The sequence below is a fragment of the Rhyacophila brunnea genome, unplaced genomic scaffold (genome assembly GCF_057557595.1).
Source record: "Rhyacophila brunnea isolate RB1 unplaced genomic scaffold, BYU_Rbru_1.0 scaffold_17, whole genome shotgun sequence".
NCBI classification, from domain to species: Eukaryota; Metazoa; Arthropoda; class Insecta; order Trichoptera; family Rhyacophilidae; genus Rhyacophila; species Rhyacophila brunnea.
The window spans coordinates 32,540,772-32,684,950 of NW_028232827.1; the positions used below are offsets into that span (position 1 = coordinate 32,540,772).

General features: G+C 30.9%; 2 protein-coding genes across 8 annotated transcripts; one reads left to right on the forward strand and one right to left on the reverse strand.

Annotated features, from left to right (window-relative positions):
• Positions 1–9,077: 9,077 nt before the first annotated feature.
• LOC147073965 (neo-calmodulin-like) lies at positions 9,078–115,387 on the reverse strand. 4 transcript variants are annotated; one of them, XM_085944807.1, is made up of 8 exons: positions 115,152–115,387; positions 93,346–93,387; positions 49,244–49,513; positions 14,481–14,514; positions 13,396–13,497; positions 12,212–12,347; positions 10,369–10,517; positions 9,078–10,097 (listed from the first exon to the last, which is right to left on the reverse strand). In XM_085944807.1, exons 1-8 carry the CDS (start codon positions 115,239–115,241, stop codon positions 10,066–10,068), a joined length of 855 nt encoding a protein of 284 aa, XP_085800933.1. In that variant the 5' UTR covers positions 115,242–115,387; the 3' UTR covers positions 9,078–10,065. The 4 variants fall into 4 exon arrangements, with proteins under 4 accessions (XP_085800933.1, XP_085800934.1, XP_085800935.1 ...); XM_085944808.1 differs by lacking the exon at positions 93,346–93,387; XM_085944809.1 differs by lacking the exons at positions 49,244–49,513; positions 93,346–93,387; positions 115,152–115,387 and adding exons at positions 24,539–24,748; positions 25,562–26,120.
• On the forward strand, positions 30,542–89,859 carry LOC147073966 (troponin C-like). 4 transcript variants are annotated; one of them, XM_085944811.1, is made up of 7 exons: positions 72,387–72,496; positions 73,136–73,186; positions 83,681–83,711; positions 84,042–84,185; positions 86,569–86,685; positions 87,149–87,280; positions 89,763–89,859. In XM_085944811.1, the coding sequence occupies exons 1-7, from the start codon at positions 72,494–72,496 to the stop codon at positions 89,789–89,791; spliced, it is 507 nt and encodes a 168-aa protein (XP_085800937.1). In that variant the 5' UTR covers positions 72,387–72,493; the 3' UTR covers positions 89,792–89,859. The 4 variants fall into 4 exon arrangements, with proteins under 4 accessions (XP_085800939.1, XP_085800938.1, XP_085800937.1 ...); XM_085944814.1 differs by lacking the exon at positions 73,136–73,186 and adding an exon at positions 74,678–74,747 and having other exon boundaries at positions 72,450–72,496; XM_085944813.1 differs by lacking the exons at positions 72,387–72,496; positions 73,136–73,186 and adding an exon at positions 30,542–30,698.
• Positions 115,388–144,179: the final 28,792 nt, after the last annotated feature.

Below are 144,179 nucleotides of genomic sequence, written 5' to 3' on the forward strand. Positions count from 1 at the left end.
ATTGTTTTAGACATCTTCTTTATTTAAAAATCTTCAAATTACGTAAAGTGATAGATGCGTCCAATACGAAGTGTCAAAAATGTAATGAATAATTTGGGGCGTTCCTTATTTGAAACCGGAAGTTCGATTAGCTGTACTGGAGGGGATTGTAGTTCACAGATTTGCCACGTAGCCAAGATGAAGTTGCCGGACAATAGTATAATATATATTTTTTTTAAATATTCATTATACATTATATTATTACATATCATTAGTTGCCATCTATGAATGTAAAATGATAATTTGCATGAGTAGCTACCAAAATAGTGTAGGTAGGTATTATAATAATTATATTAAAATAATATAAATATTATAAAAAAATATTACTACAAAAAAGTTGTCCATAATTAGATAGATATAGGTATAAAACATTGTATTTTAATGGATACTATCAATATGATAACGCTACAATTTGAACAATACTTTAAAATATTAAACCACAGATGTCATTCACTCGTTATATGTGAAGATTGTGTAAACCAGTAACGTTTGATTTTTTCACTGCGCTCTGAGAGATTTGTAAATAAAAATCGTACATTGTCCACCTTTAGTTTGGGCAAACCCGTTATAAAATTTCATTAGCTGAGAATCATTCCATACTAATAAGTCGATTCACTTAACTCATTCGCTGCTGACTAGATAATGATTTTTTAATTACCACCTTTAAAATGCGCGTTAATTACATCGATCGGCCGCCTGGTCATTATCATTTGGCACGAGGTGCGTCTTCAGCGTCCAAAGTATTAATACAATAATTAATACGCCAATGATAATAATATAAAGAATGGCTCCGAATGCTTTACGAACTATCATAAAATGTGTATGCATCAAATCTATGTAAATGTAGTTAAATGTCTGTTTTATACGGTAAATCAGTGGTCTAATTAAACCTTTGGATTAGCTGGGAAACCAATAATATTATATCTAACATTAATTTATTAAGGTTAGACGGAAAGAAAATCACAAATGGAGTTAATGATTTGTAAGCTATTAGATTGCATACTTACAAAAAAAATAATAAAAATCAATAAATACTGACTTCAGAAAGAAAACATTGAAATTCAAAAGAAATATCGTTATCACAAACATTTGACAAAGAATATGTTATATTAAACATATTTTATTCTTTCTTTCCAAATAATATTATAAAAATACAATGCCAAAGGGTAGGTAACATAATAAAACAAAATTTTACAGCAATGATATTTTTATTTCACAACTTTTTTTAATAATACAATCATAAATAATCATCTGGTAATTTGTTTAATTTATATTATATTTCCATACATCGACGGCTATTCCAATACGCAATATATAACATTTATGGTAAACTTAAATTTCTTACAAAATAAAGCTGTAAAAATACATCAGTGGCAACGAGTACAGTTTTTATATTAATTTGATGTCATTACAATTTTATATAATATATTATATAAATGTTTCTTTAAATTTAATAGTGTCTGTCATATGCGTAACAGTAACTCTGTATAATAATCTACTTCAGTAGGTCTATTCTTAACGGTTATGACTTTAGCACGTTTCCATTATAATCATTGTTCCAAATTAACACGGAAGGTTTAAACTAAACTGTTATTGGCTGCAATCTCTAATTCGTAATATGGCATAAATTTAGGACGGTAGATATTTCGGTCAAATTCGGATATGTTCGTTTTGCCGAACCAAAGCGGATAAGACCGAACACAAGCGGATAAAGCTGAATCATTGCCAATGAGCCGAACACAAGAATTTTCGTATTGACACGTCAGACATATCAACATAATCTCCAATTTTATTAGTCATGTCATTGTGATTGCAGCAAAACAGTCGGTCTTACATCTCAATTCTCAATATCGTCGTTGAAACTAGAAAATTTTGTAACTTCAAAAAGAGACAAAAAACATCATGGTTTTGTATACCTACTTACAAATATATGGTTTTGTAGTTAAATCATCCATGATTTAACAATTTACATTTTTTTGGAATTACATCATTTGCAAGACGGGTAGATATTTATTAACAACGGCCACTAGATGGCATTCAAAGTCAATTTTCGATTAAAACGGAGTTACACATTTTTCTAGTTTCATCGACGATATGTAAAATTGCCCTACTCTGTCTTGTTCTCAAAGTTAGCATGGTCAAGAGGGACTGTTAAAAGATATCACCTTTTGACAGTTCAGACGGCTAATTTTTTTACATAATTAACTGCCAGAATACGTAATGTGATAAATGTGTGAATTAGCTCTTTTTTGATGTCAAGTGATATGTTAGAATAGGCCAGCTGAAATATTAAAATAAAATCGAAGGAATTCAAGTTTGCATAAATGTAAAATATTACGCATTTAATAAAAGGGTAGATATTTTAATATCCATGTTATTTTGACATCAAAATGTAAATGCGCTTTATCTATAACAATAATATTGTAATTTTGTATTCAACAAACTATAACATTTTATTAATAATATGTATTATTATTATGGAACGAAATCTATAATATTTAATTTATTTATGATTAGGTATATATTATTTTAGTATAAGTATTTACTATTTTCTGACTAAAAGTGTACAATATTGTAGTATATATATATATGTGTTGTGACAATATAATATTATACTTGCGCAATAGATAAAAATACATCATCTTATAATAATATTATGATGTAATAAGATTATTGTGAACTGCCATAATAATAAAAACAATCAACTAAAAGATTTTGGTGAGCTTTTAAAAATCATTTGAGATAAAATAAAATGGCGATAAAATGATTGATTGTCATAATTTATAATGTACTATTATTTATAATATAATAAATTTTTAAATTTCATGAAAGCTCATATTATTACATGAAATAATGTTGATATTTTGAAGTACACATTATAAAGTAAGCATGAGTATTTAATATGAAGTAAATAAATATAATATTATACAATTTCTTCATGGAATTTGTTATATTTTTTTTTATGAATAATATATATTTTTAAATTCCATGAAGAAATTAAATATAATATAATACAATTTCTTCATGGAATTTGTTAAATTTTTTCAGATGTATTTTTGCAATGATGCTATTAATAATTATGTAATATTGCTATATTATATTACATTATATGGTTAATACACAACATTGATAATATTGTACACTTTCAGTCACATATATCTGTGTGCATAATATTATATTTTAATATGAGGAAGTTTTCAGTTTTATTTCACCGATATAATAATATAAAAAATCTAATACCATTCAAATATTATTACAATGACATCTGTGCTTGAAATTAGAAAATAAGTCTAAAATCACTACCTTTCAGAAGATTTAGAAATAGATCGATTTTTGGACAACTTTGTTACTTTCTATAATATTATTACTGTATGATGGGTATTGTTAACTAATTCAGCTGTATTAATTCGACTCACATCTTTTATAATAGTAACTAGGTAGGTATACATTATGGTTAATTTGGCATATTATTATTCAACTCACTTTTTATTTTTTAGACTTATTTCCTTTTCATACACAGATATATTATAATTATTATAGTGGAGCAACTGAACCTTGAAATTGCGCAGATTGCGATTTTTCCACTGCGCATGAATTACATAGGGTAAATTTAATTATTGTTTCAGTTATTATACCCCGTTTACACGTACATGGATTTACTGTAGACAGTAAGAAAATGTATGGGTAAACATGTATTATCCTGCAGTTCTCAAGATTGCATGCATGAATCAAACAAGTTTGGAAACTTCTGAATTTTCATGTGACAGTAAGATTTTTACGATCTGCGCCTGCGCAGAAGAACGATAATGGGAAACCTGCCAGCAAAGGGCAGGTTGACCGATTTTCACTAGCTGTCAAATAGTACGAAATAGTAACATAAAATCACAACATCGTGTCTCGCTCACTCTTAAAGAATGAATTAGAGAGACAGTCAGCACATTTACGTGTAATCAGTTATTGTCATGATAGTTTAAAATAATAAGCACTATTGCCGCCACTAAATCCATGCACGTGTATAGGTGCTATTATATTCGACAGCTCTTACATGAAGCCTATTATGTCGTTTTCTCTCGCTCAGCGTTGCTCTAACTATGTCATATTTTCTGTCAAACTAACAAACTTCATACTTATGTGGAATGTTCACATAAATAGTGACAAAATTTTAAATTTTGGGTAGGTAGGTACCTATATTTTTTGTGGTTTTTTAATGATATAATTATTATATTAATTTTTTCGTATAAATGTAATATATATTTTCTTATATTATTATACTGGTGATAAATAAAACTGTTCTTTTTTAGTGAGTATCATGAATTTTATACATTCCAACTCAATCCGTAAAGGCTAAATTACGAAACATTAAGCGTCTTAGTTACGTCATCCGAACAATGTGCTACCGATTAACCATTCAGTTGATGTTCCACACCCTGTATAGCTAAATGAACACATAATTAAATTTTATGTAGCCAATATGATTATTTAACACATCGAAATCTATATATATATTTATTTTTTTATTCTATGTTTTCTATTTCTATCATATTTATTAGAAATATTAAATGGACACTCAAAAGTTATGACATTTTTTTTATTATTATACCTTCGTTAATTACTATTGTAAATAATAAATCTGTCATATCAAAAAACAGTAGATCGGTTCAAAATATGTAATTGAAACGTAGGTATAACTACAACCTTTAACCAATTTAAGGAGTTGAATCAGGATAGTATCTATCAATATTTCTTTGTTTCGACTTACATTACCTCCCTTTTTCTTAGCCTCATAGAAATTGTCAATATATGAGAGTGTTCAATGCATTGAAGTCAACCAAGCTTTTTAAAAAAGATCTTCGCCCATGTGAATTAAAATATTATTATAGTATGATTCGTCAACTATAATTAGAATCGCATGGATGGCATGTTTAGACTCAACAATAAATTAATATTTGCGGTCACTAGCAATTACAATGTGGTCGTATATTATTACTTCCATTTATAATAACAATTAAAATACTTGAACCCATTTTCTTGTATTTGTTTCTGTTTTTTAGATATAGTAATTTTATTATATTTTACTGCGATATTGGCGAAATTAGTCACTCGTTTCTGTAAATAAATGCTTTGATTTACAAATTATGAATGTACTTGATTTTTTTATGTTTATATTCAAATACTTAGGCTAAATAAAATAGTCATAACTTTCAAGATCCTTCCAATTTCTGACACCAAACAATGAGTGTCTTATCATTCTCAAATGAATAATTTAAAATGGAACTAGGATAATATAATAAAGGTTGGAAAGAAGATTTTTGGAAAATTTTAAAAAGAAGTGATAAATTCAAAAATTTCAATCATGAAAGCTTCCACACGTAGATAAATGCATTTATATATATATAGTGTCAACCTATCACAAAATAATAACATAAAAAAATAAGAACAAAATTATATTGAATACAGTTAAAATTTTGTTTTTTTCTTTTTCATTTTGGAATATTTAAATAAGCTCATTGATTTTGTGTTAAATATAGTCCAAAAACATATTATATACAATTTTATTGTTTCAACTAGGCCTTCAATAATATCAATATAATTAATTGAATTTTTAAACTATTACACCAACACTGACATTATGGAAAATAATGTTGTACCTACGACATTAATAATTTCCAATAATAGTTTGAATGCTACTGCCATCTATATATTAAAGATTAAACTTAATAGCTTTATTAAAAATCCAATAGGTTGCCATTGAAAAATATCAGAAACTGATACACAATGATAACAATGTAAATGGAAAAGATTGCATTTTTCTGATGGAGGTTTTTATAATCGGACACATTCATATCAATAATATTCAGGCTCATGAAATAATATAGTACCTATAGTGATAGTGAGTATTTACACCATGTAAGAATATTATAATATTATATGTATTGAGAAATAATGAACCTGATTGTTTCGTGGATTTTACAAATATTTATAATAATAATAATATAAGATTAGCTTTTAAAAAATATCTTGTAAGAATAATCTAAAAATAATTACACATTAGCATATTCAAACAGTAGTTCCTAAGGTTATAATATTATTTTTACATATACATTTAATATCAATATTATCCATATTTTATTAAATATTTCTTTTTAAAACAACCTTTCAGATCACACTGAAAAACCGTGTTGTGGTGTATAATAAGACGAAACATTGTTCTGTTTAATGCACCGAGCCAACGTTAGCCAAAACACTTTTAGGTTAGTAAGTTAAGGAGGTTGGTGAAAAGTATTTATTTAAATATAGTTGTCTCAAACAAATCAATGATTTAAAAATTTAAATCATTCCACATGACATCTGTGAGAGAAAAAATAAAGATAAAAACAAACAACAATGAAACATCAGTATTACTACTAACAATCACTGACAACATTTAATTTAAATGAAGGAATTAATTTGAAAACGTATATGTGTATGATAATTATAAATTCTAATGTTCTTCAATCTAAATACAATGATTTTTCATACATGTCGTTGTGTTTTAATAACACAACAAATTTTTGTGCTAGCAACACTTTATCGAATCGTAATCAGGTGCATGTCCATATAAGTGACAAGAGTGTACAAAGAATAAAATAAATTGATGTATCGATTTAGTGTGATTTTGACATTTTTTAAATTATTTTATTATTCCTATTCTATGCTTCATGATATTACTATGGCAGTATCTGACAGGCCGCAGATTTTTAATGACACATGTTGAATGTAGAGTAAAGTTCTTACTGAAATCGCTGTAATATCGATAATTTGTCATGTTACATTTCATAATTATTCAAACAGATGTCATTGTGTGTTTAATTTTTTAGTATATGCAAATCAATCTCCAGTGGCTATTAATTTGAGTTTAAAGTCGGACGAGATAACTCTAACTCGCTCATTCATCAAAAATAACACTAAAGCCGCGTTGACACGATCCAAGTACACTTGGACCGAGTGCCATTCAAGCGCACTCGTATGAGACATCTTCATACTAATTATTCCTATCCAAGCTATCTTCGATGAGTAGGATGCGGTTCGAGTAGCTTGGATAGGAATAATTAGTATGAAGCACTTAGATGGCACTCGGTCCAAGTGTACTTGGACCGTGTCAACGTGCTTAAACTGTGCCTCATAGAGAGAGAAAACTCAATGAAAGCATAGAACCGGTTAAAAAATATAAGCTTTTCGAGAAACCAAATAAAAGACTAGGTATAGGTATTTTCAAAAAAGTGTATTGAGTAATAGGTACATTATAAATGTCTCTTTTAGTTTACCGGTGAAAATATTCATATAAATGGAGGTAAATAAAACTGAGTGACAATAATAAGAATAGTAGGAATAGGTTTTTATGAATGGACAATATTATATTTTATTATATCGTGGTGGAGCATCAATACTCTGGTCTTTTTTTAATACAACCAGTCCAAAAGACAGTATAATATATGTTTTTTAAATCAGTACATACATAGTAAGTACCTACTGTGAAAACAATGGCGTAAAAATATAATTTATTGACGTATGTAAATACAATAAACATTATTATGTTTCTGGATAGTATAGTAATAATTATATTTTCATTTAAATTCGGTTAAAATGTGTAAGTGGACATAAATATCTAATAACAAATGGGGTAACGATTAATAAACTTTGATTTCAGAAATATTTTTTAGGTTTGGTATAAAAAATAATTCAATTGTAGGTATCTAACCAAAAAAATAAAAGTAATAGATCTTTCAAGATTTATAATAATAAATGTACTTTTAACTATTTTCTAAAACAGATGATCTTTTATCAAAAATATTTCATTGGTAATAAATAATATAAAATAAAATTTATTAAAGTATTAAATACACAACAAGGACAAAATTAAATGAATTTTAGGATTGAAGGTTTTAAAACCATGTTTGTTGTTGCACAAGGATTGTTATTAATTTTCATTTATAATTACAAAAAAAAAAATGTATGCAATGAGAAGGTAATAGTAATTTTTATGAGAATGCCATATATTTATGAGAATTAATATTAATTTTAAAATGTGCTAGAATTATTTGCTTGGTTCAACAATATTATTTTATATTATTATAATATGGCAATTCACATTTTTCCACAAAAGCTCAATTTTAAAACACCTATAGCTAGAAAATGTTTTCGAAATATTTTCATAATAACCATTATTTTTTAGGCCTGTTTTAAGGACTTTTTGAAAAAAGGACGAATCTGTTTTTTTCAAGTCTCATATTATTATTTCGAAGATTTTGAAACTGTATAAAAAAATCTGCATTTTTTTAAATTTGCAGTCTATCGAGGATTGTATTTTGATTCAGATATCAGATTTAAAAATTATTATAGGTGATTTCAGTGTTTTTAAATTCACAAAGTAGTCTAAGAAAGAGTCGAAAACATCCTTGACTGCGATAAATACAATAAATAATTGTAATTTACGTTGCACTCTCGATTTATTACCAGATTAATTATTCATTTAAAATAAAAATGTTAAATTATGGACTGATTTTCAAATATTTATAACATATTTCATTAAGTTTTATGATGAATGAAATTACTTTATCATAATTATTTATTTAATTAAAATTTTTATACGCACGTGAAAATTTTGTGCAAAATATTCAGTTATGGACAAGATTTAGTTCATGTTTATAACTAATAAAGTTTTCACTACTTTTTAAAACTATAAAACAATAAATTTCTATGAAGTATTAGGACATTTTAATTTTTATTAACTTTAAAATAAGTTCTTTGCGGCAATCATCTTCCTTAAAAGTATTTAGAACCTTACAATAATGCAGTCAAATTAACACGATAAAATAATGTCAATATAATTATTTTAACACACTTTAAATAATTAATATAAAAATAATTAAATCAGTTATTAATATTAAATCTAAATAATATTATATCTACGAATAATTATTAAAAGAATATTATACATATTACGTCATAAATTAAGAATATATATTTATTTAATTAAATAATATTTAATGAATGCCCTTTTAAATAAATCTAAATTTAAAAAAAATGGCCATTTAACAAGTTAATAATAATATTTTCTTTAAATAAAATAATAATAATTTACCGAAATAATATGAATGCAAAGTGTAAAAACTTATCTGGTTGATTATAGATTTTTTATTAATGTAAATCTCAATAAACGTTAATACTTTGATGGATTTAAAAATAATAATTTCTCTCGGTAATGACAATAATTTTGAGCATTTTAAATTTATTGGTTGAGCATTAGTCACTAACTTGTCAAACCAATTAATAATCGTTGATTATTTTAATATAATATACCAAAATTTAAATCTGGGATTGCTCGAAATGGATTCTGTGTTGAACAGGGACATTAGAAAGTTTCCATAAACAGACTGAAGTCCTTTGCAGAGTGAAGATGCTGCTCGCTAACGTTTGGCAACACCTTGTGATTTTTGCATCGTAGTGAGCTTAGTTCCGAATTCGGCCGGCAGACGAATTATATATTTATTTGTGATTTAAATAATAATTATATTTAATATTTACTTCTAAATTATTAATTGCAACATTGTATAATTGAATTTAATATAATTTATTGTACTATTGTTGCGAAACATAATACTAAAATTACAAAATTAATCGTAATAAAAGTAGGTACTCAAAACCAGGAATATTAACAATTTTTACACTTTACATTTTCGGTAAAAATCTATCATCACATTCAGTCGAAGATTATAATGTTATTATAGACTTGATCCAGTGTGCCGTAATTGTTCGGGCACTGGGTATGTTTTAGGTGACGGGTCGACAATACGAAATGTCGTGAAATGATCACTGATGTCGTCATTAAATTGTCACTGATGACATCTTAATAGAATGGTAGTAAAGAGCTGGTGTCAAATAATATCCAATCATGTTAAATAATTGGTTTGTAATCTCAAGTGTTGAAGTCCTCGGGATTCAGTGGCCTGCTGCTGAAGAGCACGGAGACCACGCACCGCTAGCGCACTAGTTCTTGGAGGTGAGGATTGTTACAAACTCTGGAAAAAGACGAAGAGGGAAATAAATTAAATAAGGGGTCATACTTCAGATCTATTATTTTGAGGAAAATAAGTCTTAAAAAACCTATTTCGTATCATGTACCTACCCAATATTTCGATAATACCTTTTAAAATATATACTACAAGGGACCATCACATATTATTTTTTTCTATATTATAATATTGTTATTATGATCCTGTTGGTTAAACTAAATAATAATAAAAAATACTAAATAATTTCCGAATAAATAATATTATCTATTACACTAACCATCATAGTTGACCATGCCGTCTCCGTCAAGATCGGCCTCGCGGATCATGTCGTCCACTTCTTCCTCGCTTAGTCTCTCGCCCAGGTTTGTCATCACGTGCCGTAGTTCCACTGAAGAGATCAGCCCATCGTTGTTCTTATCGAAGACCCTGGAAAGCAAACAAAAAATAATTACAAGATAAAAAGAACATTTTATATACAACGTTTTTAAATTTTCTGTTGAATCATATAAACTTGACTTGACCAGTTTAAACGATCAAAAAAATTTGTACTTGATAGAAATAATACTGAAATATCATTTTGACATGTCATATTGATTTCCATAGTAACGCACGTATATATTAATAATTTAGTTGCTAGGACCGCAGACCCCTTGCAACCAATAATGGTGTCGAAATAACTTTTCATACAAAACAGAATTAACTGAAAATGATTTCAATTCTACTTAAAGATGGCTAAAAGTATTAAAAAAATACATTAGCATCGTGTGATATATTCTAAAGGTTTAAAATGTTCAGCTAGTCGGGAAGTTAGTTTAAAATCGATTGCAAGATTTGTACCGGACAAATAAGAATACGAGCTAAGAAAAACGTTGTAATAACACATAGGTATTCAAAAAGACTTAACTAATATTGCCCATATAAAATAGGAATTGCAATATCCCATGAAAATATGAATATCGGTTTTTCGGTAGAATATTTAGTACCAGTATAAATACCGGTATTTCTTGAAAATATGCCAAAACATTTAACTATGTAAAGTACCTATACCCACCCTTATTTCTTTCTCAGTATCCTCAACTTTTCTGCACAAAATGAAATACATAGAAATCCATCTAGAAACCGAAATCGAAGCTCTTACCAAATTTTGTCTAAAGCCAAACGCGAGAACTATTAATTGGTAAAAAAAAATCTATCCAATACCAAAGTCAACGGTTTTTCCACCCAGAAGGAGTCTTTGTTATTATTTCATGTTTGTCGGGTGATTTAGTCATCTGAGGTATATTAATTTCTCTTAATACTGAAAACACTGGTATTTTCGATTTCAAAAACCGGTATGGATAGCGGAAAACCGAGTTTTCATAATACCGGTATTGCAACTCATGTAAAAAATGTGTGGCTGGATTACATTTTCTTGACTTTTATAAAATTAATTTATCAGAAGTGTGCGATTTGTGCTATTTCAATTTGCATAAACCGACGTACCAACGTACGTACCTCTTTCGTGTCTTATTTGATATTGATAAGTTTGGAGACCCCATAGCAAAATACGAGTGATAGGTACGTCTCTTAATGTTAAACTTACAGTATGGGAGTAGTGATGCAATATTTTTTACACTTAAATATACTCACACGTAGGAGCTTGTGATTTCTTAAGATTCGAAAATTATCGAAATTTCGAAAAATATTTTTTTCCAGATTCGACATTAAATGTCAGAGATAGTCAGAAAAACTAATAAATTTTATTAGCTTTTCTGACTAAGAGACTGAGAATCCTCAATCACAATCTCTATTTACACGTTGAAGTTAAAAACAATATTGCCATTTTGTTTGAGAGATCTATCATAATATTTAACTGTTTATATAAAATATAATGACCTTTTTCTGAATTACTATTAAAATATTTTATTCAGTAACTATGTAAGTATACATGCACCTAGTTTACAGGCTGTGAACCAAAAGCTGAATGTGGGTGCTACCGCCGACAACTATAACTTGATGCACGACCTTGACGCTAGTGTCATGCTGTGAGCATTGTCGATGCATTGCAAACTGTCAATAACTCTTCACACCGTTGCGCGTGATGTTATAATTGTCGGTTTCTATGAAGTTATCTGGCTTACCGAAAAGCTTCTCTGAGCTCATCTTCTCCATCGGATCCCTTCATCTTCTTTGACATCATTTGTAAGAATTCGTTGAACTCGATAGTCCCATTGCCATCTTGGTCCACTTCGTTCACCATATCGCGAAGTTCAGTCTCTGTAAGCAATCAAGTCTTATGCTAATACGGTATTATAATAAACGTCAAAATAGTTGAAGTAATGTGATATATTAGCTAAGCCACTGGGAAATGCCAATAGAAGTAGCGTATTTCAAAAAAATACTACCTTATTCTTAGGTCAATAATTATTATAAAGCAATCATTATTCGTAGGATGTTTAGCAAATTTAAATGGTCAAAAATATAACTTATAGTCAGTATCTTTAGAATTAATTATCTTCAAATGTGTTAATCGTGCCCATTTTTTGAATAATAAAATGCCTAATTCTTGTCAAATTTGGGATCACAGAGATTATAAAATATATTTTTTTATCTTAAATATGTCACTATATTATAATGTTAACATTAATTTTACTGATGTTTTTGTAAATGCGTTTAAAAATTAATAAATCTAGAAAATCTTAAGACCACTGCACATGGATGTACCGAAATATGACTATATTCTAAAACATTAGAGCGAGAGGTTTAAAAGAATACTATTTTATGTAATAAAAATACTTTATGCAGTCATCAAATGTTTAAAATAAATATAAATGATAATAAGGCTTCAAAATATATAAATAGATTATCTACAACGTTTAAGGAATATCCAGGGTTATGCTCTGAAAATACTATAAAAGCTCCATTTTGACATACGCTGAGCATGTGGGCCGTTAAGTGATATGTTAGCAAAACTGCAATTCTGCAAAATTTTAACCTAACAATAGAAAACAATATTTTAGAAAATTTCAGAGATACTTGTTTGAATGTGGTAGGTACCTATAATAAAATTTGTAAATAAAATCAATTTCAATTTCAAAGTCACTAAACTGAATAAAGAATATTTTTTATACTATTAACACAGAGTATGTTATTCAGAGTTATTCAGAGTACGGTTCAGGTAGGTACCAAAAATTCAATAGACATTAGCTAGGTACCCACCTACTGAAAATATAGACATTTAATTAAATTTGAGTAATAAGGTAACTATATGTATATCAGGTGGAGAATATAGATAAACATTATTATATGTATAGGTTGTGATTACCTGTAGGGCGCTGTCCCAAAGATCGCATGACCACCCCCAGCTCAGCCATGGTGATGGTGCCATCTTCGTCTTTGTCGAATAGCATGAAGGCTTCTTTAAATTCTGAAAGCAATCATGCGGCATCCCATTAGACGATACGATATTTGTCTGTGTCTATAAAATATTAGTATGTACATCGAATAATTATTAATTAATAATTATAAAAACGTTACATTCAAAACAGTTTTTTTCTTTCGAAAATAAGTTGTAATTTTATCTTTGTAATAAAAAAAATGGTACTGTTCGATTATACGGAATAGAGCGGAAAACACATTTTGAAAATATCCGATAAACTGGATTATTTGTTAGGTTAACCTAACCAAACCTAACCTAACCTAACCTTACCCAATCTAACCTAACCTAAACTAACCCAAACTAACAAATAATCCAGTATATCGGGTATTTTCAAAATGCGTTTTCCGCTGTATTCCGTATAACCGACGAGTACCAAAAAATATTTAATTTTTATTGGTTTTAGATACTTGGGTTTACCTATTGATTGATTAGAACATCTTTAATATTGTTTTGTTTAAATTGTTCGTAATTCCATCATTAGTACATAATCAATACATAATAATTAATACTCATCCTTAACTTTACTAATGGTTAATAAGGTAAACAGGGCATATAATCAACAAAACTCTAAATAATTATGTAGATACATTCACTGTGCTTAATAATATGACCATAGAGGTATTAAATAAAAAGAGGGGCAACGAATCGGCTTTCTCATACAACTGAATGAAGCAGGCCAACAATAGCCGACAACTTACGAGAAATAGCGACGCGATAAAAAAAAATGCAGGGCATCACGGAGGATTTACTTTGGTCATTATAACGTACCCATATAATTAATAATGTTAACGTTAATTTTGCCGCAAATTGATTACCAGCCTGCCTCACCATACTTTCATATAACCAACCGCCCCTAGAATATGACAGTTAATAAATTTATTGTCTCAATGTCTGTTTATTTCATAAAATAAAATAAATATTTTTAGATCGAGATTGTAATTAATTAAAAAAAATAATTAAATTTTATTTACCTGCAACTTGATCTTCTGTGAGCCCATACTCTGTCTGAAATGAAAGAAAAAAAAACATTATGAAAAATAGTAATATTATTAATATAACTATATAATTAACAATTATTATTTTAGACATGATGTAATTATTTAAAATTTGCTAATTGAAAATTTACATTTTACTGTGTTTTAATTAATCAATAACTGATCGTCTTGTTCTAAAGGAATTTAGAGAGTATGTAGGTATATTATACAGTCACATGTTAAAAGAGTCTAAGACGATTCGGCGCCGGGACAACTGGGCGCCACGCAATCGAATGAAATTCGAAAATAAATACACGCTCGTGAATTATAGGTACTTTCAAAATATATATCTAATATATTATATTTTATACTAAATGAGAATTTTAATATACACACGTAAATAATGATGTGCATAATTTGTTTATGTTACGAGAAGAGAGTTCTTTTACTTTACTTACATAAAGCCTCAGGCATGATAATTCTCAATCAATGTAATTTATATTGCAAACAAGCATCTTGTATTTCGGTTGTTTAAAAATAATGGTATATCTGCTATGATTTTAGTTTACGATTACGTCAGTAATTATAACATTTCCAATTGCTACATATTATTATTATTATGTTTGTTCACTATCAAAAAAAGCTATAATTATAGAAATAAAAAATATTGGTAAAGTAAATCTTTGACGATGACGTTACCAGGGTTAAGTTCGCAGCCATCGATTGAAAACGCAATAACTTCTCCATCTAGCATTGCCGATTCTTAGATTTGGCTAAAATTAATAGGCAAAATATTTAGTTGTAATTCTGCATTTCCCCCACTTCTCCGCGTACATTACTCATAGATAGAGCCTAGATACTCCGCTGTTTGATTTTTGCGATGTACACCAGGGTGTCTATGTTGTAACTTGTGACATGAAGTCACCCGACGACATGAGGTAATTGTGACGTAAGCTCAATACACGCATCGAAGCGAGCCGCCCAATGCCATGGCTCACCGTAGATATTATTATTCTGAAACACCTATTTGTGTATGGAGACAATGAATAACGCCAGTATTAGAGTAGCGTTAATTTCTCGATTGCTATTGACTCACTCCGGTAGTACGTCACAATGATGTCATATGACGTCATGTCGACCGGGCGACTTCAACTCACAAGTTACAACATAAGGCCCCAGGCCTGTACCTATATTCTATAACCATTGGTGAGATGTTCACCCACCAGTCACTGTGAATAATTGTGACACCCACAGGCGAGTGTCGAATGTAAGTGCCCGTATTATTATTATATTAAATTCAATACTTTAGATAAACGAGGTTTTTGTGTTTCATTCATAAATGATTGGTTTAAGGTAAATTTTTTTCCATCGTATTTTTAATTTAGACCAATCTACTTATTATTATTTAATAATAAACACACTACTGAAATAAATATAAGTAAAATAAAATTACACATAAATAGGCATAAATTTATATCATTAATTGGTTATTAATTAGTGATCACACGTCTACTGTGGGGTGTGAGTTTTCTAAGTAGGTATAGATCACAGTGGCGAAATGATAGGCTGTTTAAATCCGACATAAATAGTGCACACTTGACACTAAGCCTTGTCAGTCAAACGTATTTGTTTTTATTGAACTTATACTACAATGTGCAGATAGTGTTTGCTATTTTTTTAAAATTAAATTAGTACCTAGATGATAGACAAAAAATATTCGTTTATCTATAAAATATCTAAAATTATGCCATTAAACCACACATTATTTTAGATGTTTAATATATAGAAGAATGTTTTTTTATTAATTATTGTTTGGTTTGGCAGCGCTTAAGGGGGGACATGCTCGTCGAAAGGCCAAAATTGAGTTTTTATTGTATTTTCAAACCATGATCCTGGACACTCCTTAAACGTTGTAGATAACCTATTTATATAATTTTGAAGCCTTATTATCCTTTATAGTCATTTTAAACATTTGATGACTGCATAAAGTATTCTTATTGCATAACATAATATTCTTTTAAACCTCTCGATCTAATGTTTTAGAATATAGTCATATTTCAGTACATCAATGTGCAGTGGTGTTAAGATTTTTTACATTTATTAATTTTTAAACCCATTTATAAAACCATTAATATAATTTATTACGAGATAATTTTTGTAAAATATTCACGATAAAAAATTATATTGATAATCTCTGTGATCCCAAATTTGACAAGAATTAGGCATTTTATTATTCAAAAAATCGGCAAGATTAACACATTTGAAGATGATTCTAAAGATATTTATTATAAGCTATGTCTTTGACCATTCAAGTGTGATAAACATCTTATGAATAATGATTGCTTTATAATAATTATTGACCTAAGAATAAGGTAGTGTTTTTTTGAAATACGCCATTTCTTTTGGCATTCCCCAGTGGTTAAGCTACAACATACGGCCGTAGCCATAAATTGACAAACTATAATTAAAGTAGGGAGTAAAATTATGTTAACGCGCGTGTTTGAACATGTACCTAACCGATTTTTTTTTATTTTTTTTAAACGGTACATGTTCAAACACGCACGTCAATATCATTTTACTCCCTACTTCAATTACAGTTTGTCAATTTATGGCTACGGCCGTATGTTGTAGCTTAACCACTGGGGAATGACAAAAGAAATGGCGTATTTCAAAAAAACACTACCTTATTCTTAGGTCAATAATTATTATAAAGCAATCATTATTCATAAGATGTTTATTACACTTAAATGATCAAAGACATAGCTTATAAATAAGTATCTTTAGAATCATCTTCAAATGTGTTAATCTTGCTGATTTTTTATAATAATAAAATGCCTAATTCTTGTCAAATTTGGGATCACAGAGATTATCAATATATTTTTTTATCGTGAATATTTTACAAAAAATATCTCATAATAAATTATACTAATGGTTTTATAAGTGCGTTTAAAAATTAATAAATGTAAAAAATCTTAACACCACTGCACAGTTATGTACCGAAATATGACTATATTCTAAAACATTAGAGCGAGAGGTTTAAAAGAATACTATTTTATGTAACAAAAATACTTTATGCAGTCATCAAATGTTTAAAATAACTATAAAGGATAATAAGGCTTCAAAAATATATAAATAGATTATCTACAACGTTTAAGGAGTGTCCAGGATCATGGTTTGAAAATACGATAAAAACTCAATTTTGACCTACGACGAGCACGTGGGCCGTTAATGAATTTAAAAAAAAACTAACTACATAACACCACCTGTAATAATAATAATATGTATTCTTAATTCAACGAAAACAAATAAGTATAACTGAAAAAGTGTGCACAATGTTTGTCGGATCGCCCATAGCATACCTAAACTATTATGATTAGGTAAAGGCAGGGTTTAATTGAATTTTAACAACTAACCAGCATCATTTGCAAATTGTATTCTTAGTTCAATGAAAAGCAATAACTATGCCTGATAAAGTTTAGTGTGCACTATTTATGTCGAATCTTAACAGCTAGGTACCTCTAAAACTAACTCTAAAAAAATTATAACCATTGATTTTAGGAAATCGCCTCATATTTTAACGGAAAAATACTTATATATCTATATTATATTATACGTGTTATTCTTAAGTCAATTTAAAAAAGGACATAACTGCGATTCTTATAACCATGGTTATAATGTAAAACCATAATAATTAAATTCTTGATAAAAGGAAAATTTAAAGAAAAACAAACGCAGCAAGGTCATTGCGAAATACCACAAATATAAATTCCAGTCAGCCACGTAACAAGCTCAAGGGACACGTGTTAATACAAAATATTTATACTTCAGAAAAACTGGAAAATCGTAAATGAATCGCGGTTTTTACCCAATGGTTCAACCCGGATTTTATTCGATGGTGTTCAATTGTCATTATATAGAAACATCGGTGCAAATATTAAAAAAGTATCACAGGGTTTCGAGATGCTTTTTCGCATAGCAAACATTAAAAAAATAAAATAAGTTATAAACATAATGAAAGATATACATTATTATGCATCAGAATAAAAGCGAAATATTCTTTTTTAAACTTTCGTTCACTTATAAAATGTTTAAAAGTTTTTTAAACGTCATATCAAACGAAATATCAAAACGTTTGCATTGAAATATTTAAGAAATACAAGCGACAATCATATGTTTTTTTATACTTTCATTATTGTAATAATATAAGACTGTTTTAAATTTATTTAGAAATTACATCTCTGAAATATTATTAGGAATTATTGCATTATGACCCGATATTTTCTCCTTTGAAAAAGTGATAGCGTAATTGCACAGTCAAAGCACATGCGCTAAATTGGCACCATGCGATTTGGTACGTACAAACTTTTTTTCTTTGCAGTGAATTTTAAAAACATTAGTTACTAAAGAACTCTATGATTGCACTAAAAAAATAAAGCATTACAATCAATAGTTGTCTTGGCAAGAAAATTATGAAAAATGCACAGTTAATTAAATTTTTATACGCCTAAAATGATAAAAAAAATAATTCAAGTTATACACATTTATATTTTTTATAAAAATCGATGTTTTTTAAAAAGATATAAAAAAATATTAAAACAATGAATTATTCAAAAATCTAAACGGTGAAAAATTGAAAATTTAATAAACTAAATTTTAATAATAAATACAACCATAAAAATAATGTAATAAAAATTCACAAACATCTCAAATTGCAAGCTTCGTATTTTTCCGCTAGGTTCTCTGTTGGCATATATGATCCCCCTTAAATAATATATTACTATGACGAACTTTTGTATTAAAGTAACAGTGTATTTAATTAGTCAGTGTTGTTTATAAAAGTTTTACTTAATACCGTGCTTAATGAATGGGTACAAACATACATTTGTGTTTGGCTCTGTACAACTAAATTTAATAACATTTCAAAATTAGACACTTTGAACGTCTCAGTTCTTTGAAACCAGACATTATATTTCAGAGAGCGAAAGTTCGCATAACAAGGCTGGCAATTTGACAAGAATTCCCTCGACCGAAAAACCACAACCAACCAAACCGACGGAACGTGTTATTGTTTTCGTTCATACAGCTGGGGAAATATCCTCAAAGGGACCACATACACACAGTGTGCGTTTCGACTGGATGGATTCAATGTCAACAAACGAAACGTGAGTGCCAGCCCTGCTCGAATCTGACAACATAAACATAGACCCACTAAACTATCCCACCCAGCACCTCATTCAGCCTTATTCGAGCGAATCATAAGGCCCTACGTTTAGCAGCTATCCATTACTTCGCATCGCCAAGCACTCAAGTTTGCTTTGACTGAGTTTCAATTGAAATGGAAGAAAGGAGCACGGAGAACTGACAACAATAAAAAATATAGATAATAATATGATTAAAAAGTACCTAATACAAAACAAAGTTATTTCAAAACCGACAAACATTCTATGTGAAGAGATGTCCACCAGACTGGCTTTTGAGGCGACCAGGTTGGACGACCCGATAGACCCAACAGCTAGTGACGTCCCTAAGTAGACTTGTCATGAATCTCCTGTCACATTGAGTCTCAAATTGTATGCGAAATTGTTAGGTAAAATCTTAAAACAAATATTGTAGGTTAGAACATTGTCACGAAACTCACTCTCAAATAGCGGTGGTTTTTGATACGTGCAGATCTGAGGCGCTGACAAGTTTTAGGGCCCCCTATGCATTTTTTTCAACTAACAATTTGGTAGGATCTCCTTAACGAAGCGACCGCATCGCATGCTTTACGGCAGTGGTTTCCAAACTTTATGTTACTACGCCACCCTTTTAAAAAATCTAATCTTGGCGCCTCCCTCCCTTTATTTCATTAAATACATTTTTACATTAAAGCGCTTTTTTCTACTCGATATATGGATTTCATTGCATCTAATGCAGAAAATTCCGTTTAGCATAAATATGATGTTACGAATGGTAGCAGTACCTACTTGCATCGCTTTTCTTGACAAAGTATTAAGCATATTATTCTTCAGTTCGATTAAACCAAAATTGAACAAAGTTTTTTGTTTCCATATAGCCAGGAAATACATTACAAATAATTATAAAATAAAATTCTACATGTGAATTATCATCAATCACACATATTACACAATCACATCAAATTGTATCACACAGATACATATTTTATAAAATGTTAATAGTCTGGAACCGAAATAGCGCCGCAGGCGACTTGTTTTACTAATAGAACATGGTGTGTTTATCTCACTTAACTGGTCAACCCGCAAGCCTGGGGGCCTGTCAGCCCCCCTATTGTGGGGGCCATGCACAATGGTATAGATATGAGGTATAGTAAAATTAGTCTCCATATCTTCATACAGGTTTGCAAACAACCTAACTTTTATAGGAATGTTTTTTATGTAGTTTATAACTAGCTGCCGTTTTATAAACTATGCACTTGCAAACTGCAAACCTGTGGGCCCTGTGGCTACATTATTGTGTTAAACTGTTCGCACCTTCCTATGCAATAGTCCGCGCCTCCCCAGTTAAGAAATCGCTGCTTTACGGAAAACCGCAACTGATTTCAGAAATTGTAGTGATCGCAAATCTCTGAGTAGGCTAAAATCAGGATCCCAAAATTGTGGTCTTCCTTTCACTCCGTTTTTATTATGATCCACTGACCGTGAGACGCTTTATATGTCACGTGGTGTCAAAATCTGATTATATAATGCTCATAGCTTAAATAGGATAAGTAAGTAAAAGAATAACCAAAATTAAGACTACCGATATAAACACAATTAAAATTTATATTTAGGTGTACTGTAATTAAGTAAATATGATAGTAAAAACCATATTCGCTCCTAAACGGAACACACGAGCCTCATTAGATGTTTGGGGGATGAGTGTGTGGATATGAGGATTGATTATGTGAGATGTGAGATGTGAATATTACTTCACGTTTATCTTGATCGTGTAACTGTCACTCAGTATCGCCGAGCCTCGGGCTATATTATTATCTTTATTGTACCTATATAAACTGCACTTGTCAATATGAACATAAATTTCGCTATCTTCTCCTACCTACCTATCCTCCCTACCTCCTTCGCAACTACAGTCTTCATAATTCACTCCTCCATTATCAACATCAACACCAACAATATACGCACTATCATCCGAAAGATGTTATATAAACAGATTTTCTACGAGTCGAGTAGTTGTTAGCTGATTGGCCAACCCATTACTTCATAGCAAGAGATCAAACACACGTTGGAGAAACAATACGTATCTTGCTAACCACGGGATCGTACCCGTAACCTGCAGTTAGCCTATTCGACCACCTAAGTCACTGTGTGAAAATAATAAAATAACCATCAAAAAAGTATGTAGAAATGACAAAAAAGAAAAAAATGTTAAAACCATAGATATGTCTCATTATGAAACGAAATAAGGCTTTATTCTCAATTTTAATACAGAGGCTTTTAAAATAATTCACCTCTAAGATATCAAAATATGTTAAGTATGTGATTTATTCATTAAAATGTTCATTCGCATGATTACGAGATGTACTTATGGCATTAAAATGACACAAATATTTCTCATACAAAGATTATTCAGGTTTAGATTTAAAAAAAAAAATCTTTGAAGGGCACCTTTGATTGTGAAACTAAATTTTAATTTACATTTAACAAAATAATTATGAAGCGATCACTTTCAGTTTACTCTACTTCCTTGAATTTTCGAAACAGACAAGAAGAAAATAGCGTACCTAGTTCATAATATATAGAGCATCTACTTATACTACCTCTATTATCACAAAGATACTATTCCTATAATAGGGTAGACCGGGGTTAATTGGATCAGATCCTGCTTCAAGTGAAATAACTAACAAATTTGAAATGAAATTTTCTAATATTTTTTTATAGAAAGCTTTTTTATATTTACATGGTTTAATATTAAAATCAGTCAAGTATTTTTTATTGTAGAGAAAAATTAAGTATTTTATATTATAATAACATGTCGATTATCTGAAAATGTCCGATGGGTTGAGGTTATTTTGAATTATTTGGACGCTAAGTATTTAGAAATAAAATATTTATTTTTAACAATATAGAAATAACCATGTTTAAAAATATTTCTACAGTCTCTACTTAGCTTGCAACCAGTTCAAATAAAATACATAATGATTTATTGAAACTTCCGGCGAGATTTGTATATTAATAACATTAGTTTTATTAAATAATAAATGTTAATATCGCCTTTTCCACAAAATATTGGAAAATAATTATGTAAGGCGTACATAAAAACAAAAAAAAATCTAAGGTCTTGATGACGTTTAAGAATCAAAAATGGTCTTCTATATTAACGGAGTTTGAAAATATAACATTTTAGTTGTATATTGTTAAGAAATTTCGTTACAAATTAGTGATTGCATCACAGTAACCGAATTGCGGTGTTTGTGAGTTAAAGAACAATTTTGTGGAAATAGTTCTCTGATTTTTTTTTCAAATTGGTATATTTTTGGTGTATTACAAATTATAATATAAAATAAACCATTTTCATAGCAGAATAATTATATTATTTTTTTACTTTTCACCATATCTAATAATATGATCACAAGGGCCTCCACAGAGTGGAGATTTGTATTAATAGATTTTTGTTTTTGGATCTTGCTCCTTGCTACTTGCTCTATACACTGACTCCAAACACAAACTGTAACATAATGTATGTATTAATGCGATTGCCACAAAAATGATGCTTGTGCAAACATAAGTGTTCTCGATATTTCTATACGGAGTCGAGTCGTGGACCCTGAAGGCAAGAGAACGGAAGGCAATTGATGCCTTTGAAATGACGTGGTGTTGGCGCCGAATGCTTCGCATCTCTTGGACGGAGCACAAGACGAACCAGTCAATCATCCAGAGACTGAAGATAAAGGAACGGCTCTCGACGATATGTCTGAGAAAAATTCTGCAGTTTTTTGGACATACTGTCAGGCGCGGACCGAACAACCTGGAGAGACTGGTAGTTTTGGGTAGCCTCCAGGGAAGGCGAAGCAGAGGAAGCGACCAAGTGAAAGAGCTGACTGGAGGCACCATCCATTCTGCCCTGAGAGAAGCGGAAGATTGAGAAGGTCGCTCAAAGGATGGTGAAATTTAAATGTGGTCACGATCCTCAGCCATGAGTGCAAGACCAAGAAGAAGAAGAAGAGTATATATTTACCAGAACTAGGATTTAAACCTGGGACAACGACATTACAAGCCGACACCTAAGTCGCTCGGTCATTTTTAGGGCTGAATTCTATACTAAAATAATATTATAACATATAAAAAATTTTCATTTTATATATTATACGAGTACTAAGGTTAGAATTTAAGTTTTTTAACATCAGAACAAAATCTTACTTTTTTCCTAAGTAATGGTTTAATCTAATTTTGTTTCGAGAAACAATATACTATGGTCTGTTTCTTCGGTTCCACACATACCTTTTCTTCTTCTTTTTGTGTCATATTCTTTATAGGACGTCGGCGATGAGTTCAGTTATTCTATTTCTGTCAATTGGTGCTCTAAATAGCGATAAAGTATTAAGCGTCTCTGAGGATTTTGAGCCAGGGCGTTCTATCTGAGCCTCACTTACCGGAGATCTTCCCATCAAGGATGATATGGAGAACTTGATATTTATCGGAATGCCACATGGTGTGGTCAAAGTATGCAAACTAACATCTTTTTATATTTCAAAATTTTTCATTGGCCTTTTTCATCACCTAATAATGTTTAATGAATAATATTTTAGAAATTTCATATTAAATTTATCCACCATGAAGTTTAATAATTAAATAGTTTAGAATTACCGGAATAATCCCGGTTTACCCTATATATATATTATTCAACGATAATTTACTTGAGAAACTATTTGTTAATGGGCCTGACTGGAATGGTTCTAGTATTTCAATTTTGACACAAATTTGAACACTGAACCTACCACGTAATAATTTATTTCCCTAACTTTAATAACAATAATTCTTAATAATAATAAAATATTAAATAGCTGTCAAATGATTCATATTGAAAATTGATCTTACAGAGACTTGACGTATCTGAAGATCGCTGGTCATCCTGCGAAGACGTCGGTACTCTTTTCCATATTTCGCGTCCATGGCAGCCATTTTTAAATCAAAGGCTTTTAAGTCCTTTGTAATGAGCTTTAACACCACTGTTTTAATTGATTATATTCTCAGTATCATTGATTTATGTATCTAGATACCTCATGTAATTTTTATTGCACATAAATACTAATGAATCATTCATTATAATTATTTGCAAAATATAATTGAGCAATTACGTATTATAAAAAATATAGATAATTTTATACCTATTTAACTGAAATACTTCGTTTTTACAATACATATGAATTTGACTATATATAAAAAAAAATCTTGCAAGTTGATTTAAAACAAAGCAAAATATATCGTAGTTACTTTCCGTTTCGTCTATGGAATATCTAATTGAAATCAGTTGAAAATTTCACAATAAACAAAAGAAACCGGTCTTGATCCTTATTTAATTATGTGGATTAAGTGTGGTAAATATTATCTTTCCACGAAAAATTATTGACAGTTAGTCACGGATATATTTGATAATTTTATTTGCTATCAGATATCGCAAATGTATGTAGCATTCTTTGGTCTTTTTGCAATAATTGACAATCTCATATTTCAATATAATATCGGTTTAAGCTTTGATTGATACCGAACGTGACATATTGAGTGGTACCTACTTGGGCAAATTAGACTCGAGCTTAATTTGCTCAAAGCTCATCATATTTTCAGTTAAAGTAAACAAGTTATCATTAAAGTAATTCGTAAGTTTAGTATACTGAAAGAGTTATACGATAACGTTTTAGATTAAATATTTTAAATAACTCTCTATGTTTTCAATATTTAAAATTGAGCTTTGATAAAACTTGAGTTATATTAACACTAATTATTAACATATTTGAAATATCATATATTCCCGCGCAATTTTTACGGCTGAAATTCCGTCCAACAGCTGATATAAATAAACTCGCACTAAACAGATCATAAATAATTATTTTATCTTTTCACATTCACAAGCACAGTTTAACCAATAAACTCCGACATAACTAGGTTATTCCCGGTTAAATATACACGCATAAACTGCAAACTTGACCCTTAATAGAATCGATTTATCGGATTGGAGTTTTAATCTGCAGATCAGTCGGTGGCGCGGTGGGCAATTGGGTGGGCCGGGATAGGTCACCACAGATATTGGTAGTCATTTCACAAAGCAGCGTATCTTAAAAAATATATGAAGAGCAAATAAATTATGAAGAGTGTGATACGGAACGTTGGACTCGTGGGAGTAAGTCACAACATCTGTAGTTTTGAAAATATTATGACAACGTCACTGCGGGGAAGACTTCTAACTCATTTAGTGCTAACACGACTGGCGCGTTTGGAGTCGTTGGCCATTAAATGCAATTAATGTGTTATATAAATATGGTAATTAAAAGGTTAGCAGTAATTGTATTAAGAGATTATTGAACGATGACACTGACTCGTAAAACATAATTTAATAAAAATTGGATAAATGAAGCGCCTACTTTCAAAAGCCCCTAAAACGATTTAAGGTAGTTCTGATAAAAATGAGAAAAGTATTTTAGGTAGTTTTGAGAAAAACTCATATCTATTAAATCTGTGAACCTTATGTATTTATTTTTTAATTCGTCACATTTTTTAGGGGTATTTGAAAAGCACACCCAACCATTTTAGCGGGTTTTGAAATTTACCCTAATTTTTGATCATAATTACGTATTGACGGTTTTTGGCGTTTTTAAAAATTCAATTTTTGGCCATAATAAATTGCGATTTATTAAATTAAACAACAATACAATGCATTTCCACCATGAATTGATAGTTAACAAAAAATACATCATATAGGTAACAAAAATATCCATCTAAATACAATACTTATATCTAGCTCAAAAATTTTCGAAAACCGTTTTAGGGGGATTTGAAACTAGGCACTTCAAATATATTATTATATTGTTATAATGTGATTCCCATATTAAATAATAATAATTAAAATTTACTATTGTTGTGAATGTTTTGAATTTGGAATGTGTCATGTTCACTATATTATGTAAAATAAAAATGAAGTATTGAAAATGAAGCTAATGATCTCTATCACAAGTATCATAAAATTATATGTACAATTAAAAATAAAATATAATATGAAAGATTCGGAGCTTGAGCCGAATAAGCCCGAATAAATTGCCTTAGTTTAGTGCTACTGTCTACCTACCTAGCACAATTAATACGTTAAGTAACTATATAAGTTTATTAACTGTATACATTTGATTTATCTCTGCCAAAAAAATTATTTTCGCCACCAATATCTATGTGAATTTTTTTCATTGACTATAATAATTCCATGTGGATCTTGATCACCTCACAAAGAGGAAACCTAGCAGTTTTTGCTACGAGAAATTTATGTTAGCCTTTACTGCTCTAAACAGGTGAAGTCGATATTTCAACACTATTACAAAATATCTTATTAGATCGAATAAATGTAATTATGTGTAAGGAAGTCAACAACCCCAGGCCATGTCAGCAAACGCTGAAAGATTGCAGCAACGTGATACTAAGCGTGTTACCCAAATATTGTGACACACTTCAATAATAGCTTACCGCAATTTATTGTATATTCATTTTCAGAACAATTCATTTGCGAGTACTTCAATAAACAGCTAAAAACAATTGATGGAAGTACACTCTTTATCATCGCGCCTTGGACTGAACATCTTTTACCTTGTACTGTTATCTGTCGCATTTGTCATTGTACTTATTATTTATTCGGTAAATAAACTCTCGAACTCAATCCACTCAACAACCACCGGTCTTCCATTACTCTTCAGAGAACCCCAATTATTGTGCATTAAATTTGACTAACCGATTGATGCTGTGCGCCCACTAGAAATTCTGACCGTAATACCCTGCTACACCCCATACATATCCCACTATCAGGAAGTCAGGAAACAGTCGGTGTATATAGCAGGGATACAACGATCAGACGTTCTAGTGGGCGAATGCTATAACAATATAGTATACCGATGGCTTAATGTTAATATACAGTAAATGACTTTTTACAAATTGTGCAGGAAGCTAAAAAAGCTAAATATTTAATATCCCGTATCTGACTGTTAATAGTTCACATATTATGTTGTAACTACCTACATAGCATGCCAATAAACGGTACAATAAAAAGTGATAATTCAAAGCATATAACGCCTAACATAATGATATTATCCAATTTAACGTGATATATTATATATATATATATAAAGATAAACATCCAAATTTGTTATATTACTTACTGTTTTACTTTTAAATAAAAATGTGTCATTTTGAAGCTGAATTCAACACACGTCATGCAACACGCTTGACAGCTTAGAGGCAAGATACGGGCTATTACAGGTTTATTCCTGCAATGTTCAGATACGGAAAATTACTAAAATTGATGTAGATATATATTAATTTTTGTTAAAATAACTACAGATACGGGAATTTCGCAGTCGATGGGCAGTATTTTTGTTATTTTTAGTAGGTACATCAAAAAGTAATTTTCGTCATATAGGTCAGATACGGGGTATTAACATTAAACCATCGATACGCTAATCTTTATTGACTACGCCGCGAAATTAGTGGCATGTCTTTAATTAATATTAGTATTAACAACGCATGTTAGTTTTTTTTAATAATATAGCATTTTTTGATACATATTTAAAAATGGCAATGAATTATAATATTATTTGGTAATAGTATAATCAATGACTAGCATTTAATTTGAGATACGTTATTGTTTACGATAGACAACGGCTTTAATAATTATGTGTGGCGCTGTCCTCCTAACGTATATTAAAATAGACTGTCGCGTTTATTGTGGCGGAAATGTTGACTGCGTGATGATAATAAACAGCCATTTTGAATATTATAATCCTTGAAAATACATTCACAATCTTATAAATAAATTGAAGAATTGATTTGATTTGGTAAAATTCCTAGACTCCACCGACCTAACAATCTTCTTTTTGTCAATGTCCAATTTTATGTAGGTTAACGTATTTGTTCACCTTCTGTTATCAAATAGACAAACATAAAATAATAGAATGCAAGTACGGCATATCTGTAATACAGTGAGGTGAAGCCAAGTTTTTAAAATAAGAACAGATTGTTTACGACATAATATCAATCGTTCAAGGATTATTTTTCATTGCAACTTCCTCTGTTAAGTCAAACAATAATAATTTATCAGCTGTTTAAGATCAATTGAAGTCGAATAATATTTATAGTGTAGGAATAATGTACTAATTTTTAATTTACCATATTTTTTTTCAGACTTCAGCGCATCTAGTATATACACAAGCTGCTATCGGCAGTTATCATATTATATTATTATGTTTGTATTGAGGTATTATGTTACAATAACTTAACCGTCAAAACTGCTATAAAAGTTAGCACAGCCAAGAGCCATTACAACTAACTTATTGTAAAAATTATAATACCTACTTCAATACAAAAATATGAAAAACTACTCTGGATAGCCGCCGACAGCGACTGATAGCAGTCTTGTGCATAGGATAGATGCGTAGGAACAATAATTATTAACTTATTTAACATCTATATCATCATCATCAGCCGGGGTCAATCCACTGCTGGATAAAGGCCTCCCCAAGCTTTCTCCAACTCTCTCGGTCCTGTGTCGATTGCTGCCACGTATTTCCGCCGAACTTTACCAGTTCGTCAATCCAGCGGCTTTTAGGGCGACCCTGTGGCCGTTTCGTACCCCTTGGGTACCATTGGATGACGGCATTTGTCCAGCGACCGTCCTTTCGGCGAGCAATGTGCCCCGCCCATCTCCATTTCAGCTGTTTGGCAACGTCTATTACATCGCGTACTCTTGTCTGCTTCGTAACCCATTCGTTTCTCTTACGGTCCTTTCGCGTGATGCCCAACATGCACCTCCCCATGCCTCGCTGTGTGACTCTTAGCCTTTGGACATCTCTCGTGTTGAGAGTCCACGTCTCGCAGCCATACGTGAGCACGGGTAGCACACATTGGTTGAACACCTTACGCTTAAGACATAATGGAGAGCACTTCAGTCACCTGTGCTTTGCAGATGATATTGTTATACTCTCACAAGACCCGAAAGATCCCCAAGGTAGAATGCAAGAACTCGCGGATGTCAGTCAAACGGTCGGTCTAAAGATAAATGTCTCAAAGACATAAGTGATGAGGAACTGTTTTTCGGACCATGCGATTATCTGTATTTCTGGCACCCAACTCGAGCAAGTCAGCAGCTACGTCTATCTTGGACAGCAGGTGTCCGTAGACGGAAGCATGCACGATGAAATTGCTCGAAGAACAAAGCTGGGATGGAGTGCTTTCGGACGTCTGAATAATAGTTTCAAGAGTGACCTACCATTATGTCTTAACATCTATAGAAAAAGATAATAATATATAATAGAAGAAATATTTGATAATATCTACATAAAAAGCAGTTACCTTCTAGTCCTGTCACATTGTAATACATTATACACTAATTATTAGGGTAGGAGGGGACCTAGATTGAATGGAATATCGCTTGTAACGCCCCTCAAAATCTGAAAAACTATAACCCCCGATCCCCTCCGTCGAAAAATAAGTTATTTTAGTCGATTAAGAAAAAATACCATACGTGAAGCCTACAAATACAATTTAATGAGAAGGATGTTGTGATAAATATTATATAAATAAAAATATTTATAGTTCTACAGAAATAAATCGTGGCCCCCCGCCAATGAGTTTACGAAGAACTGGCTTACATTATTAATTTGTAAGTTTAATATTGTTATGTAATATGTTTAGATGATACAAAAACATATACGAATGGTTCAAATAACTAGTTATGTTGACCTACGCGCACACGATAATAATTTGTGGGTGCTGGATTGGTCGTTACGAGTGGTAGGTGAGCATACCACCAATGGTTTCATCTGCGGGGCAGGTATTTATTGATATAATCATAGTACGGAGCTTCTGGGTATAGAAAATGTACGCGAAAAAGTGCGGGGGTCCGTAGTGTATGCAACGAGGCGTGGAAAGTGGAAGGGGTGTGTAATTACTCCGTAGTGAGTCGCATTCGCCATTTAAAAATCAAAATATAATATCCGCCCCATCCAAGGTAAGAAGTCAATGATATTCTTAGTATGGACATTTTCTCGAAATGGTAAGTTCATTTTTTTATGATCAAGAAATATTTAAAAATATTCAATGTTCTTTTAGTATCTAAGTTTATGATGCGTAACATAGTATATAATTACATACCTAAGGCACCAGATTAAGCTGAGAACAACTTTCTGTGCATTACGTTTTAAAATTAGTTCAGATACCTATTAATAGATAATCAAACACATGCTCTGTTCAGATATGTTATTCGGCCTTGCCAGATAAAAGAATCTAAAATTCTAAAATGTCCCATATTATTTTTATTTGCATTCGTTGAGAGTAAAGCATTTTAAAAATAGATTTTTCAATTATTTTGTTCAGATCACTTTTGACATGTTTTCACGCTCGTTCTACTAAAATAATCCTACTAAAAAGTCATGCGCTATGGTAACGTCAGTACGATAATATTGTGTTTTAAGATATTAGCATGTGAAATGTTCCGGAGATAATAGTACTTAACAGAAAATAAAAAATATTTTTACAGAATGTACCTATACGTCAAAAAAAAATCTTTACCATCTTTGAGTGAACATATGACTGCGAACAACTATTTTCGTCGATGAATTATTAGTATCAAATCATCATCAGGTATAAAATCTTTTTGGCAATGGTTTGATTGAAATATAGTATGTGAGATTTTCTTATAAATTGCATCTTGAATTATTTTAGAAAACCCAAATAAATAAATTGAAATCAGACAAACAACATATAACTCAATGATTTAAAAACATATACGTAGGATATCATCATCATCATCAGCCGGGGTCAATCCACTGCTGGATGAAGGCCTCCCCAAGCTTTCTCCAACTCTCTCGGTCCTTTGTCATTCGCTGCCACGTATTTCCGCCGAACTTTACCAGTTCGTCAATCCAGCGGCTTTTAGGGCGACCCTGTGGCCGTTTCGTACCCCTTGGGTACCATTGGATGACGGCATTTGTCCAGCGGCCGTCCTTTCGGCGAGCAATGTGCCCCGCCCATCTCCATTTCAGCTGTTTGGCAACGTCTATTACATCGCGTACTCTTGTCTGCTTCCTAACCCATTCGTTTCTCTTGCGGTCCTTTCGCGTGATGCCCAACATGCACCTCTCCATGCCTCGCTGTGTGACTCTTAATCTTTGGACATCTCTCGTGTTAAGGGTCCACGTCTCGCAGCCATACGTGAGCACGGGTAGCACACATTGGTTGAACACCCTACGCTTAAGACATAATGGTAGGTCACTCTTGAAGATACTATTTAGACGTCCGAAAGCACTCCATCCCAGCTTTGTTCTTCGAGCAATTTCATCGTGCATGCTTCCGTCTATGGACACCTGCTGTCCGAGATAGACGTAGCTGCTGACTTGCTCGAGTTGGGTGCCAGAAATACAGATAATCGCAGGGTCCGAAAAACAGTTACTCATCACTTTTGTCTTTGAGACATTTATCTTTAGACCGACCGTTTGACTGACATCCGCGAGTTCTTGCATTCTACCTTGGAGGTCTTTCGGGTCTTGTGAGAGTATAACAATATCATCTGCAAAGCGCAGGTGACTGAGGTGCTCTCCATTAATTGGAACACCTTTTTCCTCCCAATCAAGTTTCCTAAATAAGTCCTCAAGAGTAGCGGTGAATAGTTTAGGTGAAATGGTATCACCTTGCCGGACACCTTTGTTAATGGGGAATTTACACGACCGTTTGTGGAGTTTCACGCATGCTGTGGCATCACTGTATATACTGTTCAATATGTTTATGTAGCGTCTGGAAATTCCTTGGTTGCTAAGGGCGTCTATAATTGAGAATTTTTTGATGGAATCAAACGCCTTTTCATAGTCTATAAAACCAAGATATAATGGCAGTTTGTATTCCTGGTAGCGCTCTATGATTTCCCTGACGACCTGTATATGATCCATAGTACTGTAGCCTCTTCTGAATCCGGCTTGCTCTCTTGGTTGGTTCTCGTCTAGAACTGTTTCGAGACGGTTTGAGAGTATTTTCGTGAAAACCTTATACAGAATTGGCAGTAGACTAATTGGTCGATAGTTTTTCAGATCTTCAGTGTCTCCTTTCTTATGGAGAATAATAATGGAGGCATTTTTCCATGACTCTGGGATGTTCTCTTCGTGCAGACAAGACGTGAACAGACGTGCGAGCACTTCGCTCACCGTCTTCCCGGCCCGTTTGAGAACATCGATAGTCAGCCCATCTTCTCCCGGGGCTTTCCCACTCTTCATGCACATTATAGCATATTCCACCTCTGTGGTAGTAACCTCGGGAAGAGGATCTCCATATTCTCCGTTCACCGGAAGATCTGAATTGATGTCAGTGTCATCTTTGTATAGAGCGCTGTAAAACTCTACAACAGTATCCAGTAGATGATCCCAGTTACGCACGATACTTCCATCTTGCGCTTTTAGTGTCGTGATCTGCCGTCTCCCTATTGACAGATGCTGCTTGTTCTTATGTAAGCTCCTTCCTGACGCAACAATTGATTCAACAAGGTTCATATTGAACTTACGAAGATCTTCTCGTATGTTTTTACGTAGAGTTTTGCACAGCGTGGAGTACTCGAGATCATTTTCAACTTGTTGCTCGCTTTTTGTACTCCTACGCAGCTTCATAAGATCCAACGTTTCCTTTGAAAGTTTGCTTACTCGTTCAACCACAGCAGCAACTGTCTCTTCCGAAGAATCTAGAATGATTTTTGTTATTGCCTCGGTGTTTTGTAGGGAGATGGGGTCATTTTCAGCCTGGAAAGCCGCTAACCTGTTCTCCAGCTCTTGTTGGAATTCGACTCTGCTTCTCAAGCCTCTGCGGACTCTGGGCTTCTGCATCAGTTTGGATCTCTCACGTTTGATGTTAAATCGTACTTTACACCTTACCATTCGGTGGTCGCTGCCAGTATTAAATCTGTTAATGACTGTGCAGTCCAGAAAAATATCCTTCTTGTCGGTGAGGATGTAGTCGATTTCGCTGGTTCGTTTTGCTGGGCTTCGCCATGTCCATTTTTGGGAAGGCTTCTTTTTGAAGAATGAGTTCATGATGTAGAGATTGTGGTTTTCCGCAAACTCCACTAACATGTCTCCTCGGCCATCCCTGGTGCCATGTCCGAAGTGCCCGACCGCTACATCATCCTGGTGTTGAGATCCGATTCGTGCATTAAAGTCCCCCATGATGATAGTGAAGTGACATTTCCGTTTATTTTTCAACGTACTGATTTCTTCATATACCTCCTCCACTTCTTCATCAGGTGAGTTTTGAGTGGGCGCATAAACTTGCAAAAGCAGAATCTGGTATCTTTTGCTGAGCTGAAGTGTTAAACTTGCTACTCTATCTGAGGAGAAATCAAATTCAACTATGCGATCTTTCCAGAGTCTGTGGATTAAAAATCCGACACCGCTTGTGCGTCCGGTCTTAGTCCCATTATAACAGAGTACATGTCCGCTGTGGAGATTGACGATATCGTCTCCTTGTCGTCTTACCTCGCTGAGCCCGACAACATCCCAATGGATTTTTTCGAGTTCTTCTTCGAGCTCTAGAAGTTTGGCGTTGCTGGATAATGTTCTCGCGTTATATGTGGCAATGGTCATCGGTAGGCAGCCGTTACCGTCTTTCCGGGGATTCTTAGCACCCTCTGCCTTCCCTTGCTGATTGCTGCCGTGATCAGTGTCAGGTTGGCCTCCGGAGAATAAGGGCCGAGATTTTCGTTCTTGTTCCATGGGGGTATTTGGACATAACACACCACGCTGTCCAAACGGGTTGGTGTGTGGTTTTCTGTCTGGGTTTTCCTTCCCGTAGCCAAGGGGTCTCTCGTTTTAAGGCGCCAGAGTTTCGCCTTTAACCCTTCTCTATTAGCTACAGATGAGTTATACTGTCACAAGACACACCACATCTGCATTGCCCAGGGGACGCCGCGTGGAGGCTAGAGATAGGATTTGTTGGCCATCTGTAGAGTAGCGTCTCAACACTTTATAGAAATGTACCTATTGGCATTAGTGCATTTCATTGAGGCCCTAGCCAACCATTTGCCCTGGGTAGTATAGTACTGACATAAAATTCATGTCTCACCAAAGTAGGTCTTAAATCTTGTGAATTATTCGTTGAATAAAAAAAAAAATAGTTAATTAAAAACTATTAGCAAGTTCACGTAAGTTACAACACAACAAATCTAGTTAGTAATCAAAGTAAGACCTACTTTGATTTAAAGTACAAAAGCCGATACCCAATGTAGCTCAATTTTGAAAATCGCTTCGACAGTGAAAAGGAAAAAGGGCGTAATCCACAAAAGTCAAATTTAACAGGACGCAGAAAAACGTTTTTGTTATGGTTTTCGGTCAAAGTTAAAATACAAAATAGACACTTCAAGCATGATAATTAATAGTTTGGTTCTTATAATCTTAATCTATTATTAATTATTGAGTTAATTAAAAAAAAAACTAACAAACGTAAATTTCTAAAAAATATTAGAGTACTTTTTTTGGTAAATTTACAATAATAAACTATCGTATAAAACACATTTAGGTATTTTGGTTTATTTTTCAATTTTATTTATCTGGCACGGTACTATTTTTTCAATCTTTTCATATAAAAAAGGTTCGCTATCCCTGATCTAAGACAACAATAATTATTGTCGGACGTACTGGAGTGAAAATCAACCGGTCGCTTTAAATTCTCTTTCTATTTTGTTCCTTGGAATAAAATGTTTAACCAACGTGTGCTACCCGTGTTAATGATACATTTTTTATATGAACCATTAATGTAATCAAGGTTCATTTATAGCTGTTTATTGGGTTTAACATGAATGGACGACGGAAAAGTTAATGCACAAGGAGACAGATAAGAATACGTGACAAGATAAAGGTCAATCACAAGACTGCACTAACACAGACTAGATGGATACACTGATGCGTAAATAAAAATCTGGGACCAAAATAAGCGAATGATGCGGTATGAGGAAGCCTTATTCCAATAATAAATAAACCCATTGCTAATTATGGCGATTAATATGAAAAGTATTTATTAATAAAATAGTATTCCAAAAACAGATAATACAAAAAATATCAAATTATCCATCTTAAAAATGATTGTTTGTTTGCATGTAAGAGCTGAAAAAACATCAGATTTCTGTGAACGTACTGGCCATATTAAGCCGTCGCTTTACTCTGACTTTAGTGAAATATCAACAAACAATCAAGGATTACTGTGCCAGTGAAAATAAACAAGAAAATCCTCTGCTAGCGCCACGCATTGGCAACCGGTCGAAGCCGCACGATAAAGCTGTAATCTGTTTCACCGTCCAACGAGATTTTTAATGAAGTGTTCTAAATTTGGAGTGGACGTGAATACAGAGATATACAGAATATTAAATTTCGTGTTCAATAAATCCATTGAATTATTTGAATTTTATTGTATTCGGTGATCGGATTAATAATTATCATCATTCATGTCGGAATTGATCCACTACTAATGAATGTCTCTCTTAGCTTCTTCCTCTTTTTTTATAGTATTTTAGTTATTATATAAAGCAGAAGCATGTCATTGAAATAAGATACATACTAAATTAATATTTTAAAGTAAAATAATATGTTTGATTAAGCTGTATTATATTTTTAAAGATATTAAATTTGTGTCTAGAGATTAGGGTATAAAACTGACAGAGAGTGATTAATTATTGTAAATTTTTCCATCTTTTTTTGCGTCTGCTTTTCAAGTTTTTGTATCTAATTACTTAGCTATAATTGCAGAGGTCATCTTCATTTTTTTAAACGAGCGTCTAACAGACTCAGTTTAAGAAAAAAACACAAACCTTCTTACTATGCATTAGATAAGTAATATTTTTTTTTCGACTCTAGAAAACACCTAACATTTTATATTATTTGAGAGATACAAATATCCACACTTCACGTTGATATTAGTTTAGATGGAGTGTAATGTGACTTGAGACATGTAGCAATACAATACAATTTAACTGAAAACGTATTATTTTTAAAAGTATTTCACTAAAGTAGTACTGAACCAAAATAATAATATATTTTTTAAAAATTCTGAAATTTCAATTTTTGAAATGAAATACAAATTTGTTTTTATGAAAATTGAATAGTCCAAAGTATAAAGCACTGGTTTCTGATATAATAACCTATATTTGTAAAACGACAATTGCAATAATGCAGCGAAAAATTAAAAAAAAGCACATAGATACTTTTGTATTATAATGCAAAATGCTTTCGTTCAGGTAATGTTTCGTGTCTTATTCAAAATTGTTAATGTATTTACTTATTAATAAAACAATATTGTATAATATTCATAACATGGCCAAGTAATTTTAGGGTTTAACTTATCAATATAAAATAGTCATTTATTTTATATTGATAAGTTAAATTTATATTTAATATTATAAATTTATAGAATTGTTTCATTGAGTAAATCTAAAATTGCGTTGATTTATGAAGTTTTTACAAAAATGCACCTTGGATGTTATATGACTGGCAGATAATCTCTTTAAAGATGGCCAATTTTTTTAAGATTCACTTTCATAATAAGCTCTGTCTAAGAAGAGCACCCACGGTGGCTTATTTAGTGGATCTCTAGTCTCAAAAGTCAGTCGTGGGTCGCGAATTCTATCCCACGGCAAGGCACAAAAAAATCATGTTATTTTTATATTCCTGCTTGATCTAGTGTAAGGGCCCAGTGGATTGGGTGAAACTGACTTGTTTATGTGACGAATTGCAGAATGAGGATCACATCTCTGCAAGTTTCCTTATATGTCGTATGAAACGAAAAAACTTTTCAAGTCGGTTCGACCCTCAGTTGGACCGGTCGGCCATTGCGACCATATCTATGAAGGAAAATTTCTCAGCTTTCAAAAAGTTTGTGGTATTTTTCTCATCGAGAATTGACCGTAATATATAATATCTAAATTGGAATTACGCACACTTTAGTGCACGCTAACCAAGGTCTTGGGCGTGGCCCAACGTGGCGGATGGTAAACGGGGAGGCAAATGGGTTGGGTGAATGGCTAATAACAATTCCGTGTAAAAAGTCTTATAATATTACCTCTACTCTGTAAACGTCCATATTATGTTCCGCTCAAGGACTAACATGTTTCATAATATAGGCACTTACCTTGTTTTAACTATATAGACAAAGTTTTTTCAATGTCTTTGATTTACATATTATTACATACTTATATTCAGAGGACGTATGAGTGTATTACACGGAAAATGCGTCAAAACTTTTGTGATTTTCTATGATTTTTCGTGATTCACGCAAGGACAGTTTACTGAGACCTTGATCAAAGAAAAAATCTTTGTAATAAGTGAACACTCTCAATACATAATTCGGAAACACCTCACAAACATTTTTGTTTCTAATATGACGTGTATTTAATAAATATTGTTATATTTTTAAGTCTTGTCTATTGTCCGTTGATTTAAAAAATGTTTAACTTAAAATTATTTCCAAGTGCAAGCAGGTTGAGACTAAAATTTAGAGAGATCCTGATGCTAGTTAGGAATCAAAGTAATTATCTATTATTTTTACTTTGCAATGGCAAAGAGTGACTTTTGGAATGAGGGAAATAGGTTTGATGTAGCACACGACAAAACAATTCACACTTTGTCAGTCATACCTACGTTTTGTTTTCATTGAACTTAGAATACAAGTTCCAGATGCCATAAATTAGTTTTTTTAAATTCAAATTAACTATACCTAAACCCCACAATACATAGAAAAAAGGGTTTTTTTTAATTATGAAAAAATATTTTTAATAACTTGATAATAAGTCCAAATTTGATTACAACAGTCTGTGATAATATATATATATCTAATTTACATAATCAATTCGATATATACATAATCGCTGTTCAAGAAAGTGGCATTATTTGGAGGTCAATGTATAATGAGGAGCTGTACACACTTTATAGAGGCGTGAATCTCACGTGGGATACGAAAATGCAGACACTGCGCTGAATCAGCCACTTGCATAAAATACCGGAGGATATACCAGCAAGGCGGGCTATATTCGCAAGACCTAGAAGGTCGAAGCTGAGTTGGCAGGAGTGCGCTACAAGAGATTTAAGAATGATCAGTTAAGCGACTAAATTGTGTTGGTGCTGGATCGTCAAGAATGGAGGAAGTTTTTGAAAAAGCCCAAGACGTATCGAGTGTGTTACCTAGTGCCATAAATCATGATGATGATGATATACATACCTAATCAAAACCAATTTAATTTTGGTATGATTACATTATTGAAGTTTGATTTGATATAAATAGAAAGGATTTCATGTTAAAAACCGTTTTTTTTGATACAAGAATCGATGTTTTGTAAAATTAATATATAAAACCTTAAAACTATGAATTTATCAAAAAAAAAATCCGTCAGTTATATAAACCTCAATAAACAACAATTTTATAGTAAATATTATGACCAAAAATGACCTATCTGAAATATCTTTGACTTTAAATAACGAATATTTTTCTTTTTAATGGTTTTAGATATGATGTATATAGTGATTAAAACACTTTAAAATGGAAATTATCAAAAAAAAGTCTCAAATTGCAGTATACACATTTCTCCGCTAGGTGCCTCTAGCAAGTGTTATAGGGCAATAAAAAAGATTACAGTAATAATATTAAATCTTGTCAATTGAAGAGTGACATTGCAAAACGTACCTAATCGAAAATCACACATTTCCATGTTTTGATCGAATCTGATAAAATGTATATAAAACGAATATTTTCAGAATATAATATTACTTACATCATTTTCATCCTAGAGCCGAAGTGCAAAGTTGTGAAGTGTGTACTCTACATACCATTTGAAGTATGGTTAAATGCATTTAAAAAAAGGATTCTAATGGTATGTTTTTCTAATACGTTTGTTAACCTGTGAGTCTCTATATAAAAGCATTACAAACATTATAGTATTGAAAAAGTTAAAAGTAAATTATTTCTAATCACGAAAACGTGATTATCTCAAAATCATTATTTCAGACTTAGTACATTTTGGAATGTCACTCTTCAATTATTCACTGAATAAAAAAAATGGTTTATTTTAATAATATTTATGTATTTTATACTTGCTAATGCAATACGGAAAAACACGCAAAAGGAGGTTTTGTTAGTAGTTCTCATGAAAACTTTTTGGATATGCAAAACACCGATTTGTATTCAAGTAGATACAGAACAACTTTGCTTCTGCAGGCTCTACTCTTTACCTCGATACTGTTATTTTTATATTAAATATTCATGTTTGTATGTATAATATTCTTTTCTCCGTGTTCTCATTGTAGGAATATATTACTGGTAGCTGAACCCAGGGCCGTCAAATAAAAATCGATACTTTTCTTTCGATAAGTTACCGGTTTCGATACTTGGCTCCATAGTTGAAATATTTAAATGTTAATCAACGCTAATAATGCAATCATATATTTGTAATATTTAGAACATTATTTTCAGTGCAACAGAAAGTATTTTGTAAGAATAATTTTGTGTTTGTTATACGCCAATAAATATAATAATCTACATTATATATATTATTATCCTACAACTATTTCCGATTTGGCGAGCGATCGTGTGCCTTATTTGTCATGTCTGATGTAAAAAAAACAAATTCCTTAAAACTCTTTATTCAAAAATTGAAGTGTGGAATTTGAGAAAGGTCTACCATGATTACGATGTATTTAAATTATTGTTCTATAAGTGGTTTCCGATTCGACACGCTACTTTATTTAAAAAATCACATGTTTGACACACAGGATAACAAATAATTTCCAATCTGCAATCGTCCATATTAATAGATTTTAAAATTAAAATGCATTTTCGGTAAACTATCCTTAATCAGATCGACTGATATACATACTTTATTTTATTTCATCATGTTCCTGAGAGTTTTAATGCGAATTGATTGACAAGATCGTCTAAAAAATTATACCCCTATAACCTACAAATAACTGTTTCGACAAAATTCATTTATTATTTATGTTAATTACATAATAAATTTTATATAATGATAATGCATTGGAAACTTCAAATGTTCATAATATGACAACGAATTAAACCACAAATTCATTTAATTCTGCGTTGATCAGCATTTTAGCCAAGGAATTTTAGCACTCGATAGCATCCCGTTTTAGATTCATTAAATCCCGAGAAAATTTTGTGTTTTATTGTATTGATACAAAATTAATTACGCAAATACGTTTTCAATAAATATAAAGTTTAAATTATAGATATTCAGTACTTATATTATTATGTTAATATGCCGACGAAGTTAGATTATTTTTTCCGACCATATCCGGTCCTAATAGGATCAATATGGACCTCTACAGAGTGGAGGTTTGTATTAACGCTTTCGCTGCAGAAGAGATAATGAGATTTTAATTGCCCCCTTTAAAATGCACGTTAATTACATCGATCGGCCGCCTGGTCATTACGCACCGTGTGCGTCTTCTGCGTCCAAAGTATTAACAGATTATGTTTTTGCGAGAAATGGATGTCAGCCACCTGCTCAACTTATGAAGTCCTTACTCTGACTCATACACAAATTGAAAAACAATGTGTACTTGCCAGACCCAGGATTCGAACCTGGAACCCACGACGCTATAATCGGCCGACGCTTAGGCCACGCGGCCAATCAGATTTAATATTATAGTGAAATGACAGTCTTATTTATTTTGAAATTTTATTAGTAATCTACTAAATAAACAGATCTCTTCTACCCCAAGCAAAAACCTGCCATTAATTTTATCGTTTTCGGTAATTGAGGACCTATAAATACTGTTAAAGTACATAATATATGACCTTAATTAAGCTAATAAAATATCTACCTCGTCTATTGTTGTTGATAAAACAATATTTTATTGCATTTGCCATCAAACTTTTCTCTCACAAGCAATATTTTATCACGCCAAGTAGGAGGTCGCTTTTGATAACGTGCCAAATATTTAATTTATCAGATGCCGATACAGTCATTCATAAAATAAATTGCGCTTCGGTGTTGCCATAAAATTTGATGTTTTCATAACATTTTATTTGAGCATTTTATATTATTTACGTGCAGGTAACTGCAATAAAAGCTAATCCAATGCTGTAAATACAATATAATTACAAAACGAATTACGTTATATTGAGAGTGTTAAGCTGCAGGGCGTATGACAGAGGTTTTCAAACGTTTTGGTTTCACAATACACTTTGCGTCTTAAGCCTTAAGCGCGAACCAAATTGAGGTACATGTCGCGGAGTATCACATGACGTCGCTGTAAGCTACCGGTTCGCGAAAAAGTATGTCGTTTTTCTTGGTGTTTAAAATGTTATCAGACTCATGATCCCATCCCGTAGCACATTTTGAACCTTCAAACGAACATTTTCAGTTGGCAAAATCTGCCGAAATCACCAGAACAACAATAAGGTCACCTCACGTTGAACTACACTGCACTGCATCGACACCTGCATGACTTAATGAACGTTTTTATCATCATCTACATGCCTACATTTTTCGAATAACATGTCAAAATCACGTATTTTTGTTTTTAGCTGTTGGCACTATGTATTTTCTATAAGAATGTTGTCTATTATCTATGATCTGCAGGTTGGATTCTGTTCAAAATATTATCTATAGATGTCATGACGGAAGTCATTTTAACGTACGCACACGTCGAAACTGTTAAAATGAATTGAAATTAGCATGAATCATAAATTATTAATAATTCAAATTACTAATACATTATAGTTGGTACTCTTCATCAGTGTCATTCTTCAGTGAATTTACGGAGATGGTGCTCGTTCAAAATATTCTGCAAAATGACGAAACCCTAGACTAAATTTGTCGCTGCAACGGCGTGATAGTAGGCGACATGCCCCTCAATTTAGTTCGCGCTTTAACTGCAGGGTGTTGTCTTTCAGCAACAAACTATATTATTCTTAATATCTTGTTGTGTGAATGAAATTTTATTGAAAAATCTATAGTTTTCTGCAGTGAATTAATTAATGACAAAATAGTTATAGTTTTTTACACAGGTGATCAATGATAAACATAGGTAATGTGCGCCACCCTTTACAATTTACATTTACATGTAACTTCCTAATTTTCAATTAATTAGTAGACTGATTTTCATCATCATTAGTGGTCTAATAACCCAAGACGGGAATGGGACGACTGGACTCCGGACAATTGGACGCCGCACTGTCGTAGACACGTATACAGAACGTAAAGTTTCTATTTACTACTTAACGAAAAGTTTCTATCTACTACTTAGTAGTTTTAATTCATTTTACTCTTAATATAATGTATTCTTTATTGCGGATTGAGAATTACCATGCCTAAGGCTTTATATAAAATAAAAAAACTCTTTTTTCGTTGGAACTTAAACATATGCACGATTAAATCATTATTTACGAATGCATATTTACATTCTCACCAACTATTAAATCATAATATAATCATTTAAATATAAATAATAATATAACATATATTTTTTTAAAGTACCTATAAGTACCTAACGTCTATTTATTTTCGAATTCCGTGGCGTCCAGTTGTCCGGTGTCAAATAGACCCCCCAAGACGGATCTCATTTTCCTCCAAATACTTCATCCTTCTTCCTCTATCCTGGGTCAGAGTCCTTCAGGTTGCTGCACCTATTGTTATATGTGTCGCTACATTTCAAAATCAGCCAAGTCCACCTTTATGTATTTTTTACTTTTTTGTGAATTGCTGAAGAACTACTGCTTTCTAACATTTCTGCATTATCAAAATGTGGAATTTATTAATTTTAAATATTCTATACTCGAAATAATATAAACTTTCACCCTTGTGACTGTGTATTTGAGAAAACAAATTTTTCTCTTATTCATCTATTATGGACTTGGCTGATTTTGAAATATAGCGACACATATTATCCTTATTGATACTGTCCAAATACTGTAGTTTGGGCATATCAGTCGACTTCTGATCGTCTGGTCTGGTATCCATGATACATCTCAATGTTTGGTTAGGTACTCTTTATTCTTGCTAGATAGCCTGCTCATTAGCCCTTGGTTAGCCTACAAGCGGCCAGGTCGAGCGGAGCCGAAAAATGTATGGGGACCACCATGAAAGCGCGGAGAGTGAGCGGTAGACAGTCTGGCCGCTCGTCGAATTTGCAGCGTTTCCAGCGGCTTATAAGCGGTGTGTCAAACAAAATTGACTGTTCCCCTCGCCCTTCGTTTGCCCGACTTCCAAAAACGTCTGCAATCGGTAGCGTTGGGAAGCCGCTACTATATTTAATTCGGATCACAAAACATTTTGTGTTTTACGCGCGTCTTTGTTTGCTATTCATTTTTATTTGAAGGAAAATACCTACTAAATCCATAGTATTATAAATTACACTAGCATGTACCTATACTTTAAGTTTTTTTTTTTAAATATGTACAGGTATAAATAATCTAATCCATTTAAGTTTTGTACTATGTATTCCATTTGAGTCGTTTTGTGCGACCCGGTTTTTGACTTACGGCATCTTCAGGTACTATGCACACTCACCAAAGGTAAATAAACATTATCAACAAATGCAGTTAATTATATCTAATATACTTAATAAAATTAATACGGCAAAGTAGGTAAAAAGCTTATTACCTACCTATTGAGTCAAGATTACCTACATATTGCCTGAAGATGTTGAATGCAGAGATGCAGAATTCCTCCAACTCACACGTACTTGTACATACAAAAAATAAACCACTAATATTATGTGTCATCACTGTTATCTTCAATAATAATTGGATAGGGAAATAGATATATTGTTATTTTTATTAGGTACGTTGGTAGTATTCTTTATTGTGGGGGGACCTCAACATCAGTCAGTGAATCGGCCTTTCAAGTCTCTAAGCCCGCCACTGATATAGGTAGACTGATGAAATTTATTTAAGTTAGTTTTAGATTTAAAATACACATTAACCTTGATTTGATTTATATTGAAATAATAATCGTAATATCGTTTTTTGAAATTCATATCTGGAAACTGACTAGTACAAAAAAATCTATTTATGTTATGAAGACGATTTCAAAGCATGAAAAACATAAAGTTGTTTTTTGGAAGAAGGTTGGTTGGGGACCACATGTTCGGAGCACAAAAAGAAGAAGAAACTTTAGTAAATTGGTACCAATAAGCTGCTGTTCTATAAGTTGTGTTCTATAAGATTTTCATCAATCATTACATCATCCAGGAGTTTTTGAGTTATGGCCACGGAGCACAGAATTCCCAATAAATATATTTTTTTATGTTTTTGAACTGTGATAAATATTTCTTACTTTAACACTATCAGGCTCAATCATCGTAGTGCAAGGAAAGCACAAGGTCGCGCCATTTCCCTCGCCCCATCGCCATCATCCCCGGTCCAATCGCTTTGTGTAGGTGTATTATTAATTGAATAAAACATATTTTATTGTATGTGGTGCATATTGTTTCCAATATGTATAATGAATTATTATTAAAAATACAAAGGAATGTTATAACAGTAGGTATGCACATATACTATGGTTTCATTCGTATAGTTATATCAACAAATACGGAAGAACGAAGTGCAAAAAATACGCTCGATATTCAAATAATCTTCAAATACAAGGTAACTATGGAAGTACATAAGTAGGTACGTATTTATGTTACACTTTTTCTTTCACAGTTCAAATCGTGAATGTTTGTTCTGTTCATTAAGATATCATACGTGAAAAACGAACTCCTTTCGAGATGACATAACATCCGAGAATGATTTGATAAAGACATACTATTTAATATTATTAACTGGGTAGGTACTGAAAATACGTAGTTCTAGTTTGAAGTCATTATGTATACTAACTGAAAACACGGCTGTCTCGACGTCACTTTTTCACATAGGTAGGTACATACATACATACATAATAGGAACGTCATCCAACATAAGAAAAAATATTATAACTAATGTTTGGTATCACAGACCACAACTTTCAACTTGCAAGTGTAGACAATATCAAGGTGTTAAAACTTTTTAATATTATAAAAATGCAATATATTCTTGAAAAACAACAAAATACAAAGTTATTGTGAGACATGTTTTCAAATATCGGACGAAATTGGTGGTAAATTAAAAATATATGTCGTTCGTTCGCATCTCTGAATAAATTTGACCTATTCTGAGCGAAATAAAACGAAAAATAAGTAACTGCTAATAACTTAAATGTTTATGATTGGATGCGAGCTGATAACAAGGTAAAACATTTAACAGAGCAAGGTTCCAATAAATTCGGCGAATGGCTGATAACCGTTCCTCGTAGGTAACCAAGTTTCTTTGCCAGCCGAACTATTTGGCGTATTTGGTCCGCGCACTATGTACGATATAAAAAATGTCTATAGGTATAGTAGGTACGTCCAAAATACTGTGATTTTGAATGGTCTCGGAAAAAGTTTATTTTTAAGTAAATACAAATACTTACCTACTATAATTAAGTTATTGAAGACATTATTATTATCATATTACCTCCTCCAGTGTATTTTTTTAATTATGCGGAACAAACAATAAAATATTATTATTTTTTTATATTGTTCACGACAAAATTATTGTGTTACGGATAAAATAATAATAATACAGACTAATAATAATACGCAGCACGTCAATAAATTTCTTATTTTATTGCACGGCGTCATAATATTTCTTTTCAAAACCATATGTGGTCAGTTCTATGAAACCTTTTATTATTTTATTATATTATTTAATTCTGAATAAAATAATATTTAATTAACTTATACCAGATTTCATACAATATTATAATTCACGTTTCAAAAAATGCGCTTGTGCGTTACTAAACATTTCAAAATTTTCAATTCTTATTGTTTTTTAGTAGTTCGGCATTTTTATGGTTTGGTTAATCTTATAGGTATGCTGAAAATTCACTGTTTTTGTGAAATACGGGATTTTTACATACACAATAAAAAAAATCCGGCTTCTGTGTGGGAAATTATATACTTTAACCTTATTTTGTATATCACTTTTGATCTAGTGACTGTCGGGCTATGTAAATTATTTATGTTTATTTACATCATATTTTTAATATTTAACTTTGCGTGTATAATAAAATGAACACTTTATAAAATTACACTTGTTTGCGTAGGCGTGTGTAGTCGAGATCTTTCAATATGCCGACATGATCTCAATAATTCTTCTTCTTGATCGTGCACTCATGGCTGAGGATCGTGACCAAATTTGAATTTCGTCATCCTTTGAGCGACCAAGACTTTTCATCCTTCTCGATCTTCAGCTTCTCTCAGGGCAGAATGGATGGTGCAATAATTCTTACTTGATAACAAATTCACAAATACTAAAAACGTTGTGGAACCGCCATCAAGTGCCGAGTTATGCCAAGTCTCAAATCAAGATAAATAAAAAAAAACATTATATAAACAGTTTTAAAGTTGCATATCAATTCTTTGCAAACATTTGTATAAAAACAATAATTCATAGATAATATTTTAAACAAATGTGCACTTTTTTGTATTTCGCCACGAATAGAAAACGTATGCAAACGCACAAAGAAACATGCGAGCGTGGACGTGTCTATAGATGTTGTTTCACTAAAAGTAACGCCGTGTGGTCTCGACGAATGTTGTTTTGGTTAAATCTCATACATTTGTATGATACGGGCTGCCCAGACTACATTTAATTGATAACAATGTGTGCAGGTGAATACGTGCGTAGACTTCCAAATGTTTGTAACGTGCATTTGTTAAGCGATATAAGTTTACAAACAAAGTGGATATTCTACAAAAAGATCATACAATACCTTCTGGTTATAATCCAAATAAGTCTGTTCAGGTTCTCAATTTCATTAAATATATTAAATAAATATTTATATTGAAAAGTTGAAGTGCCACTGGCTCAAGCCGCTGGTAAAAGACGCTCCTACGTTGGACAGGCAAAACATTTGGAGCGGATAATTAGTCTAGACTTCAACGCGAGTCGCATGAGCGTCTGTACGCTAACCGCAGCCTTTTAACCAAGTTTAACGAATACGGAGATAGGTACATTATTATTCTTTTTCATTTAAATTGTCTGCTAAGTGAGGGCGCCACACGCTAACATTTGACATATCACTCAATACTTTTTATACCCACTGTGATGATCTTAGTAAAGTTCTAAATTCAAACATCGGACGAATTATGATGGTATCTATAGTATGACCCCATATTATATCCTACACTGCAACTTTCTCTTGAATATATTGAGCGCACGTTGATTGGTCTGGTGAGAGTCCAACACTCCGACTCGTAGGTAGTAGGTCGTAGGGTAGTGAACGTCTTTTAGAATCAAAATGATTGTAACATGGGATACTATAATTTAGCTGATTCTATAGACGAAAGTAGCACCCGTTTGCTGTAACTACCTACATTATTTCGCTATTTTAAACAAATATGCGTAACTTTGCCTAAAAATTAAGTTCTGATATACATATACAGTAATAAATGTACACAATTTGTTAGCGCCGATGTAGAATACAAAATTCTTAAATATTGCATAATGTATAATGTCAATTAAAAAAACATCGGTGTGTGTACTTATGTACGCGCGTTATAGGTTATACTTCTTTGGCGTAACAAAACAAAAACAAAACTTTCGATAACCTAGATTCTTCGACTAGCTCTTAAGTATCTTGTTAAGGGGGAGAGGCATGCTAGCAGAGAACCTAGCGGAAAAATACGAAGCTTGGAATTTGAGATATTTTTTTGATAATTTGCAATTTCAACTGTATTAATTAATAAATAATATGTATCTGAAAACATTAAAAAGATTTTTTATTTATTTTTTAATTTAAAGATAAACTTACAATTGTAAAAAAATGTAATAAAATGTGAATTCGTTGCAGGGTCACATCTTATTGTTACATTATATTTAATGGTCATATTTATTATTAAAATTTAGTTTATTAAGTTTTCAATTTTTTGTCGTTTAGATTTTTGACTAATTCATCGTTTTAATATTTTTTATTTTTATTTTAAAAAACATCGATTTTTATAAAAATATAAATGTGTATAGCTTGAAATCCTTTTTTTTGTCCTTTAAAAATTTACCTTTAAATTAAAAAATAAATAAAAAATCTTTTTAATGTTTTCAGATACATATTTATTAAATAATACAGTTGAAATTGTAAATTATCAAAAAAATATCTCAAATTGCAAGATTTGTATTTTTCCGCTAGGTTCTCTGCTGGCTGCCTCTCCCCCTTAAATTACACACTCAATAAAAAGGGCCGCTTATTGGAGCGCCATTGGTTTATTACTTATATTACTAATTAATTATATAATAATTTCTCGTTATTTGTATTTTTAAAGTAACATCTGTCACTCTGACGTTTAATCGTTTGTTTACGTAAGGAATCGCAAATGGCCGACAACAATAAATAAACCAAACGCCCCAAAAAAATTCTAACTTCAAACAATACAAAATTTTAATCGAGAATAATAAAATTTCAGGATAAACAGAGCAGAAAAAATATAGTAATAGGAAAGTAAATAATGTGCTTACCAAATCAATAGTAACAGTCAGATCATACTGTTGATGCTTGTGTCCCTTCTTCTTCTTCCCTGCGGGCTGCTTGGCCACCGCTGCCGCTGCAGCCGCCGCAGCCGCCTTGGGAGGAGCTGTCTTCACCTGCCCCTTCTGGGCGGAGGGCTTCACCGGAGTCTTCGGGGTGCCCTTGCCAGGGGTGCCTTTCTGCGCGCCCACCGCTGTCTTTTGACCGGTGGCATTCTTCTGGTTGACGTGACCGCCTCCATCAGCTGGCTTGTTGCGGGCCTAGAATAGAAAATCAAGCAATGAAAAATCTACTTTTATATAATCCACACACATATCACCAATATAATTGATTTCTATCATGCAATGTTATAATTCTCTTGAATGTTATAAACTAAATAAGTGAGGGAATTGTACAAAAAATATACCTATGTCAAAATATAAATATATCTATATAAAATATCATAATAATAAAACATTTTTTATCTTTCTACTTTTGGTGGGATTTTCCATCTAAGGTCTATACCAAATATTTATATCGAAAGAAAGATTTTGAGAACTGGAAATTGGACTATTTGGACAGATTTTATAATTTAGATTAAATTTTGGGAATGAGAAGATTCAACGAATGGACAACGCCGTCTTAGCATCAGGATAGCTGGACGATGGGCATGTGGGTGTCGCATTGCTTAACGAAATGCACGAATAAATAATACACGTGCATTACGTCTTGAATAAGCAAGCTGATAACCAAGTCTAATAATATAACATATCTATTATATCTATAATAAAGATACTTTTATGATTATTGTAAAAAAATATGTCAATGGCGTACTTTCACATTTCAATATTGCATTGAAAATTTCAATAATATGTAGATAAATAGAACATTTTATAAAAATAATTTCAAGGAATATAATTCATCTTAGGAATAAAATTATCATAACTTTTCATACAAAGTAGCCATATGGTTGAATTATTTTATACGTCATAATAAATGGGTAATAAATATCATGAAAACTGCTCCTAATACAATAATAATAAATTTACTTGTATATCACTTATACCCTTTTAATCGACTCACCAATCAACGATTTTCGGTATAATTTACCCCTCAGTCTAAATTACATCACACCTTTATATCAATGCATCAAATTTTTGAACCCCCCCCCCATCATTCAATATTTCTAAATTTCAGTCGAAACAATTTTCTCACAGCATATAATATCATTCTCAAAAAAAATATCGACCCCTGAGCCGCCCCTAGAGAAGATGAACAGACAACGTCAAAAGGGTCGCAGAGAAACTGAGTGTGACCGATTGGAGAGAGGAGAAGAGCTCCGGATAGAGATTTTTAGAGAAGGTTGTGTAGTCGGCCATATAACCGAATGGCCTGTACTACCAGCTTATTATTTTGTTAGTTTTATTACGTCACATTTTTTAAACCCTTTGTCGCAAAAAATCATTACATTATATCAGGTCCCCTCCCCCCTACGGCGTGACGTCATATTATATTTAATTATTTGTCAAACGATTACATTCCGACTGCCTTTCTACAGGGCATGCTCACTTTTCACTCTCTTGAATCTCGTAGGTCACTTCTGCTCTTGAGACATTTTTGCCTGCTATCACAAGGGATGATTTCTAACCCCGGTATCATAAAAAAAAAAATTATATGCGTCTGTCAATTACCTACGTGGTCGCAGCCATGACCTATTTTGGGTCAGGACTGACACCATTACAGATGGGTACAAGACTAGTCAATGCGCTCCCTAAAGACATATAGGTACATTTTCAATGATGTACTGTGCATTTTGTTTTTAAAACTTTATTTTCCTGAACAAAATTGTTTATGTTTTTTTCTTCTCTCTTGTGAGGGTAATATTTGTTGTTATGTAAATATCATATTGTGAACGTCCTGAATTTTGATTTGTAATATCCAGAAAGTTTTGTTTTCTTATATAAATAAATTAACATATAGACGACGTCTTAATTATTAAAGTAAAGATGAGTGAATTCTCTTATTATTTCCATAATCTATTTAAAAAAAATATTCTTTATTTGAAAAATTCTAAAATGTTTATGCCAATTTAAAAAATATGTTTTTCAAAGAAAGTGAGAAATCGCTCTAGGCTGGGCGAGAGTACATTTGTATGACATTATCTTGTTTCTTGACAGATATGGCACGATAATAATTCCGCGATAGATTCCCACGATATCTTGAGCATTGTGTACACGCTTCGCTGTCATATTTTAGTGCCTTCTTTATCTTGGCATGAAATATGTTTTGTCAGCATTTGATGCGGTGCCAAATATACGAGGTACCTCACGGTATTACGCGGTGCCATATTAGCTTTAGCTCATCGTTACAGCTATACATGGTTGGATTTTTTAAAATGTTAAAACCTATTACAATCGTAAAAAGAATTTTTCAAAGAATTTGGACTCAAGATAGAAGGAGTATAAATTATAATACGTATTGCGTATTAGAAATTTTGAAGTCACTATTGGCATATTGATAATGAAATCATTATTTTCTTCATAATATATTAGTAGCTTAAAAAATGTCGGATCATGTTCTTGTTTGAAGTCTGCTGCTTCGTTTACTACAAATATATGCATTTTTCGGTGTTTTCCATGATTATACATCTTAAATATAATGGTAAATAACATATGTCTTGCTTTTGACTATCTACATAAAATTATCAAAGAAATTTATTTCCACATGTATTTATATTATGTAAATTTTATATTAAAGCGTTTGCTTTGATACTAAAAAATGTGAGAAGTATGACATGACAATTTATCGAATTTAATTATACTCTATCCGTTCATATGAATTTAAGTATACGAAGATTATTTTGGCAATATCTGCACATAGAATCATGTATATTTATGCAATTTATGTAATTGAGGAATTGGTGAATCTGAAATTATTGTGGAATCTCATAGTCGAAAAGTGTGTAGTTTTCTTCAACCGAACCTACAATCCAAATGTAAAATTAAGGATTTCGGAAGAAAATTATCAAAATTTTATAGATTTCCGAAAAATGGCTTTTTTTTTTGAACAGATGATATTATATTATTAAATTTATGTACCTACTGGTAGTCAGTTTAAAAAAAAACATTAGCCTAATCTCACCTAATTTCAAGATTTTTATTTCCTTATGCCTTAAACAATAGTTCATTTTTCGGGTGTTGCAGTCTACAGAATTTATAACTTCAACATGGTGTATACACACATTAATATAATAAACAATATTGGTAGATAACGAACACAGAATATTTCAATTAATCCTTCTAGTCCATATTTATAAATATTTCTCCATCTGGAAAAAAACCCTATTGTGCGATATTCACTCTCTCCGTAGTCGTTCCCCCATAGCTGAGGATTGTGACTAACTGAAATTCAGTCACCTTTTGAGCGACCAAGACTTTCCACTCTTCTCGAAAGTGTCGATACAAGTAACCTATCAGTGGGAAAGTAAGTATACCCAAACAATTTATATAACATATACTTTATTGACGTTTTTACATCTACCCAAGACGTTCCCAGATATGAACAATCTCAGACGCTTCCCGTCAATTTTTTTCACGTAATAAGCCCGAATAATGTTGGGTGCATTACGCAGTTTTAGCGCGTGTACACATGCATGGATTCACTTGCAGCAAAAGTTTGTATTTTAAACTATCGCGATAATAACTGTTTACACGTAAGAGTGTTGACTGTTTCGCCAATCTCTTTCTTCAAAAGTAAATGAGACGCGTAGTTGTCATTTTATAGTACTATTCTCGGTACTACAGAAAATCGGCTAACCTCAAAATGATTAAAGTTATTTTTTTTAGGCATGTTCAGCACTATCGTTCGATCGAAAAAATCCATACAATTCAGAAGTTTCCAAACTTTTTTGACTCATGCATGCAAGCTTGCAACTGCAGGATAATACAGCTTTACCCATACACTTTCTTGTTATGGCCGCGATAATACTTATAGAAATAGTATGTATTTTATACTATTGCGATAATAACTTTACTGTTTACACGTAAAATTGCTGACTGTCTCGCCAATCTCATTCTTCAAGAGTAAGCGAGACGCAATGTAGTCGTTTTATAGTACTATTTGACAGGTCGTGAAAGTCGGTTAACCTCAAAATGAGTCTGAGCGGTGTAGCTCGTTGTTTTACCGACTGGTTCACCACAAATCCCAACTGCCGCGTGAAAATTCAATAGCTTCCGAACTTTTTCGATTCATGCGATCAATTTTTCAAGTTGCAAATACATGTTTACAAGTGCATTTTCTTGTTATGGCCGCGATTCTACGTACTGTCATCAGTTAATTTAATCCATACATGTGTAAACGGGGTAAATATTTCATTGGACAATATTGAATGTGCATACATTATCAGATGGTAAGAAACAAGAAGAAAACTTATATAATAATAATAGGTCCGTAATAATATTATGCAAAAAACATTTATCATAATATATTTATATTGGTATTTTCTGAATCTGTGTATGGGAGACGGCGTTTGATGTCAGATGTCAAATAAAGATTCCACGTGTTTGTTGAGATAGACACGTGCGGCCGTAAAAGTGAATATACGCAAAAGAAATATTCTAGGGTGGAAAACTTGTCTGAAAGAGGTTTTTACTTGGACAGTGTGTACACAAAATACGATTGCGTAAAAATCAATCATCATTGCCAAAAACGATAGTAAAATATTGAAATATTCATAATAAAATATTAACTAGGTACCTATTCCATGATGTTATGTAAGCGCGAAAAGAAAACGGTTATATTATTGTAAACTGTATTGTAGGTTTTACATTTTACCGTGAGCTGTCGTACCGGAAAAAAGATGGCCATATAACGTTGAGATAAAAAATGACGCGTTGTTCGTGCAACACTGTAGACAGTAACGTTCCAATTTCATTAGATTCAATAGAAATATTAATTTTATATTTGATTGGTACGAACGACTTCATACTTAAGAGCACCTACTTTTATAATCATTTTGAGTTGTATATAAATATGTGCGATATGATTGTATCTATTTTTAATTTACTTACATACTTATTTTCATTTATGTATTTCCCTTGTATTCCGGTGGTTTTAATTACTATTACGTATTTTTATTTAGATACTTTTTTTATTTGATCTCAATGCTATACGGCGATTGGTTTTCGATACAACATCTCACGGTGAACTGCAATACATATAACCGCATACATATAGTTTTCCGGACACGATAAAACACAAAATACTCGAGGAACTTGAAAAAATATCACTTACAGATTCGTTCCGAAAATATGCAACAATGTGTTATTACAATATTTATTGTACTTAATAAACAATCTTTTTTCAATGAAAAATAAACACATTTTAAGAATACAGCATTGATTCGTTATTGAATATACATAATTTGGAACAACCTAATACGAGTAGCATGGACTGCACAGTGCTTAATATGCACTCATCGCATTTCGGGTAATGTGTATTGCTCTATATATACTAATTAAACAACGGGTGCAATCATACTTAAATTTCCTAATAATACCTAATACGTCGGATGTTATAACACGTCAATGGTGGCGACCATTTTGTAATTTAAAATCGAGTTAAATTAAAACTTATTTTATCAAATTATTATTGTTTTTTCAGATAATTTATTGGAGTTTTCAAAATGCTTACATAAAAGATAATAATAGTCTAAATAAATCTTTATATTAAATTCGAAATAATTATTTTAAATTTGAACAAGGTTTCTGTTGAAAATGTTGTTAATTATTTGATTTTAATTTTTGCATAATGGTAATACTGATATGTATTATATTATTAACTAATTGAAATGGTAGTAATTTAATTATTATGAATGTTTCCGAGCATACTTCATTCGAAATTCAAATACTAAAATTATTATATGACGACCGTTTGTGTGCGCAATCGACTGCATTGCCATTAATTATTTTCAATTGCACTCATTATTTTCGCTTCCCTTGTTATATTTATGTACACTACGTATATAATATACACATACAGCTTCATAGCCATGCCTTTATACATAAATCTACACCCATATTAATAATATTATAATGATAATAATATGTGATACACCTCTATAACATCTATGACTGCCGCGGTTTACATTAATTTATATTAGTTGGCAACAGATGTCGCACAATAAAGTGGAAGTCATAAAATAAATGTAAGTAACAAGTAATAACATTATTATTATGGTAACAAAGTAATAATAACTCTTGTGGATTATTAAAGTTCTAGCGACGGAATTGTCAGGCAAGCAATTAAATACAATTTACTGAAAAGTTAGGGATGAATAAAAAATATGATTTCACGTTTGAAATATATTAAGTACCAGTGGCGAAGGGTGGATATAGGCTGTTAAGATCCGCCATAAATAGTGCACATTAAACTTTGTCAGTCATTCGTCGGTATTTCTTTTCATTTAGGTAAAATAAGACCACAACTTACAAATGGTGTAGGTTAGTTTTTAAAATTCAATAAAACCCTGCGAAAACCAACCCAAATAGATAATAATAAAAAAATACTCATTTATCTAGAAAAAATCTAAAACTATCTAAATAAATCAAACATAACTTTGGATATTTTATAAAGAGAATAATAGTTTTTGTCTAGTATTAATAGATTGGTTTAGACAGAGCTTAATGATTTAAAAAAAAAACCAACAACGAAAATAAATAAGTATGACTGAAAAAGTATGCACTATTAATGTCGAATCTTAACAGCCTACCTCCACCCTTAACGACTGTTAAGTACATTATCAAACATCCCATGTTTTGTTTTGTTGTACTAAACAAATCAATGCTTGATAAACCCTGCCTAAACCAAACCATAATAGTTTAGGTATTCTATGGAGGATCTGACATACACTTGCACACTTTTTCAGTCATACTTATTAATGGTTTTCGTTGAATTAAAAATACATTTTACATAATACGGTTTAGGTTAGTTTTTTTTAATTCATTAAGCCCAGCCCAACCAAACCATAATCGATAAAAAATATTCTTATATCTATAAAACATCTAAAACGATGTATGGTTTAATGGCATAATTATAGATGTTTTATAGATAAACGAATAATTTTCGACTATTAATATGGCTTGGAGCAGATTTTATTTTAAAAAGTAACAAACACTATCTACGCATTTTAGTCTTAGTTCAATGAAAACAAGTACGTTTGACTGACAAACTTTAGTGTGCATTATTTATGTCGGATCACAGCCTGCCTCCACTCTTCGCCACTGATAGAATAGAAAATTAAATCATAAAACATTTATCAACAGTTAAACAAAACAGCCGACATAATAATATATTGTTCATTTTAGAGACAAATTACATTGACAACTAAATTTATTGTAATAATAACTCAACTAAATTGACATAATTTCTAAATTGAATAAATAATATGAATAATGAATGATCGTTCCCTATTCGCTCAGTTGGAATTGAATATTTAATACCACTAGTGAAACTAAATTCTATTTTACTTGTTTTACAATTGAATATAATAATATTGTATTTTACAATCGTGTAACCTCTTCACTCCCACGTTTTAGCAATCTACTGTAAAACAATAAATCCGTCTGCAAAAGTTGTTATTTTCTATTATTATCGGAAACTTTAAACGGGACTAGAGATTTTCTCTCTAACACTTTGAAGTAAACTGGAAAAACTTCTTGTATTTTACCACGTTTTTATTAGCTCGTATTCTTGTTTACAGTCCTGTACAGATTTTTTCTCGTTTGTCCAATATTGTTAACTAACTTCCCGAATAGCTAGACATTTGAAACTTTTAGAATATATCAGAACACGACGACAATGCATTCTTTTAATACTTTTGGCCATCTTTAAGCAGAATTGAATTCATTTTCAGTTTATTCTGTTTCGTATGTTTCGGAAAAACAACATTAAAAGTAATATTTACACTCCTATTATTGGTTGCTAAGTGGGTCCTAGCAACTAAATGATTAATATATACGTGCGTTACTATGGAAATCAATATAATATTCTATAATATTTATTCAGCATTTCTATCAAGTAAAATAAAAAGTTTTTATTAATCCATAGAATTATAAAAATTTAAAAACGTGGTATATAAAAAGTTCTTTTTATCTTGTAATTATTTCAAGTAAACTTATATACTTAACACAATAACATACATGTGGGTCTATTCTATACACAATGTGGCTATCGACGGTAGTTTATCATATTTATATATTGAGGTATTATAATTTTTACAATAAGTTAGACGTCTATTAATAATTTTAATTAATAATTATTATTTTTTAATATTGTAAACATATTATATTATTTTGCCATAGTTTGCCAATTTAAAAAAAATGATTTCTAATTTATTATTCATTGTCAATTTAAAAACATTATTATGTATTTATTCTATTTCAGTATATTTTAACTGCTCATCGTTTACCTACTAATAAAGTTAATTCAAACTATATTGTTGTTACCTACAAAGGAACATCGGATCCAGTCTGGTGTCGTTCACACAATGTTAAAGTTACTTGTATTATCATCACTATTTGTATTATCAACAGTATTTTCAACCCTTTTTAGTGGGAAACCTTAAATTTTATAACATGTCAGGAAATCCCTAACTGGATAACACATTATAACTCAGAGGAGTAAATGAATACGTGTATTAATTAAGGCGCTTAGTACCAAAATAATAAAAACTGACATTTTTGTAGAAAAATGTTCTACATATTAACGCCAATAACTTCAACTATAGTCTAAGTGCCTCAAGCAAGTCAAAAAAATACAGCGAAATAATTAAACCTGTCGACGTTGTAAGTCCGTTGGCGTGTTTTATTTATAATGGTGTAAGTAGCACTGCAGTGGTCAACGGCATTCAATATAAAATAGCTGACGATGGTGTGTTGACACTTGCGAGTTCTTAATACCTAAAATTATAGAAGCTGCCGTGATTGCTTCACACTGTAAAACTACATTTTTCAAAAGGTCTGCTTCATGAAATTTTACTGCAATGACTCGGTTTCTTGTAACTACAGGCAATACTACTTTTTGGTATTATAGAGCCTTATTTAATACACGTATTCAAATTACAAAATATACCTGTATTATATCAGTACCTAAGTAGCAATATACATAAGAAACGTGGCGCCATTAAGCAGACTGGAATTGCCGCACCTTACTATCTGAGTTAGCCTCAATCTTCTATGTTTTATTATTTTTCAAAGACTATTTTAAGCGAATACATGCAAACGAATCTTCAATATTCTGTTATACACATATTCAAACATTTGAACAATCCTAACGACAAAGCACATTGCGAGTGGCCGTGCGATGCGCTCGTGGCGTAAGAGGCGTAAAAAGAACTTGCCTTGCGCACTACATTGTTTAGTTATAGATAACTTAATTAGGTATGGTCCCAATATTTCAGCTCGATTTCATATAAATAAAAAGGATATCAAGTTATACATATTTATATTTTTTATAAAAATCGATGTTTTTTTTAAATAAATATTAAAAATATTAAAACTATGAATTAGTCAAAAATTGAAAACTTAATAATCTAAATTTTAATAATAAATAATGTAATAATAATGTAACCTATGCCACAAATATGTAACATATTCACATTTTTTTTACAATTGTAAGTTTATCTTTGACTTTAAAATAAATCATTTTAATGTTTTCAGATAGATATTTGTTAAATAATACAGTTGAAATTATTGTAAATTATCAAAAAAATATCTCAAATTGCAAGCTTCGTATTTTTCCGCTAGGTTCTTTGTTGGCATAACGATCCCCCTTAAAATAATTATTATCATTGAATCACTGCTCTAAACCATACGTGGACGTGTCTCTCTCTACCATGTACGATATATTAAAAAAAACTATGTCTGTCCATTGTTCAGAACATCTTTTTTTATTAGCGAAGTGGACCGTTCATCCGCTGTGATATCCGAGATTATTGTAGATCTTTATTATGTCAAATCGTCGAAAAAGTAAGTTAGTATGAGTAAAATATTGCTGTAGTTGTTGAATGCAGCAGTTCTGTCATCTTAACGTTTCCATGTGTGGGATTTGGTATTCCCTAATAATAAATCCTACTTAAGCAAATTTATACTTTTTTTTGTATTCACATCTACATAGACGCGTATACACTGCACCGTTTTATAATATAGATACAATTGATTTATAAAAATAACTTTCTAAATTTTTCTTGCGCGACAAATTATTATGCTATGTGGGTGTATTTTTATCGTTTCTTTATTGCAATTTAATTTGAGTTATGCTGTAATAAAAACATTAATAAGTTTCCAACAAATTCTGGGGTATAATTAAACTATCAAACCGTGCATTTTGTCACATTTGCGCATCTCCAAAAAAGTGCGATTTATTCTATAAACGAAAAGCTTTTGTGAAGAGAGCTTAAGAAAATTTGAAAATTTCGATTATATAAAGTTTTCTATTTGCTATGGTACTCCAATATGTTGGTTGAAAAATAAGTGCCACTTAAATCTGCCCCACATTACGTTGGACCGATTGGCTATTACCACTCGAATATGGGCCAATTACTATTTAGGGTTAAGAAGATTGGTATAGGATTTCTTCAAACCCAGGTTTTAGTACTAGAAGAAATAAAAATTCGAATATAACGAACTCTATTGAAAATAATAAAATTATTAACCAGGGCTTTGACGAGTATTATAACACATAATTTAGTTATATTATATAACTACGCGCTGTATGTTTGACGTGGTAAAATGCGTAGAATGATGTGCTGGATCGATGAAAATTCTATGACCTTGTGCTTATCACGATAGTATGTTTACGCAGTTAGTCTAGTAACTAGGTCATCTTCTTCTTGTGCCATCACCTATCAGAGGACGGCCGCCTTCAGAACGATCTTTCCTGTATCGTCTACTAACTTCTCGGAATAGTTCATGCCAAATACGTGAATATTTCAGTCAACGAATTATACGCATAAGGATACTATGTCAGGCGCGCACACAGAAAAATGGTATGGGGGGGGGGGGCATTTCAAAAAAAATATAAACAATTATGTATTATTGTTTTTTTAACGCGGCGAGGGAGGGTAGGGTAAACAAAACTAACAGGTGATACTGACTTCCGCCCACTACTTATAACGCACTTTTCCCGGTACATACTCCATACACAGATACTCCGCAGTTTCGGCATAGCGATGAGCACTTGGCATGTGGCTATAACTACGCGAGCTCACTAAAGGTATCTACTTATTAGTATCATTTATTAGTGACCGTTTGTGTCATCCGCGCTATATTGTCACTTAGACATGCTGCCTATATCAGAATATTAAAGCAAATATTGGATGGGTCAAATAGTTGTACTAATTCAGGCATTGCGTATGGTAGAATGCCAAGAGGAGAAGGGCCAATCCGTCTAGAAGGTTATTCGATAGCCAAATCATCCGGGTCACGATCCTCAGTCATGAGATCCTGACGAAGAAGAAATAATATTTCAAAAGAAGAGTTTGTATTCTTTTCGTTCCTCGGCGGGGGGGGGGGGGATCTGGACACTTCTACCCACTTGGCAGTTCTTCTGCTGGTGTACGAAGAGAAGTTAGATGTTAGAGAAGAAGGTTAACGTTGACAGTAAGAATTGGACGCATGATGCCAGACAATTTAGAAACCTCAAACCTCAAGTCCAGGAAGAGTTTCTTTAAGATGATAACAGAATTGGACTGTTTCAAAGACGAGATTCGTATCTCCACATGGAAAGAAAGACTCATCAATGCCTGGGGTTGGTAGAAAAACTCTCACCGGGACACGAACTGCCTATAAATGTATGACAGGCATTGAAAAGACTAAGACATATTTGAAGAAATGGGGCAACTTAACTGGCAAGAGAGTATCTAATGCCTGTGGTGAGGTGAAGGATCATCAATGAGTCATTTTGCTGGCATACCCTCGTATGAAGTGACACGATTTCGTACAATATGTTAAATAAGTAAGTAGGTAACACAAAAATGTAAAACATCAAGACAACAATGTAAATAAACGCCATCTGTTATTCGATGTTGGAAGTTTGATGAAATCATAAGTGTTCTTGTTTTGTTTGTTTTGTTAGTGTGTTCACGTTTTAACGATTTTATTTTATTGAAACTAAGATAAATACTCACCGCCAAAAATAATGAAAATGTCGTAAGTATTATACATAATATCATACAATAGCTATATAATATATATCTCTTAGATGTAAGACAAATGTATAAAATTCTCATATAAAGTTGGTCCCATTATAATTATTTTACTGTTGCCAAGGAAAACGTGTTGTATTTGTGAAAGTATTTTTTCCACAATAATTAATAATTAATCAAGTCAATCAAATAACCAGAATGTCTTCTAAAATTTTCCAATAAATCTTTTTCATAATTATGTTCTGTTTAGCATAATAACTATATTAATTCGTCTCTGTTCTGGCAGAACACACTAACTGGAGAATACTAGTTTTGAGTAATTTGACTTTGAAGTTGTTAAAATATTTGAAATGGTCTATCATGTGAGTTTATTATTTAATCGTAAAAAGGATGACTTTAAAATAAAGACTGTTTATATATTAAAAAGGTTTCCAAACGGCAAAGTTTGAAATAAGGATCATTTTGGTATAACTAACTCAAATGTCATTCTTTCGAATTAGTGTCTTCTGCCAGAACAGTGACGTTATGAAATTATGCACGTTAGATTTATTTAAAAAAAATCAATACGTGATGCGAATGATAGCAACGATATTTAATAATTGTTTTATTCATCTGTAATCGACTTCAAAATAATGTTTTTAAAAATGGAACTCTGCAGAAATCCATATAATATTAAATATGGAGGCGACTTGACTTTAAGACTAACATCTAAAAAATTGCGACTAACTTAATTATGTACTAAAAATGCTGTCAATTGGTTTTAAAAAAATTTGACAAAAATCAATTTAATTTGTTTTTACCTTTTTAGTATTACAATTTTAAGTTTAATTACCTGTTTATTATTCAATATGGAGTATAAAGTATAGTTTAGTCAGAAGGTACTTTAACCTTTTCAAAAAATATTAGTCATAAATTATGTAATAATTTGTTGGCTTACCGGTTATGATTTATAGTTTTTATTTAAGCATTTTTTATCGTTATCAACGTATAAAGAAGGATTAAAAATAAAATAAAAATGTCAAATAATGAATTTATAATAGGTATACAATAAAGGCTTCATAATTTTTCAGGATTACATAGTGTATCCATTGTTCCACAGTACCCATGTGGAAATAATATAAACACAAAACGATTATTCGTATTCCGACTAATCCTTTGTGAATATTCACCAGACCCTACGGATTAGGTACGATATTATTTTGTGACCGTGTAGTGAAAATAATATATTAAATATTTTCCAATGAGTGCTCTCTTACATAATTTTCTACAAGAAAAATGATTCTCAAAAAAATACGTACGTTGTGGCGAAGAATGTTTTTTAATGGAAGTAGGTAAGCAATGAGGATCCAAAAAATTGTATATAGGTCAGGGATGGCAAACTTATGGCACGCGTGCCACCAGTGGGACGCGAGATGATTTTTCATGGCACGCGAATGTTTCATTTCGAATAGAAAAGAAACTACTATTTTATATTATAAGTAGGTATATTTAAAAACGGTTTTTTTATAAATAAATATTCATACTTAAGTAAGTTTACTTATAATATTATATAATATTAAAAAATAATGACGACATAGCCATGCGTACTTTCTTCGGTTTTTCATATAATGTACCAATCGATGCGCAAACGGAAACGACGAAATTTATGCATAAATAATGACAAATAGTATTGTATAAAAAATTGTAGGCAAATCATTTTCAAGAATAAACAACACGTTTGATGCAAATATACGACTGCATAGGTCGGTCCTTAGGATCTGAGAATTAAAAATAAAAATATTCTATCAACAAACCTTATGAAATTAATTATCAGCAGTCATTCAAATATAATAAATAACTGCTTGTTATTTAACCTCAAACATAATCTCTAAAAATGGAAAACCGCTCACTGATGGAGAATATAATAATATGAAACAAGAGTGGTTTAAAGGTTTTCACGATCTATTTGAGTAGGCAGGTATGTAATTAATTTGAAAACAAGGAAAAAATATTCAAAAACTAAAAGATATGCCTTCGTCTAGAAATGCGGTGAAAGATAGAATATGAATAACTCAATTGTTATTTTTAAATCTTTTTAATAGAATTCTTAAAAACTAGTTTTTTAGAAAACTTAAATAAACTTTTTTGCCATAAAAAAAACTGCTTGCATGTCACAAAAATATTATTTGGGAAATTTTGGCACGCGTACGTAAAAAGGTTCGCCAACCCTGATATAGGTAATATTGGATTTCGGAAGGTTACCATTTGATATTAATAATGATAAATATGTCAACGTAGAAAAAAACCCTTACAAATAAAATATTTTTTTTTCGTGAAAATATTTAAAAATAAATATGATTTCATACTCATCATCTGGATGAAAGCCTCCTCTAGTTCCCTTTACCCTTCTATATCTACTGAGTTCGACTATCATATATCAATTTCATCTACGTAGTGACCTCTATCACGTCGCGTACTCTTGTCTGCTTCTTTATCCATTGGTTTCATTCGCGGGTTTTCCACGTATGGCCAATATGCACTTTTCCATGCCAGGTAGCGCTATTCGTAATAATTTTTTATTTTTTATTACATTAACACATTAACACACACAACACCAGATAATTACTAATTAAATATAATGTTAATTATATCTAATGGCCAACTAATGCAAACAAGCTAGTCGCGTTGTCAGCAGTAAATGAGTTAGGTTTTAATGAGTAAGAGTTCATGCTCCACACGTATACGTGATCACTGGTAGCACACATTGGTTGAACAGTTTACTAGAGGATATTGAAAAAACTTTTGAAGATACTAACCAGGCGCCAAAATGCACTCCGCGTCAATTTGGTTTGTCGGACAATTTCGTTATAATAATTTATATAGCACCGTCATTTTGGTCATGACTTTAAATTTGGTTGTTCAAGATAGACGTAGTTGTCGACTCACTCAATTTGAGTGCCATTAATAAGAATAATTTTTGGTTCAGCAAAGTAAAATAATAAATGACTTAATGGCTAAAAGAAAACTTTTTTGAAATGATTTCATTTTTAATTATTTGCTGATAAAAACATTAAAACTCTAGTGAAGTTTTGCCGATCTTTTACAATAATTATCCGGTAGATGTCAAGATATTCTATAAAAAAATATTTACGTACGGATTATTACAGCTTTTGAACGCATGCGCACATTGGTAGTAAATATACAACACAGCGCATTATATGTACAACGCGATTTTAGTCTATTCAATTCCTAAGTAATTATGGAAACAAGTATTGATCTTTAACATCCTGCCGCTCCAGTGTTTTGTCTATCAATAATCTTTGGTACCTACGTAGATATCCATTGAAATGTTAAAAATTGTACTTTAGAAAAAGTGACTCGACACTATTTTTTTATGTATCACTACTACACAACTACTGATGTAAACTAATCTAACTTTTACTGATTAATAAAGAGGCGCAAGAGTAAAATGTAAAAATTATAATTTGATCATAATTAAAAATGTCTTACATCTTTCTTATAGGTATTTATAATTTCTGAAAAAAGTATTTTAACATGTCATATATTATTATTAATATACAAACAACATTTCAAAATACTTTAAAAATTATACACATAAGAAAGACGTAAGGCATTTTTAATGACTCGCTAACATATTGCGGAAATGGATACTGCCGTTTTTGTTTCCAGAGCTCTCAATAATGTATTAATAATACGTTCGCAATGATTCATTTAAATGCACAAAATCTGTTAATGTTGGACGTAGTAAAGTTATGACAAGCACACTTTTTTCAAATTCGTAATGACCTAGATGGGTTGTAAAGAATCAAAAGTAGATCTATTTATTGTATAATAAAATTTTATCGAGGTATCAATGGATAATGTTCTTTTATCTTTTAAGTACATACCTACTCAATTATTGTAAAGATAAATTATTATACAGACTACAAATTAACCTTTACTTAATACATACCTGGGAATATAATATATCTATAATAATATATCATAAACGCAAAGAATTACTGAAAACTTACAAGACATTTTTCATAATTAGCTCCGAGCATATTGAATTATGGATAGTTCTTCTTTTGATTCTATATAATTCATATTATAAATTACTTACTATCTCGTTAAAAAAATAGTATAACGACTGCGATAATGACGAATTAATGGGTTTTCGGATCAGGCGCACATAAAAAACAAGATGTAAAAATAACAGTGGCGTCGGGAAGGGAGTCATGGTTTCTATTCTCATCTGTTTACAAGAACATCAGCTGTAATGACGTTGATTATAGTAATTATTGCCGACTGTTTATCAATCGATAATGCGTATGTCAATTGAAAAAATCGAAAAAAGAATTCGCCCCAGGGTTGTGCTTACATATTATACAAATAATAAATTTATTTTAATTAAGTATATATTCAACTATTACTGTGTTAACTTTGTCAATGTTTGGTGGAAATTCATTGAATTAATAAAAATATGAAAACACAATGTGTAGTAATAGTTCTAATTATTTTAATAAGAGTCAGTAACGGTTTCGTCCGCTTCAAAAGGATACTGTCAATTGGTAAATAATATACAATTCTACGTACATTAGATTATTATAATCTCGTGTAGGTGAGATGAGGATTATAATATTGTTTTCTGATTATTTTTTGACCAGAGATTTACTTGAAATTTTATTTAATTATTATCCAGATCTACAAAATAATTTTGCCTTATTATTTTTTTTGTTGTGTTAACTGTCAATTGAACTGTGAAAGTAACTGTCAAAGTAAAATTTATGGTGAAAAGCGTTATGTTAAATTAATATAATGATAAAGAGTACTAAATATTGTAAATGATTTTATTTATAACTTATACAATTTGTTGGCTGATAATATCTGTATTATTATAATATATTCTTTACTAGTTGACAATGTCCCTTTGCAGTGGACAAAAGCGGTCTTGATAATTATTAAAATAAGTAAAGAAGTGGAACCGGTACTGCATAATATTTTTGTGTCTTATTTTAATAATACTCGTACATTAATAACTGCTGCAATAAATCGTTTTGCTGAACTATAAAAAAACACACTGCATATTATATGTATATGGTTTCCACCAGTATGTGTCATTCTATAATATGTTTTAAAGTCGTTAAACTTTCTATTTAATATAAAAACAATCATTGTATTTAAATGTTTTTTCACGAGTATGTGTCATTTTATATATTTTTAAGTGGTGATAATATATTAAAATTTTATATAGTTTATTATAATTTTATGTTTAATGTACGAGTACCTACCTACCATTTTAGACTCACTTTACAGAGGTGTTGAATGAATAAAAAAAAATATTTTACTAATTTTAAAAAGTTTATTAAACTAGATTCTAGTTCACGCTAACTCGCGTCATTTTCACCGCAGTATATTATATACACCGCAGTGATGAAAGGAAAAGCATGTTCATGAATACTAATAATAATATAATTATATATATTATAATATATATTTTATTATTTAACCAATCTTTTCATACAGATGTGCACAGGCACTTATTCAAAATGCATATGCGTTACTTTGTCCAAAATAACAATATGTTCATCTCCTAATAAAATAATATGAAAACTGAAGATTATACAATGTATTTTACTACAGAATTTCATAATAACACTTAAATATTAACAGAGACAATAATTGTGTCTTCTAATGCAACGATTTTAATTATCAACAATGCTACTTATTATATTTTATTGCATACAGTTTAGGCTGACCCTACTGGTTTACGGGAGTTTTATTAGGTAATGAAACTGTGCAGCAGGTTTCTGTTTGAGATTTTTCCAACGAAACTGAATTGCGGCCACAAGCTCGCAACTTGCTATAATTACGGAAAAATCAACACAGATATTGGGAAATCTTTTACGTAACTGGAAAGCAATGGATGCATTACGTATGAAAAATAAATTAGTGTTCAAATTAGCTTACTCCAATAATACTTCTTGATTTGACCGGGATTGTATTGATTTGAAAATAGGTCCTGATGACCCTATTTTATGATTCACAAATAAAAGATTGATAATTTGAGCCTTACAACTCTATCTATTATATTGTATTCTTTTTAAAACCATATACCTATAACGTAGCCGAAATTTGATTAAGAGGCCATTCATAGACAAAACCGTGTACCATACTTAACTTATGACTTATGTTCATTGAAATCTATTTTCACTAAGTATGTTATAAGCATTTTATCGTATCCGTTTATACCATACACTTACAAACTTAGTAAACATATTTTTTCATAAACATAAATCATAAGTTTAGTGTGGCGCACGGTTCTAAACCGCATACGGTTTCAGTCTATGGATGGTCTCTTAAATTGAACAAGATTGTCGAAAATATTATTTTGTCTTTCACATACAATTTATTTTGAAATATGTACTTATCTAGTTTTCAATAATTACACAATAAAATGTCAAAAAGGAAGTGTGCACTTACTGATACCTTGTCATAAAGCCCATAATTTTTTCCAAATTGTTTTTGTTTATTCAATAAGTAAATCATATTTTTTATTTTATTTTGTCACGGCTTCGAAAAAATAATTATTATAAGATTAACTCTACTCCACTGAGTGACGGTACTGATATCTCTATGCCAAGAGGCCTGGTAGGTATATTATGTTAGGTGACATTTATTTTGAGAAAAATAGAATAAACGTCGACTAAAATTTTGAAAGTTAGCTGCACATCACCTATGCTATGTTAAAAATTGCGAACAATATCATATTAAAAAGGTAGGTTAAATTACGACAAAAATGGTATTAGCACGGCGGTTAGACTGATGTATTTGGCTATCCGTCGTTAGGGATTCTTCCGAATCCTTCGACCGTATTATGTTAATTGACAAGAACGACTGTAGGTATGTCAGTATTATGTAAAGTTACGTTAGCTTCAAAAATCAGGTAGCATTTTTCATAAAACTCATGACGCTTTAAAAAAAAATATTTTCAGTAAGTCGAAATCAGATGAAACACAAATTGCATAATGTTAAAAAACTGATCTCTGCATCACCTGGTGACACTCTACATGTTTAGAATATTACACATCTTGAAGCAGCACCACAGGCTAGTATCTTTGACGGACCCTCCTACCTATCGCTAAGCATACAGGCGGTGTGACGTTCTAGAGAAGCATTTTCCAAATGGTGATTGAGGTAAAATTAAGGGTATTCAGTATATTTTTAATACATCTACTTGAATTGTTATGAAGTTGTCAAGACGTATCGACACACAATAATAAAAAGATCATCGCACAACTTTTCCTGCTATTATAGGAAGTTTGTGATATGTGTTCATCTCACTTATCTGGTCAACTCGCCACGCCCCTCACCCCCCTGAACCCAAAAAAGAATTATTGACCAAAATATTCTTCTGGATAGTAACTATATTAGATTTTTATTGAACATTCGATATCTTTCCACATCGTTTCATATAATGCACATGACTTAGTCAAATTGAACTGGGGTGCAATCTTTGTGCATCATAGTGCATCATTTCAACATAGTGACTTTCCTCATAGTTAGCACATCCTCAGGGAATGTCCTGAAATATGCACAGAAAGAGAATAGAAAGAAATTCAAGTCGGTTAAAACAGCTGGTAGATCAGGGTCCAGTCAGTTGTTTAAGTCAAATTTGAATATTTGCGATGCCATAAAAGAATTAGGATCTCATTATTTTGTCTGTAAAAGTAAATTCAGTCAAACCACACTTAAACGCATACTGATTTAAGTCTCAGCCAGCTCTCAGATCTAAACTCGCATCGTCTGCCGTACAACGATAAATCAAACCTTCTAGGAACGTCAATCCGATGTTGTATATGAAGACCACGCACCTAGCGACAGTCGCACGTAATCTTTCAAAACGTATAGGTATTTGGATGCGGCGACCGGCCAGCCGGTATAGGAATGACCAATGCATATGTGTGTGTATGCGTTCTCGCGTCTTCGATTTGATGATAGCAGCACTAGATGTATTTTTCAATTTAAAAATTCGCATTCTACCAATCTGCCGAGCTCCATTTGGCAACGTGTGTTATGTGAATAACGATGACGTCACATCGACGTATTCGACGCGTTGTAGACGAGATAAGTTTTGGTGCGAGCCGGCTTAGACGACTGCTCCTGAGTGCTCGGCCGTAGTGGTTTGGCGGGCGCGGCACGGCGGCGTCTTGCGAAACTCAAACGTATAACCGTGCGTGAAATGTTCGTAGACAGTGTGTTTTTTGGGGCATAATCAATGACATTATTAATGGACGACGCACTCAATACAGTAGCTAGCAAGTAAATTCGCGCATTCGCATGTATAGGTAGACGTCACGCAATTCAATTATGCGATATCACGCATCGGGAATTTATAGCAATATAACCTTTATTGTAATGGCATTAGAGCAGTGTTTCTGATGTCAATGTTCATTTGAGCGAACCCGTTCGAACCGAACCATTCGGCAGACCCAACAAAAAGCATCAGGAATTTATAGCAATATCACCTTTATTGTAATGGCGTTAGAAGAGACTATGCCATTCGGCAGACCCGACAATAAAGTGAGTGTCATTTTATTTTCCAGATGATTCGTCCATATTAATGTCATTGGGCATAATACACACGGTTATACGTTTGAGTTTCGCAAGACGCCGCCGCGCCGCGCCCGCCAAACCACTACGGCTGAGCACTGAGACATTTCCAGTGTTAAACACCTGCAGATATCTTTAGTTATATATTTGCGACTCGCAATATGCGCGATTAAAAGCAGATGTGTGTCGCTATTTTATAAATACTTTTTTATATGGCCAACTTAGCTCATGTATTTTTTTACTAGTCTTATAACCTTGTTGATTGTTTAATAAATTTATTAACACCTATTTTCTTTGCTTTTATGTCATGTTGTTAACGCCATAACTTTGTAATTTGTCATGTCCCCTAATATAAAATATATAAATTAATATATAGCGGAGAATTTTTGTCCCAAAATTTTTGTCGCCTGTTTATTGCATTTTTGTCCGCTGACAAGTAAATTGCGGCCGCGAGCTCGCATTTTGCTATAATGGAAAAATCAAAGGGAAATCTTTTAGTTAGATGAAAAGTCACAGATACGTTGCATATGAGAAATGAATAATTATTTTACATATTTTTTAAACTATGACAGTATAGATTACTGATAATACTACTTAAATTATTGGAAGCAATCTGACCCTATTCACGTTTATTTTTAAAAATTAACTTTTATATTCATTCTTCAATATCAAAGATTCATTATCTTAAGGATAGTAATTATATTGTCATGTCCAATACTTCAGGCACTCACGCATTGCAATAAATGATATTTTTTTTGTCATCTACCTATTCTTCGTTTACCCGTTTTCTTGGATATACTACTTTTATTTTATTGTACTTACTTTAAAAATAAATTGTATTCTATTTTATATCTCAACACATTATGCAGTTAGCATTCTCACAGTTTATCATGAGATTATTATATTAAATAGATAGCCGTATAGTATTTAAATCAAAGTTATGTCTAAATAAAACATTTAGGTACAAAATACGTAATAAAAACCACCAGAATATAAGGAAAATACAATAGATAATAGGGAGGTTCGTAAATTAGAAATATAATCATATCGTATATATTTATGTAAAATTTTGAATGATTCAAAATTAGGATAACACATAGGTGTTCCTAAATATCAATTCGTACCTAACTATAAAATATAATATCTGATAATAATCACAGAATGGTCAGATAGTTGATGCCAATGAATATCAAATTATTACTTTTTATGAATCTTATAAGATTGGAATATTACTGTCTGCAATTCTCTACGAACAACGCGTGTTTTTGTTATCTCAATCCTATACGGTCATCTCTTTTTGATAAGACATCTAACGGTAAACTGTGTTATAATTATTTAGATTTGACTGTGATATTATGTTATTATAATTATTCTATTTGCTCTGTATTACTGTATTGTACCTAATGTAATGTATCATTGATTACTGCGAAAAGTTAGTAAGTTGATAATTTAGCTAATAAAAATTAACAACGGATTATGTCTGTATATAAATACTATGTATTCTGGAAAAAAATATGGTCATCCGATATAATAATAAATATATTATATAAGGTGCATATAAAGCACAAAGAAATTAGCATTTTGCCTGATTTTAGACGTTAAGTCAAACTTAAAATTGCAATTACATCACGTGATTTCGATACTTACCAACTTTTGGCATGTACAGTACATGCGAAGTTTACAAATATATAAATAAAAAGAGTAACGATATTTTATCTCGCATCGATGAAAATGAAATGGTTGCTCATTGATTATAATTAAAAACTGACATTTTGGACTGAAGGGTCGAATTTATTTGACTCTTGTCACATAGTCTACTACAAATATACATAATATGTTAAGCTTTCGCTGAAATTATTTCTTTTCATATTCGTGAATTCGTATATTTTGATAAATTCTGAATTACGAGTGAGTAGAACTGCAAAATCCTTAAAATAGTTACTCGACACTGAAACAGTGTCATAATTTTCTTCTTCTTGCGACTATGTCCGATCCTAATAAGATCATATGGGTCTCCACGAACAGATTTTGTTTTTACGAGAAATGAATGTCAGCCACTTGCTCAACCTATTAGGTCCATACTCTGACTCATACACAAACTGAAAAACAATATGTGTACTTTGCCAGAACCAGGATTTGAACCTGGGACGCACGACACTATAGGCCGACGCTTGCCGCGCGGCCATCGTGGCTTTATCCACAGTACCTAATATCTTAAAAATATTGGTGAAATTATGTAATAACCATACCGTTTTTTTTAATTAATACTTTCTTTAATCAGTTCCTCTTGTATCTCTCCACGAGCCGATATTTTGCAAAGATGTTCGACAACTGTATTGGCAATAATCATCTGCGGTCTGAACCACATTATCCTTAGGTTAAGCACTCCTCGCCTTTAGTCACTTGAAGTCTCTCGAAGGAGTCAGACTTAAGCATCTTCACGCGATTTGCAACGTCAAGCATCGCAATGGTGCGTAGTAAATGTTTAGATGTACAGTGTTAAATTTAATAACATCACAATTGTTTGTTTTGTTCGTAAAATTAACTTTTAAGTGTAATTGTTTAATATATGTGTAATAATCAAATATATTTTTTAACAGTATCTTAATATATACGTGAGGAAATATTGATTAACTACCTTCTTAAACTATTATTAGAAAATATTTACATATAAAATACTTATCTGCTTTGAAAAACACATCTATAAATAATAACATTCTAAGTGCGAATACGTTCTAATTGTTTTTCATTAGTAATTATCAATATAAACATCTGATAGATCCTTAATAGCAGGAGTTTCCAACCTGGGGTGCACAAACTCCCAGGGTGTGCGAGAAAGGTGTAAAAAATTCTTCGAAGAAAGAATCAAGTTTTCAGTATTAGATTATTTTGTGAATACTAAAAAACTGAACATTGGAATATAAATAAGAAAATTTTAATTCACAGTTGGTACCCACTTGTAAAAATTGAGTGCTCCCGACTTGGATTGTGGACTTTTTGGATGGATAAGCCGATAGCACGCAAAAAAGCTTCCGAGTTGAATTATGATCGGATTTTTTAAGCCCAAGGCTGAAAAGGATCTCGATTTTGATTGTTGTTATTTTTGTAGGGGGTGCGAGATTTGATCAAACAATTCATAGGGGGGCAAAGCACAGAAAAGGTTGGGAACCCATGCATTATAGCCTTTGCAACTAACTTCCGATTTTAACCCAATTATATAAGTAAATAAAGCTGGATTTGATAGTTACAATAACATCCAGTGAATTAACGACCACATTATGGAAATATATTTAAAATGTGGAGATAACTGACTTGTCATTAGTTTTTAATGCTTCGCCTATTTTGTATTTTTGCACCTTTTTGGTGCAACTTCAATCAAATATTTTTCATACAATATTTTTTTTTTATAAATTAATTTATTATTTTTGACAAGTATTGTTTAATTCTATCAACTGAGTAACTAGCTTTTATAATATTATTGAGCATTAAGAATGGTTTTCAAAATTTTATTTTGGTTTGTGCGTTCAACGCATGCGTTTTGTTTACGGTTTAAAACATAGTTTTCCAAACTTTTTTGGCTGACCGCTCTCTTTTCAAAATTTTCAGTGCTTCCCCCCCCTGCCGGAGTTTTCTTTTATCTGTATCTCAAAGTATATTATTTATACAGCTGCGTGTGTAATTTTTGAATTTCGAAAAGCTAGTTTCGAAATAAAACAACTGAAATTATTTAGTATAAATTAAATAACAAAGATGAAATTGCACATAAATGCAATATATTGTTCACTTTTATAAGAAACTGAATTAGTTGAAATAAAAATAATAACTAATAAAAAGAACGCGCCTAGTGTTGACCTACCAATTCATCTATATATTTATTGATAATTTTTCTCTCTACTACCTACTCGCGCAAGTTCTCATTTTGGGGAACCATGGTTTGAACGCACCCTTATATTGTATGAGGAAGTAAAATTCAGAGGTTTATTTAAATCCATTAGAATTTAAATTCAAATTCTATCAAATACCTTCGGTCGATAGTATTCATGTTTAGTTAAATGTTTATTAGCAAACACAATTGCAAACGTTCAACATACCAGCGACTTTAAAATATTTAACTGAATAGATAGAATAAATGAAATTGCTATGGTATTACTATAGCAATGCTATATTATCAAACAAATCATTTTGAAAAACGTCAGAGTATAATATATAATATATTATATATACTTATATTAGAAAAAAGCTAGAAGAAGAGGTCAAGTGACACTCGAACCTCACATATTATGTTCACTGTTCACGGCTGAGCTAGGTAGGCTGTTAACTCAGAGACTGGACCAGTCACCCGAAAAGAGAAAATATGTAATATTTGAAACTCACTTTGTCTACTTACAATTTTTCTAGCATTCTTAAATTATTATTAGTATTAAACTGTAAACGTTGATAAATCAGAAATATGGAAGTATATTGAGATAGTTCAACAACGCTATTTAAGAATATACAAAATATTACATCCGTTTTACATGGCCTCACTCAGGTAGAATATACTAACAATCGAATATACCTGGTAAGCTATAATGTTATGCTGGAGATTCTGTATATTCATTGGACATGTTCATTAAATTAGTCGAATATTTTCTTTGCTTATTCCGTTCAGCGGATTGAAATCTCGGTTAAGGTGGGTTTGGCCGGCAGCCAGCGCCGTGTTGCGGCTACGAAACGAAGCTGTGAGTTTGCAATAATATTAATATTTCGCGTTTCTGACCCACCTCGTTAGCAACATAATCGTTCAGTTTGTGATACTAACATTCCATTTAGTATGCATGTGAAGTTTGAAGTTATAGTGCGCGCCCGCCGTGGTGGTGGAATGTTTGCTTCTGAAAGTGTGGGTATGAATTTTATTCTGCTTCTGGAAGAATTACGTGCTTTTTTTCAGTGTGAGTTTAATTCTAGGCATGGTTAACTAATAAGTTGAGCGAATAGCTAACAATCAATTCATGTAATAAGAAGTATGTTAAACAACTCCGTCAGCTAAATTAAAAAATTATATAGTGATAAGCTAGGTTTTACATATTTAAGATTCATATATTATTAAACCATGGGTCACGTGCTTAAATCCCGCATTTTGGAATATATTGTGGAGTCTGCCAAAAGTTGATAAGTCTCGAAATTCTGTTATGGAGTAATTGCAATTTGAAGTTTGACATGCCTTCTAAAATTGGACTATATATCGGATGACCTTGATTTTTTTCTAATATGAATATTATTATAAACACATAATCTGTTGTTAACTCTAAATACCTATATTATCGACTTACCAACTTTTGGCAGCAACCCCACGAATATACACACTATTTATTTCAATGAGTGTTTGAATCTAGAGCATAGATCTATTAGGTTAAACGAATGCTTATCAACAATTTCTCGAAATAAATATTGCATACAAATAAACAATAGGTAAATAACTCAATTAATTGATCATTAATTCTAAATTTCAATAATAAAAACCTTGCTTGTTAATTTCTACAAAAATACTGCTCGAAAGTAAAACTAGTCGAAACCATCCAGTGGGTCTATTCTATGCTTATCGACCGCTAAAGTGATAAAGTGATAAATATTATCAAACTTAGGGTAGGTTTGTATCAAAATATTAGCACTTATTGTAACAATTACACGAAGTTGGTTTTTATTGTTGCAATAAGTGCTATATTTTAACAGCACCTATCTTGCTGCTGTTAAAATATCGCACTTATTGCAACAATAAAAACCAGCTTCGTGTAATTGTTACAATAAGTGCTAATATTTTGATACAAACCTACCCTAAGTTTGATACTATTTATCAATTTAGTGTTCGATAAGTATAGAATAGACCCACAGTGGGGTGATTCATAAAGTCAGAAAACATTCAAATTGAATGAGTAGTAAGATTATAATTACACAGTTCATCACATCACACACCCTCTCCGCGTTGATTGTGTGTTGATATTAATCATAATAATATGCAGACCAATCTTTTATAATTATTCAAACATACCGATTGAACAATATTAATTTGACACGTCATGCAAATATAATTTTGATGAAAATGTTTGCAACTTCTAAAAGTTACATAATTATGGTTTAAAGAAATGAATATTTATCTCCCATGACCTTCTTGTATACAAAATGAAATAGTACCGAACACAGGTCTATTAGATAATACAGTAATATTGTGAATTATATTCTATTGTTTTATTGTATTGTAGTATGTGACTGCTTTATGTTTTTCCATACTTGTTCTCTTTTTAAATTTTGGTCACTTCTATAAGTATACTTAAGGGGTAACCATGCCATGTGAAGGTCAAAAACCTTTGGGAGTTTAGTCTGAATATTTTGTAGACTTTCTATGAGTGATATATTATAATATGACATTTTAATGAATTGTATTTTTTATCTTATTTTAAATATGATATATTAAATTCATTAATATTATAAAAACGTCGTCATTGAAAATTAGGAATAAATAAATATTTTTCTAGATAATATTATGTCCAATGTTATAGCAAATTGTTTTTTTTCATTACCTACGTGCACTTTATCTTTAATTTTAATGATATATAACATGATGTAGGTACGTAGTTATGTAAATATATTTGGTAAATTTTACATTGGGGTTTGCAATTAATGTGCTTTATTGAGGAAGTATTTTATTTTGAATAATAAAAAGTCGGAATAATAAAAAAGTAGTCGTACCTAATACAATTTATTTTATGTTAAACTCACAAAGTGAACGATTTCGTCAGATTTTCGAATTATTAACAAGGTGTGGAATACTTTTCCTTGAATTTAGAGAGAGAGGGAGAGGGAGAGTGAAAACAAACAAATAAAATACAAATAAATACATTCAAAGCGCTGAAACATTTAATGGCGGTTAACGGTACGTTGATTTCATTCTTCGACTCAAAAGCAAAATTATTTTTATTAAAAATTTTATTCGTCTTTATAGCGTAGAGAAGGAAGAGATAAATTTAATGAACGGCTATGGCATACGTTTATTCGTGTAGGTAGACCAGTGATCCAGAGCCTTTTTATAAGTCTGCATATACACGACGGGTGGTGATGGGGTAACTCAACAACTCAGTAATATCACTTAATAATATCACTCTGTTTATTATTTTTTTACGGATACCAAGAAGCAGATTAGCTACACTTAGTTAATATAAATATATCTTTTGGCTACCGCATTTCAATGTCATTTATATAGATTGCAGTCTCAAACTCTACTTATCGGAAATCAGTACTTTGCAGTAGCCTTTGGCACCGAACATTGCCACGTGCTCATACCGCACATATAGATTGTAATGCTTAATACTCTTTACGTAAAACGGGGCAAAATAGCTACACTATAGCGTACTATGTCATGGCATATTATGTAGTCGTACAAAAAAGACATTATAACGAGATTCATAAGCAAAAACACAGCATCGATTGAAAACATACTAGTTTTTGCTTATACCATATATCAAATGATTCATCCACATTATTGAAAAATTTATTAAGAAAAGTTGAAAAAACGTTAATGTTTTATTATCTCAAAATATGACTTTGGAAAAAAGCTGCCTTTTTGCTTATGGGGGCAGTATAACTATTAGGATATTAATTTTTTCGCATACTTTATTATTAATTATTTATACAAAATGCCGCGGGTTGTGCACCACTAGTGTGGAGTGTACGTAAATAATAAGATTTAACATTCGCAAAACTCAGAAATTTTTGTGTTTTTTTTTTCGTATTATTTTAGAGAATTAAAAATTCTTGCATAATATTATGTGGAACCACGTGCACAAATTTATACATGTTAGTTCAAGGACCTAATGTTGGCCCCTTCAAAGAAATTTCGGGGTGGGAGAATAAATGGGTTAACTCAAAATGTAGTACTTTTGTAGCTGCAGAATAATAAGTGATCGAATATCTATTGTTTATAAAAATATCAAATTACTTTGCAGTAATATATTCCCAATCCATTTCCAGTAAACAGCTCAGCTAGACCAGCAAGTCTATGTCTTAGCTGTCTAGTGTATTAGCTGAATAAACATTTCTCATAGTTTTTTCTTACAACTGTAATAACAAATAATATTTCTTTTCGCTACTCAATTTAAAACGCTGATTCCATATTTAGTTTAATATGATTATGTAAAAGAATTTAATGTTAATGACCTTTTATTGTATAAATAACGAAGAACAATTTATCTCAATGTCACTCGAATCAGAGTACTTAGCTAGTAACTATCATGTATAATATACTATTGTACCGATACGCTGCTAATAAATCTCACCCTGCTACATCGTAGACTTCGTCATTATCATCATCCTCTATCTACACATCGAACACCACACTAAAGTGACCCCAACACTTTTAATGAGAGCCTTTTAAATGTTTGACATACAAAAAAAATTATAATCTATGGCTATGCTATCCAAGTATGTTTAAAAAGGTATCGACTAGATTTTAGATGCAGCCTCAGTATATTATAAAGATGAGCTTAAAAAAGATTACTTATAGACTACAACTGAAGTTAACTGCAATTCATTATGCAATATAAATCCATTTGTAGCAAGCTTATCACGACTATCAGAACGTCCGCTTTTGATATTGATGATCGCGAATTCCACTCCATAAATAATTCAAAATTCTAATACATTTTTGGTTATGTATTTATGTGTCATCGCAATAGGTTAAACGAATGAGTTGCAATGTTAATTTTATCGTAAATAATGTTTAAAAAAACCTTTTCAGGAGGACATCAAAAACTACTCAGGGTTGTAGAGCAGATAAAATAATATTTAATGCATATTTTAAAGTTGTTAATTTTATTCGTTCACATATAGATAATTAAGGCGAATGATCCATTAACCAGACGAATCGGCTAGCGGAAAATATATACGATGCTTGCAATTTAAGACAATTTACATTTTAAAGTTTTTTTTTTAATAACACTCGTATGTTTGATTAAAAAATGTCGAAGATAAACTTGGAATTTAAAATCGTTATAGTTTTTTTTGTTATTAATTCACAGTTTTAATATAATAGTTTGTATTCATTTTTAAAAGAAGCATGTTATACGCATTTCTCTTTTTTATTAAAATCGATGTTAAAGAAAAAATATATAAAAATCTAAATAGCTTATTAAATTTATCCTTTGCAGTGGGCCCATTTAACAATAAACATGCGTAAAAGCATTTTTTTATTACGCGCAGAAATTGACATTGGGCTAATGTAATTATTACTGTTAGGCATAAAGCACACCAAAGTGGCGCTCGGTGCGCTCTCTACGATGTAGGCCCCCTCCCACCCGCGCATTACCCTTCGCCTATGTAATAAGGGGCTCAAAGAGCACTAAATAATTATTATTATCAGCGTCTCTCATAACAAAGCAATAAAAATATTATTAAATTTCTCGGGGCTTGTAATTAATATTCACGATGACATCATTCTACCAGCGAAATATCGGACACGCAATAACTTAACAAAGAGTTCACTGTTATTAAATAATGCCTTCTCGCCCGTCTATCGACGACGCTTCCAGGAGCGTGATTTTGTTTGCCGTGTTCAATGATTGGACTACGTTGTATTTTCGTTAATTCGTGCCGCTGAGAAGCCACACAACGATGACTCATAGGGTGGGCTGGCACAATGTGTCGTCAAATCCAGTGTACGTTGGCGTATTTGATTACGTTGTATTTTCGATGATTCACATAGAATATGCGCGAGCGCTCCGCAAGCCCGCTTTAGTGGATTTTATGCCTTAGGGCTGCTAATAACGACTGAACGCATATTCAATTTGAAGCTTATTGCATTGTTTTCTTTCGCTTGTCGCCCCTCCGATTACGACTTGTTTCGTATGACAACTATCAAACATCCCGAAAATAATAATAAATGGTAAGTTTATAGTATGTAATATTAACTCAATATATAGTTAAATATACAACATTGTAAATTGTGTCATCTGATATCAAAAGTAGAAATATTCCATATTTATTACATGTATATAACATGGTTGAGATATATCTGGGAACAAAAAATATCTCTGTTATCTGTTTTTAATAAATGCGTAGGAAATATTATTATTACTTTCTCTCAACAAAATATATTTAAAATCAAACAAGCTTGTACGTAAATACAAATAGTGATTTTAAACAGACGTGTTTTGATACAAACTTAATATTATTTTTATTTCAATTACATAATATACAGAGTGACTGGTTCTTGCGTTTAAAAACAATAATGCAAATAGTAGAAGTCGAGGTCATTATTTTATTACAAAAAAAAATAGAAACATCATATTATCTCATTAATGGATTACAGATAATACTATTGGTTGACACTGTTGACAGTACCTACTTTTATTGGTAGAACTTAAATTAAAATTTTGATTGATATTAGTGTTTTATTATTATATTTGAATGTTTCGACATATTCAGTCAATACTTATCAAAAATACACAATAATTAACACAAACAAGAAAAAAAATACTACTTTTATAATAAATAAACACAATAAAAATCGTGAAAGTAAAAAAAATGTCCAGTCATAAATGAAAACTGCCAACAGTTTATAAGCCGATAATTTAGGTATTTAGAATTAACAACGGATTATGTGTATATTATATATTAATATGTATGCTAGAAAAAAAAAAGGTCATCCGATATATAGAACATGTATATAAATAACAAAGAAATTATCATTATGCCTGATTTTATATGGCATGTCAAACATCAACTTGCAATTACTCCATAAAATGATTCGGAGACCAACTTTTGGCAGTACGTAGTATCTCCACGTTATATATATTGCAATTTTGGTCAACCTATTTAGCAAATTATACTGCATTTTTAATGCATATACATTTTGACGTATTATAATATTCCCTACTGCATTGATAACTTAATGACTGAAGATTGTGATCACTCAAGAATTTGTACTGCAGAATTCAGGATCAGCCTTATCCACTTTTTATCCACTAGCATTGTGATGTATGCTGGATCCTCGGTTGTATGATGAATTAATTTACTTGATGACTTCTCCTCGGTTTTTGTAATCTACTTATTTTCCAGGCACATTGCGCAAATAAATTATTGTTAAAAGTGCCCAAAAAATTTAAAATGGTCAGAAATCGGAATCTAATGGATGTGGGTTTGAGTCCCGGTCTAACGGTATATTATTACCGTATTACGGGTAGCTAATATGATTCAAATATAATATTAATTGGAATTTCAAATTTGTGAGTTGAAAATTTCGAAAAAAATAGTAATCCTGAAAATAGAAATGAATATTGGTGTAATATACTTTTAAAATAACACTTATATTAATTAATTGTGACTCTTTTTGTAGAAAATAATTTTTAGTAGGTATTACTTATACTTACAAAATAAATGTATTTACATTAAAGTACCAAACAGCCCTTATTTTATGCTATGTGGCTTGCTAATCGTTAAAAAAATCACAAAGCGTGCTACACTCGTGTATAAAGCTTTTAAAATGAAATCACCGCCAGTGTTTATTTTGTTAATTATTAATGTGTAGTGTACACTGCATGAACTCATACTTGTAGAATATTTTATTTTATGCCCGAAACATGTGTTACACCCAATGTTTTCATTCCGTATGCTGTGTGGTTTTAAATGAAATTAAAAAATATATATTTTGTTGGCTTTAAACTTTCATTTAAAAATTTTAGGATTTATCATTTGGACCTTTATACTAGCGCAGTGTTTTTCAACCTTCTTACGAAGTCGGTACATTTTACCCGCTAAAAACTCCCACGCTATACCGAGCATTAATATATTATTACTTTGATAAGACCTTCCCATTAAAATAAAGTGTGATTCAGACCAAATCAATTTGACCACACACTTTGTGTAGGCCAATTAAATAACGGATGTTCACAGTCCCTAATCTAAAGAGATGACAGAAGTAATAAATAATAATATGTAGATAATGAGCTCAGTGATATATTATATTTTTTAGTATCAATGCGAAATTGTGTTATGGAATAATAAATACTATGTTTAGTAATTAATCTTTTTCATTTATCAATGTAATAATAAAGACTGCGCCAAACTATTGTATCATTATAGCTAACTTCAAACGAGCCGTGACCGGAAAATTGTACGTACGCAGTTCGCCGTATCACACTGTACAATGAAATGTTTTATCGTAAATAAATGGTCGTATATTAATACCGTCCAACTTCTTTGGTTCGTATAGTACTGAGATAAAATTCATTTTTAAATAAAACACGGTTCATGTCGGTTTGCAGAAAGCCAGCGGTATACTGGATTATTTGTTAGGTTTGGTTAGTTTTTCATTTTTTAATTCATAAATTTTGCCAGAATCGGCTATGAAAATTGAATTATTGTTTTTATTGAATCTAATAAAATTGGAGACCGTATAGTATGCGGTCATCTCTTTCCGATAGAAAGCTCATGCTGAACTATGCTACGGTGATATGTTTTACGTATAATTTACATGTAATCCAAAGGACCATCAAAACTTTTCAGTAAAAGCAGTAACAAAATGTATGTTAACAAATAAATATGTTGTGAGTCCTTTGTCCGGGACTTGATATCCAGGAGGCAAAGGCTGGACCGTCTGTCTGCCGGAGTTCCCGTGATGATTGTTGATCTCTATAATGCCGTATCATTAATAATTAATATTTTATTAAACTCCCGGTGCAAATAGTGTCAAACAGTATTTTGATATATATATGATATAGCCGCGGTAGTTGGCGTCCGGCGCTTCCTCCACCTTTGCGTTGCCATATCAATTTACAAAAATATGATAATATAGTATAATCTAACCAGTTAATTGTCATCACGTATGTACGAAGATTTGATATAATGTTAATGCTCTTTATAGGTAAATCATAAGACAATTTGGTCACAATGGTTGAAAAACATTGTACAAGTAGATACAAAAAATGCATTAAAGAGAAAGCATTATTTTTCAAAGCATAATTCACAGAAAATATATGTTATCAACACAATAGTGCATCGTTATGGCATGTGAGACGATGTACTATTGTATTTGGAAGACTAGACCAAATCAGACCACTTGAATTTTAATTAAAAGTTACGATTACTTAAAACAGATAATAAAAAAAAAAAGGATAATTGCCTTTTCAATCGCCTTTTTTCGATTTGGTCGAGTAAGTCTCTGAGAATGTTTATTTTTTGCTTGTCGTGTGTCAACGATGAGCCACGCGTAGTTGAACATGAATGTAATTTTATTTTTTTAATGTAACCAATACAATTTTTCTGAGGAAGTTGCGAGGTATTATAATACTAAACACCCTGCCCGTTCCTTATAAACTAATTATAGAACAAAATTGTATTTTTTTCTAATGCGTAGGTGAGTAGTCATGTTTAACGTCTAATGTACATTAATTCTTTATTTAAATATAAACATTGTGATCACTCAGGAACTTCCGTTTTTAACTACAATAAACACGTGCAATAAAATCTCGTTTGACGTCCCGTTATTCATTTCAAACTAATTCACAATCTTAAAAGTTATATTACTGGTTTTGTTAATTATTTATTTTCACTTCTATTCGCTAAATGATGAAGGCATTTTACAATATATGTGGCTTTATTTTAATCTCATTCATTTTTTTTTCAGGCAGCCGTAGTAGATGATGAACAATTAGCGAGTGAGTACATTAAAACTGTAATATTTATTATGTAATATATTGTAATTAGTTAGACATGTAACTATTCGGGTTTATAATCCTTGGATTTCGCATGTTTTCTTAATCCCAAAGATCTTAAATTAAAAAAAACTCCTGGTATTTATCTAGATTTTGAAGGCTCGTTGAGTTTTTCCGATGTATATCTGGTCACCACAAGCATTACATACTAATTCATAAGTGCCGCTGTAATTTAAAGGAATATTTTTTCTTGTATTTATTTGAAGTAAATGGGGTCTTTTAATTTGATTATTTTATACGTGAAAGATTATAATAATTATTGTTATTTTTTAGTGCTAAGGAGAGCTTTTACCATGTTCGATACAAGTAAACAAGGTAAAATTGAAAAAGAGAAGGTACGCGTACTTCTCAACACCATGGTGCACAGCTACGACGATAAACAGCTAGAAACATTATTGGAAGGAGAAGACAGTGACGGTATTTTTTCAAGAAGTTTTTATTACTATAAATTTAATCGATATGTTATGACAAAAAATAATGCTACCAACCGAGTGGTAACGTATCGGATTATAAAGTAGTGAGTCTCGGATTTTCTGGTAGATTCCCATGTTTTTTTCTTCAATGTATATTTAAGCCTATAGCATGCATCTAATAGTTTGAGAAAGTGGCTAACATATATTTTTCGTACAGAAAAAAAAACTGTTAGATCCATATCGGATTATAGAGTCAATTAAAAAAAATATATATAATATTATTTTTTTTATTCAACGAATAATTCACAAGATTTAAGAATGTAATATTATTTTTATTGAACATACATAAAAAAACTTCTGAGATAATAATATATAACCAATAGAAAAAACACGGCGCATTGTGCCTCGCGTGGGGGCTTTGCCCCCCTTGGCCCCTCAGATGATAGTTACTTAAACCCTGACGGCTAAAATTATTAAACATGGAACATGTTTTACTGTTTCTCTGAATGATGTTGTCCAAATTCAAAAAAAAATATTTGTCAAAATAACCGAATCCAAAGGATATAAACAATTTTACTTTTTTGAAAATTATAAAATTACAATTATAAAACTGAAGAAGTAATAATAAAAGACGAACAATACGTCGCACAGAATGTAGGCTACTGAACGTAAAATGAAAATAATCGGCGCACGTAAGTAATCGGGGCGGGGCGCGGGCTGCGCGTCTATAGTAATTTTACTTATATTTTTCGTAACGCTTCTGCGTCGGAGATCATGAGTAAATGTAAAGAGTAAATGCTCCATGTAAAAATATTTTTTCAAAAATGTACGACACCCAGCAAGATCGAATCTGCGTCTCTCGGGATTCGCGCCCACTCACATCGACCACAATGCATAGGTATCATATCTAATTGCGATAAATTATTAATGGCGCTTACAATAACTCTTTGAAGTGATTTCTAAATTGAGTTACTATTGGCAATCGGCTTATGTATTTTAAATCAAAGAAGGTATTAATTACTTTAATTAATAACCGACGTCACGGATCAAAACCAAATTTTTTGTTGTAACTTTTTTATCAGAATAAACTTTTTAAAAGAAAACTATTTAACTATAACTGCTCATTATAATTATATATATAATATATTATATTATATAAGTAGTTCATACTTGCTCTGATGATGAGATGATAATTTATGATAAATTTGTCACTGTTGTAAAAGAGATTTCAATTTGAAACTAATTAAAATTTAAATTCATGTAGTCTGTATAGCGATGCTTCGTAATTTCACATTCAATTTATGTCATATTAATAAGCTCCATCCAAATTAACTGTCGCAACAAAATGTAAAATTTATAATTAATTCAATTTTCAGTTACGATGATTTACAATATTTTGTCATGTCAAGCTGTTTTCGAAAGTGACTGACAAGTCATATTACGAGGGACATGTTAATATTGTGTAAATATTTTTTGAAAATAAGTACGTACATCGTTTCGAAAATGCTTAATTTTGAATTCTCCATTTTTGTTCAAATTCGGGATCGAACAAAATACAATTTAATCGTATATAAAAAAAGGAAAGTAGAAATAGAAAATGTTGCCGATATAAATTTAAGAGTCATATATATTATGTTTCCAATATGTGGTAATATTATTGAAATTTTTACGTATTTACGATATTTATTTTTTCATATTATTATTTTGGAACTACTGACAAATAAAAACGAAATTGATTCTGAATCTTACTTTGAAATGAAGCCTTAGTATATTTTGGAGGGAAAATAATATTTGAAATAAATTTAAGTCGGTTAAGATTTTTTAATCAAATGAATCAATTCAGTGCCATTAACAACATGAAATAATTAATCATTGATAAAAAAGTTTAGAAATATTACTTTTCATCATTCTTTCACATCAAATCTGTACCATACGACTATACAATAAAAAAAAACGATAATTTTTTGTTTTGTTTATTATCAATGCATAATCAATTCCGATGTGTCCACCATAATAACAATAATTTTAAAATGTACAAAAATATTTAAAAACGTATTATATAATGGTATATAGTTGAAAGTCTAGAATATATTAACGATTTTATTATTAATTTGTAGGATTGTTTATTAATCATTCGCCAAATAAAGTGCAGCTAGTATCCTTAGTCTAAATATAATATATTATCAACATACATTGATATAATTACCTATCTTTATAGAAACAAGAAAATGTATTTGAATTTATTCAAAATATAATCTTGTATTTGCTTAATGAAGATATTAATATTATTATTACATAGAGTACTAAGTAATTATCTGTAATTAAATTGTACCTAGGTATTTTATTTTTTAATTATTTTTTAAATAGTCTATTTTTTATTATTTAAGGTACAGGAAAGCTGGATTTTGACTCGTTCTGTAGAGTGGCCACTCATTTCTTGGATGAAGATGACGAGGCCCTTCAGAAAGAACTCAAAGCTGCTTTCAGGCTGTATGACAAAGAAGGTGAATTCGAGCTTACAAAATGTATACATACTTACTGAAAAAGCTCCGTATTTTATAATTTATTATTTTCTATTAAACGACACAAAACTTTCAAATAAATATTACAGTCAACGTAATTTATATTAACATTATCGACTGAAAGTTCATACTTCAATAAATTTGAATTTAAATTCTAACTGATTTAGTTTCGTACTGAAATAGTTTTTTTGCATTCCGAGATACTTATTTTGACATCTTTAGGCTATCGACGAAAGCCTTTATTATTATCGTCGATAAAACTGTCATCACATAAATATAAAGTAATTAAATTGCAAGTTTAAATGATTTTAAATAATACATAAATTAAATAATCTTTTTGTAACTAATATTATTATATGTAGATAGCCGAGTATTGTAATGGATTTTATCACCTTTGTTATATTGTTGTGTATAAAAACATCAATAAATATTTTTTTAATTTCAGGCAACGGTTATATTCCTACAAGCAGTTTGAAAGAGATTCTAATGGCTCTCGATGATCAGCTAACACCGGACCAGCTCAATGAAATGATTGCAGAAATTGATACCGATGACTCAGGAACAGTGGACTTTGAAGGTATCAAGTATTATTTTATGATAGTATTTCTGTTATGTGGTAAATTTTGTACCTAGAAAAAATAATATTAATTAAGTAAGTGGATTGGAATTGAAACACGAAAGATCGATTATAGCCACGGTCATTGATTTTATTTTTCTATAAGAATGGATAAACACATTTGAAATATATGTGATTATTTTATACCTATCTATAATGCCAACGTAGGTTTTGTTATTATCACCAAACTGATTGAATGTGTGACCCACTATGACTATTTAGGAGTCAATGAAAAATGGGACCAGTTTCAGAAAATAAAAAACATGAATTGAAATGATAAGATTAGAAGTGCCTTTCCTAAAATAACATGCCTCCTTAGCAATTCAAAGTTTAACCTAGATGAATGGTTTACTGTTATGTTTCCTCAAACCTTTTCTGTGATATGGAGGTATGTATGCTAAACCAGCAGATATCACGGAGAGTCGACGCTTTATGGATGTGGCTATACAGACGCATCCTCAAAACTCCTTCGACTGACCAGGTGATAATAGTTGACGTTCTCAATCTAATGGGAAAGGACCAAGAAGTTTTGCATAGTATCTAAACTAGAAAACTATAATACCATGGACACGTTATGAGAAGACATTCCTGGACTTGTTATTCAAGGAAAGATCAATGGTAAACGGACGAAGCTGCATTTTGTGGCTTAAAAAACTTTGTGATTGGTATAAGTGTAATTTCACCAAACTGTTTCTGGTAGCAGATGATAAAGTGACGATCGTCCTGATGATAACCGACCTCTGTTAGGGGATGATATGATAAGAAAGAGATTTATTTGAATCCGTGACCTTGCTTAATACGTTAATAAGAACGAGTCAATTATATAGCCAGTTTCGTATTTACACTCATCATTGCAGTATATTATATTATAATATGTAATGCAATTTAAAATAAAAAATAAATAGATTTGTCAACTCCATTTTATTGTACTAAATTATTTATACTAATGATATTTCATATAATTGGCTTTTTATATGAATCTAAATGGTTGTGATAAAAAACATGATTGAATTGCATTGATCGCATCTATAAAAATATTACAAACCTTTTTACAATCATCTCAATGTAAATTATAACTATTATTTTAAGCAATTTGTTTGATTGCTTTTTAGGTTAAAAGTTTAAATTTTATCGTAATGTCAATTTTATAGTTAATAGTTTTTCTACGAAATAATTTACTATCGTTTAAAAAATATGAGTAATATAATTTTATTATATTTGAATTTAATCAAAATATATACATCCAATATTAAATTTAGGCGGCTCTCGTGGTGCAGTGCGTAAGGCGCTTCCCTTCCACCTGAGAGTTCTGGGTTCGATTCCCGATCAGGATACAATATTTATGTGTTTATCTCTAAGCCTGGGTATTCTGTGATTGTTCAAAATTACTGACAACCACATTGTACGAAAAAGCAAGGACATACAAATCTAAAAAATATATATTAAAAATTTAGAAGCAAATGTAAATTGTACAATCGTGACAAAAAATTGCAAAAAATATTATGTAAACCACAGCGATACTATTGGGTATATTTGAAAATATGCAGTAATCCTAAATATGAAAAAAAAATAACAATTGGCTATTATTAATTGGTTAAATATAAAAATAAAAGCAACTTGCTAATTTTGTTCCAAAGTAGTGCATAGAGTGGAAGTTACTTTATTAACTTTTTCTATAATAATTGTTCCCTCTGGATATGCATTCTAGTCTAAAGTAACCAAGTGAAGTATATGCAAATTATACAATAGTTTATAAACTTTTACCGCTACAAAACAGTATGTATACAATCATTTTGTTTGAAACTCAACACGTCATGTCCACACTTACAAGCTTTGCTTGTGTTGCATTGAAATTTTGAAGTTTGGGCAGGTATTATTAATTAAACTGGCGTTTACGTGGTCAAACTATATCTGAATGGTTGAAAAAATATTCCACAATACCCCGTGTCACTATTTTAAACGAAATAGTTAAAATTTTCTCCCACATATGACCACACTTGCTTGTCTGTCAGTAAGTTTACAAATGTTTTCCATCCGCAGCGGGATACAAGAAAACACGGTCATTTATAAAATAACTGTAAAGATGCTTTTAAACTTTGTTTTTATTAAACATGTTTACAGATAGTTCGTCTGGACTCGGTTATTTACTGAACATATTGTATATTTTATTTAGTGATTCGATTTTGTTAGCTATTTCTTCTGCATCCTGGGAATAGTACGGACGGTCGTTGGACGGTGTCAACAAGGATGTTGGATCAACCAGTCAATATACCTGGATGGCACTGAAAGAGGATAAGAGATAGAACAAGTTTTTGAAGGAAGCTAGAAGACGCGTTGGTTTTTAGACATTTGATAATGATAATTATTTTTTGCATACTGGATAGTAAATTAGAGTTCTCTAATTTTTTTATTCTAAAAATGACATTTTATTTTTAAATTTCAGAATTCATGGAAATGATGACTGGAGATTGATCACCAGCGAAATAAAATATGTATTGTTATAAAATATTGATTTACGAAATATATTATTTATTATTTTATTGATTTTTTTATTTAAGTAATAATTATAAGGGACCTATACAAAAATATGAATAATATTTTTTTCTGTTAAGTTTTAGTAAATATTGAAATTTAATATATACACGCATCTAGAAAAAGTGAATATTTTTTTATAATTTTTAAATAAAAAAAAATAACTCATCGTATCTCTACCTAATTAAATATGCCATTTTTGATGCCCAATTTTTATTGAAACATCGTAATTTTATAAATTCTTTTAAAGGTGACAAAATGCACGGAACGATTCAGCTATCATCTTAATCATATTGGCCCTTGATTTGATTGGTTCATAATATACGCTTAGTTGCTAGACAGTGTGAATAATAATTATTAGTATGTAAAGCAACAAAATGAAATTTAGACAAGTTACGAGTGGTTAATTAGGGTATTAGGGTATTATTTTTGTTTTGTATTACTATTGTCTATTATATAATATATAATAAAGACAAGCAGCCTTCATTATACAAACGTCATGTTTGTGGTGTTATTTATATCAAACGCAAGACAGGACACGCTTGTGTGGCCACTCATGAAAGCTCAATGTTAATTGAAGCGATGGTCCCCAAAAAATTGGAATTGTTCCAATTCGTTCACGACTCCTCACGACTCCAGGAAACGACTCAACGAAGACTTTTCATCATCGGGCCAGACAGTAAGCATGAGGATATGCCATGCTCAATACATACGGTACCTATTATTTTTTTAAATATTAAAAATTTACTGAAAAATAAAAATATTGAAAAAACTCATAATTTTTGTTGTATTGTTTCTTTCGACTAAAACATCCTTTCACAAAATAATAAAAAAAATATTTATAATATTGTGTCTTATAGAAAAAAAAATCATTAATTATTCAAAATATAATTACACAGTTATAAACATTTTATTAAAATCACACTAGAACACAACTAAGATGATGTGAGCTATATCCTAGAAAAAAATAAATCCATGCAATGTCATAAGTAAATTTCAATTAAACATATCATAGACAATGGTAATTAATGAAAACATTAATTAATAACAATAATAATATAATGGTGATGGTACTTGTCTGGTTCATGAAACACAAAAATATGGAATATTAATTTTCTAGATATGGCTGATATCTAAAATTTTTGTGCTAAGGGCTACCAGGCAACTAGAAGTAAAGGGGCTGGTATGGGATGTGTGATTTAATATTGTTAGTCGTGATATAGGGAAATGGAAAACAACATCGATATATTTTAGTTAGAGCTTATAATATATTTTTAATTGGTAGGTACTTGATTTTAAATTATAATTGATTTAAATTTTGTACTGTTTCATGGCAATCATTTTTAGCTACCTTTGCGATATTGGAAGAATTCACTTACAATAAATATATAGGTCACAATATATAATAAATGTAGTTACATACTGCTTGTAACGGATTATTTTTTGCTTATACTGAACATTATGTAAAACCGAGCTGTGGATTAATATAGTCTGACAAATCATCATGAATAATATAGTGACGCTTGAAAACTGCTACCAAATAATCCAAATTTACTTATAAAATTACTCGTCAATTCGTGAAACTTATAGACGCAAAATTTTTTCAGCGATTCAGGCGAATTTTTGGCTTAACGGGTTTATTATTAAGCAAAATTACCACATATAGAGTAATACCAATTCAGAAGAGACCCTACAGACTCCATTACAAGTATTACAAAAATGCACCGTTTGGTGCGGTTTACACGCTGGTGGCATTATCAGATCTTATTTATTAAAAAATGGGTCCGATCGTTACCGGACTATGGTCTTTTCTTTTTTACTCTCTCTTTAATTATTTAATTCTGTAAATCTTTTATAATATAATACTCTACGACAGGCATATAATGTGGTGAGTTCCAAGTTTCTTAATTCCGGGTCTGAGAAAAACTCACCTGTTGTTTTTCAGTGTGTGTTTTGGATTCAGAGTATCGACTTGATAAGTAACTAACCTCAATTTTTCGTAAAAACAAAAATCTGGTAATACAACCTCTACTTTGTGGAGGCCCATAATGATCTTCTTAGGATCGAACACGATAAAAAAAATATGAGCAGTAACTGTATTTTGTGACTTTTGTATATTTACCATAGTTGAATTCCTTAATATCCGAGGATAAAGGTAAATTTTTGGTAAGTTGAGTTGAATACCTAATACAAAACTTAATTAGAATGTATTTTTAGTTAAAAATGAATCCACTCACGTGAGTGTAATTAAATAATTTAAATAATAAACACACTTACACATTAATTGATATAGATAATTAAATTTTCATTACTATTTTAGGTATTGAGCTTTTATTATAAAGTTTGAATCATTACAACGTTTAATTATTTTAAAAATATATGTGTATTGCCTCAAAAAACACACATATTATAAATAAATCCTAACAAAATCTTGGCCCGAGTGGAATTTGAAGAAATATCTATCACTTGATGGGTGAGTGCTTTTATTAACTAAACAACCCACTCACAAGTGACATATGTATGTATAAATTCAACGTTCAGACGAAGATTTTTTTTCTATGATGTTTGTAATAGGTATGTAAATTTATTGTATTAGTTATCTCCCTAGAATAAAAAAAAAATTATGAAGTATATATATTTGCAAGACTCAAATAAAAAATATAAACCCACCACGTTATTCGTCATTAAAATATGAATCTAAATTATTTTTAAATAAGTATAAATATTTTAATTTGTTACATACTGAAGATGTTAAAAAAGTCAAGAAATCTTAGCACAATTTTCAAGTACCTGCTAACTTTTAAGTCAATATATTTTTTTAACAATTTAATGTTATTAAAATACTAAGTCGGTAATAAATTATTTTAATAATCTATAACTACATAGTAAATAAGTATTTAATTCAAATAATTAAAAGCATTTTGGGGTTATTTAGTAAGTGTTGAGCTTAAAAATCGTATTGATTTGTTTGTTTTTATTTTTAATAAATAATGTGAATTATTATCTTATGATTATACAAATCAATCTTACTTCTACTAGATAATACCATGCATTTACATTAATATTTAATGAAAAATATTATTCTATAAATGTGATATAAATAGTATTATCATGTAATGGGCACACAAAAACCATGAATATTATTCGAAAGACTGTGTAAGAATGAACTTTAATGTCGCTAACTTTTCTAAAAAAATGATGAATGTTTTCTAAGGGATGCATGTTAGAGTCATGACATATATAAGCTACAAAATAATTCCAAAACAGACCATAAAAATACAACCACTATTGCAAAACTGTCCTTTTCAGACAATCATAATATTGATTAGCATATTTACGTATCGTGTTTTTTATGATCGGTATAGACTTCATTTTGTTGCTGATCTGCTTTAACCCATAGAGTAAACGTGCCAAAGATGGGTATAAAAATGACACGTGCAAGGTATTTGGGTAAGTGTACGGATTACCAGCCCCACGTGGCCCTCAGGCTTTACCTGGCTGACGCTCCTAAAGCTACTTGTACTCGCGCTGCGGGCCTGAAAGAGAATAACCAAACACTGATACACTGAGACACATAGTTTCGCGCTTCGCACTCGAATACCAGTCGAACAATATATAACAAGGTTTTACTATACCAAATATGACATTGATATAACCATGGAAGTAAGTTTAAAATATTTCTGAATTTAAAGAATGTTAAGTAAAAATAAGCCAAAGCAAATATTCAATAAACATTCAACATAAAAGTATTTTTTTTTGTTGATTTCGTGATAATATAGTCAGACAGCTATGCGATGTTTGAATGAAATAAAGAAAATCATTTTATAGCAATTTTCCGTAGAATCTTTACTTTAAATAACAGTCAATAATTTTCTCATGAACAATTCTGGATAATATGTAAAATATATTAAATATTAAGTACCAATATTAATTACATAATTAAATAAAAAAGAATCAGTTGGAAACACGGTTTTATTAAAATATGAGTGTATATAGTTTAGATTTCTTGATGACTAATATAGCAACCCACGATGGCCGCGCGGCTTAAGCGTCATGAGTCCTAGGTTCGAATCCTGGTTCTAGGAAGTACACATATTATTTTTAAATTTGTGTATGAGTCAGAGTATGGATCTAATAGGTTGAGCAAGTGGCTGACATCCATTTCTCGTAAAAATAAAATCTGATAATAGGAGGCCCATAATATGATCTTATTAGGATCGGACATGGTCGAAAAAAAATATATAGCGTTTAATAGAAGCAATAGGAAATTAATTATTTTTAAATTTATAGGTGTGTATGATTTACGTATTTTTACCAGAAAAACAAAACTATCGATTTTGATGTCAGTCTGGGAAACACAGTTTCACAAATCAAAATTTACTCACAAACTATTAGGTATTGTACTTAGTTTTCGTTATTGGAAATATTTATGGTTAATCTAAATAAATATATTTGTTAAGTAAAACTCAATTTTTATCGTGCATCTTAGCTTCTCGAACAGAGTACCTATAAAAAACACTAAATCCACTTAAATTGAAGTAGGTTTTGTAAGATTGCGTGAGCTGTCTGATCATATTTTATTCTTTTCGTAGAAAACTTTACTTCCGTATTTTCTGACTTTCCTACTTCCCCATTCCACGTCAATGTTTTTGTTTTGATCAATTACTCAACACAAAATAAGTTGGAAACTTCGACTGGCAGTCGCGTGTGGCGCTAGTAGCATACATACATAGACATAGAAGGCGATAGAGTATTTTGTAAGAGAAAAATACAAGTTAGCATAAAGACAGGAAACACAGATAGAGAAATAATAACAGTACATTACCTAAACATATTATTAACAGTTAAACAAAAGACATCAAAGAAAATCTTTATCTTTATCCTATAATTCTGTTTTATAACTATACAACCTATTGATTATATTGTATAAACGCTAGTGGCTAAGTGTGAAGGTATACTATTAAGATCCGACATAAATAATGCATACTCAACTTTGTCAGTCAAACGTATTTATTTTCATTGATCTAATAGGTAGGTACTACAATTTGTAGATAGTATTTGTTAGTTTTTAAAATTAAATTAAACTCTATTTAATGCATGCCATAGTAGAAAGTAATAAAAAATATTCGTTTATATATAAAATATATAAAACTATGCCATTAAACCATACATAATTTTATATATTTTAAAGATAGAAGAGTATTTTTTGCCGATTATGGATTGCTATAGGCAGTGCATAATGAATTTAATATGTATTCAACGGAAACAGATAAGTGTGCACTATTTTTGTTGTATCGCCAATAGAATAGGTACCTGAAGTATTATGGTTTGGTTTAGACAGAGTTTAATTATTGAATTTTAAAAACTAGACACCGCACCAAATTATTTCCATGAAAACAAATAAGTATGAGTGACAAAATTTTGTATGCACTATATTTATATCGAATCTTAATACCCTACCTCCACCATTTTCCACTGATAGACGCAGTATTTTATAATATTATATAGGTACCTACCGTGATATTATATCAATTATTATAAGACTGTTGCTTTTTCCCTATTTTAGTCTGTATGGATTTGGGATGACTCATAATCTATATAATACGGTATTGCGTTAATACTATTGACTGATTAATAATAATTATTAATAAAAGTGTCAATTATTTTTCATATGAATCGGTGTATAATATAGAATCAGTATGTATAATTTAATGTACCTGTGGTTGATAACATATAGCTAGAATCGATTAATTTGGAATATTGATTGGAAAATATTATTTACGAGGTCCTAACGCTAAATTTTGGTTTGAATTTTACGCGGCAAACAATTGAGCTCAGGTCGTAAACTACATTATAGTTTATATCTTTTTCGTTTATTTTATGGTTGCTAAATTAATAATTTATTATTAATAAATTGATAAAACAAAAAATCCACTGATGTAACTCAATCAATGTTGGTCTGTAATAATTATCTATTTTAAACTCTAAAGAAGACACTCCGATATATATTAATAAACAATATTTATGGTGAAATAATGTGATAAACATAAAACCATTGTTAATAGCATAATGTCTTATTAATTATTAATTTTATTATATTTAATTGAAAGTAGGTAATATTTTTTTAATAAACGTCTGATTTTTTCTGCGAGGTCGATTATCCGTATTTTTTAAACATGTCAACATAAAAATGACGACGAGTTATAATGAAGATAATATTAATTAAAAAATCATAATATTTACTTAGTTATAATTGTCAAATTCATATATAAATCAATATCTATGGTCAGCCGACCACGTAATTTTTGTATTTTTATTAAATTCTGACATCCAATTGAAATTTTACCGTGGCTTTTATATAGCGGAAGGTAATTTAAGTAGCTATATAAATTTACAGTACCTACACTTTAATAATGTGCATTGGCACATATATTTTTTTGTGAATCGCGGCAGTTCTTGTATAGTAGAGTTGAATGTGACTAGATAATGAATAAATTATAATACTATTATCAACTACTTATATTATTGCCAAATTCCAGGACGATATAAAAGAAAACAGGTATTTCATAGAATTATATCAATATACCGAGTCATTGGGATAGAAAATCGTGCTTGGTCTCCTGATAAATGAAAATAAAAGAATGAGTTTAATACTATTTTTAATATGAGTAATTTTATTTTTCTTAAAATAGTGAAAAAAAGCTTTAAATACACACATAAAAAAATAATATATATTTGGTTACTGTTTCGTAACTGTTACTACTTCAAATGAAAACAATACAATTGTTGTAGACACCTTGATCCTTAACCGGAATTTTATAAAATTGTATATTTCCAAAGTTAAATGAAATAAAAAAAAATTGTAAATGTAACTATATCATAACGAATGACGATACAGTACACCTTTAATTGAAGCTGTATGGATACTATCTGTAGTTTTATCCAACTATCTGATACATTTAAGGGTACCTAATTACAAAAGAGATAGGGTACTTTAATATATTGTAACCTTAGGCAACGCACACAATCAATAAAAAAATAGAAACATTATAAATAATGCAGAACTATTAGCTTAGCAACGAGTTCAGCGATGACGTGGTCAACAAAGTTAGCAGACTATACAAGGACTCCGTTAGGCTGATGCGGTAGCTCACAGGCAAATAATTGAGTCTAAACACTAGAATAAAGACAGGAAGACAAAACATATAGGTACTTAAACGTATGAGAAAGAGGGAAATAAGGAAAGACGTATGATAATGCGGTCAAGTGGTACTGTCACCTCGTCATAATTACTTATATATATATAGAATACCCTATATGTATATGGATCTCTAAGTAAAAGAGATATCCAGAAACTTAGAGTAGCGCAACGTAGTAAAGAGAGGTACATGTTGGGGATAACGCGAAAGGACAAAAAGCGGAATGATTGGATAAGGAAACAGACAAGAGTAAATGATGTAATAGAGTTCGCTAAAAACCGACTCATAGCTCTAAGAAAGGACAATCGCTGGACAAATCTAGTCATCCAGTGATACCCAAAGGTACAAAACGTCCGCAAGGTAGACCTAGAGGCCGCTGGATCGACGGAATGGTTAAGTTGCTGAAGTACGTAAAAACGCAACGCACAAGACGAAGAAAAGTGTAATCAGCTTGGAGAGGCCTTCATCCATATATGAATATCACGTCATAGGTACTTTTTTAAGAAAAGATTTGAAAAATATAGGTTAACATTTATTGATATATTTGATAAAATAAATTCAAGTAATATTTTTTTTTTAAATAAAAAGCTATGTAACGCTATTTGAAAATATTATTAAAGTATAGGTACGTAATAAGAATTTCAAATCATTGTTTCAATATTCTAAAGTAAATATGGCCGCTAGTGTCCTTGATGTAACAAAAGATTTACGGGAAATAAGGTTCTGCTTGTAGCATTTTTGTAAGCCTTCGATGTTTAAAAGAATGAATATGCTTTTGAAATGGAATACAAAGTGTCGTTCGAATTGCTGTCAAAAATTTCTATCTTCTCGGCCTCTTTACGGTAGCAGTGTTTTAAAATCATATTGGTGCTAGAGACTTCTATTGATTTCATGGCAAAAGTATTTTTTTTTCGGTGTCACAAAAATAATTTGATGAATTCCATCAGGCCTGGAGAGCAAAGTAACATTAAATATTATATTCATTTTTTTTAATTACTACGAAATGAGTAATTAAATTGTTAAATGTCATTAGTAAAAAGCTTGTTTGTTCTTTTCTATAATATTATTAAATTTCTAGTATTAATATAAAAGCGGTGTGGAAAGTGAAGATCTACTCAAGTTTATTCAATCATCAATTGGACTGATCAGTTATTTTGACACGGTTTCTATAAATAAAAAAATATTTAATTCTTTTGCGGTATTATACAACAAGAGAAAGGATTTTTTCTTATCTGGACATTACCAATATAATATTGTCTTTAAATCAAACTAGGAAACTTCAATAACTTAGTACAGGCCTTTCACCACTAGGGTTTGAAGAGCTCTTTTTAGGACGTTCCTAATGAAAATTTTAATAAAATTTATCTGATATAGTGTGTGAATATACTGGGTGGTCAAAGAAAGTCATATTGCATTCATAATTATCGATCAATTGAACACGCATATTTGGTTTTTTAAATAAATTAAAAAATGAGCGTACAATTTTAATATTATTGACGATTAAATGCGATCCCGCGTTTGATAAAGCCTGATATCGAGTATGAAAAATGCGAAATTGTTTGAAAGCCTCCATCGAGAGCCTTTTGATCTTAAAAGACGTTTTGTTTGAGTTCAAAATGGGCTCAGATCCGCGAGAAGAAAAACTCGATTTTGAATGAAATTTTCCACCCGACGTGAAAATAGAACATTCCAGCGTTCAACTATGAAATATGGAAAACTGAGGAAGCAAGAATATATTGAAATTAGGACGCTCCAGGCAGTAAATTTGAATTTTATTTAAGTTTTTTATGCTTTTGACAGTTCATATTTTCCATGTAACAAAAGTCGACCCGTCAAATATTATACAATCATAAATAAATATGCCATAATTGTATGGTGAAGAAAAATTGCTGTATATATATTTGTCAAAAATAACTTATATTAAAACATAATCATAATAAATATTATATTAGACGTATACCTACGTATATATTATTATATTAAAGAATCGAATTAAAGAATATTTTTAAACCTAGTTTATTATTCATTCAGTAAAAATTAATCAAAATCTTTTTTGTTTAAATATACTTACATACAATATTATCTAATAAAAAATATTTTGTTGTTTTATGTATTTTATAATTATAATATTTTATCTTAAATATTTTTAAACATTTTATAAAGAATAACATGTTATTGGAGAATAAGCGAGTAGGCTATAATTTAAATTAAATATATTAAAAAGTTCAAGTAGCTACGTTAAAACTAAAATTTTTTAATCTGTGAATCGTCGATGCGAACCCGAAGTTTGAAAAAGTGCATAATATTATGTCATGTCAATAGATTATAATAATGGCTAACAACTCTTCCTTATAAAAACTTTAAATAGTATTATAACCAAAACTCTGTAGAGACCTATGTGAATTGTTTATGATAATACAGTGAACTTAATAATCTAAACGTATGTCGATGCATTAATTTAATGTATTCCAATACTGAATATCCAACATTAGTGGGTAATATTTGCAACAATTTTTAATTGTTATCATGCTACTAATACTCGAGTCGATTTATAATTTATAAATAATTATAATGATTAATAAATATCTAAAAATATTTAAACAATTTTTCATTTAAAAATTTTATAAAAACGGAGTTTTGATTTAACACTCACTTATTATTTTTGGTTATTTTTTAATAATGCCACGTCAGTGGGTTATCGCATTAAATGGTATGCAACCAATGAGATTAATTTATCAGGTTTTCCCAAACTGAAGGCGGGTGGTTAATTTACCCACTATTTTCGTTTGTGAGCACATCTCCGTTACCGCAGCGGAAAAATCAAACATCATGGGTTTTTACCCTGAGAATAAACATAATGGGTTGAACAAGTGGCTAATATCATTTCGCGTGAAAATAAAAAAAAACTGTTAATAAAATCTCCACTCTGTGGAGGTTCATGATACTCTTAGGTTAGGGTCATAAATTTTCTCGGATATTCTTGTGAGATTATTTTAATGAGACATAGTTTTAATATATTTCCATAAAAATGAGTTTAACTTGGGGTCCTTTTCATCTATGTAAAATCGAACATGGGCGAAATTGACATTATTCAAAATAAAATTAAATAAGTTACTATATCAGTAAAATATATTAATAGTCATCTGTCGTATTCTGTCATAGGATGTTTCCAATAAATTTACAGTAGCACTTTACACCGCGCTTAATTTAAGAAGATAAAACATATCCCACCGTATCTAAAAGTCGATATTTAAAAAAAAACCTGCACATGAAAAACTACTTGAAATGACCTCCAGACGTCATTCCTTATAATAGTATCATAGATCTCATAACTACCCACATTCCACTAGATAGTATTTCTAATATAGTAAGAAAATCAAGTAGCAGGTATATATAATATATCTAGAGGTCATTAAGAGTTATCTCTATTATATTCAATTTTTCGTAGCTTTACAGTTTTCATGAGAATATTATATCGTTGCCGTTTTTAATTGAAAATAAAAAATGAAAAAAGGAGAGATGTTACTGATATAGCGCTATAAAATACAAATATATACCTACAAACATTGATTAGTGAATTGATTAATGTTTGAATATACATCATTTGAAGATCCAGAAGGAATTAAACCTGCGTCTCTCGGGGCTCGCGCCCACGCGCATTGACCAAAATGCTATAGGCATCTTATCTAATTACAACTAATGATCCTCTCTGAAGTGCTTTCTAAATTGAGTTACTATTAGCAATTGGCTTTTGTATTTTAAATCAAAGTAGGTATTAATTATCTTAATTACTAACTGACGTCACGGACTTGCCAATAACTTAATTAACCATTTTTTTTATTCAACGAATAATAGTAAAAGAATAGTTGATTAATGTTTGAGTAGGAAGTCGGGAATATATTTTATATTACACTGACAACACCATTGAGATGGCAACTTCGACAGCGTGCCTGCTCATTGAACGACGCTTTTATCAAAATAGTCAGATACAAGTAACAGATATATTTTATTGAGTTAATAAAATCCAAATTACTTGTTCAATTAAACATGACAATATGCTAATATGCTGCATTTTACCAATATATTAACACAATGCTTACGGGCCCTTTTAATTAATTTTGTAATTAACGTGTTAATTTGCATTTGAAAAGTAATTAGCAAAAACACAATTTTGTGCGGCCCGTAAGCATTGGGTTAAGCAGCAGAAAGAAACTCTTCTGGAAGTAAAATCTTCAGTCAAATACAAATAGGCGAGTTTCGAGAAAAAATATTGTTTAATATTATTATATTGATAGTTAACGAGCCTTGCAGTTTGTGTTGTGTTATTTATATTATTACATTATAAATATTGAACTATGTGTTTTTAGGTTGTCCCGCTTTTTGCTACTAAGTCCCGATTTTTTTTATTTCACATGGTAAAAATCCCGATTTTGTAAAATATTTTTTTGGCAATGCTGGCCAAGACCCAGATTATAATAATATGTGTAGTGATGACGATGAATAAATTTACTCACTTAATAAGAGTGAAGACAAAAAATATGTGAAGAGAAAACAAAGTCCAAGCTTTTAAGTTGTTAGGCGTATTTTTCCAATATTTCAAATTGATAATAGGCAATAAATAATCTATCGCACGGCTGAAAGCTCATTTTTACGTTGCCCTAAAGCTTTAAAGCAGGCGTTAACTTTGCATTATCGCAGTCCCCCTTTTTACACCTTGAATACATTTATTTATACTCTCGAAAGATACAGTATTGACAATCTCTCGCCGCTATCAATTCTTTTGTGTTATATTTTTTTTCATACACTTTACAACCTGAACTTAGCGCGGAGATAAGAATAGGCCTTGAAAGAAGTTCGCCATGGCGTGCATAAAAAAATAACCCTAAGATTTTTATCGCGGAGATTTACGCGGCGCTAAATGGTTTTCTTAACAAACGTCGGCCGGCGAGTGTTCGTGATTCTCATAATTTATGGATTTCGATAACGCCGTGTACATATAGAAAAAGTGCGTTCAGATTTGCGTAAACTACAACGGATAGAATATAGGTTTTTCAAAAGATTTGGACTATACCCAGAGAGAACCTTATAAACTTTTAGATTGTGATGGCGTATTTTGTAGGGTTTATATGAGATTCAATAATAATTCATCCTCTTCTTATTGTGCCATCCTCTAGCAAAGGTCGGCCACCATCAATACGATCTTAGATTTGTCGTTTGCTACCCGGAACAGTTCAGTAGAGCTGCATTAAGCCACGAAATGCGGCACCATCAACTGCTATGCTTACCATTGATTTTGTTCTTAAATGAATGCTGTACTTTTGTCCTCTCATAATGTAGCCGAGGTACTATAGTTTCTTGGTTTGTATACAATGCAGAACTTCTCAGTTCTTCCTTATTCGATTGAGAGCTTCAATATATTTTGTCACCCGGTCAGTGAAAGGAATTTTGAGGATGCATTTATACAGCCACATGTCGAAAGCTTCAAGTCTCTGTGACATATATTGGTTTAGCGTCGATACTTCCATGCCATAAAAAAATGAGAGAACATAACAACGTACCATATGCCGTATCAGATTGCTAAGGAAGCGTCTTGATAAAGGTACTTCTTGCGATCTCAATAATTCTTGTTTTTATTTTCTGAGACTGGTCCCATTTCTCATTGATATCCTTAGTAAAATTATTATCCTGTACGTTGATAAATTTAAAGACGGAAACTATAAACAAGAGACGTCCTATTTTGACGTTTTCTTTAATCTGCATAAGTATGACATATGTACCTAATATTTTATTATTATATTATGCTAACAATCATGATATGGAAACAAAAATCAGAAGACGAATACAGAGATATTAACCAACAACACAAACATATACCCCTCCAATCCGACATACTTTGTACCACACTCAGATCTTTATGAAGCGTACAAGGTCCTACATTTGGATGTGAAGCATCAGTATTTTTATGCTTGGAAATTTCTCAGCAACAGATACCCAAGACTGAGTTCACCATTTAATCAAAGGTGCTTTAACTGAGTTTACAGAGACGAAGAAGCAAACGGTGAGTTTACAAAAATACAAGATTCTAATTAATTAATAAATATATAATACAAGAAAAAAGCCAAAACAATAAAGACATATTATAAAACTATGTGAAGAGAACTAACAAGTGCTATTTCGGTACCAGTATACATTTAAATCAAAATTGTTATGTCAGAACATAAAAATCAAAAAATACAAAATACTGGTGAGGTTAGTCCTCTCAAATGGAACAGAATGTTCGGTCATCGGCAACAAGTCTGAAAACGATGTTCTGAATTTCTAACGAAAGATCATGAAAACGATATTGGAGCAAATAATAGAGTTGGTGTGTGGCGCGTACGTCACAACTGCGAGGAATTTGAGGAATATTTAAATATTAACTATGAGTCTCGAAATCATGTTATGGAGTAATTATAATTTAAATTTTGATATTCCTTCTAAAATCAGGCACAATGATAAATTCTCCGTACTTTATGTGCATGTTCTATTGTCGGATGACCTTGATTTTTTTTCTAGAGTACATGACGTATATATAATAATATAGACACAACATAATCCGTTGTTAACTCTAAATACCGAAATTATCGACTTAGCAACTTTTGGCAGCAACCCCATGATTTTTTAGCATTGCAATCAATATATCGTCACTGTTCTGGCAGAAGACACTAATTCGAAAAATTACATATTGAGTTAGTTATACCAAAATGTTCCTTATTTCAAACTTTACCGTCTGGAAACCTTCTTAATAAGTAAACAGTCTTTATTTTAAAGTCATCCTTTTTACGATAACTTAATAAACTCACATGACCATTTTAACAACTTCAAAGTCAAATTTAATACAATATTTATAATATTAATACTATCGACTGAAGGTACTTGATGGAATTTGAATTTAATTTCTAACGGATGTAATTTTTATACTATTCCATTTGTGTGGTTTTTTGCGACCCGGGTTTCACATTTCGGCATCTTCATACACTATGTATACTCACCAAAGGGAAAATATACACTGACAACAAATACAATAATTAAGTCTTATTTATATAACAAATTAATACAACAAACTAGGTTAAAACTTTATCACCTACCTATTAAGTCAACAATCACAATATAAGAAAAAATATATAACAAAGGATGCCAGGTCTCACCCCGAACTGTTTCGCCACAAATGATGATAATTATAAATATTATTAAATAAAAATGTTTACATAACCAGTTTTAAAAGCGTAATTACGATATAGATTATTACAATAATAAATTAACAGTAGTGGAGATGTTAATTATAATACAGACTTAAAATTATCCTGCTTTTGGATTCCCAAACATTTAATTTCTACACGTGGCCCCGGAAAAAGCGTTCCGGCATATCGCAGTGGGTCGTGAAACGATCCGCCCGGTCAATAATTGATGAGTCCCTTAGGGTCCGATGCGAGAATTGGCCCTATCACTTATGCATGATATAATCGCTAGGCGTTATGGAAAATGGGCCGGATGGCCACTAAACTGTCGTTAGTTGTCTGTCTGTACAACCCGGGAATTTAAAGATGGACTATCTCATAATATTGAAATTGTTTGTATATAAAACATTATACTGTAGTTACGTAAACTATGATTTAATATTTATTTAAAAAAAATCGGTGCATTTAAGTACTTGTGATAACCTATATTCTTCTAGATTACAAACTCAGGAAAAGGGGCCGCTTATTGGAGAGCCGTTGGTTTATTTCTATACACTTTAACTTAAATTAATTACTAAATCATATAATTATTTCTCGTTGTTTTTATTTTTAAAGTAACAACGGTCATTCAGACATTTCATCGTTTGTTTACGTAAGGAATTGCAAATGGCCGATGATAGTAAATTCAAAGGAACAATTCTACTGTCAAACGTGCGTTTGTGTACAATTGACCGATTCGCAGCTAACTTCATACTGTTACGCAATTTCGTAACGGTGTGCGCGTGCAGCTCTCAATTTCACTGTCTACCAAACACCCCAAAAGTATAACTTCAAAAAATTGAGAATGTAGCATTCTTTATTCAACATACATAATTCTACTTGCATCACACCTAATCACGTCGAAAATATATAATTATGGGTCTGAGATGTTTATCCAATTTAGTTGCGTAATATCGGCAACCAATTTTTTGGATTTTGAATCAACGTACCATTAAAATGTGTGGTGTTAAATAAAGAATGCATGGTGCAGAATAAAAGTTTATTTAAAAACTTGCAGTTTTCTATATTGAACAAAGTGTGATTACAAAATACTTTTAGAAATTATTCATAATAATGCCTTTGAATTTATTTATTATAGTATAAAACTTGACTTAAGACTTGATTGATTCTGATAAATTATTTGTATGCAACGTCTTATTAAATATTTCTTTATCAGAAAACCCTAAAATCGATATCAAAGGCTTTCATTAGTTCTCAATATATTATGTATATCCCATAATACTAAGTACATTTAAAGTAGTTTATATTTTTTTCAATAATTGATAATGATTTTATAATCTATAGTACACTATCTGAAGTACCCGACTTTGCGAAGTTGCTTCATTGATCGATATACATTTAAGCTTACTTAACAAAACAATAATAATTATTACATTGTGCAATATTAATATATTTGTATCTAGACATACAATGTGTCAAAATGTAAATAATTCTGACAGTTAAGTCAAACAAAAGAATATCAAATTAAAATCGAATCCAAAATATGCAAAATTTATCTTGTGTTCTGTCGTGAAAATTCAAAATTTGAATTGGCAGGAAAAGTAATTTGAACAAACAAGCATTGTATTTTACCACGTTTTTATTAGCTCGTATTCTTGTTTATCCAGTACATATTTTTTCTTGTTTGTCCAAGATTTGTATTTGACGATTAAAGATTTCTAACTAACTTCCCTAGCTAGACATTTGAAATTTTTAGAATATATCAGAACACGACGACAATGCATTCTTTCAATACTTTTAGTCATTTTTAACCAGAATTGGGTTAATTTTCAGTTAATTCTTTTTGTATGTAAAGTTATTATTGTTGGTTGCTAAGGGGGTCCTAGCAACTAAATTATTAATATATACGTGCGTTACTATGGAAATCAATGTGAAATGTCAAAATTGACATTTCAGTATTCTATATTAATTTATTCAGTATTTATATCAAGTACAACAAAAAGTTTTTATTAATACATAGACTTGTCACTTTATATGATTCAACAGAAAATTTTAAATCATGGTATATAAAAAGTTCTTTTTATCTTGTAATTATTTCATTAGAAGACACTTACTTTCTCAAAGTAGGAAAATAATATCAAACAAACATGATGTTTTACTTTTATATGCATATATTAATTTTTTGATTTAAAAAAATCCTGCATTTAGTTCATGAGTGATTTTTGATCATTAATTTTATCTGGTAACATTTAGAATCAGAATCATAAATATCAAAAATAAAAACAATTTCAAAATCTTTTATTTAATACAAAAAAATAAATAAATTATAATTAAACATCGTTTCATACAGCATGCTAACGTATTTATTTCATTGTATACGTTTTAAAATTCTACAACTAGGTCAAAACGACCCCGTGTTTTCCATAACAAAGTTGTCCCAAGCAAAAAGGGATAGTCCCAAATTCTGGAAGGTTTTGATAGAATAGGATAACCCTAAGCATCCAATTATTAAGCCCCGACGCCTCTTTCTCTCTCTCTGACGAGTTTTCCGGTCAGTAAAACTTTTAACCAAAGTCAAAAAGGTAAGGTCTAGATCAACACATTTACGTGAGATTGGCGTGGATATAAACATCATTAACCAGAATCAAATACACTCTAAACAAAAATGAACAGCTTAATTACAGACAATTCTGTTTCCTGGTGGTAAAAAGTAACAAAAAATTTAGTTCTGGATGAATAATTTAAATTTTAAATTTTTAAATTGTAAATGAAGCAATTTATTGTTTCGTAGGTAATTGTAAATAAGTAAATAGAAATAAATGTAATAAAAATATAAATATACTTATATCGAAAGTTGTATTGAACTGTTTTACATTATTTTAGACTTTCATGGTTGCTTATTATCGTATTAATTTTTATGTTGTCACCAGGGAACTCAGAAATAATGGGAACTGAAATACATAACGGGTAAGGCGATAGCAGGCAACTGACTCGAGTAAGGAAGAATCTGTTTTAAACTTACACACGTGTCAAGAATACGTTTTACGTCGAATACTGAAAACTGCTCTCGGTTTATGAATTTACGCTCATTTAATGTTGGTGTATTACACGCACTATTGCACGTGCATAATGCGTGTTTCATTTTCGTAGGACACTCATACATTCAAAAGCCTGCTTCAACATGCGGCGTATTGAATATAGCCTATCGGTATTCTATTTATTATCTGTTCTGTGGTTGTCACCGTTAAATCTTTCTACCTTTTATCTTGACGTTTTAGGCTAGTATTATTTTTAAATCTTTTGAGAAACGCCTCTATAGCGACTAACTATCCAGATAAATAACTGCATTTATCTGAAACATTAAGACGTATCCATGGATAGTAGCATTTTACAATTAATTGAATTTGAAACCTTGTTTATTGTGGCTATAAACAAAATACCGATCGTGGCAGTAAATTAAGTTACATAACGTATTTTATGAATGAAAATAACATCACATAAATAGATAAACTTGACGAGTTGCAGTCAAGACGAGTTTGTATGTGAGACCGAGTTTAATGATACACTAGAAAACTTAAAATTTTGTATCTAAAAATCGAGTAGTTTTTTTACATAAATTTAATAGATACGAACATAATATCTAAAAATCGTCATATTATTTTTTAAATTATTTTCATCTGGTAATACTGACTTATTTTGTATACATACGGACAAATTACGAAACAGTATAATATTAGTTTTTGTCGATTTTTATTTACCATACTATAGATGATGCCTGGCAGTATGAATGTCATGCTCAGCGTCTGTCAAATGGAGCTTTTGTTCTATTTTCAAAGCATGATCCTGGACATACCTTAAACGTTATAGATAATCTATTTATATAATTTTGAAGCCTAATTATCCTTTATATTTATTTCAAACAACGCGCGTGTTTGAACATGTACCTAACCGATTTTTTTTAAACGGTACATGTTCAAATACGCGCGTTAACATCATTTTAGTTTGTCAATTTATGGCTACGGCCGTATGTTGTAGCTTAACCACTGGGAAATGCCAAAAGAAATGACGTATTTCAAAAAAACACTACCTTATTCTTAGGTCAATAATTGTTATAAAGCAATCATTATTCGTAAGATGTTTATCACACTTGAATGGTCAAAAACATAGCTTATAATGAGTGTCTTTAGAATTATCTTCAAATATGTTAATCTTGCCCATTTTTTGAATAGTAAAATGCCTAATTCTTATCAAATTTGGGATCACAGAGATTATCAATATAATTTTTTATTGTAAATATTTCACTATAATAATGTCTTTATAAATTATACTGATGGTTTTATAAATGCGTTTAAAAATTAATAAATGTAAACACCACTGCACATTTATGTACTGAAATATGACTATATTCTAAAACATTAGAGAGAAAGGTTTAAAATAATACTATTTTATGTAATAAAAATACTTTATGCAGTCATCAAATGTTTAAAATAAATATGAAGGATAACAAGGCTTAAAAATTATATAAATAGATTATCTACAACGTTTAAGGTATTCCAGGATCATGCTTTGAAAATAGAAAAAAACTCAATTTTGACCCACGCTGAGCACGTCAGCCCTTATCTAAAATACACCGAAGTTGTAATCATTTGACTGATATACGTATATGATTTATTTTAAAGTATTCAATTGTTAGCCATAAATTTACATCAAATAAATAATGCATATTTATAATTAACCACTTGTTTTATTCGGCGAATAATATACAAAAACCGATAGCCAACATTATTTACATAATTTGATAAGCATTCCGTATAAGAACCACTAGTTAAAATTGTTGTAATTGAGTAGGATGCTCGTAGTTTAATTCGAAAAGCACACTGGCGTGAATCCAGCAATTACACGCTGTATAATGTCATAATTTTTATTCTAAAATGGTTTATTTTCTAGTGAGTATATGCATGAGATGTTATCAAATTATGCATGTTAAATATTTATATTATTTTGATTTTTTACGCATATAATTTGACATACTTTTAGAATAAGGTTTGCAAATGCAAGCTCTAGGGAGTAAATTTTACCATAGCTTTGAATGACATCCAACATTCGTCAGTACATTCTATTATGTGTATATAACTTATGTGGTTGAAGGAAAAGCTAATATATTAAAAAAAAATGTATTTTATTTTCCGTCAATTTTAACAGATCTCAAAATCTTCAATGTCACTTAGGAAAAAAATGAATCAAAACACGTCGATCGATCAAACTGATTAATACCACACAATTTCCTGTTGCAAAGTATTTAGCCCAGATGTCGTAAGTAGGAAGGTACATGTCAGTTTCCTTTTACCGGATATTGGCCCGTCAAGTTGTCACTTCCTGCCCTACACTTAGAAATATGGCCTTAGACGTTTCATCATTCAAAGGTAGCACAGGGAATACCGGGAAAACTCGTTTGATATATAATGTAAAAATGAATTTATTTTATACTACGAGGGTGGGTCAATAAGTCCTTAGAAAAGCCGACAGGTGGCGCGACTAGTACTGTAAGCGGTTTGTTTTCATGCAGCGGCACTACCGATTCAGTATGCTGCGAAGTTTCAATCAGATTGGTCGGGTTGTTGTGTGTTTCTCGTACATTTAAAAAAAAAATTTGCTTGTGGAAAATGGAAAAATGGAAAATGGAGAAAATTGAGTTTAGAGCTGTTATTAAACATTTTAATATAAAAGGGTTAACAGCAAAGGAAATAAAAAAAGGGTTGGATTTAGTTCACGGCATATCTGTTCCTTCACTTGCAACTATTTATAACTGGTTAAATGAATTTAAACGTGGTCGTACATCAACAAAGGATGAACCACGCTCAGGACGTCCTGTAGAGGTGACTACACCAGAAATGATCAATACAATCCACGATATGGTGTTAAGTGACCGAAGATTAAAGTTGAGTGAGATAATTGAGGTTACAGGGATCTCAAAAGGTAGCGTCATTTCTATTTTACATGACAAATTGGGCATGAAAAATATTTCTGCAAGATGGGTGCCGCGTTTGCTCACAGTCGACAATAAACGCAATAGGGTGGTGGCCTCTAAAGCCCTGTTGTCGCTCATGCAACGCAATCCGGATGAATTTTTTCGTCGCTTTGTGACTGTAGGATGAAACATGGATACACCACTATACTCCCGAGACGAAAAAACAGTCAAAGCAGTGGATTGCGAAGGCAAACCATGTCCAAAGAAGGCGAAAACCGTGAAATCAGCTGGTAAGGTTATGGCTACTGTATTTTGGGATGCACGTGAAATTATTTTCGTTGACTATTTGGAAAAAGGAAAAACAATAACAGGGGATTATTATGCATCTTTATTGGACCAGCTAAAAAACAAAATTGAAGAAAAACGGCCTCATTTAAACAGGAAAAAAATCCTCTTTCATCAGGACAATACCCGTGTTCACACATGTTTACGATCAATGGCTAAAATTGAAGAATTGAAGTTCGAATTGGTCGACCACCCACCGTATTCGCCAGATTTAGCCCCCAGTGACTTTTTCCTTTTCCCAAACTTAAAAAAATGGCTAAGTGGACAACGTTTTTTTTCAAATGAAGAAGTCATCGATCGGACAAATGCTTATTTTGAGGACCTTCCGAAAACTTATTTTTCTGACGGTTTAAAAAAAATTGAGAAACGTCTAACCAAGTGTATTGACCTCCAAGGAGATTATGTTGAGAAATAAAAAAAAAATACAAAAATAAAAACTGTTTCAATGCTTTTTTCTAAGGAATTATTGACCCACCCTCGTATTTGGGAAAAAGGTCACGAAATTTGGAATATTATATAGGTATATTGTCATATAATCATAAAATTTGATTCAAATAAAAGTAAATGAGAACTCTCCAATTCTTTATAGTATTAGTGTGTGTGTTCTTTATAATTATCTTAGAATTCGGGAGCATCAGTCATTTGTTCTCCTAAGTTGTTAACTAACTAACCTATCATGCTGTTATGTCAATTAGAAAAGCAAATAATACACTGCTCAACCAAATCTCTCCGGATATTGATATATTTGATTTACGTGAGGATGAGTTCAGGTGGACGATGTTTTATAAATTTTTAACATAGAGTTCGGTTGAGTATCGCGGGATATCGCGGTGAGACACGCGTTATCTGGACAAGACCTGAGCATTGCAAAACTACGCCCGCCTTGCTTAGCGGTGAACTGATTGGTAATACGTAGTTTAAATCTATTATCATCGAGGTTTGAATTATGTTAATGCCGTAGTCTATCTTGTGTTACACATTCGCGTGGTGCAACCATATCTTCTGGATTAATCGTTATGAGTCTGACGTCATCGGCGTATCTTGTATAATACCATCGATTTTTAAGGCATGCATCTTTATACAGAAGAAAATTAATGTTGAAATAAAAATAATCCAACCAAGTGGTGCACAATCCTCTATTGTCACCCTGAATAGAGACCACAATATGCTAGATTATCAAAATTATGGTTTGAATTTTTATAATTGGATACAACTTCATTTATATTTTAGTTTTCTGGTTTTGATATTACGCAGAGATTTTTGATCCTTTTTTATTCGATTGAGAACGTCAAAATTTTACACCCAGTTAGTCCGAGAAATTTTGAGGATGTATCTAAACTGCAATATCTCGAAAGCCTTAACTATTCGAGACATCCCAAGCTTTAGCGTACATAATATCTTTATACGATAGAAAAGTATTGAGAGAACATAACAACGAATTATACGTGGTTTCAGAACTAGGTTAAGATAAGCTTCTTTACAATATGGTAAATCGCTTCTCAAATACTAGAGAATAAGGTCAACACTACAGAAAATCATTCAAATCAGCTATTTTAATTTAGTCTAGAGTGTGTACACTGACATACTTGACTTTAATATTATTTTGATACTAAATCTTTTAATGACACCGGGAGAGTAAGACAATATATTAAATGTATCGACCGAAATTTATTACACAATATTTTGTTTAGTTACTTTCCTTACTGAAGTATCATTATATTGGCAACATTGGCTATATAAATCTCAGCAAAAAAACAATATTAAATTTCTGCCAAAATATTGTATACTTACTAAATATTGTATTGTTTGAATGTATAAGGCAATGAATACATTATATACATTGAATCATTTACTCTCATTTATAAAGGTTCTCGACGACATAACACCACCTGCGTAAATTACATAAATTATACCAACACAATCCAAGGCCTTGAAGTAATTTTATTTATCTTCCCAAGAAATGTATTTACATTTACCCTTTTTACAAAACATATAATATTATCTTTACTGTTTATATATATTATACTTATATTTATATTTACATCATCACTATCACAAGCTTAGGTTACTTCACAGCTGCATGAAAAGGATAAAATGGATGAAAAAAATCAAATCGGAGCAAACCTTAACTTGAACGACTAAAAATATTTATTCTTGGTATGTCATATTTTTATCCGTGCATTTGACAATATTTTTTAATCTTTAATAAAAAAATATGTAGTCAATGTCAAAATTTTATCAGTAATTCATAAAGGCAGGGGCGATGGACCTCTTCTTCTAACAGTAGGCAAACGCATTTGTGTTGTCCAAATATAAAGTGACGCATGGAGACTGAATACAGATTATTGTACTGTCTTCTCAGTTCTAAACCGGATACAGTGATTTTGCCTCAAAGCTCTCTCAGCTTGGCCTAATAGACTATCCGACTTGCGTATGTGGCGAATTGCATAATACCGATCATATCCTCTAGGAGTGTCCCCATATGTTGGTTGAAAGGGGAGAGCTTGTCAAGTCAGTCTGACCCTCAGTTGGACCGGTCGAGCATTACAAATTGGTATCTACGAAGGAAAATTTCTCAATATTTAAAAAGCTTGCAGCATTTTACGGTGAGCGAGAAGGTCTTTTCTCATCGAGAATCGACCCTAATACATTATATCGAAGTAAGACTCACGCATACTCGAAGGCCTTTGGAAGTTGCTCCTAAGACACTTTAGGCACAATTTTGAAGAGCGCCTAACGTTTGTTACGTCATGATATATGCCTGCATAATGGGTGTGAAGCCGTGGCAGGTGGTGGAAAGAAAAACAAGTAAAAAATATTCATAAACCATAGCGTCAATTATTTTTTTAACGAGAAGAAGAACTGCGCCCCTATTGAGAATATGCCCCACCCTCCTCATCAATTGATATATTTTTAGGGCGCCGTGAAATAAATTTTCGATACAAAGAATGTCACCAGACGATTAAGTTTGAAAACTACTGCTATACATGATCAGAACGAGAATGTTGACGTGACAGGAGATGAAGAAAAAAAATGTCTTATAATTTTAATAAAATTTAAATAAACAAAGATATTGAAAAGTAATTTAAAAAGCTCTGTTTATCTACCGTCTGTACACGAGGCTATATATATATTTTTTGTAGAAATATTGTATTTACTTCCATTTTTTTACTCCTTCGTGTCTAGGATAGCAAAAACATAAACATAACGACGTTATATATAACGTATCCTCTTGAGGAGATGACGGGGGAGAAAAAAAGCATTAAAAAACGTTTCGCAGTTATAAAAAAGCATCAAATAAAAGAAATAGGCGGAAATTATTTTGTATCCCTTGCTTTGCGCACGTACTTACTCATTTGGATTGCTATTTTTTTACAAACAAGAAAACGAAAGTTTCTTTACAAGTCATTATAATTTATTTTTTTAAATGTGTTCTCACTGTTATAATCAAGACTGTATATAGTCAGGCCGCGGCACTAAATTGCGAGTTATAATGGTAGTGCTAATTAATCATATTAGTTTTAAAGTAAGTAACCTTTATATTCCACCATTTTGAGATAAACGTAAAAAACCGTCGAGTATTGCAATAAAATTTTTAACAATTAGAAAAAGTGAATAGCAAAATAAATTCTCTTTAACATCATTAAAATTAATAAAAATTATAATTTAAGTTAGTTATAAAATATAAAAAATGGTGGCAATCTTCGGTTTAATTCTACTTCACTAACGAACGAAACAGAATTGATTATATTCATAATATACGTAAGATGATAAAGTATTTACTAAATCAGAATCCATACATATATAAAAAAGGTAAAATTGACGTTACCGATTTTTAATTAATGACTTTGTCACTGAAGTGACTGAAAAGTTCTTCATATATTAAATTCAAGTCATGGAACCTGTGAAATCCGAAATCCTCCGAAATGTGGTATTGGCGCCGAATACTACGTATTTCTTGGACAGACCATAGGCCAAAGCAGTAAATCATCCAGAAATTCCAAATAAACAAACAGCACTCGACAATGTATCTGAAATGCATTCTGCAGTTTTTTGGACATTTTATTCTGCACGGACTGGATGATCTGGAGAGACTGGTGGTTTTGGGTAGCCTTTGGGAAAGGTAAAGCAGAAGAAGAGCATTGGCACGCTGGAGCGGTCAAATGATAGAGCTGTCTGGGTGTAGCCTTTACCCTGCCCTGGGAGAAGAAGAAGATCGAGAGAGTTGGTAAGGTCTCGGTCGCTCAAAAGAAAACAGAATTTCAATATGGTTATACAGTGCTAGCTTAAGTCAATGGTGATATTTTTTCTAAACTAATAAATAAGAATGCGGAAGCAGATAAACGACAATTTATGTATATTTTTGTTTCCATTATCTTTTTTATCTATTTCGATAATGTCCTAATATATTTATTTTAATATTTATTTTAAAGTTACATATTATAAAACATATTTCTTGCAGCCTTTGTTTAAAGAAGAAATAACCTGAAAAATAAATATCAATGTTAATTGTTATTAATTATTGTACGCTATAAGAGAAAAACTACTTAATTGGCATTCCTTTGTTTTACCTTGCTACGGTTTCTGGGGTCCCGGAATTCTTCCTTTGACGTCTTCCTTCTCTTGTCCTTAAGGATCATACGAGCTGCCGCAAACGCCATTTTGACTATTAATTTAATTAATTATTTAATAACACTGAAAAATCTCACTAGTTTCTTATTCAAAACTTCTTATATAGACTATCGTCAACTTTAATTATTATTAATATTTATTATTTATTTAAACTTAACCTTGAAATATTTATTTATATCATGTATAAAAACAACATACTAACAATCTTTAATCATTACTAAATTTTATTTTATTCTTTTTATTTATTAAATATTTAAATATTCATCAACAAAATTTCTATCACGTGAAATATATTGCTTCGGTAGGATTTTAATAGACGTTAATTGATATTGATTATATATTTAATTCTTCAGTTGTATTGACCTCATTTCTATATTCGTTGTGTTATTTATTATAAAAAAATCCATAATATGAACAATAATCTGTTATTCTGCAATTCAAATTAATTAAATTGTTTATAATAATATTTATTTCAACCTCAAGTAAGTATTTTAAGAATATTTTTAATAATATTGTGTTAAATATTAACACAATAATAAATTGACTCGTTTTAATTGTCGGTTAAAATTATATATTTTTTAAATGAAGATTTTGCGTAATTTTTAAAATATCTTTAAAATGACAGCAAACAAGCCGAGCTTAAAGTCTCAAAAGCTCGCTGGGAGGTTTTATTTCTGGACGTCCGCCGTGAAGAGGGCAGCACTTGACAACCGGAAACTGATTTCATCCCCATGTTCTGTGGAGAGAGATGAAAAAAGAAAAATCCGTCACAAAACAATTCCACCGGAAGTTATATGTATGCAGAAGTCCATCCGAGAATACGACAGTCGTTGAGATGTAGAATAAACACATTATTGGTAAAAGGTATATTTTTTTTGTAGCGTACCTATATTATATTTATAAAGACTTAGTTTAAAATATAACTAATACCTAACTGAATAATTATTATATCTGTAGATTCCGTATTACAATCATATTGTAGAAAGTTTTATAGAATCAAAATTGGAACTATCCATTGTTCAATATTAATTATTATTTTATATTGTATTAGGACATTAGGTTATGAATAAATTGTTCTATCTTTCTTTTTAATTTAATGAAATATTTTAATAATTCATTCAGAAAATAAGAAAAAAAATAATAAAATATACCTGTACAATCTTTTTTTAAAGATAGCTCTAAAATTAATTACTATCCATACTTTTGATTCTATTCGGTGACGTCTGTAGAAACAAATATAGAACAATCCTTTATTTCATATACGAGCGACTAAAGACGCATAATGACTATGCCGTATGTTTTTAAATAATTTAAAATAAACGGATAATCTGTATATACATATAATATATATTAAAATAAATAATAATTACAAATGCGATCATCACGATAGGTATTTAATTGATAACATAAAAAAAATATTTATGATAGTTCCTTTTCGTATTCCTAATATTATAACTTTTTGAGTTTTTTTTTTAGTTGAATCGTTTCATGTAGTTACTTATACTATACATAAATTTAATAATCAGCTCGATTTTGTCCGCTTGAAGCGACATTATCAACTAATGTCAATTCTTCACGTATTATACCTATAGTTGAAAATATATCTTTTAGCCAATAAAACTGGTCGTTGTCATAATTAAATTGTGTAACACATTTCTATTAGATATTGTCTTGTTTCTTAAATTTCCCTCAATCGACGATATAAAGGTAAAAAACCAGCACATGCTTAAGCAAGGCGTTTTTATCTTAGTGCAGTTCTGGTAAATAATTTTTAGACCGACATTCAAAACATATCCTTCAGGGCTCAATCTTGGTGCCATCTCTATTCATGGTTTTTATTAATAACAAAACATGGTTCGCTGATGACTTGAAAGTTCTCTTGGAACTTGACCCTTTGAATGATTAGCGTAAACTGTAACTTGATACAATAATTTAATAATAAAAATAAATGTCATCTTTTATCGTAATTAAGGTTTTGTGAGTATTGTTTTTCCAATACTCGGTACATGGTAGTAACATGTATCATATTTAAGAGATCTTCGCTTTATCTTTAACAGTAAACTGACAGTTAGTGAAAAAGTGCGCTACAAATTCAGGCAGATAAAGACATTTTGGAGACTCTTATATTTTAATGCATTATGAGTATTATCCGACTGATTTTCTGAGATATCCTTATATATCAATTGTACTCTTAAATTTATTTAAATAATATTTAGTCACAGGAGATCTATGCCTTCAATGGATCCCATCGCACATGAGTATTGAGGGCAATGAAAGGGCGAATGATCTGGCAAAGGAAGCTGGCGATTCAGGGGTACCATATTAGTAGATACCAGAAAACCTGGACTGGAATGAGGCTATAAAGAAAATGGGCCAAAGTATGTGGATAGTTTTTTACCATAGGGCATCATTAGAAAGAAAAGGGTAAGTCTATTCTACCATCACCACGAGAGGTGCCCTGGTTTGTAGAGTCTTCTTTGACGAGGAATGAGCTTAAGTTATAAACTGAGGATAAGAACAGGGCACACAATGGGAAAAAGCTTTGATGTCCTCATGGGAAGAAGCAAATCGCAGCTCTGCGATGAATGTCATGTTTAAGAGGACATTGTACATATAGCACTACAATGCCCTAAATATGAACTTCACAGAGTATAGCTGCGAATTGCGGATATCTATGAGAATGTCGACGAATTGAAGGGTGTCCTGGTGGTGGGTAAGACGGAAGAGCTAGGCAAAATTGTATAGCTATTTAACAGAATAGGAGTGAGGACCTGATCGACGGATCCCCTTCTAGAAGAGAAGAGGCGATATGACAGCGAGTCGCAGTCAAAGCCTCGGTAAAATCAAAAAAAAAAAAAAATTTGTCACCTTTTTTTCATCTTACACATGGCATAAAAATGTAAAATCTACTATTCTTAGAAGTGGTTACCTGTGTGGCATGCAAGTATATTTAAAATCGAGAAAACTGTTGTTTGTAAGTTCTCCTATGGTATATAAATAGGTAACATACCATTGGTAACGCTCATTGGGAGAGCGATTGCTTTAGTCAATCAAATTGTATTGGATATACATAATAATATATTCCTCTTGCATTATGGTGTATATAGATAGACGTTTTATATAGATATAAACACATGATGTCATATATTTTGTTTAAATATTTTTAATACTATTGTATTTGATTTTATGTCATGCTTAATATCGTCGAGCTAAAAATTACTCAGTAATATTAAATAACTCGTGGCTAATTTGTAGTAGAGAGAAAATATTTTATTACGCCATTTTTACTTCAATAATTAAAAATCAGAATGACGAATTAAAAAAAAAATGTTCAATAATAAGATAGATTTAGTAGAAATCGTATCTATTACTTAAAGTCGATTTTATTCTTAAATCCTATCCTAAGTATAAAATTTCTATCTGTGTAGATTATAGAAGAAGGTAATTTTTTAACATCTTTAACTTTGGTCAATAAAAAAATGTTACTAATCGGAGGAATTATAATTTGAATTGGCAACATTAACATCAAACTATTTTTTTTCAAGCTAACGTGAACTTAGATTACTAACATCAGTGCTTCTCAATTTATTGAATTTAGTCACAGAACCTTTTTATATTTTTTACAAGATGGATTCTACGAATGAGTTGCTGTATCATATGAGCTTTAGTACTTTGATGATAATTCAGTTTCTTTTTGCTAGGCAATACATGAGATTTCTTTAAATGTTTGTATTCGTCAATAATTGTAAAAGTGACAGAAACTGGTTTATCTTACACATATAAATTTTGAAGTAATTTTTTTATATGATTAGAATAGGGAATTACTGCTGTAGCAATCATACCACTCAGCGTTACAAGGGTGACGCTATAAATGCTATGCACGGTATGTTTTGTAGTCAAAACAAAACAATGGAGCGGAAGCGATCGTAAGTTTGTATAAATAGCAAGGATAATCCATAAATCCTCACACCACCCAAGTCCATCACTCGGCGCACTACTCAACTCGAGTCCAGTCTCTCGTTTATATTAATATCTCGATACATCGCCAGACAGCTTATAATTAAATTTAATCTCATCAGTACATCCGTACCTGCGAGTCTAACATCACTCCTTCATCTTTATCATTGTATTTATTTATTCTTGTAACGATAAACCAAATAAATAAACTCTTTCCTCACAACATCCAAACAACAAGGACTTCATCCTCCTCTACCTCATTATCTCCAAACTGCTTATTAGACAGTGTGAGTTTGTAGAGATATTATCAACCACAACAACTGTCATACTGTTGTCTATGCTCATGTCTGGGGCATAGAAAACAGTAGAAAACGAATACGACCGAATATCAGTTCACTAATAACCCTCTTCCGTTAGACAGAGTTACACTTGGATGCTCATGTCCGCCAAAATATTATGTTATAAAGTATTATGTGAAACCTTGTAATATAAAGTGTAATTGTAATCTATAATATGTGACTAAATATGATAAGTCCTACTACCAAGACAGAAGAGTGTATCTTTAATGTTGCCACACACACGCGCCAAAAGCAACCTTCTGTTAAATTAATAAATGATGTATCCTTACACCAAGAAACATTGGGAACAAAATTTATAAGTTCATGAATATCGATGAAGGTCGATGGTAAAGTGTGATAGCATTTTTAAATTGTTTGAAAAATATTGTTCTAAATACGTTGTCTAGTTTCAGGGTAGTTGGTCATATTATAGAAAACTCATAATAATCAATATGCCGCCAAAAATGGTACCGAAGATTATTTATAAATGCGTTTAAAAATTAATAAATATAAAAAATTTTAGCACCACTTCACATGGACGTACTGAAATATGACTATATTCTAAAACATTAGAGCGAGAGGTTTAAAATAAAACTATTTTATGTAATAAAAATACTTTATGCAGTCATCAAATGTTTAAAATAAATATTAAGGATAATAAGGCTTCAAAATTATGTAAATAGATTATCTACAATGTTTCAGGAATGTCTTGCTTTGGATCATGCTTTGAAAATAGCATAAAAGCTCCATTTTGACGTATGCTGAGCATGTGGGCCGTTAAAATGTTGACAGTTTTTACACGAAGTGCTAAACATACTTACGTTAGTTTATTTTGTGAATATGTAGGCTTAGTATAGAATCTATAATTTTGTTGCAATCCACGGAACTACATTCTGAAAAACGCTGACCTACACCATCACAAAGTCTACTATCTTTATCATCGACTAGTATAGTTTGCTAAATTTTCTACTACGCAAAAAAAGTGAAAATCGTTCCGGTACTGAGTCTATGGTAATGAGATTCTCTAATGATAGGGGAAGGGTGTTTAAAAAGCCATCAGGAAGGCAACAGTAGGCCACTCAAAATTAATGGCCCAAAAGCCCAGATGGGGGATGGAGCATTAACTACACTCGCCGCCTTTTGTTTTGACCGCAGGAGTCCTGCTAAAAAGTTTCATTAAAGTTTGTATTTTAGGATCTCTGTGGTTTTAAAATGTAAGCTTTGTATTCTATAAATAATTTTAAGGCCTTTTCGAGAATCGTGTGGTCCACTGAAAATGGTATTTTAAAAAAATTAAACATTGAATATGGTTGGCATAGGTTCCAAAATTTAAACATTTACTTTTCCCTGCATATGAGAAAAATCAGTAGCAAAGGGTGGAGGTAGACTTTTAAGGTCTACTATAAATAGTGCACATTCAACTTTATTAGTCATACGTATTTGATTTTATTGAACCATGACTACAATTTATAGATAGTATTAGTTAGTTTTTAAAAATCAACGAAACCCACCTAACCAAACCATAATAGGTTTGATATAGTTTGGGCGAAACGACAAAATTGTGTACATATTTTCATTCACACTTATTTGTTTTCATTGGATTAAGAATACATATTGTTGAGTCATTTTATAAATTCATTAAACCCGGCCTTCCCAAACTATTATAATAGATAAACAAATATTATTCTATCTATAAAATATTCAAAGTTATGTATAGGTAGATTTAAAGTATTACTTTAAATCTACCTATACAGACTAGTAAATTTCGTCGAATTAAGTAGGACATACATAGCTCAATTGGTAAATCACATTGGCGAAAATTCAATGGACTCGGGTTGAACTCCCGCCCGGAGTCGTATTCTCTTCAAATAATTTTCATAGTAGATATATTATATCTTGACCGTCTGAATAATGTCTTCAAAAATGACTTCTCAGTGTGCCTAAAGTGTAAAGTGTTCAAGCAATGAGTGCTTCCTGTAATCAGATATGCGTGTGAAGCATGGACCTTAAGTAAAAGAGAGATCCAGAAACTTAGAGTGGCACAGAGTGGTATGGAGAGGTGCATGTTGGGCATAACGCGAAAGAACAATAAATTACTGGATTAGGAAATAGACAAAGTTTACGATGTAATAGAGTTCGCTGAAAATTTCAAATAGAAATGATCTGGACATATAGCTTGAAAAAAGGACAAATCTAGTCATCCAATGGTACCCAAGAGGTAAAAAACGTCTGATAGGTAGACTTATAGGTCGCTGGATCGATGAAATGGTTATGTTCTGTGGACGTGCATGACAAGCAACGAACTTGACCGAGATAAGTGAAATCAGCTTGGAGAGGCCTTCACCCAGCAGTGGATATATTCAGGCTGATGATGATTTTATATCTGAGGTATTTTCAAATTATATATGTTTAATAAATAGTGTAATTTTCTTAAATCTTATAAAAAATTCGTCGAGTAAAAAATAGCTTATTAACGTAGAGAGATTATATTGACTACACAACCTACATGAGTAATTCGATATCCAGGTCGATTTAACGACATATTTAAATAGTAAATATTTTATAGATTATCCAATGTTATTAATTATTCGTCTTACTTTCAGTATCCTTCAGTAAAAAATTATAATTGTAAAACCTTTATAAATTTCCTTTTTAAATAAGTACGCATCTTTTAACACTTTGCTAAAATGAGTTTCTTTGATGTTACTATCAAAACTCTCTAAGTCCTCTTTATGAATAAGTTCCTTATATCATTTTGATCATATTATTATAATTTAAATACTTTTGCTGAAGAAAGCCAATCAAAACTTGTAGTGCCGAATACTTGAAAGGTGTTTCAAAGAAAAGTCACTCACAACAAAAATTCTTACTTTTATTCAGCTTTATTTTTCGTGCTCAATCTAAGTTAGTAGACACGAAACTTTATGGTAAGCTTACACCGCCATATCAACTTGCCAAATATCACAACTTATCTAAAGCTACTAAAATGAAAGAAGATGTATAATAACACGAAATATTTTTTGTAAGTATTTAAAATAATTTTTTGACTATATTTCAATATAATTGAACTTGGAAACTATATAAGTTACATCATCAGATGTGTTAGATTTAGGGATCTGTACAACCTAAAGTAGAAATCGGCAATCTTATTGCCATATTCAGGAATAAAATTTTGTATATTTATTATACATAATTATTGGAAATACCTCTGAATAATCTTTCGTAATAATATGACCATAAGTTTTTTTCTAATATGATTATTTCTGAGATGTTCCAAATTATATATAAAAAATATTGCATTTTTTTAACCAATGTCCAATTCCGAGAAGAACATAATATTATGGTATTATATTATAACGTAGAGATTATCAGATTTTTTATTACGAGAAATGAATGTTAGCGACTTGGTTCAAACACACATTAAAAAACAACATAATTTGCCAGGTTGGCCATCGTGGGCCGGTATTTTTCAGTCTTGAGAATCATTCGTTGAAGAAAAAAAGTAGTGTATTGTGCTTGATATATCAAATTATATTTTACGAATTTCATCCATTTGTGCGGCGCCCAGTTGTCCAATTCCCATAAAATATATAAGTATCATAAAAGAACTATTATTTTTTACTGTTGGAAAAAAGATCATTGTTTTATTATTTACTCGCTTAGAAATTGTATAATATTAGTTGTTCGAATCTATTAAGTAAATAATTAAAATGATGTAGTTCCAATTTTAAATTAGGTTATCTAGTCTAGTACATAATAATGTTAAGGTGTAAACATAGCGTTAACTTGAAAATCGCGGGAAAATTTGGCGGGAAGCTCGCAGGAACCCGGACGCCATTTGCGATAAGCTGAGCCACAGGAAATGGTCCCCCGTATCAAAATGGCTGACAGCGTTGCTCTTGATGGTGGTTGATAAATTTTAATCAAAATTGAAATAAATCTTCTGATAGCGGCTTGAACATTATAAACAAGATTTTTATAATTTATATTAGTACTAAATTTATTTAAATTATATTATATTATTATGTAAAGTAATGTGTTATGGTGACTACAAATTGTTTCGTTATCCTTTATATTTTGATGTAGGTAACATTTTCATACTTTATTATATTATTATGGCATATACTATATGAAAATATTATTTTTAAAGTCGTTGACCTCTATATTATACAATTTTTAGATCGCAAAAAAGTCTAACATATTTTTTTGCAAATATGCCCTTGCTTTTTTGTACAAGGTGGTTGTTAGTAATTTGAACAATCACAAAAACCCAGGCTTTGATAAAATCGCATAAATATATTATGTCCTCATCGGGAATCAAACCTGAAGTTCCCAGGTGGAAGGTCAGCGCCTTAGGTATTGCTTTCTGAGAAAAAATATTAAATTTCTACTATATAAACTTTTTATTACTTCAATTAAAACACATTATTATAAGTTTTTAATTACTGCATATACATAAGATTTAGGAATGTTATATTTTTGATTATAGAAAATGTGCAATAAATTCGCATGAATTATTTATGAATCGCTAGCTTAGGAGCAAAAGCACTCTTCTAGAAATTGAATCTCTTGAGTTCGAGTCTGTCTCGCTCCAACTTTTTTCTAGTTTTTTTTGTAATATGTATTGTTACTGAGGTTTTTCAAAATATTGGTAGTACGTATTTATTCTATACACCCACGGTGGCCACGCGGCTTAAGCATGGGCTTATAATGCCGTGAGTTCCAGGTTTGAATCCTGGGTCTGGAAAGTACACATATTGTTTTCAATTTGTCTATGAGTCAGGGTATGATGGGCCTAATTGGTTGACCAAGTGGCTGACATCCCACTTCTCATAAAAATAAAATCTGGTAATACAAACGACTACTCTATGGAGGCCAATATGATCTTATTAGGACCGGACATGGTCAAAAAAAAATATTCAACATTATTTAATAATGATCTGGAATGGTTTCGTCTACTTCAATTGGATATTGTAGAGAGAATGAAATAATGCACAATCTTCCCACGTGGAAGCCAATACTCGTAAAATGGTAATTAGTTAATTACTTCTTCAACCTATTAACAATACATTTTTAGGCAAATGTGGGAAAAAAGGTTGGGCACCCATGTTGATTAGCAAAGTTTCTTTCTACGTCTTGGGCATAACAAATTATAAAAAATAATTTGTAATTAACGAACGTTATATATTGATAAGCCAAAGAGCACTGCGGAATAATTACTCAGCGAAGAAAGCGAAATCGCCAAACAATTCCTCCGAGAACAAAATTATGCGTAGCACGAACGACGTAGAAGCGTAGCGGCGTAGAGGCAAATCGGCCATAGTAATAATTTGTCATGGCAATTCGGACAGCGCCGAGGCAAAGTGGGAAAAATAAGGCTAACTTGGCGTGACTAGGTAATGAATGGAGGGCCGGGGGAGGTTCGGAGGGTGACGCACTGCGACACCACACACCCTTACCGACTATATTATGGCCCAGCGAATACCACTCCTAATGTGTGACGCGAAAGTCAGTAAAATCGGACTAATGTTATAGTTTCATGGTCAACGTGTAATAACAATCATGTATTGAGTCCAAGTGAACGCATATAAGGCCAACATAAGGATTCAGAATGCTCCCAAAATATGCAATACATTTTCAAAATATATCTGTCAGCGTGTAATAGCAATTGTATAATAAAGCCATCTATGGACGAGAATTAGGACCTCGCCCAATATTAAATTTAACAAACAAACGTTTTTTTTTATACTTGAAAAGCAGTTGTACTATATAAAGTTGTAAAATAATGAGTTTGGGGTATATCTGGAAGCTTATTTAGAACAATTTGTAGATTCTACGGGAAAAATGTCATATATATTTTTATCTTTGAAGTCAAAATAATATTTTCGTAATCATATTAAATTTAATATAAATAGCTCATAAACATTTCAAATTAAGATTAAAGTCATTAATTATTGTATCAAATATCTGCAGTAAGTGCACCGTTTAATATTAGTCTAATGTTTTTTTAAACACAAGATATCATATTTAGAATGTTTTAATATTTTTGATTTGGTAACTATAAAAAATATACTATATTCAGGGCCGTCATATTTGATTGCACTGTTTAACTACTTAATTACGATTTAAAAAAATATATAAATCATGTACAACATCTGCTCCTAAGCGATCATGTAGGCTCTGCGACGTAGAAGTTATTTTGACTGAGACACGGTTGTTAGCCATTTGCTGATTATGTATTATAATAGGTAGTTCCTTCATAAAAAATCATGTTTACTGCTAAACGGAGTAGGTACTTATTTAGAAAAGACTTGCATTCATTGGGTCCTTGCTCTGAACCACAGATTAAAAAAAATGTAATTTTTATAAGATGCCACAATCGGACCCACATGGACGGTCTAAAAAACGGGCACTATAGGATTACTCCACGTTGGTTACATAATGATTATTTATTCCTTAAGTGTAATTACTAATATACTTAATCTTTTTTAAATGTTCGCAAAGAACAATCAGCAATAATTGGTTAAATATTAAATAAGACAAAAAGTAACTTTACAAAATATTATAGATATATACAAATGGAGAAATTCTAATTTTAAAACATTGATACCTGTGTACCTAACTAGTTTTAATATTCTTTCAAAGTAAATTAACAAGTAAATTCTTTTTACAAAGGAGATTACAAAAACTGGTGTACTAAAAACACTTAATTATGTGTGGTATCATGTGCAAATATCAATTATTTTTTTGGACGTTTTCCAATTATATATTTTTTGAATAGTGCATATTGCACTATTATTATAATCGTATGTGAAAAGGTTGCTTTCTGCATAATGTCATCAAATTTATCTCTTTTCAAAACTGTAAGTGCAGTTTATAAAGTCAATAAATAACGTCCGATGGCCGAGAATTGTCCAAAATTTAAAAGTTCTACTGCCCTGTCAACCCAGTTACATTCTAATACAATCCGCATTGCTGGATTTTGTAATAATACCTTGAAACTGGTTTTTAAAAAAGCATGCATCTATCGCTGTGACAATGTCACCTAGATTCTGGATGTCGCATTTGTTACACATAGAGCATCTTTGTAAAACGATTGTTGTGAAAATTAAATATTTTTACACAGCATCATTTCTTAGCATTTGGGTTAAACATTCTAAGAATCTATAAATAATATCCACACTGCTGTAAAATTAAATTTCCAACATTATAAAACAGTAATATATGTCATATAGTTTTTACTAATTATCCTGCACTGACGCAATAAAGAATTTGGGATATTTTTGCAAGCTTAAAATATGTAGACTTTCTATCAAAAAGTTATAATATTTCATTATGATACCCTGTCTTTCTTCACCTTATAAATTAATATTTTAATAACCACATAAAATAATACCATAAAGGAGTATTTTTTAAACGTCGTCGTATTAAAATTGGTAATAAAGCTCATTATGTATATTAAATATCAATGGTTATAATATTTTTTCAAATAATTATTTTATAACACTCGTATTAGGTATTTTCATAAATAGATACTAGTAAAAAATATATTCGGTAAATTGTTCAAAGCAGTTTGTTATCTACTCGTTTTTAATTAACATTTTTGCTCCTTATTTGATTTGGTATGTATAATTATATATTAATAACAGTTTATATATTTTAGAATTATTAATAACCATGTTCTTACTTTTTCGTACAAGGTGGTTGTTAGTAATTTTCAACAATCACAAACACGGCTTTGAGAAAAACACATAAATATTGTGTCCTCATCGTGATCGCACCCAGAACTCTCGGATGAAAGGCCAGCGCTTTACGCACTGCACCACCTATTAATTTATATTTAAAGGTCCATTATTTTTTATTAAAAAATGCCATTTTTACCATAACCCATTTTCAAAGTAATTTTCACCATAACTAATGCACTTTTAAAATGTCATTTGAATGCAGCTGTTTACTGATATCCTTTCTGCTTATCATAATATAACTTTTAGTTTCTTATTCAGTTCAATTTTGAACTATTGGTTATTATACAATTGTTTAATTAATTTATTATTTTAATTTGTATATTATAATATCGTACGATTACTGCCTACAATTTTTAAGAATCAAAAACATCCTATGGATTAAGTATGAATTAGGTTTAATCCAATTTAAATTTTGTCATCTTCTAAACGTAAGTTAAATACAGGTTTGTTTTTAAATAGATAAGTGTATGTTCAATGATAGTATAAGAATATCGTACGTAGTCTTGCAATTTTTTTCTGTAACTTGTTAACTTTCAAACATTTTCCTGACCACATAATAATAATTTAGGAGTTACAAACTTTTATCAGTAGACCCAGAGGATGCTGGATTGTGGATATGGTCAAGTTTTGCAAAAGTATATGACAATTCAACACAGAATGAAAAAGTGAAATTAGCTTCGGAATACTTACGCCCATAGTGGATAGATACAAGCTCATGATTATAATATAATATGAATAATATAAATTATTACTATTAAACATACATAATTTTGAAAAACACTTCTGAGAAAATATATTATAACCAATAGAAAAAATCTATTTGAAAAAAGCAATGTTCAATAATTAGAATTGTTTATTCTTAAATCTTGTGAATTATTCGTTGAATAAAAGAAATAATTAATTATAGATTACCATTCTTGATAATAGCTACTATATGTGTCTTGAAATATGACGGTACTAGATGTGTCAAATATGCTACCGTGGATGTATTTTTTTTCAATTAATTGACAATGACATAACAAGCGTCAAAACAAAACTGAAAATAATAATTTATAGAGAAGTTATGTAAAATGTAAATTATATGGGGTTAAATAGATTCATAATATATGTACCAGTGGCGAGGGGTGAAGGAAGGTATGTTATGAAGATCTGACATAAATAATGCACACTAAACTTTGTCAGTCATATATATTTGTTTTCATTGAACTAAGAATACAAATTGCAGATGGTAAGTAGTACTGGTTAGTATTTAGAATACAAATAAACCCTGCCCAAACTACCAAGTCCGAAAAATGATAGTTTAGGAATGTTATGGGCAATCTAACAAAATAGTGCACTTTTCCAGTCATAGTTTTTGTTGAATATGAAATACATAATATTACAGATGGTGTTAGTTAGTTTTTTATTTTAATACATGGCTAAGCCAAACCATAATAGGTAAAAAATATTCCCCTATCTATAAGATATCTAAAAATATGAATCAGTGGCATAGTTTTAGATGTTTTATAAATATTTGAATATTTTTTGACTATTATTTATTATGGCTAGATTTACGTAGGGTTTAATTTTAATTTTAAAAACTAACTGAATACAAATACGTATGGTTGACAAAGTTTAGTGTACACTATTTATGTCAAATCTTAACAACCTACTTCCACCCTTTGCCACTGATATGTAACTATTGTATTTACAGTACACTGAATAATACTAATATCTTAACACTATGACATAACAAAAATATTTTTTGCACCAATACGTCATGTCCTGTCCAATAAAATTTGTGGAACCAGTTACGTACCTGTTCCACTGTATAATATCCTGGGTTCCTAACATAATATGCCTCTCTTAATTTCATTGTGGTCGCAATTAATCATTCCCCCTAGTTGCTACTCTTGAAATAAATACGAAAAAAACATTGGCTAAGTTTCTTATATCTAATATAATTAAGTAAAATTGTTAAATTCTTGATACTATTATATTGCCACTACTGCAAAAAATCAATGAATTAAATATATTCTATATCACCTAATCCTATATTTTACCTGAGTGATTTATATTTTAGCAAAAACGCACAAAAATTTTATTTAACAGTCAAGTTATTACGATTTGGCAGACATTGCCAAACTTCTGGCTGTAAAAAAGTCTTAAATAAAATAAGATAACATTCGAATGGCGCCACAAGTAAGGGACACGTGTTAAAACATGGCGACTAGTCTACTCCCAACTGTCGTGAATGTATTTCCCGCTGTTTTGTTACCATTGCTTTTGGAGTCCTATACACAAAGCTTCTCAATGTGTAGAATAAATAAATAATATAAAATATTTTTTCATTTTTTTCGCGTGTCATTTTCAACCGTCAAGGTAAAAAAAAATACTTATTATCCTGTGTGATCATTTCATAAAATAGGCCTACTATCAAGGGTGCACAGAAAAAAAGATATACATTTTTATTTATATAAAAATGTACTTTACAATTCAATTCAATTCATTTATTTTTTAACATATTGTGAACATTACAAATTATAAATTTAAGACGTTCACAACATGACATAAAACAATATTATAAAGACGAAAGAAAAAGAAAAGTAATAAAAGGGATAAAAATGAAAATATAAGAAGAGAACGTAATAATGTGAACATACAAAAGCAGTGAAAATACAATTATACATATTATGTAAGTTAAAAGAAGTACACCGAGTTTGCTAAGGGGACCCTATTTTAGGAATTTATAAAATTGTGTCCAGCTAAACTCACCCTCACGCAAGTGGAATATATCAATATCCGAAGGAATTTAGTTGAACATAGTTATCGCCCTCCCAATTAGCATTACAACTAGCAGGTTGGTTTTGCACCTTGAAAGAATAAACAACTGATGCTCTCTATTTCTAAGATAGAGGACACACAGGTCCACACTACCCAAAATGGCAGAGTTCTCACTTATACCTCGTATAAATCGAAAAAAATACGTAGCTAAATATAGATCTCTTCTAAATTTCAGACTGTAATAATATGTAAGCATACCTAAGAGAATGTCAGTTTGTATTGAAATGTACCATAGTAGAACAGACGAAATATAAAATGATGTAAATCGTACGATAATGTAATTAAATATTGATATTCAATTAAAAATAATTTCGATGATCTATATATTATCTTGTATTTACATATAACATCAAATCCACAATGCCTAAATCCCTCATTGGTAACTAGAATATAATCATAACTAACTCAAAATATCTATAAAACAAAATCGGGATGTATTCTGGTTTAATATAAAGACAATAATTTTTTTTATCTGTAACATAAAGCGTCCAAAGAAAAGGTATTTACCTTTGGTTTATAGTTATCTTTGTCGAAACTATCAGAGAAGATTCTATAAATCTAACCCCCCTCAAAAAATGCATCATTGATGCAATAGAATATTTTGTTTATATTATAAATAAAAGTTAGTTGCAATCTCACCCCGTATCTAGGGTGGCAAAAACTGCTACGCCCTGATCCCGTTAAATAATCACTCGAGTTTAGTTTGAAAATATAATTAAACAAAATTCATAATAACAAATGCTAGTAGGTATAATATTGTATCAGTGTTATTGATCTAAACTGCGAAATAGAAAACGTATAACATTAGCAAAAAATTATCAAATTTAATGTGTACCGTTTTTAATTATTTTCACTTTACAAATGCCTACCCCTAGTGTTATTGTTTTAATAATAATAAATCTAATTTTGCATAGAGGTATCGAATATCAAGTTCTGTGTTTTCTTTATTTTGCCGCTAAATAACAGTGTGATTCAATTCCCTACAAAAGCCCTCCTTCCACTATAAATTCCAATAAGCTGTGATTACTTGAGCATTTTGACACTGAGCAGTTAATTAAAGGTATATACAAAGTTATTAATTGATTTTTTTGTACTCGCTATTTTTCTGCAGAATAAGTACCTAATAATTTTTAACTATTCTGGAGAGGTGCATGTTGGGCACCACGCGAAAGGACCGTAAAAGAAACGAATGGGTTAGGAAGCAGACAAGAGTACGCGATGTAATAGACGTTGCCAAATAGCTGAAATGGAGATGGGCGGGGCACATTGCTCGCCGAAAGGACGGCCGCTGGACAAATTCCGTCATCCAATGGTACCCAATGGGTACGAAACGGCCACAGGGTCGCCCTAAAAGCCGCTGGATTGACGAACTGGTAAAGTTCGGCGGAAATACGTGGCAGCGAACGACACAGGACCGAGAGAGTTGGAGAAAGCTTGGGGAGGCCTTCATCCAGCAGTGGATTGACCCCGGCTGATGATGATGATTCTGGTTTAACTCTGCATTTGTTAATACGTTGTATTTATATAATTATTAAGAGCTTTAGAAAAAATTGTATTGCTACAATTTTGTACCAAATAAATAGATAGTTAATATATTTTGCTTTTAAATAAATAGTATCTGTTATACAATTTTATAGAGGGGCGCTGCGTGTTAAAATATGGGGGATCATCCCAAGCGACGCAGAACTGTGTCAAGTTTTACGAAGAGGGAAACTAAAATGGCTCCCTGCCAATTGTCCCAGATCACAGGTCTTGAACTGGGAAATGTTTGGAGGCTTTATTGGTATCTGGGAAAATAACAGGTTAACGGGGAATCTTATTCAGGTCGGCTTTGCAAAGTAATTTGAACAAAAACATGAAAAATGGTATACTGAAATAGGTGGACAAAGAAAACAAGGTATTTACTTAAGTGCACAGGATGATTTGGATTTAATATATTAGCTTTACATTATAACAAACATTACTGTTATAAATACAATTTTTAAATACATTTAGATATATCAACATTGTGTGAATAGATTAACGATGTTATCAAAGAGATTTATTTATATAAGTAGTGAAATTATTTATAAAACCATTCCTCTTTATTTAAGGGGGAACATGCTTAGCGTAGGTCAAAATGGAGCTTTTGTTCTATTTTCAAAGCATGATCCTGGACATACCTTAAACATTGTAGATAATCTATTTTTATAATTTTGAAGCCTTATTATCCTTTATATTTGTTTTAAACATTTGATGACTACATAGAGTATTTTTATTACATAAAATAGTATTTTTTTAAACCTCTCGCTCTAATGTTTTAGAATATAGTCATATTTCAGTACATAACTGTGCAGTGGTGTTAAAATTTTTTACATTTATTAGTTTTTAAACGCATTTATAAAACCATTAGTATAATTTATGATGAGATAATTTTAGTAAAATATTTACGAGAAAAAATTATATTGATAATCTCTGTGATCCCAAATTTGACAAGAATTAGGCATTTTATTATTCAAAAAATCGGCAAGATTAACACATTTAAAGATAATTTTAAAGATACAAAAAAACACTACCTTATTCTTAGGTCAATAATTATTATAAAACAATCATTATTCGTAGGATGATTATCACACTTCAATGGTCAAAGACATAGCTTATAATTAGTATCTTATCTATAAAAAGTCGTTTCTTGAAAGAAAAAAAATACGACGCCCTACGGGACTTAAATCTGTAACCATTGGATTCATCCCAATGTGATTTTACCAATTAAATTACAGGCATCCTACTTAATTACGACGAATTTAACTACTAGTTATTACATGAAATACTTATCGAATTGCGTTAATGTTGACTGTCGTTGTTTCTGTTTTAAATTAAGGTATCATTAATTGGATTGATTACTTACCGATGCCCGGATCTCTCCCAATTTTTAGTTAAACGTTCATAAAAATTTAATAAACCATTTTTTTTATTCAACAAATAAGTCACAAGGTTTGAGATATATATTGATTATACACAATTTGAAAACACCTCACATAATATATTACTACTAGAAAATGTCAGATAGTCAACAGTAACCCAGTTCGATATGAATTTTATGTATGAACATTACAACTAGATTCGTCGTAATTAAGTAGGATAATCGTACTATGTCAGCTGATTAAAGCACATTGTAGCGATTCCAGTGGTAACAACTTCAAGTCCCTTTTGGCATCGTATTTAAAAAAAAATCTGGTAGGTATAATATATTTGAGGTGTTTTCAAAGTATGTATATTTTTTTAAATTATTGTTCAATATATTCGTGACAAATACTGGTTATTGAACAAGGGTAAATGGTAATTACAAATGAAAAGAATAACAATATACCCTTAGCTAGATCACTGCATAATATATATGCAAAGTCGAGTATATACTTTTAAATGTTAACCAGTCAATTTAACAAGTTTGATTTATTTTAAATATGTATGAATTTTATTTATAAACTGTAGTTTTTTTTTCCAAACAACGGTGCTAGTTACCAACATTCATTCGAATATTATATTATATTATATATATAATATACAAACTCAATAACTTCATAATATGTAATGGTGTATATTTCTTGTAGAGTATTTCATCTATTTGTGGCGGTTTCTTTTGACTCCATTAAAACTGTTTTTACGAGTTTAGATAAACATCAATGAATTTTGTATTCATCAGTATGCATTCAATAATAAAGAAAATAGCATCTTGCTATTTACATCTCTTTCCGGTAAAACAGGTCACGGTGAATTGTTGACGGTGAAATGTAACAACTTTACATATTAGATAGAATGATGTGTATTTAGGAAACAGGATGAAATATTTTGATAAGGGTTTCTGCATGAAGCTTAATCCGCTGATGATGATAACTATTATTTTATAAAAAAAAATATGTTTTACTAAAAGTGTTTAGTGGTGAAAAAAACCTGAATTATTATCATGTCAAATAATCGATTAATGAATTATTTGAGGACACAATGTGTATTTCTTAACAATCAATTATTATTGTAAAAAGTTTGAATGGAAAGTATGTTCACTTTTAGTATAATGGAAGGCGTTACTTCCGCCTCGGCTGGTTTTGAGGGAGTTCAAATTTAATATAACGATAAATAATATAATATATTTAATAATTTAGTAAATAAAAGTATCGATCAACTCAGTTAACAATGTCATAATAATATGTAAGTGAGGGTGTCAGTTTCAAAATTTCCCTCCGCCGTTTTGAGATACTTCCAATAAAACGTTCAAACACATTTAATTTATTTTTGAAAATATATCAGTTATAATTATAACAAAAACTGTTTAAAGATTATCAGAGAAAGTCAATAACTTTATAAGATGTCATTATATTATATCATTAAAATTAATGAACCAATCATGTTTAAAGTTAGTGGTAAAACATAAAAAATATCGACTTATAATATTATAAACTACATTACAATCAACCACCTATTGAAATATATTTAATTAGCGACCGGAGCTGGATTTGATATTTTATGAATATATTATTATATACGAGGCAAACGTACTTACACAATCAGAATAAATAACCGACTTTGAAACTCATAGCTTTAAGTATAATATTATATAAGTAGATGACACTGGTTTAACCGGTTAAGAACCTACGTTATATGATTTTACGTGTGTGTTTAAAATCTATGAAAGTCTATGTTCGTGCGGTAGCTTTTTCCCTTTATAAAATTACTAATAATCTATTGTTATTATTAAACTCCACTGCAAATATCTAAAATATTATAGCACTAAAACTTTTGACTACGATTTTATTTTTGTAGCCTTACGTCACCCATGTAGCGATTTTATAAGAAATATCTACGCGCTGCAGATCTGGAATAACAAAAAATAACATGGCGCAACTTTAAGTCGATCGTAGAGCATAATGGAGTTAAGTGACTGTATAAATGAATATTATATTATTTACTAGAAAAATTTTCCAACTGTCAAGATTCTCATCGTTGCACTTAATGTGTTAAATGTATTCAATACGCAGTCAGGTAGAGAGAGGTAAATAGTGAGAATGTCTACTGTACCATACTTTATTCAATAAAAATAAAACAATAATAAACAATTTTGGTTTTTTGTAACTTATTTTTGTTCTCAAAAGTTCTTATTTATCCTATTATGCTCTACCTTGGAGAGAATTATTAAAATATTATTTTTATTTTATATATATTTTATTCGTCTATTTTGAAAGACCTTCTTTTACTTTACATCGCACAACTTTGTTGTAGATCAAAGACGAAAGCTTGAAAATTAATGATTGCAAAAGCTATTCATAAATGAAGCTTTTGTTAGACGGAGTAAACATGTCAACGCAAGAATGGAACTCGGGTAAAGAGTTCATTCTTTCTGAGTTGTGCTTTATATAATTCTTTAAAAGTTTAACAATTTATAACAATTTGTTAGAATTTACAGCACTCATTTTTTCATGATGATTAATCATGGACTCATATAAGGTTTATTCGCGTAAAAAATATTTCCATAGAATTGTTTTGAGCTAAATATTAGACACGAGATATAAACTGAGTTATCTGAAAAGTTATCAAAAGAAAAAAAAACATGTTGCTGAATTCCAAGATAATTAGACCGATGATACTCGAAATGCATATACGAGTATATTCATACATAATAAATATTATTTTTAAAAATACACCACGCCATGAGGTCCAATGACATTAATTAAATGAAACATTATTGTAGTAGATTTTGAGAAAATGCATAAAAGTATTGCAATCTCACCGAAAATTTAACCTGGATCCCTCCGCAAGATAGTAATTTATATATAAGACTTTGATGGCGGTGGAGATACTACAGAGACCCTTAACGGCTCGTCTTAGGTAAGCGCGTTCGGCGGCGCGTTGAAAAAGACTTTGTCAACGAACATTTTCACACACGGTTATACGTTTGAGTTACGCGCGCCGCTCAACGCTTCGCCGACTTCGCCCACGTAAGTCGCCTAGTAAGTATTGTCACATGGGATTAGTACTAATTATTAATCTCGCTCTAATACCGATACGAGTAAACACGCCGAATATTAATGCTTAGTACTAAGTCGGCCTGTTTACATGTTTCAGTTAATCTCATCTCATTAGTTTCATCCTAAACAACCCTTTTAAGTTTTTTTTTTTTTAAATAGTCTACATATATTATATCTCAAATTAAGTAATCTTAGGCAAGAAAAAAAATACATCCAAAAAGCCGGAAAGTAAAAAATACCTGGTCCAACTTATACTAGATGAAGGGATAGTATCGTGTTGATTAAAACATTGCAAATCGAAAACTAGAGGGTGAGGCTATTTCAAAATATGCATTGTAAGTTGAAATATACAAACTACCAAGTCTATCATTATCTTCAACTATTGCAGGGAGTTTAAAATATTTTGATGAATTTTGAACATAGTGTCACAGTTCCATATTTTAAAAGCATCAATCGTTTTTGTGTGAACAGACGATTAAATCAATATATTTCCAGGTTCCATAACTTTATTTCAAATAATTATAAGATAAAAAGAACTTTTTGTATACCTACAACGTTTTCCAATTTTCTGTTGAATCATATAAACTTTACTTGACTAGCTTAAACGATCAAAAAAATTTGTACTTGATAGAAATACTGAATAATGAAACGTCATTTCATATTAATTTCTATAGTAATGCACGTATATATTATTTAATAATTTAGTTGCTAGAACCCTCTAGCAACTAATAATGGTATCGAAATAACTTTTCATACGAAACAGAATTAACTAAAAATGAATTCAATTCTACTTAAAGATGGCTAAAAGTATTAAAAAATGCATTGGCATCGTGTTCTGATATGTTCTAAAAGTTTAAAATGTCTAGCTAGTGGGGAAGTTAGTTTAAAATCGATCGAAACAACCACCAGACAAATAAGAATACGACCTAAGAAAAACGTTGTAAAAATAACAATTCTGTTACAAAACGAAAAACCTGAGCTTTAATAAAAAATGTTACTTTAGTACTATATTTTGCATATTAAATAATGGAATAAATTAAAAAGGGCATTTTTGAACGTCAACGTAGATGTTAGTTTGTTATTGTGATATTGATAATAGTTCCTACTAAAAAAAATCATATTTACATTCTTAAAACCTAACTCAGTAAGGACTTAATGTGGCTTTGTTAATATCTACATTATTTATTATTAGAATGTATTATATGTTGACCATTTTTATCAATTGATATTCTAATGCTTTAGTTTTCAAATAAAATGGTAATGTTATTTGCAATAACTTTTGAAGACTATTCCATAAAAATATACTAAATTACATTATGTAGCTATTTCCCAGAGGAAACTAATTTAAGAAATAACCCAATTTGTCTCAATACTTCTGTAGTAGGGAGACGCTAAAGCAGTTTCGATTAATGAGTCCATCCTAATTCATTTTGTTTTCAATTCTTTCCGTCCCAGAGAATGAGAGACGAAAGTTTTAATTAGCAATGCGGCAATGTTGTTGGGCAACTTTCTAAGATATAAGATAAGTTTGTACATCTGAGAGGCATGCGCCATTATTTGAAGGGAGATATTTAAGTACCATTCTCACCCCTAGCGTTGGGTTAAATTATTACATGCTCGCCATTTAATTTAAGTTGGAAAAACTACACTTATGTTTATGTTAAGGATACTTATAATAAGTTATGAAGTGAACGCAGTGAAGTAGTCCGGTGAAGAAAAGAGATTTTTGCACCCTTCTTTGGGGTTAATTTTAAAGCTGTCCACTAATTATATAATGAACCTTTTTTTAATATATATGAATCGTTTCATAACAAAACATTGTGAATATCAGTGGCGAAGGGTATACTTTGGAAAGATGTAGAGATGCGGAGATCAGAGGAAAAAAAGCACACTTGTCAGGTATAATTAAGGAAAATAAAAAGAAAGTACAATATTACTAATGATGAATAGGTATACACTAATATCAACAACACACTAAATCGATGATATTTTAATAGCTCACAGACGATATAAAATTGAACGATGAGTTTAAATTATGTATTTTCCTAAATATTAAAAATCATAACATAAAATTATTTTTAATTTTTAAATACAATCTATATTAATTATAGGTATCTATGTGATTGAATGCCATGTAGATTATTTTTTTTAATTATCTTATTATTAATTATTTTGGACAAAACTGCAGTCATAGACAATAATATTATTCGCAAAGTTTTTAGGCTTAGCTTTTCAAGTCTACGTTATTGCATGCATTATGGTAGACGGGGTAGAGGTCACGTTACCTGACGATCATGCAAATAAATCTGAATTCCTAACAAAATAATCGTATAAATACAATCTTCAAAAACCCATCGATAGAACAAGAAAAAAAATGATACAAAAAGCGTGTTACCAGTTTGGCAGACTTGATATGACTTTGTAAAATTTTGAAAGCATTCAGTGATTAATAAAATTTACTATATTTATCAAAAACTATCATTATATCTACAATTACATCATTTGGGAATGTCTTAGTTTGTCGTTTAAAAGTATAAAGAAAGGTATCAATGCAAGTCTACCAGACCTTCATCTTGGTCGAGTGGCAATCGAGAATTGATGTTGATGAGTGCTAAATGTAGCAAAATTAGTAAGTGTGTATTGGCATACGGCGAGAGGAAAATTCTCCTCTTAGGACACCAAACAATACTAGAAATAACCTACTTGAGAAAGAAAATATTCAAATTACAGAAATTTTAAAATTTTAGTAGTTAAGTGCTAGAAAAAAATATTTTATTTATGTTTATGATAAATAAAACTCCCGCGTTAGGTGAGGCACACGATTCACTACTAAAAAAAGCATCGCAGATTTTAATCCTAAAGTAAAAATAATGTTTTATTTTTTAATGTATCTTGGGTTCGAGAACAATGAGCGAAAACGTTAAGTAAAGAAATTCTAGGCATGAGAGATCAATACTGATTAAAGAAAAGCTTTACAAATACTGATATCTAGCAACATTTAATAGTTAAAAAAAAATTATAATGCTTCAAAGAATTAAATACTTCAAGATTATATTTTGTTTGGCACACAAGCTATCGGTTTGCCGTTACTATGATAGAGTTTTCTCTCGGTCAAGCCAGACATAAAAATCAGTCAAGTTACATACAGATAAAAATATAATAGTTTTGAAAGTATAATATACTACTACTAATTATTATTTTGATGATAGTTTTTATGATAATATTTTGGACTGTATTAAAGAAATTAAAGTTAATAAGTTTAGCACGCGAAGTATCTGTTTGTCGTTACTGGGATAAAATTTTCCTCGCGTTAACTGTGGGGTTTTAATTTATATTTAAGTTTCTAATGAAGTATTGCGATAAATTACGACGAGTTTGGGAGTTTTATGGTTAACTTTATAAGTGTTAAAGTGACACTATTAAGAAGGAAGCAAGTTGTCACGTTAAACACTTTGAAATAAACTGGTTGGATGGTATATTTATAATTATTACTGTGGTAAAAAGTATTACGTTATAAATTTCCTAAGTAATTAATTAATGTCATTAATATCATTGTTCTGTGTCGTTTCTCTCATTAATGAGAATCGTGACTGAAACACAGATGAATTATGGATCAGCAATTTTATTTTACTCTGAATTCTTGAAAGGGATACGAAAAAAATATATTCTTATTTTCGAATCTTTTCTTCTTATAAAGGGTTATCAAATTAGTGTATATTTTTAAAACGTTATAAAAGCCATTTTGTTAGTTTTATAATAGAATCATGGTTTTCAATAATGAAACTACAAAGAAGAAGAAAACATAGAAAGTACGGATCCATTTTTACAGGTATATGTAGGCATTTACTTCGGCGGTGGATAGGTGATGCAGATGAAAGACGGTCGTGGTTGTTTGTGATGGTGGAGAAGGGAGAGTTTATTTACGGTTACATAAGTACGGGGTACAATCGGTACTATATAATAAATACAATGACGATATGGTACGATGTGTTTATACCGGAAACTTACAATCGAATTACCTTTCAATGCGTTATTTATCGACGTTCTCACAATCAAAATAATTTAAAAATTATATTTAGGAAATCACTAAAATAATTAAGTCAGCTACTATCTGGAGTTTGCGTCATCGGATATAGTTGAGTATGTGAAAAAATGGATGTCACGGAAATAATCCGCGGTAAGCTATTTACTGAGTTTACAATAATTGGATACTACAATATAGGAACATAAATCATGAGAGAGTTTGTATTTTTGGTAGTATATTTAATATCGCCGATCAATATGCTGACACGGATTGAGTTGTTTGTCACCATATATTATATAAAGGTCTTTAAAAAGAAAAAAGCGAAAAACTCTACAAGACTGGGCATGATATTATCATACATAGATAATTCTTAGAAAGTCTCAGTACCAAAGTGGAACCTGATATGCAAATCTTGTAGTGTATGTATGAATGGGCTGCTACTCTAAGCTTTCGATCTGCGTATGACATGTAGTAGTCACATGGATAACAGTAAAGTTATGGTCTCTCCATTTGCATATGTTTGGATAACCTATTATCTGAATCATAAAATCAGTCACAAGAAATAAGTATGGAATTATTTTGTTTTCATTTAATTTTGAGTATTATACAGAGATAGGATGACATAGATGTTGGATTATCATAAAATTCAGATAATATTTAACCTCCACAGTAAATAAATAAACATAAAATTTGACAAAAATATTGACTTATATACCTACTAAATTTCAGTTAAAATTATCATTTTGGTATTTCTAGTCTTATTTAATCATTATATACAACCAAATTATATATTTTTTTAATATTATATATAAGATAACAGGTACTTTATCAATCTTCCGCATAGATAATTAACATAATATTCTATTGTATACAGAACTAACTATAGACAGATATATATAATGTATTTTACTGTAGAAGATCAAAATATAATTCTTCTAATACTAAATTACTCATAGAAAGGAGCTTTGCTTAGATTTCTACTGACAATGTGACCGAATCATATTTGATTCTTTTGTTAAATTCGTTCGTAGCATGATTGAATTGAATTGAATTGAATCGAATCTAATCGAATCTTTTCATCCAGTGAGATTTTGGATTGGTTGCATTGCGCATTTAGTATGAAAAGCTTTCGTAGGGTGTATATTATAGATTTAGCTAGACATGCTTTTCCTTCATTAACCACCATTTCCTCAAACCCTTATGATCGTGGTAGAGTTAACATGAAGTAACTTTCATAGTTTCAGTTTCCGGAATAAACTCTCCATGACCATGGATGTTAAATATTAAATGCACTACAATATAATATGATGAATTTATATTTTGAGTAATAATATTCTTAATAAGTTTGGTCATTTTCTTAAAAATATATCGTTTTTTGTCATAGAAATAGAATTATACCGATTGTAATACTTACATAAGAATAGATTAAAAGATAAAAAATGAATCACCTATGTAAAACAGCAAACAATATATTATTATTATGAATGACTAATCACTGACTGGGTGATTTGACAAATTTCCCTATTTTAATGTAAGATTTATGTACGACATTTTATAAAAGAAAATATCCATTTTCCCCATCGACTATTTTATACATAATATATTAAATACATATATCGCTGGCCAACAAAATTCTATTCAAATCTAGTTCATAAGACTGTCAAACTAATTTTATGTAATATATGCTTACGTTAAAATATTTGAAGAGAAAAATAAACTTCTCGTATGACATTCACGTGTACAGTCGCGTAAATAAATACTTGCGCAGTACCTAGACGTATTATTCGGCTAAAGAGCGTATACATATTTATGAGTACGACTGTACTTAGGCATTTTCTTCGGCAGTAACCGCGGGCGATTCGAGGCTTTCATTTTCGAAAAATGCAATTTTATACAGCGTATGAGCGAACTAAAAACAATATTAGAATGCTAATATTGTGAAAATACTTTTTAAAACTTTTTTTTATAATTCGTTTAAAATTTTAGATGAGTTTCAAAAGTAATTTTATTATTACAACTTGTAAACTGGAAAGAATTTTTAAATTGTTTGTCGAACAACTTCGACAATATAAAGGAATTTAAATGAAAGGGAGAGTAAATTTTTGCATGCCAATAACATGTTATTAAAGTAGTTTTCTGCTTTCAAAAATCAATATCAAAGAACTACAATATAATATATCTAAAACAACACGATGGTATATAATACCCTGAAGGCAAGGGAGTGGAAGGCAATCAATGCCTTTGAGATGTGGTGTTGGCGCCAAATGCGTCGTATTTCTTGGATGGAAGACATGACAAACCAGTCAATCATCCAGACACTACAGATTAAGGAACGGCTCACGACATTATATCTAAGACGCATTCTGCAGTTTTTTGGACATATTGTCCGGCGTAGACCAGACAACCTGGAGAGACTGGTGGTTTTGGGTGACCTCCAGGGAAAGCAAAGCAGAGAAAGAGCGCCTACGCACTGGAGCGACCAAGTGAAAGAGCTGATTGGCACCATTCATTCTGACCTGAGAGAAGCGGAAGATCGAGAAAGATGGAAAGTCTTGGTCGCTCAAAGGATGGCAAAATTAAAAAGTGGTCACGATCCTCAGCCATGAGTGTATGACCAAGAAGAAGATATATGTCGGGTGGATACTCTACCATCCAGTATGACTTGGCATAAAATCATTACTTCATAACTATAATGCATATTGCAACATCATATTGCTCAAAATCGCAAAAACAATACTTGTGAAACAAAGCTATTATCTAGAAAATTATATTATTGTTATTTATTTAAAATTTATGAAACAAAAACACACCTGAAAACAACTAATAGTTACAAGTTAAAAAGGACTTTTTATATACCACGTTTTTAAATTTTCTGCTGAATCATGTAAACTTGACAATTCTATGTTTTAATAAAAACTTTTTATTGTACTTGATAGAAATATTGAATAAATATAGAATACTGAAATGTCATTTTGACATTTCATATTGATTTCCATAGTAACGCACGTATCTTTTAATAATTTAGTTGCTAGGACCCCCCTAGCAACCAAGAATAATAACTTTCCATACAAAACAGAATTAACTAAAAATGAATTCAATTCTGCTTAAAAATGCCTAAAAATATTAAAATAATGCATTGTCGTCGTGTCCTGATACATTTTAAAAGTTTCAAATGTCTAACTAGTCGGGAAGTTAGTTAAAAATCATCTTCAATCGTCCAATACAAATCTTGGACAAGCAAGAAATTTTTTTTACTGGACACACAAGAAAAAATCTGTACTGGACAAACAAGAATACGAGCTAATAAAAACGTGGTAAAAATCAAACATGTATTTTATTGTCATTGAAAAATAGTAAAACACGTAGCAAATTTTCAGTTAATAAATAATGCACTCATAGACATTCACAACACACTCTTTCTGAGCATTTCAATAGAAGCACATCACTTTGTCACATACGTAATACTTATAAATTTGTATCGTCATTTGCTTTCTTACTACTTGCCGTAGTATTTCTTATAATATATGTAATTTGATCCGATGTAGTAATCATAGTATTTTACATTGTGATAATATTTGTATTTTTTTGGGGGAATAAACTGGGAATTTCTCGTAAATACACGCATCCTATCCGTGTCTTATCATTGCAATATTACCTACCCTCATCCTAATTCACATCTCTATATATATTTAATGACATTGTTTGAGGAACAAAGATAGACTTGAGTGCTTTTGGCTGGCTGAATAATGTCTTCAAAAGTATCCTCCTATTGTCCCTAAAACGCAAAGTATTCAATCAACGGCTTGGTATGTCCCTTAGTCACATATCATGTAAACAAAACATAGAACCTTAGTAAAGAAAAGGTCTATAAACTAAGAGTAGCATAGTGTACTATAGAGAGATACACGCTAGGTATAAATCATGAGTAAAAAAAAAAGAATAATTGGATAAATTAAGAAACAATTACTCGTAAGTGGTTAAATAGAGTTTGCTTAATGCTATAATTAAAATAAGGAGCATATAACTCGAAGAGAAGATAATATTATCTAGGCAAATCACTAAGTGATGTCGAAGACATGAA

Coding starts and splice junctions, on each gene's coding strand:
- LOC147073966 (XM_085944811.1), top strand. Junction 73,187..83,680: donor GGGGGCAAAGCACAGAAAAG/GTTGGGAACCCA, acceptor TTTTTTTTTCAG/GCAGCCGTAGTAGATGATGA. Junction 84,186..86,568: donor GGAAGGAGAAGACAGTGACG/GTATTTTTTCAA, acceptor TTATTATTTAAG/GTACAGGAAAGCTGGATTTT.
- LOC147073965 (XM_085944807.1), bottom strand. CDS start 115,241: ATGGCGTTTGCGGCAGCTCGTATGATCCTTAAGGACAAGAGAAGGAAG. Junction 93,388..115,151: donor ACCCCAGAAACCGTAGCAAG/GTAAAACAAAGG, acceptor ATTCTCTTTCAG/GCCCGCAGCGCGAGTACAAG. Junction 12,348..13,395: donor TTTGGGACAGCGCCCTACAG/GTAATCACAACC, acceptor GATTGCTTACAG/AGACTGAACTTCGCGATATG.